Source organism: Artemia sp. Qi Xiang Cuo, chromosome 8 (assembly GCF_049724085.1).
Source record: "Artemia sp. Qi Xiang Cuo chromosome 8, ASM4972408v1, whole genome shotgun sequence".
NCBI lineage: Eukaryota > Metazoa > Arthropoda > Branchiopoda > Anostraca > Artemiidae > Artemia > Artemia sp. Qi Xiang Cuo.
Genome location: NC_142801.1, coordinates 7,858,293 through 8,002,471, shown reverse-complemented (window position 1 = coordinate 8,002,471; position 144,179 = coordinate 7,858,293). Strand labels below are relative to the sequence as shown.

General features: G+C 33.9%; 2 protein-coding genes and 4 pseudogenes across 2 annotated transcripts in view; all 6 read right to left on the bottom strand.

Moving 5' to 3' along the window:
- Positions 1-19,174, bottom strand: part of LOC148949126 (uncharacterized) — a 93,632-nt gene extending 74,458 nt beyond the window's left edge. Inside the window, exon 1 of the mRNA XM_089093180.1 lies at positions 19,098-19,174. The gene's annotated coding sequence lies outside the window, so the exon portion shown is untranslated. The remainder of the gene's footprint in view (positions 1-19,097) is intronic.
- A 13,406-nt stretch (positions 19,175-32,580) lies between these two features.
- On the bottom strand, positions 32,581-101,913 carry LOC148949121 (trypsin-1-like). Its single transcript, XM_089092830.1, has 7 exons — positions 101,816-101,913; positions 98,761-98,897; positions 95,585-95,685; positions 89,179-89,320; positions 37,211-37,352; positions 35,333-35,475; positions 32,581-32,792 (listed from the first exon to the last, which is right to left on the bottom strand). The coding sequence occupies exons 1-7, from the start codon at positions 101,886-101,888 to the stop codon at positions 32,625-32,627; spliced, it is 906 nt and encodes a 301-aa protein (XP_088948956.1). The 5' UTR covers positions 101,889-101,913; the 3' UTR covers positions 32,581-32,624.
- Positions 45,033-45,695, bottom strand: LOC148949125 (ubiquitin-conjugating enzyme E2-22 kDa pseudogene; annotated as a pseudogene).
- LOC148949124 (ubiquitin-conjugating enzyme E2-22 kDa pseudogene) lies at positions 56,614-57,410 on the bottom strand (annotated as a pseudogene).
- LOC148949123 (ubiquitin-conjugating enzyme E2-22 kDa pseudogene) lies at positions 64,655-65,266 on the bottom strand (annotated as a pseudogene).
- Positions 74,460-75,222, bottom strand: LOC148949122 (ubiquitin-conjugating enzyme E2-22 kDa pseudogene; annotated as a pseudogene).
- Positions 101,914-144,179: the final 42,266 nt, after the last annotated feature.

Genomic DNA, 144,179 nt, shown 5'->3' with positions numbered 1-144,179 from the left:
GACACTTCCTTCTTGTTGTTGTTCGAGGCAAATGTTATGAGTTTCCAGGAAACAGTTAGATCACGTGTTTCCTTCTCAGCCAATCAGAGGGCTTGCTTACATAACAATTTGACCTCGAGATTTCGTATATAACGGGCATGCAATGTGATTAAATTATCATAAAGTATTTTGACATAGTTCAAACAACAATGGATAAATTTGATGAATTAGAAGCCTTGGCAACTTCAATTTACCATGAAAGTACATTTTTTATTTTCAAATAAAATTATTTTCCTTGGTCACCCCCAGTATATTCACGTAAATCCCTCCCCCCCCCCCCCTACAATACAAACATCACTATACAATCTTTATACTCGATGTAAAACGTAAAATATATTCTATATACCCTCGAAACCTAACCCCCCCCCCCACTGTTTTAAAATCAAATTCTCGCAAAAAGAAATAATTCTCTTTTCGTTAAAGTTTGACTTTTCTCTATTGTATTCCTTTCTCTAACTGAGACATACGTCGCTATGTTGTTATTTACCCCTCTGGTTTTGACACAATTTCCAGTTCGAGGTTAAAATTAGCTGTCACACCTTTCCTGTGTGTATACATTAGCTGGTTTTTGGCACACTAGGTTTTCAGTGCTTTTACCTAAGTTTATGGTTGTCTGAAAATATCGGACAGCTAATTTTGTCTGAAAAATTAGTGATAAATATTTAAAGGCATTGGAATTCCATGTAAGAGTGAAACGGGATTATTTCAAGTTTTCAATAAAGGTTCTTTTATAGGCGCAGGAGGGGGTGGGTATCCAAGACTTTTGTTGGGGGAGGGGATTAGCACTTTTAATAGTGACAAAATAGAAAGGATAATTGTTATTTACCTTAATTTCTTCTTCGTCATTTAGTGATTTTAAATTTAGCATTTGAATAAAAGGTAGTAAGATATATTCTTTATTGATATGCCTTTCGCTTGAATAAATCTCAAGATTAACTCAATGAGAGGGTAGACCTAGGGCGGCTTAATATTCCAAAATTTAGGGGGAGAGAGTCAATGTGAATCCAGGATATTTGTTGGGGGAGGGGGTTAGCACCTTTAATGGTGACAAAATAGAAAAGATAATTGTTTTCTATTTCAGTGTCAAACCATTTGTCTCTGATATTTTAGTGATTTTAAGTATAGCATTTGAATAAAAGGTAGTAAGATACATTCTTTATTGATCTACATTGCGCTTGAATAAAACACAAGATTAATCAATGAGAGGGTAGACCTAGGGCGGGTTAATTTTCCTAAATTTAGGGGGAGAGAGAATATGGGTTTTTACTTTTTGCTTTACTGAAATGAGATAAATGCTTTTCTAAACAAAATTATATGGATGATGATACTAATTTTCATTCTTTTAAAAAGGGGGGAAATTATTTTGATACTAATTTTTTCTCTTCTTTTTAAGGCATATTATGAGGAATTTGCAGCCCCTCCAACTGTAAAGAGAGCTAGGGGTCACGCGAATAGTGAAGAATGCGCCCAACATCCTAGTAAGAAAGCAAGAGAGGGCGAGGCAGCCCCTGTAAGAGCAACAGTTGTTCAATATGGCCGTTGGCCGAAACCCCCCGCTCCACGCTGCCTGCCCAAGTGCAGCCATCTGTGCAAGCCCATGACATCACTGGCTCGACTGCAAAATTCACAGGTCCTACTGTACAAGCCGCAGCCCAATCTGCGCAATAAATTAATGACGTCGGCCTGTCCGCCCTCCAACACGCGCTGCCTGGACCATCGGGCACCCAAGTGCAACCAGGATATGCAAATGTGAGCATTTTTTCCTCAAAATATCTTATAGAAATACATATCTATTTCTTCCAATGTTTTTTCTTTTCAGTATTTTTCAATCCCAATATAAACTTGTCACAGAGATACTAGAACCTCACCCCCAACTATTGTTTTCTCCGCCATCCCTCAGAGATATCTAAATGTAATTTTATTGAAAATAAACCGCTCTTTTTTTCTAATCTTTACTATTTTCTCTGTTGCTATCTCTTCACTATCACATATAGTTTTAGGTACCTTTGAAACTCTGTGAATGCTATTCTTCACATAGTTTTAAGAGAGAGTTTATTCCATCTGTCACATATCAGCGTCCTAATTTACACTGAATATTTCTATCGTGCCAAGATACTAACGAAGGGGAAACCAAGTTAACGGTTCTTGGCATTTTCCTGCCTGTTGAAGTTCAATCTTGGAAATTGGAATACTCGCGCACGACAGGTTACAATAATTAAACTCATGAGTTCACTGAATCTGTATGGAATTAGAAAGAAATATTTCAACTTTTGACGAGCATTATGTAAAGGGGGCTGAGAGCCGGTCGGGAAGAGCTGTGGGATGCGCCGCGGGCCCGGAAAGTGCCGCGGGATGTGCTGCAGGCCCGAAAAGCGCCGCAAAAAAAAAGAACAGCATGGTCGATTTGAAAACTTTGAAAATAAACTATTTTTTGAACAAATTGCCGACTTCTATGTAAAGCGATGTTTTAGATTGTAATTATCTTAAGTTAGAACTTTCAGTTGAATTAACCAAGTGCTATTAAGCATGTTTTAAGCAATAATAATCCAAATTTTAACTGTAGGGGTGATTTGAAAACTTTGAAAATAAACTAACTTTTAAAAAACTTACGCCTTCTATAAAGAGTGGTGTTTTAGATTGTAAATATATTAAGTTGGAACTTTCAGTTGAATTAACCAAATGCAATTAAGCGTGTTTTAAGCAATAATAATCCAAATTTTAAAAATAGGGATGATTTGAACACTTTGAAAATAAGCTATTTTTTCATTTATTGGTTGGTGCATTGGTCCCTTACTCACCATCGAGTGAAGGAGAGGAAGAACTCATTGAAGGGACAATGGAGTTTCACGACAATAGACCATCAGCTATCAACGACTGGCATGGTATCATTAACTCTATTGAATTACCTTCTAATATTGATGATTTTTTAAATAATAATTTCAATGTAGAACCTAGCACAGTTGAGCAGGGTAATGTTCCTGAGGCGGACTTGAGTCCAAATACCCTACAAATTTTAGAGGATTTCACAAACGCATTAACAGGGAACTCTCCTCCCACTGATCACCTACTTCCACTTCAAACAAGCGAAGTGGAGCATAGCCCAAATATTGTTGAACAACTTGGGGGAGGGGGTACAACTTTTCCGGACTTTCAATTGTCCAATACAATTTTAAATAATATATTTGTTTTGACTGCAACGCTTGGGGATCCCTTTAATGCACTTATGGGGAGAAATTTTGTGTTTGATCCTGTAGAAATTGTGCATGCATATGTAGATAAAATTCGTGCACTACTAGAGAACCAAATTCAGTTATGGGGAGGTAGGGATTCAATTAAGGTTTCTATTGCTTTAAAGGTTTTTTATTTAAATGAGGGGAGAGGTGAAGTCTACTATCATATAGTAAAGTCTTAGATGAGCGTAATTTATACAGATCTAACAAATGTTTAATGTGTTTTTTCGGAGTTTGTAGGGTAAATTATATAAAATCTTGAGAACTCTAGCGAAAATGGGAGTCGGTCTGTAGTTTTATCTATTGAAAATTTAAGCGTTAATATTTGTAAATTTAAGAAAGATTTTATTTTAAGAGGGGGGGCTAGGTCTGAGAGGGTTACTATTTTAAATTATAATCCAGATCTAGAAGGTTGTAAAGGTGTCTAGCAGATTTATTTTGAAACAGATCAAAAATGTGTCAGGTATGCTTTCCTCGTATCAGCAGTCGAGCCTCTAGCACGTGACGCTACAAAGACGAATTTAGATCATTGGGCTGTACATGGGAAGGACTGGTCCAATTTCCCAATTGTAGATTTCTCTTGTTTAGAAGGAAAATACCCAGTAACGATAAAATCCATTGACATTTTTGAAAGGGCTAATGTCCATTTAAATATCGGCGTTACTGTGGTTCAGTATGAAACTGAATTTGAAGATGGGGCTCGTTCTAAAAAGAAGGGGGTGGTCTTCCCTGTAAGGGACCCGTCAGCTGCTTTGGTTAAACATTAGGTTTGGTTGTTATACACACCACCTAGTCAACCAAATTCAATTGGCCATTTTAACCCTATCACTGACATTAGTAGAGTTCTGGGGGGTGGTAAGAAACAGAGTGCCCGTTTCTACTGTCCAACATGCCTCTAGATTTTGGACTGAATTAAAACTACGGGATCATATGAAGCATTGTAGCCGGCATGGCTACCAGACAGTGGAAACGGTTTCAGGGGATAGGGCCATTCTACGCTTTAAAAATTTCCAAAACACCCTTCTCCAATGCAACAAAGTATTATTGGACCGTAAAGCTAAGCTGGTGGAGGTGAACGATCCCCAATATCCAAACCGTATCAAAGAACACCAGGCCATTGCAGTGTCCTATGCACATGTGCAAAGAGACAGTTCTAACACCATGCAGTTGTTAGAAATAGTCGAGAAATTGGACGAGAACGAGTGTATCATCAAGGCACTAACTAAACTAATTGGCACTGCTAATGGCGCTAGTTCTCGTTTGAGAAATACCCATTATCCAATGATGTTGTCTGCAGAGGATCGTCTCGCGATTAAAAATCAAAAAATATGTTGGGTTTTTACGGGGGAGTTTGTAGAGGAGGATAAGGGGACTAAAGGGAAAAGAGGGGGGAGGGGGAAAGTCAGAGACAATGATCACTTGTGGCAGGAAATATCATCTGGGGGTAGTAATTTTAGGGGGGTAGCGCATCAATCGTGTAATTTAAATGTTAGCCAACAGTTTTTTATTCCTGTTTTTATTCACAACTCTAATTATGACTTAAAATTTATTTTACCGGCACTGGCACGTATGCATAGGGAGGGAGGGGGAGTAGACAGTCCATGGGTAAATAATTCATTTACCTATAGCATTACTCCCAAATCGGCCGAGAAGTTGTTGCTTCTCGAACTGAAATGGCAGGTAGTAGATAATGGACATACGTGCTGGAATAAAATCAGGTTTTTAGATTCTTTTAGTTTTTTTCCCAAGGAATTGAGTCAATTGATTCAAGTGCAGAAAAGTGACAATTTTGATAGCTTTCCCTTTCTTAAACAGCACTTTCCAGACAGTGAAATGTATGAATTATTAACCAGCACAGATATATATCCATATGATTATTAGTGTTTGGGTACTCACTTAAGCGGGGAGAAACTACCTCCGATTGAAGCCTTTAACAAGTCAATGACCAACAGTGAATTCAAAGCCGAGGAGTAAGAATCTGCCAAGGCGATGTGGGCTATAGGGACTTTTAAAAATAAGTGGGATTCTTGTAGACTCTACTTGACCAGTGACGTTTAAACTCTGTTGGATATAGTCTGTAAGAATACAGACCAAATCTATTCAGTGTTCAGGTAAGATATTGGATATTATTTTTCTTCATCCCATTCAGTGATGGATTTAATTTTAAAACTTAGTTGGGAGGAAATAGACCTAATCAAAGATTTAGATAAACACCTTTTTGAAGAGCGTCCAATGAGGGGAGGGTATGTTTTTCACGGGGACCGCGTCTTGTCAACTGATCTGAGCGGACAAAGCACCGGTGTAAAGTCAAATGCAGTGTTCTTGGACATGAACTCGTTATACCCCTCGGAAATGTCCCACTACTCTTTGCCGTGTGGGAACTATCAATGGCTTGAGAATCCTTGTGAGTTCCCCGACATTAGCACCGTCGAGGACAACGGGCCACAAGGATGGTTCTTTGAAATTGACGGTCACATTCCGCTGGTGCTTCACGACTCAGTCAAAGATTTTGTTTTTCCCTGTATCAATCGACCAGTGACCAGGGACTCGCTGAGCCCCTACAATCGATCATTGGTTGAGGATATGGGGATGCACTGGACCCCCTCTAAACAGAAACTGATTGCTGATTTGAACCCTAAGGAAAATATCGTTGTTCACCATGTGCTTTTGCACTGGATGGTGAACAATGGTTTCAAGATCACCAAAATACATAGGGTCCTGCAGTTCAATCAGAAACCTTATTTGAAAACGTTTATCGATACTTTTGTCGATAAACGCTCTAGGGCAAACTCCGAGGTAGAGAAGGAATTGTACAAGCTCATTCTGAATTCAGCGTTTGGCAAAATGTGTGAAATCGTACGTAACAAATCTCACTGTGACGTTGTGACTGAACCTCGAAAGTTTGCAAGTATTAGTACCGTCCCCAATTTTACATCAGTCACGCGCAAAAAGGCTAGCATGGTTCTTCTACAAAGGAAAGAACGAAATGTTGTACTGAACAAGAATATAGCAGGCGGTAGTTCAGTACTAGAAATTTCAAAAAAGCTCATGTTGTCGTTTTTTCACAATGTGTGCAAGGTGCAATGGCCACTGGAGGGGGAGGTTCAAGTTTACTATGGGGATGCAGATTCTCTGCTGTTAAAGGTAAATGGGACTGAGGATTTATTGGGTGATTTAGAAAAGGGGGAACACATCAGCTCGCGGATGGATTTCACCAACTGGAATCCATCCCTCTACCCCGAGTTGGTGAAGCGTCAAGCCCCCAACCAACTATTAATGTTAAAATCAGAGACGGGGAGTGATTTGATATTCAAGGGGGTGTTCCCGGGTCCCAAAATTTATTGCATTGAAACACATAGTGGGGATGAAAAGAAGACATGTAAAGGGGTGCCTACACATTTTGTAAAGAGCAATTTCAACATGAGCGTGTACAGAGACTGTGTAGAAAGTAGCCTAGTGCCAAGAGCACAAGTGCTTGCAATTCGCTCTCTACAGTATAGAAATTATACTGTGAGAGTGGAAAAAAATGCAATGTCATGTATATCTGACAAAGTCTATGTGCTCGAGAATGGTGTGAGTGTCCTGCCTCATGGTCATTATCGTATTTCAGACCGAGTTGAATGCGTAGACTATCGTAATCAACTTGGTCTGGATAAACTAACCTAACTAACCAACTAACCGCCACCACTGACCCAACTAACCCAACCTATAACCAGTAGCAGTGACGACAACTATCGTTTTTCCATCACGACTCCCGGGGGTGGGGGTGGGGGGGCCTTCCCGCGGCCACCCGGGGGGGGGTCCCGCCCGCTGCCGGCCGGCCTTCGGCCCCGCGACCCGGGGGGGGGTCCCACCTTTAAATTCTCTATAATGTTCAACTGTGCTAGTTCAGGTTTCAGGTGTTTTCTGTTGTTGTATAGGAAAGTGTTTTTTGTAGAAAAAAGTGTTTAAAGACATTAAGTGCTGCTGATTGACAAAATTGTTGTACAGAAAAGAATTTAAAGACGATAGTTGTTGCTCTTCATGGACAAGAGTGTTTTTATTTATATTGTACATAGAGTGTTATAATTGTTCATGTTGAACAAATAGAGTTTTCATGTTGACCAAGAAATTTTTTCAACTGTTCTTGTTGAACAAGTGTTATTTTTATCGTTGCAGTTCACATTGAACAAATATTTGTTTTCATATTGTCAAAATAAATTCTGCTATGAAATATTGTTGTTTTATTGTTCTTGAATAGATATATCAATAGAAAAATTATTGCTACTTATTCATTTGACATTTATGATTTACAGCTAGTTGTAGTCCAACTGTTTTTAGCAGCATTTGTTAATTTAAAATACCCTTCAGATCGTTTCTGTGTGATCCCTCAATGTCGGGGAAAACAAAACTTTCAGCTAAAATAATTCAAGATTGCGATAAACTGTTTTTGGAAAATCAGAAAAAAATATACTATTGATATATTATTTGGCATGAGTCCTATGATAAAATAAAAGATTATGCCACAACCATACCAATACAATTCATACGGGGACTTGATGTTTTCAATAGTATTGAACCGAACTCGTGGCTGATTATTGATGATTTGGCTGAATCCATTTGAACAGTTCGCACAGGAAATGCTACAACTGTTCACCGTTCGCTCCCACCATGAACACATTTCCATAACCCTCGTTCTAAACAATCTGTTTCATCAGAGCAAATGTATGCGAACCCTTGCATTGAATTGCACTATCTATATTATCTGTCGAGATGTTCGTGATTCTAGCTCGCTCAAAACTCTCAATAAACAGATATACCCCGGCGCCCCTAAATTTCTGTTGTCAGCGTACACTCAGGCGACTAGCAAGCCCTACGGTTACATTTTGCTGGATCTTAATCAGAGCACGCCCGAGGATCTACGTGTAGTCACCGACATTTTCGACAATGAAATTACAGTATATCTTCCGGTGAACAGTAGAAAAGACTGTTAGTTGCCATTATGACACTGAAGAAACTACATGAACAACGGCATTTATTTTCTGTTTTAAGCACTTCAAAATCCTTGCTTAGGAAGGCTATACTCAAACATGGCGTCGACAATGATTTCATTAATCTAATATCTGAACTTTGTTTAAATTTAACTGAGGGCAATGTTCAACTGCCAGAAGGTGTTAGACAACAGACAAAGCAACATCGCTCCACTGTACGCGCCTTGTCTTTTGAAAACATGGGTAAAATTTTTAAGAGAACATGGTTCCTTCAAGCAGGCGGTAGCTTTTTCACACTTTTAGTGCCAATAATTGGAGGAATTGTAAACAGTTTTCTCTAGAGAGAGAGCATGGCTAAACCCTATAAATTGACACCATTTGAACTCGTCCTCTCGCCCGTCAAATATTTTGAAGACAATCTATACAAATTCAATAATGATGAGAATATTACCAATGACAAAAAAACTTATTATACTTCAAAATGCATTGCGACGTATTGGCTAACATAAACCTTATCGTGAGAGACCCACCGTCACCGCCGCCACTGATCCCTCTAAACATGAAACATCTCAAGATTCTGCAGTGCAATCAAAGGAGAAGTAATTGAATTCAATTGTATCAAAAATTGGAAACCTATTGCCACTGTCCTATCGAGAACAGAGTAAAAGAGTATTATCATGTTTCATGTTGGAAACTGCTGATGAACATCAAGTTCAAGTCGACAGCAGAGGGAAACGAATTATAATTCAGGGAAAAAGTTATAATCTAGTTGATTTAATTTGTGATATGGTGACGAATCGTAAAGGACTTTTATCCTTTGAAAATAATCTATACACCTTTCTAAGTGTATCAAACTTTCCCAAAAGTCTTATTGGCAATAAGCAGATTCTAAAGAAACTAAGAGAATATAGTCCTCCAACAACACCAACACCAACATCATTTAAAAAAGAAGAAGAAGATTCAATATTTGAAAATACTTGCACCACTGATTTTACAACACCTGTGGCTGCTAGTCAAAAGCGAAGACGAATTGATTCACCCTCCAGTGTGCAAAAGGGGAGTGGACATTACACTACGTGTTTACGTTCAAAATGTACGAAGTTCTGAAAGGTATCTATGAAAATATTGGTGAAGCAGGAAGTTTAAGTTCCCCCAAAACGCTTTCGAAAGCTGTGTCCGGCACCACATTGAAAAAAGCAAAAGAGTATCTAGAAAATGAACCGAGTTACACACTGCATCGAAATCACAGGCTTTGCGCCAATCAATATCGACAAACTAAAGCCTTTTTCCCTCTGCATATAATGCAAATGGATCTTACCTTCAAAAGCAAGATGTCTAATAGAAAAGTGGTATTCACTTGTCCTGATATTGACTGCTATGTTAATACTCTTGGCCCAAGACAACAGGGCAATGGAATGGACTATTACAAAGATCACTCGTCAATGTCTGGCTATGGTCTGGGCAGTTGGTTTGCTAAGCTCTTTCGCTCTTCACTACCACTGGCTAGAAAATATCTTGTACCGGCTGCGACAGATTTTGCATCCTCTACACTATACGATTGGGGCTCTGGCAAGGATTTTAAAAAAGTGCTACGGAAAATCTTAGGTCCAGTGCACGAACCCTTAGTGAGCGACTAAAACAAAATGGTAAAGGCTTAAAAAGTTCGAGAAACAATGCATCACTCATCAGTCTCCACTCAGGTCGGAAACGAATGACATCATCCCTCTTGTCAAAGAAAAGAAGGAAAAAGCCGACACGTGCTGTAAACAGAAGTCCCAGGAAGAAAATTGTTAGATCGAAACTAGATTTCTTCTCCTAAAATGTGCTACCTACCGCATAAGGATTCTCAACCTTCAATCACTGCCTCATTGAATCTATTCAATGCTGAAAATGTTGATGTGAGTGTCAAGCATGGATACTATGAACAATTTTATCCACAACAACCCCTCTCTGATAATATCCACTTTCAAATTTATTCCAATGAAGACTACTTTATGGAAATGTCTTCAACATTTATAGATTTGCAAATGAAAGTCCGGAAATCCAATAATACAATGCCAATTCGAGCCGATGGGATATCCTATGAAAATTGTATATTACATAATTTATTTCGTCAAATCAGTGTCTACATCAATGGCACGCTGGTGAGCACAAGCAACAATCTCTCAAATTATACAAGCTATATGCAATTCATGCTGATGACACCAAAGTCATACAAGGAAATGAGAGGCACCTCCAATGGTTATGAATATATTACAAATACTGATAGTAGAGATGCACTTAAAAATGCTACAACTAGTGAATTACATCTAGTTGGAAAAATATATCATGATATATTTAATATAACCCAATGGCTGCCACCCAATGTTAAAGTGGATATAAAACTAACGCTTGCAACCTCCCATTTCATATTGAGAAAAGAACTTGCTGTCAATCCTGATGTAAGTCTCTCCCTCACCTCGGCAATACTTCATGTACGCAAACAACAGGTCATGAGTTCTGTTGCTTTGGCAGTGGAAAAACTTAGAGCCAATGGAAATAATATTAAACTACTTGTTCCTCATACAATCACCAATCAACGTCATATTGCAATGGGCTCACGCACATTGACCGATTCATCCTTTATCAATGGTGAAATTCCGTCAAAACTTGCTTTGGCATTTGTAAAAAGCGCCAGTGCAATAGGATCATGGACTGAATGCCCACATAAATTCGAGATGTTTGGACTTTCATCTCTTGTGTGCAAAGTAAACAGCATCCCACTCTACAATCTATATTTTGATAAATCCTATAGAACATTGTACGAGTTGACCATGCAAACCCTAGATCATGATTCGCAACTATTTGAAAATGGTATAACAGAAGATATGTTTGCTAAAACACATGGTATCATTGTACTGGATTTGTCTGGTACACAGGATATGATTATAGTACGTATGGGAAGTGTGCGTTTAGAGTGTACATTTGCCGACCCATTGGCTGAGAGTATTGCACTAATGTCACTAAATCAATTTGAAACCTATTGGGAAATCACTCCCGAAGGCAGTATTCTACTAGACTTGGCACCACGAACACCAGTCAAATAATCAATGTATTTAATATGGACCCCTAAAAGTCCCAGTACAAATCCTATTGTCTGCCCTCGGACTTTCTTGGAAAAATTCAAAGTGTCAACAATGCCTTGATTATTGTTAATAGCACTCCGTCGACTGTGCTGACGGGTCATTGGCTGTGCATCTTTCAAACAATGAAGACGATTGAATTTTTTGATCCTCTTGGTCTACCCTATACATTCTACACGCCTCACATCAGCAACTATATTGAGAGCAGTGGGAAAACTATTATTCAAAATCGGAAGAGGGTTCAGGATCTAAAGACTAAAAGCTGTGGCTTCCATGCACTACTATATTTTGTGTTCCGATGTCGCGGCTATACTTACAAGCAGTTTCTCCACATTTATGTTGACAATCCACGTCTGAATGACTTTCTAGTGGAAAATATCCTCTCAGACCTATATAGTATTGATTTCAGTGCCCTAAGAGTAAAGTGCTTAAAAAATGTTTGTGAATTTGTTTATTAATAAAATGCAAGTATATACAACAATGTCTTTAAATCTTCACTTTAGATTTCTTCATCGATGTATAGGCAACTGTCGTGAACCACTAATGCCGGTAAATCATTTGGATTCACTGTATATTGATCTTGATTGACTGCAAAGTCAGGGTCACATTTTCTACATTACAATGTAACTTCACTCTTGTCATATCTCTTTGTATAGTCAATGATACTATTTGCATTTATATAATGAAATTCACGAGTTTCAATCTGTCTATTTGAAGCAATATCACATACAATGTTTTCAAATGGTGAATCAAATTCGGTAACTGCCAAATAAAAATCACTTGGTTTATAGTCATAGTAGGTAGTGTCATCACAACGATGACGTAGAAACCGGATTGTCTTTTTACCCCAACAGTTGAATCGTAGACCAGATTCCTCTTCCCAGAATAATTTAAATCCACGACGATACCAATCTCGTAGAAATAAACTAAAATCACGTTTGGGATTCTTTCCAATCATTGCGGGGTAAGTATTCTCCCACTGATCACATTTATCATAGTGACAATTGGAGCATAGGTGCCCTCTAGGGTGAGAGTCACACACCTCTTCAAGACATGAATTACATCCTTTAATTTTTACTGCATAGCCTCTATGTAATTTACAAGGATTACATAATTTACACTTTTAACTATAGTCATCTATAATTGTACAATTCTCACACTGAGTCCAACTGCCAAGAGTGTACATGCAAAATGGGCATATATTGAACAGTTTTGGTTTCCGTAGTCAACTCTCTCACAGCTAACACGAAACCGATCGTCCTCGCTCCATAAATTCAATGAGGGGACCTGGGAGAGAGGAGTAGCTCTTTGACTTTACCTCTTTCGAAGGAGGAGCCATCTACATTGAATCCATTGGCAATGTTTTCAAAAGTATATCCACAATATGATTCTGCTTTGTTCCAATTAATATATCAATAAATTGACTATAAGCACTTGAGTCACATTTTAAAAGTTTCATACAATAGTCCAATGGGGGAGAATCACTTCTCATTATATTGTCAAGTGTTCCCTGACAAGAGAATATCCTGCGTTTAAGAGATAACTCGAGAAAATCATCATCCAAAATCAAATGTTTTTCCATAAACACTAGATTTGGTCTAATTCTCTCTTTCTCAAATTTATTCATTTTTCAATCCTTTCACTCCGACTGCTGACTCTAGACTGACCCTGGTTCGTTGGTCCCATAGCCTAACCTAACCAGAAAAGAAAGAAAACATTTTCGATTTCGAAACAATTTTATTGAATAATTATAACAACATCAATAATACAGAGCATGTACAATTAGCGATACTGTTTATTGTCTTCGATATGTTTCACTAATGCACTTAAAGCACATTGAAGTCTATTCACATGTGCTATATCAACTTTAGCTGCAAAACATAATTGATCCTCCATTTTAAATTTGCTCAAGGATATCACATATCTTGCATATACTGCATCCCATTCCAGACAAAGACGTGATCCTTTCATGATTTTCACCGCAATGTTTGGTGTTCTTGTATTATTATCATCAACTCCACTATCAACTTCTAATAGGGTAAACATTCCACTCATTGCCATCAACACAAATATATATCCAAATGAGTAAAGTCAAACTGTTCTTCTTCTCACTCCTTTGAATTCTATTCACAGACTAATAAAACTTTAGCAAAAAACCCTTTCCTTATATTCCCTCCGCCGCTAATATGTAACCAGCCCTCTGATTGGCTGAGAAGGGAGATGTAACCGACTCGTTGATTGGCTGAAAAGGAAACACGGGATCTAACTGTTTCCTGGAAACTCATAACATTCACGTCGACCATGTACATTCTCACTGACAAAACCCATAAAACAGACATTAATTGCTGTTGACATCCATAAATATGAGAAAGTTCCTGTTTTTTCATTCTCACTGACAAAAACCATAAAACAGACATAAATTGCTGTTGACATCCATCAAAGTGAGAAAGTTCATGTTTTTTCATTCTCACTGACAAAAACCATAAAACAGACATAAATTGCTGTTGACATCCATGAAAAACATCAAATAAATTGGCCAACACACATAAACATCCAAGAAAACATCCATCAAAGTGAGAAAGTTCGTGTTTTTCCATTTTCAGTGACAAAAACCATAAAACAAAAATAAATTGCTGTTGACATCCATAAATGTGAGAAATTTACTTTTTTTTCATTCTCACTGACAACAACCATAAAACATACATAAACTAATGTTGTCATTCATGAAAAACATCATAAAAATTGACAAACACCCATAATCGTCAAAGAAAAGATCCATAAAAGTGAGAAAGTTCATGTTTTTTTAATTGAGAAAATCCCTGTTTTTTCATTCTCACTGACAACAAACAGACATAAATTACGTAAAAAAAAATTGTAGGTGGCAGCACGGGTGGGTGACACGATCAATAGGGGCATCTCTACTTGAATGAAGCTTTTAGAAATATAAATTGGCAATGCCAGTCTTATCCCTATGTTTTATATATATATTCCAGAAAATAGTTTTACCGAAAGCCGTTGATAATATTTAAAAACGAATATAAAATACAACTTATTTAATCGACGGCTGAATGAAGCTTTTAGAAATATAAATTGGCAATGCCAATCTTATCTTTTTTTTTTACTATAACGCTAAGTTTTTCTGAAAGTTTTCTCGTTGTATCCACTCTATTTTAAAGTTTAAAGAATCGACGGCTGAATGAAGTTTTTAGAAATATAAATTGGCAATGCCAGTCTTATCCCTATGTTTTATATATATATTCCAGAAAATAGTTTTACCGAAAGCCGTTGATAATATTTAAAAACGAATATAAAATACAACTTATTTAATCGACGGCTGAATGAAGCTTTTAGAAATATAAATTGGCAATGCCAATCTTATCTTTTTTTTTACTATAACGCAAAGTTTTTCTGAACGTTTTCTCGTTGTATTAATCAGGCAAATTAATCTATTACATGCTATAGTCATGTCTGTTTTTATTTCTATTTGGTCCTATATGCTTTTATTATATTATTTGTTTGTTTTACATTTAGATTGCGTATGTACACCTGGGATGAAAGAGGGTACTTGGGCACGCTCAAATATGAGGACTGTGGGATTTTACCAAAGATTATTTACCAAAGATTTTACTAAATTTTACCAAAAGATTATTTACCAAAGGATTTTACCAAAGATTAAGTGGCTAAGTGGTTGAAGAGCAGGCAAATTAATCTATTACATGCTATAGTCATGTCTGTTTTTATTTCTATTTGGTCCTATATACTTTTATTATATTATTTGTTTGTTTTTTTTACATTTAGATTGCGTATGTACACCTGGGATGAAAGAGGGTACTTGGGCACGCTCAAATATGAGGACTGTGGGATTTTACCAAAGATTTCCTATTATTTTCTCTAAATTCGTGCTCTTTTGCACTTTTCCGTAATTAACTCCCTTCCCTGCAATGGATTCCTAAATATGTTGCAGAGAGTGGATATGCAGAGAAGATTGGAGACTTATTTTGTTTTTTAAGATATAATATAATATATTTGAAGATAATATGAGCGGTTCTAAATTCTAATTTAAAAAGCACATAAGTATAAGTATCGGCTTCCAATTGAGTCTTTAAACAAAAAGACATTTTGGTGCTACACAAACTAAAATATGATTTTCATGGGTTATTAAAATCGGGGGGGGGGGGAGGGGTTGAGAACCTTCAGATGACGGTTTTTGACTAATGATGATTCCAATGGTTCACTTTTTATTTCAATCTCGAAAGATCACCATTCAACGACATGATAAGCTTACAAGACATTTTTATTCAGGGTTCTTAGACTTTCGGTTACTATAGGCTGGGCTCGCTCTTGACTAGGTTACCACTAAAGGGACAACCATGATGGGGTGACTAAGCATGGAGAAGAAGAGCTGTCAAGGCCCGAGTGGGAGGAGAGGGGTGAAAAGAAGTGATTTTATTATGTCAGTTTTGATTCCAAATATGATTTTAGGTTGGAAAGGCAAAATTAATTTCACATCTGTAAATGATTGGTTTCCTTTGAGTAAACTCAAAATTTAGTGTGGAGTATTGGTCTTGCAAAAAGCGGAAGTAAAGTAATATGGGATTTCCAGCTGTCATAAAGTTTGCAGTGAACTGAGTTTTGCAAAACTGTTTATCTTCTAACATTCAAAAGTGACTAAACAAGAACAATTTGCACGTGCACAATAAGTAAAACGATAACTAGATGAAATACAAAAGGACTTAATATTGTGACCTGGGCCATGTCCAGTATTATCATTTTTTTTGGGAGGGGGGCACAAAAGGTTTTTTTTTTGGGTGGGTGGGGGGTTACAAATAAACACTTTAATAAACACATCCAAAATTAGTTTATATTCATTTTTTATACGTTTTACAAGTAGGACAAACATTTCAGGGGGGGGGGTCAAATCCTCTACCCCCACCCCCCTCTCCGGATATAGCCTTTATTGTGACAGATATTATATGTTGTGTGTCTTAATTGTGCGACACTTCTACTAACTGATATAGTACTAAGACGCGAAAGTTTTTTTTTTAGTGGGTGACTTAAGAGCACTAGTCAGAGACATGAGACGTTAATAAACAAGTCTGAAGGGATTATTTAATGACAATTTTTTGTTCAATGAAAAAGTAAATATAGATATTGCTAACAAAAAAAAAGGTCGAAGGTGAGATATCGCTTTATTTCACTTAATAAAGTTGGCAACTGAAAGGACTTATTTATCGGTTATTTTTTAGAGATTTTGTCCTTAAACTTTGCTCAATATCAGTTCCTCATCTTTATTCCCTTAAACGTTTATACCTTTTAATGTATATCTCCTGAAATTTATCCCCCTGTGCTCACTTTGTTATGAAACGTTCTTTCCCCTCAGCGCTACCATTTTTCAGTGACAAAAAAAAAAAAAAATGGAAAGATCTAAAGTTTTGTTTTAATCGCACAAAGAAGAAGCATCTAGGAAAAGCAAGGGAAAACAGCTTTTTTTGACGTTGTACACTCATTTTTGACCTTTCCCTTAGAAGGGAAGAGGACATTTCATCGACACTGACGGTTGGATAAATAAAGATGCGAGTTGTGACAAAATTGTATCATGCACGGCACAAGAAGGTGTGGTATAACTGTGGCTTTTCTACACGTGGCGTAAAGTCTACTGCATAGAGTCGAACAAGTGGCCTTATAAGATATAAACCATTTGGGTGAAAGTGAGTAACACATTGCAGAATGACTCTGTCAGTCCATTCAACAAAAAATCTAACCTGATAAACATACAAAAATGTCTTATATACCTAGGTAGAAATATTAATGATCCAGTTAAGCTCAACATTAAGCATGCTACTAAAATGATTGGCAAAGCTTTTGCATCTCTTGCCACTACGACAGCCTAGCTGAATAGGGTTCACCGAATAGTAATTTACTGCCTCTGTCAATCCCCATCTACTTGACCTCTCTCATGTGTTGTGTTTCTTCTCTGGTCATAAAAATCTACAAATCTGCAGGATTTTCCCTAAGATTGCGCAATAATTGCTGTGCTAACCTCGTTGGATCCGGGATACGTTTCTGTGTAGAAGTTATAAAATAATAGGTACTATTGTTGTCATTGATAAATGTGTAAGAGCTTTTTAAAATGAAATTGCAGATTCGTTCCATCCTTAGGGTTCTGAAGAATTATGGGTATATTGTTGTTGTATATTGTTGTATGTTGTGTATGCTATATATTGTTGTATATTGTTGCATGTTGTGTATGTTGTATATGTTGTATATTGTATATTGTTGTATATTGTATATTGTTGTAGCCTACTGTTGTCGGTGTCTTCTTCTATTTTGCTTGTATTTCCGTTTTTTTTCTTATTTTCACATTCCGTCGTAGGGCTGTGACTGTCCTTGTTTTAATGGGTAATACTTAAAAATGGATTTTGATGGGTAATACTTAATGGGTAATACCTTGTTTTGATGGGTAACTTGATTTACGACATTTGGTCAAGTGTCACCTTCCCGGGCGAAGAAACAAAACAGGGTGTATTTATTAAACGAAAAAAAATTACTAAAAAATAGAAAATTTTTTTCATTAGTAATTAAGATTATTTTTTATCAGTAGTTAAAATATTTATTACTAGTAATTAGTAATTAAATCTACTAAAAAACACACTAAAAATTATCACCTTTTTTCACATTATATATTTTGTTAGTTGGTCGAGCCTATTGCCTGTATGTAATCTCTGTAGTGAGGCATTGTCACTTGACTTTAGAAAAAACGAAAATCACACATTCTCTATTTTGAGCACTGCATATAAATAATATAATTATATACAGGGATTTTTTATTAGTGATTTTGTGAAATAATATTATATTTATATAAAGTGATTTTGAGTCTCCAAAATCACCTGACTGAACTGATCTACGCCACAAAATTTAATTATCAAAAAGTTCAGAATGCTCTAGGTTGGAAGTAGGAAGAAAGTAGTAGTAGTAGTAGTAGGAAGTAGGATCAAAGTAGGAAGGAAGGGCGTAAAAACCAACATTTCTGCTGTCTGCTATTGCTTTTAGACATATTTTACAAATATTTTATAAATAAAATTGCTTTTTATAAATAAAATTTATAAGAATATTTTATAAATATTTTATTAATAAAATTGCTTTTTATGAATAAAATTGCAATTTTATAAATAAAATTGCTTTTTGAATTACCATGACCTTAGACGGCAGAAGTGCAAAAATATCATTAGACTTGGGCAATTAAAAATCCTCGAAATTCTAATCGTTCTACTCATATATTTCTAAATAAAATGCAAATAGCAATGATATCAAACCCATTTTGAATTTCAGTTCTACAAACAGTGTTTTAAAGGACTTAGGAATGGGAGAAGGGGTGTACTTACAAAGGGAAGGAAGATGCATAGAATATCACTCTTTCATTTTTTTTTTAGGTTCTTCTGCTAATAACCAAATTTGCCATCATAAAAATATGTAAAACTCAAATATTAGAACCACTAGTAAGACTTTAAATTAATTGAAAAGTGAAAACTTTCAAAAATTTAATCATCCCACTCTACTACTAAAATAAAATGCATATAATAATGAAACCAAAATATTTGTTATTCTCATCTCTATAAACAGTGTTCTGTAAAAATGTCAACATCGGGGAAGGGGTGTATCTAGATTGGGAATAATGGTGTATGAAATATTATTTGTAAAACTGTGTTGTAAATTCTTCTTCTTGTAACTACACTTACCATCATAAAATATTTCGGAATTCAGATGTGAGAAGTACCAATATATCCTTAGACTGATAGAGTAACAGATGTTTTTCTCGGCTGTACAAGCTCTTAATTTAAACTGCTAAAAAATGCCTTACGTAAAAATAATTTTTGAAAAAGCGAGTTTGTACCTCTCCTTGAGGCAAAGAATCTCTAAATATTTGACCATGATCATGTAAAGTAAATGTATCAATATATCAACTTTAATGACAAAAATAAATCGGATTTCACTTTCTTTAGCGGAAATTCGATTTTGTCAATACTATTGTTTTTTGCAATTAGTTGATTACGGAAAAATAAAAATATGGCGAAAGTTTCAGGTTGTTAAACTACAATAATTTTATCGATTAGCTCAATTAACAGGTTTATGCAACATTTGTAATTTGTGTAAACATTTCTCCTTCATTTTTTCAAGTTAGATAAGTACGTATTCTTGTCACTAACGTGTACCACTTCTAAGGTGTCATACAACGTTTTGAGGGAGGCAGGTTGAAAGCCACAATTTTATATCTTTGGGCGCAAATTTCAGCAGTCCCAATTATGTTTCAACAATATTTGGACCTTTTGTACAAGAATCATCATCCTATACATATTAGAAAATCATAAATTCTGGCAGGGGATAACCAATTTCATTTTTTGGAGGGAGGGAGGTATGTCCGAATAAAAATAAAATTGAAGTATTTCAGAAGTAAAGGATATTATTGAAAATAAATAGTGAAATTTTGGTAGGGGGCTGGCAAAAATATTACCCCTCTTCTTGCGTTGCTCGTGGTTGCTTCTCTTTTAAGAGAGCGTTCCACATTGTGAACTATACAAGCGTGTCGTTGTAATATATGTGTCTTAAGCTGTTACCGCAGTAACATTTCTCATTTATAGCGAAACTGAGTTCTTGTAGTAGTGTATGTAGTAGTGCAGTAGTAGTGCACTAGTACTATTAGTGCAGTAGTGCACTAGTAGTGCAGTAGTGCAGTAGTAGTGCAGTAGTGTACTAGTAATGCAGTAGTATTGTATGTAGGAACTCCTCATTTGGATTAATGCAGTAAGAAAATCCGAGTCGTTGAAGTTAAACGCCCATGTTAGTAAGATTTTTGGTTTGGCTTCTCTAACTTCAATTTTTTGAAGTCTCCCTAACCAAACCAAGCTTCCCTGCTGAAATTTTAGGGACTTGGTTTTGTATTGGTGTGAATTATAGAGCTTTAAATATGGATCACTGCTGGCAAATTCTTAATTTAGTAGTTAGAATGTGGTCCACATTCTTGCAGAGTGCCAACTAGTTTCTCAATTGAAAAACTTACCTTTCGAGGGTGATACCCTAGAGGTCCGTGGGGTGACATCTGAGCTCTTTTGTAACAAAGACAATCGTTCAGGCAAATAAATTTGCGAATAAGGTTGTGAAAAAATGATGGTAATCTTAAATTTTTTTTGGGGGGGGATAGAAGGTTAATATAAATATTATTTACCTTTTTACATGTATTATTGAATACAGTGTTGTATGAGCTTCTTTGGCATATAATAAATTCCCCGTTTTTTTTATTACACTTCTTGCAACAGATTGTAAGGTCTGTTTTTCTAATATGTATTCCCTTAAACTCAGACTTAGTTAATCTGTACCAATTATAATATGCTTAGTTTTATGTCTAGTTCCTTATATAACCAGAAATCTTTCTTACTAAATCACAGACTTTGATCGAAATGGCCCCCAAGATGGTGTTGACCAAAATTTAGAAACTTACCTCATAATATCGGGGCGATCAAAAGCTTCTGCACGAATTTGTTTAGTACACCCCTGTGGCGGTAACAAGGTGGCAGAGGAAACACGGTGTTTTTCCTTCAGTCAGTTAAAAAGCAAATAACACATTCTAATAACTGTAAGGAGGGATTTTTTCTACTACTACTGTTCCTAACAACTCACCGCAGCACCAAGCCACCTAAGGCCAACACATCTTACGCTCCTCCTCCATCCTAATCTATTCAAAGCCTCCATCTTTACACCATCCCAGGAAGTTCAAACTTCCCTTAAATCTTTCTTTAAGATATCCTTCCACCCCAACCGCGGACGACCTGCTTTCAGTTTATTCCTAGATGGTTGGCTGAAAAGGACATTCTTTGGCAATCTGTTTTCCTTTATCCACAGAACATTCCCTTAATATTTCAGCCTTACTCTCATTATAGTCCTAGACAGCGGGGCTAAACCACACCGTCTGAACAGCCAGGGGTGGATCCAGGATTATTTATAGGGGGGGGGGGCACAAAATAGGTTTATCCGATAAACTTGCGTTAGGAGCAAGTTTAATTAACGCGATCGTGCGTTAATTAAGTAAATTACACTACTTTAGACTGCGTTAGGGGGGTGGGGGGGCACCCCCTCGCCCCCTGGATCCGCCACTAAGAACAGCCTACTATTTGAATTGAAGTGAGTCTAAAAGGCAGCCTTAAAGTGAACAGTGGTCTTGGCCCATACTAGTCTCCCAGGTGACGGTAGACAATTTTTTGGGAACTTTTATAAAATTATCATGTTAAATAAAAGTGTCCGCACACGGCTATTCAGTATATACCTGTAGTGGCTGCGCGGTGCAGGCTGAGCTTATTGCTGTAGTGATTTAAACTATTAAACAAGGAAAAAATGTATTCGAATAACCGAAAGGAATTTTTTTTTATATTCTGTTTTGTTTGAAACTTGTCTTGGTGAAAAAAAGAAGAAAACTTGAGGAATGGCTACAAGAACAAAAGAAGACCACACATCACCTTGTATAATCGAAAGCCCCCTAAACACTTTCTTTAATCTTTTCAGAAAGTTGTTCTCTTCAAGTAAACTCACCAAAGATAAAAAAAGCAAAAGACTGAAACCACAGACAAAAAGAGAGATTACTCTCCTATAATTTCATTGTAATAAATGTATTTTAATTTCATTGGGCGGCATCTTTGACTTATTTTAGATAGTCAGGCACATTATTTCATGTTTCTGAAGAAACAAATAACCATGCGCTTTTAAAACCTGATTGACTTTAAAATGTTCCGTGGGAAAATTAAGCCAACAAATAGAACTAAACAAATTTTTTCCATCTGATTCATTTTCTGTGTGAAATTTTGAGCCAGTAAAATGAATGAAAAGTTTTTCAGTGACTACTACAGTCACTATTCAGTTTTACAGTCACATTCAGTTTTACATTCAGTCACATTCATTTTACAGTCACATTCAGTTTTACATTCAGTCACATTCCTTTTACAGTCACATTCAGTTTTACATTCAGTCACATTCATTTTACAGTCACATTCAGTTTTACATTCAGTCACATTCATTTTACAGTCAGATTCAGTTTTACATTCAGTCACATTCATTTAACAGTCACATTCAGTTTTACATTCAGTCACATTCATTTTACAGTTACATTCAGTTTTACATTCAGTCACATTCATTTTACATTCACATTCAGTTTTACATTCAGTCACATTCATTTTGCAGTCACATTCAGTTTTACATTCAGTCACATTCATTTTACAGTCAGATTCAGTTTTACATTCAGTCACATTCATTTAACAGTCACATTCAGTTTTACATTCAGTCACATTCATTTTACAGTTACATTCAGTTTTACATTCAGTCACATTCATTTTACAGTCACATTCAGTTTTACATTTAGCCACATTCATTTTACAGTCACATTCAGTTTTACATTCAGTCACATTCATTTTACAGTCACATTCAGTTTTACATTCATTTTACAGTCACATTCAGTTTTATATTCAGTCACATTCATTTTACAGTCACATTCAGTTTTACACTTAGTCACATTCATTTTACAGTCACATTCAGTTTTTCTATTACAAGTCGTTCCTCTGTTTCTTTCATAAAAAAAAAAAAAAAATTATACACACGTTCTGTAAGTCTAGTTTCATCAGGTAAATAGGAAAAAAGTGGATATATCATCATCGTGATGTTGAAAAGGCGTATTTTTTAAATGAAGTCATTTGCCTTGAAGTAGAAGCAGCACAATAAGCCTTTGTTAGTCACGTGCATTTTGCGGTGCCCTTATATTTAAGCTTAAAAACATATTTTTAAAAAACGGAGCATTTTTCAAATTTTCCGGAATTTGTGATAGATTCTTACATTGGCTTTTGTTTCAAACAAGCGAATCCGGAGTTGTTTTTTTCCGACACGAGCCCCACCACAGAAAGCTAAAAATTGCACAAATTCCAGGGGTAAATAAGGCGAAAATTAACAATGGTGGAGCCAAACTTTTATTGTTGTCACCTCAAAAGTTAATTCTTTAACCATCCGTTTGCAGATGCATCGGCAGCACTAGAATAAAAGAGTTTTCTAGTTTTTTCTCTAATTATGCTAGCAGCCATTTTGAAAAGGGTTGTATAGAATTGGGTATTTAAGACCTACAACGAATGGGAATGTTATACAAAAATATTTGCTTTTATAACATGCCGTGGCAACATCCAAAATTTTTGCTTAACCCTTCAAATGTAATTCTGAAAATGTCCTCATATAGAAGAGGCTAGGGCCAGTATTACTTTCCAACTCTAGTTTAGAGGGGAATTAAATGAGAGCAAGTTTTTTTTCCACTGAAAGTAACAAGAACATTAAAACATAAAATGAATAGAAATTATTTTGTGTGTGAGGGGTAATGCCTCTTCTTGAATCACTCACTCTTTACGCTAAATCTTTTTAATTTCCTTAAAAACCTTCTATTTCTAAATAAACGACCCTCTTGTTTCAAGAGCCGTTCTTAAGGGACTGGCATAAAAAGACAAACTTTAGCGCAAAGAGGGAGGAACTGAGGAGAGGTATCTCCACTCATTTACCGAATAGTTTGTGTTCATTTCAGTCATTGCTCCTTACTTTCAATTGAAAAAAATTAGTTTTAAAAAAATTTAATTTCCAGTCCTTTTCCAAATAATGCTGGGGTATCCGCCTCCCCCTCCATGGAAAATTACCCAACAAAAAATTCTCCCTAGGGAATTTCTTCAAGATATCCACGTAAAATACCTCAGCACATGGGAAATTTTCACATCATGAACTTGTCCAACGAAAAAATTACCCCAGGTGATTCCACAGAAATTTTACCCGAACAGTTGTTCCTAGAACATCTCCACATGTAAAATTGAGCAGGCAAAGAGAGAATAAGACAAAAAAAAAAACAATGTTAATGATTTTTAGCAAATTTCCCCCATTTAAAATATTCCCTGCGAAATTCCCTTCCTGAATTTTCCTCCCTATTGACCCCCCTCCCCCCCCCAAAAAAAAATGTTTGTCTATATACCAATAAAAATACTATGTAAACAATAGGCAAATTTCACAACCTACAGCCTTTTCCCAAGGGGCTGTAGGGGTTTTGTCATTCTTAGAGGCACTGATATTGGCTGTTTCAACTATACTTAACAAAATGTCTCTCTTCAAATTTGGATCGGATGTCTTGGGAGAAAAAAAGAGTCCGTTTTAGAGGACTCTCAAATCCTTTCACAGTCTTGAGTGGCATTTGCTTTATGCTCAAAATAATATATATTTTGAACAGTATGGTTTTTATACGTGAAAACATGAACAACTTCAAATAAGATAATAATGCTAATAATCAAGACTGTAGGGGAAACAAATTTTGAGAATTGTTAAATTTATGACTTCTTAGAGGCAAAACTCTTAGAGGCACTGTTATTGGCCGTTTCAACTATACTAAACAAAATCGGATGTCTTGGGAGAAAAAAAAGGGCGGGTCAGAGGGAATTGCTGTCTTCCAATCATTTTTGTCACTAATAAAGGCACTACTCCCTCTGCAACTGGGAATCCCAATATATATTTTTCGATTCTTCTAAATCGATTGGCTGTCTCAGAAGTTTTTAATCGATATCAACTTGGTCATCCATGGGGCAAAATCGTAGTTCAGTAATACAAAACGGCAGAAAAAGCCTTTTTACCGTGGCAAGATTATTTCGTCACTATTTTCAATTTCCGTTCGAATAAAACCCCTCCCAATCTACTGAGACTATGGGTTTCATACAATCACTCCGTGTATAAAAAAAAAAAAAAAAACACGCATCGGAGATCTTTCTTCTGAGAAAAAATATAAAATTCCACAATTTCGTAAATAAAGCTTGTAATCTCTACTGTAGGGTTCTTTGATATGCTGAATTTTTTGGCGTCGTTTTCATTCAGATCATTCCCCCCCTTTTTAGAAATCAGGCAAATTTTCTCAGGCTCGTCACTTTTGATGGGTATCACTAAAATTAATGAATTTTATAAATTTGGAATCAGCAGAAAAACAAAATTCTTTTGATGTATCAACTGCTAGGGCGGATCCAGGATTTTTTTTTCGGGGGGGGGGGGGTTTACTAATTTTTTACTTTTTCGGGGGGGGGGGTTACTAATTTTTACTCAGTTTTCGAATAATTTTACTGATTTTTACCTAGGTTTTACTAATATTCTACTTATTTTCGACTCGGTCAAAAATTTCGTGGGGGGGGGGCTTCAAACCGGGTAACCCCCCCCCCTGGATACAGCCTTGATCAATTGCTATTAAAGTCCCTTTTTAAATTTTCGGTTACTATTGAACCGAGTCCTCCTTACTTCCATTTCATTGCCACGAGCTGTTTGATATAAAGGAATATTATAGATGGACCTAATGCATAGACTACCTAATGCTCGTTTTGTTTTCTTTCCTGAGCAAGAAAACTATTTTCACTCTAAGTTCCCTCAGCTCAGGGTTTATTCTTGTTGGCTAATTTCTAATGAATATATATGATATGATGCTAGGGGACAGTAAAAATGTCAAGCACGTAAACAGAAAATTTTTTGGGGTGTCCAAAAAAAGAAATTCCATTTGATAATTTGAATAAAAAAGAGCCCAGAAATAGAGAAGTTGTATGGGAGGGGGCAGGATTTTCTGACCCTCCTTTCCCCGCTCATTTCCCTGAAAAAAGTTGTTATTTAATATTAAATTGTTAATTGGTATGCAACATAGTATAATTTACAGTGCTTTATTTTATCAAATGTATTTTACTTTTGTAGCAAAAAGGAAGAAAAAAAACATAAAATTGTCTGTCATCTGATGTTGCAGATTGCCTTGCTCGTTAGTTTCACCTAATTTACGAAAATAAGCGGAACTCCCATGCCTACAACAATTAATTATATTATCATTAAATGTCATCTTTCTGTGGTTCCTTTTACCCGTTACATTTTCTCCTTTGTCATTTAAGGAAAGACCTTCATAGGATTATTTATCTTCACATGCAATATCAAACAGTACGTGGTAACGAATTGTAAGCAAGGAGGGACCGTTTCTAGAATAATCGAAATTCTAAAAAACAGAATTTTGATGTAAATAGAAATACGAAAAAATTGGTTTATTGTGCAGATTCCAAATATATAAAAATCCTCAAGTTTAATGTTACCCATCATAAGCTACGAGCCTGAGAAAATTTGCCTGATTTTCAAAAAAGAGGGAAACACCCCTAAAAGGCAAGGCATCTTAATGAAAATCAAAACATCAGATTCAGTGTATCAGAGAACCCCTCTGTAGAAGTTTCAAGCACCTATCAATAATGCGGAATTTTGCATTTTTGGCCAGACGATCAGTGATGCCTGCTCACTGATGATGTGTGTGTTTTTTTTTTGTTTTTTTTTTTCTTGTTCATGAGTGTTCGTACCGGACAAATGGTCATAGGGGTTTGGAAGGGGTTTTATTCGAACAGAAATTAAAAATTTTAGTGCACTCTTTAAGCAACCAAAAAGATTGGAAGAGAATTAGTTCCCCTCCCACACCCCTTTTTTCCCCAAAATGGTCCAATTAAAATCGAGAAAGCCATTTTGTTCAGTATAGTTAAAAGATACAATAAATTTACCTTTAGTGGTGACATGACCCTCCCCCCCCAGTCCGTTGGGAAAGGCCTGTAAGTTGTAAAATTTGTCCATTGTTTGCATATAGTATTAGAAATTTGAAAGTATATAGACATTTGGGGGGGGGGGAGATTTTATGCTTCGGATGAGTTTCCATGAGGAGAATTTTCTGTGGAGAGGGAAATTTTCGAAGGTGAACTTTCCAGGGGAGATTTTACACTCGGGAGATTCGACGTAATTCCAATGTGTAAGTATTTTTATCTGCCTTACTTCCTCTATTTCAACTCTTTGCATGTAGAGACGTTCCAGAGGAATTGTCCGGGGGAAATTTTCGATGGTTCTAAATTTCCGGGAAAAAATTTCCACGGAATGGGGGTATTTCAGGAGTGATTGGAAAAACGCTTAGAAATTAAAGTGTTTTTTCAAATGAAAGTGTACTAAGGAGAATTTTTCAGGCCAAATTTTCCGCAAGAAAATTTCAGGAAAGAGGGGATTTTCAGCAAGGAAGGAATTGTCAGGATAAAAATTTAAAGGGGGTGTATTGTATTTGGGAGGAACTTTCCATGCAGTAAGTTTCCCGTGAGGGGAGGGAATTTTTCATGGAGGGTGAACCAGATTTACCGGCTTTGTTTGAGAAACGATCAGAAATTAAATAAAAAAAAATAGGTTTTTCAAACTGAAAGTAAGGGACAACATTAAAACTCAAAATGAACAGAATATATTTCGTATATGAAGGGGTTGCCTCCTCCTTAATACCCCACTCATTACGCTAAAGTTTGACAGTTGGTCCGAATGTCTTAAGAACGACTTTTGAAACACAACGGCTGTTGAATTAGAATAGGAGCCTATTTCAAAAATGCTAAAAACCTTAAGATAAAGAGCAATCGTTTTGAGTTTTAGTGTTGTTCCCTTCTTTCAGTTGAAAAAATAGCTGTTTTTTTTATTTAATTGGATAAACATGAACTGGTCGTATTATACAAAGATCTGTATTTAATTACCAAACACTTTGTTGTAACAAACTATAAGGAGCGACTCAGACCATTAGTAACCGAAACTTGAAAATGGAATTTGACATGAATTAATAAATTAAAAGAAATTATTTTTTTGTGCTGATTCCAAATATATAAAATTTATTAACTTCAATTTTACCCATTAAAAGCTCTGAGCCTCAGAACATTTGCCTAATTTCCGGAAACAGGCAAATTTTCGGAGAAACGCCCTAAAATTACAATCAAACCATTAGAGTCAGCATATCAGGGAACTCTACTGTAGGAATTTCAAGCTTTTATCTACAAAATGCGGGATTGTCCAATTGCTTTCCCCAGAAGGAAGATAGTATTTTTTTTTCAAGGGGTGATTATTATGAACTAATGATTCTTCAATATCAGGAGAGGGCTTATCCGAACATAAATTAGAAGTTCTAGTTCCTTTTTAAGTGAAAAAATATTGTACCATGGGAAAGTGGCGTTTTCTGCCATTTTGCGGCACCACACTACGATTCTACCCCAAAAAGGACCAAATTGCAGTTGATTGAACATTCTAATATAGCCAATCAATTCAAAAGTACCAAAAACCTGTATATTGAGTTTCCCAGTTGCAGAGAAGGTAATGTCGCATGGTGATTTATTTGTTCCTGAAAAGTTACCTAGTCCATACTAGTTACATGGTTAATACGGATATCAAACAGTTCGTGCTAATAAACTGTAAGTAAGGAGCGACCTGGCTCAATAGTAACCTAAACTCTTAAAACCGGAATTTTGATACCAATAGATGCATCAAAAGAATTGGATTTTTTGGCTGAGTTCAAATTTATGAGTTTCATCAAGTTTAATCTTACCCATTAAAAGGTATCCGCCTGAGAATATTTTCCTGATTTTTGAAAAAGGGGAGAACACCCCCTAGAAGTCATAGAATATTAATGAAAGTCACACCTTCTAATTCAGAGAACCTTACTGTAGAGGTTCCAAGCTCCTATCTGCAAAAATGTTGAATTTTGTATTTTTGTCAGAAGAAACATCAATGATGCGTGTTTATTTGTTTTTTTTCCAGGGTGAATGTACCGATTCAGTGGTTCTAGAATATCGTGAAAGGGCTCATTCGAACGGAAGTTAGAAGTTCTAATGCCTTTTTTAGGTGACCAAAAAAATTGGAGGGCAACTAGGCCCCCTCCCAGGCTCTTTTTCCCAAGGTCACTCGATCAAAATTTTGAGAGGGAAATTTTGTTCAGTATAATAGAAAAATCTAAAAAACTGTGTCTTTGAGGATAATCTCTCGCAGTCCGCAGGGGAAGCGCTGCAAATTATGCACTTTGCCCATTGTTTACATACAGTATTGCTTATTGGGAAGTATACAAACAACTTCATGGGGATTTTTTCTGGTGGGGAGGGGGGTCGAGGGGAGGGGGTTACGTGGGAGGATCTTTCCTTGGACGATTTTTTCAGGGGGGAAGGGAATTTTCTATGAAAGGGGTGCCGGATTTCCCAGCATTATTAAAAAACGATCAGAAATTAAATTAAAAAAAACATGTTTTTTCAACTGAAAATAAGGAGTAACATTAAAACTTAATAAGAACAGAAATTATTGCGTATATGAGTGGGCTCACTCCTTCGTCATTGCCTCGGTCATTAAGCTAAAGTTGTTTTTAGTACTTTCAAAAGAGCTATTTATTCTGATTTAACGGCCTTTGTGATTCACGGTCATTCTTAAGGAATTGGAACAAAATTTGAACATCAGCGTAAAGAGCGAGGTATTGACGAGGGGGAGAACCTCATCTGTTTGTTTTATGTTTTAATGCTGCTCCTTACTTCCAGTTAAAAAAAAAACTTGCTTTTTTATTTAATTTATATTAATGCTTAATTTGGCAATGTCAAGCAGGGCACTTCATATAGAAAGGGTCGTCGTAGAGACTTCAAAAGGGGTTCATTCGATTGGAAATCGCGAGTTCTAGTGCCTTTTTTAATAGTCGAAAGTAATTGGAGGGCAACTAGCCCCCCCACTCCCATCATTCCCCCAAACACATCCAATCAAAATTGTGAGATAGCCATTTTGTTCAGCGTAGTTGATTTCCGGATATAAAATATGTTTTTGAGGAGGACACTCCCCCAAAACCCTCAGGGCAAGGGTTTTAAGTTATGCCCTGGGGGCATATAAGGTTTTTACTGCAGGCGTTGTCGTAGAAACTTCAAAACATGCTCATTCGATTGGAAATTCAAAGGGTTAGTGCCCTTTTTAAAGTCAAAAGTGATTGGAGGGAAACTAGCCCCCCCACGCCCATCATTCCCCCAAACACATCCAATAAAAATTTTGAGATAGCCATTTTGTTCAGCTTAGTCGATTTCAAGATAAAAAAATGTCTTTTTGAGGAGGACACTCCCCCATAACCCTCAAGGCAAGGGTTTTAAGTAATGCCCTGGGGGGATAAAAGGTTTTTATAGAAGGCGTTATCGTAGAAACTTAAAAAAAGGCTCATTTGATTGGAAATTCAAAGGGCTAGTGCCCTTTTTAATAGTCGAAAGGGATTGGAGGGCAACTAGCACCCCCACGCTTATCTTTCCCCCAAACATATGCAATCAAAATTGTGAGATATCCATTTTGTTCAACGTAGTTGATTTCCAGATAGAAATATAAATGTTTTTACTTTTATAACTTTAATAAATCAAATAATTTTAACATTTTGATTACTAAATATCAGTATATGTATATTAAACTGACAATGCACATTCATTTTAATTTTTTTCAGTAAAGTGCAAATTTCGTTCTGGCCTTGGGAAGGCATAGGGGTTTTGCGCCCAACTTATGTTAATTTCTGCTCGTTTTGAGTTTGACTCGGTTATAAATTTTAATTTCGGTTCGTTTTGGGTTTCATTTCTTTATCGATGCTGATTTGTGGTAGTTTCGAGCTTGGTAGATTATTTGATTTGATTTTTGCTCATTTTTTGTTTAATGGAATTCTTTACTTTTCTTTGAAAAGCTTATTTTGTGGAAAAAGTTTTTTTCAATTAATTAAACACAACAACCACCCAGGCAAGGAAGAATGCGCCTGATAACGACGGCTGCAAACCTTTGACACTCAACAAATTGCACAAACAATTAAAAAATAATATTCTCTCTCATCATATATTTTTCAAAAAAATGTTTGATGTTTTATAGCTTAGGTAAAAGTACAAATTTTTGGCATAAAATTCAAAGCGTTTGATGGCGTTGGTGATTGTTTTCGACGCTAAACCCAGTTTCTACTTTACAAGTTATCCTTTATTTTACATTGGCTTTTTAAATATTTCAATTCTATTTTGAACCACATTTCGAAACTATTATTCTTACATTTCAAAAATTTATGTTTCGAAATGCAATTTCCCCTTATAATTTCGGATAAAATGTAAAACAAAAGGATATTATAGTCAAATTGACCACAAATCCTATTCTAACGGGGTAAATCATAGGCAGTGCAATAGCGCTGCCAAAGTAAAAAAACGATGTTGGCACAAATTATTATTTATTTATTTTTTGGTTCAAACCAAGGCACTTCGTGTAGAAGGAGTTGGATTAAAAACTTTGAAATGGGCTCATTTAGTATGAAATTGAAAGTTCTAGTGCCCTTTTTAAGAGTCAAAAGTGATTCTAGGGCAACCAGCCCCCCCCCCCACATCCATTATGTCCTCAAATAAATCCAATCAAAATTTTAGATAGCCATTTGTTTAACATAGTTGAAAATTTTAATAATTATGTTTTTAGGAATGGCACCCCCCCCCCCCCAAAGCTATCAGGGTAAGGGCTATAAGTTGTACTAGTTGTCAATTATTAACATATAAGGTTTTTTTACGGAAGGGGTGGTCGTGTAAACTTCAGAGGGGACTCATTCGATTGGTAATCAGAAGGTCTAGTGCGCTTTTAATATTCAAAAGTGGTCAGAGGGCAACTAACCCCCTCCCCTACGTCCTCTTTTCCCCAAATGTATCCAATGGAAATTCTGAAATAGCCATTCTACTCAAAATGGTCCAAACATCATAAAACAAGGCCTTCAGGGTTGAAACAAACCCCAGAGCCTCTCTTATAGCTCTGTTTTCAGACACAAAAGTGATTGAGCACAACCTAACCCCCCTCCAGAAGCTTCCTTTTCCCCAAACGCATCTGATTGAAATTGTAAGATTGCCATTTTGTAAACAGTCTAAAATAATATAAAAATGCATACAGGATTGAAATCTCCCCCTTTCTCCCCCTCAAAAAAAAAACCTGTGGCAAAGGTTGTAAATTATGCCCTGGGGAAATATAAGGTTTTTGTCGATTGGTTGGTCGGATAAACTTTGAATGGTGCTCATTTGATTTGAAAAACCGAAAACTTTAATGCCTTTTTAAGAATAAAAAGTAGTTGGAAGGAGACCAGCCCCCCCCCCTCACTCATCATTTTCCAAAAACACATTTTCCCTATAGCCTCAGAACGGCTATGCTTAGGGTTGGGGTTGTAGCACTATTGCAACTATAGTGACAATTAAATCTATAAAGAGTTTTGATTTGGGAATAGAACTTTGATATTATGGCGTTTCCTTTCAGAAGAGCCAGTACTAGAAAATATTACCCTTATCTTCAGCTCCTTAAAACTTAATATAAACTTCGCATCATTACAGATGAAATAAATAATTTATATATAAAAATATCTTCGTGAACAATAATCATTCTGTTGTCTGAGTGATGGAATCAATCCAATCAATATAAGAAGAGATTCTGGCATAGACTCCTGGAAATCTTCGATCTCCACATCCAATTCCCCAGCTTACAATGCCCACCTGGGTCCATCTGTTATCATCTCCCTGAACCACTAATGGACCTCCACTATCGTTCTGAAAAAGAATAATAGAATTTTGTAGTGGTTACTACATTTGGTAAAAGACCACATTTGGTAAAAGATCATCTCCCTGGACCACTAATGGACCTCCTCTATCGTTCTGAAAAAGAATAACAGAATTTTGAAGTGGTTACTACGTTTGGTAAAAGATCACATTTGGTAAAAGATCATACTGGTTCACATGGTTTCATTGTGTGCTAATTAATATTATTATTATTTATTCCTATCCCACTCTATACAGAGGTACAATACGTGGAGTATCAAGAAGAAAAAGACATAAAAAAGCAACGCAACTCAATACAGAAATCAAAGAATACCAGTTACAGAGTAACACAAAACTAAAGCAAAAGAGAAATAACATAAAAGGAGGGGAAAAGGAAGAAGAAGAAAAACAAAAAACTCACAACTTGCAGAATCTAATAAGCAGTAACATACAGAAATATGGATACAAGCTGTCATTGTTATTAACATTATTTGATTTTTACTCACTCTTTACAATATTAAAAACTGTGGAGTGACCAAAGAGAGAAAAACAAACAAATTAAGGAAAAATAACTTACTACGAAAAAACCTGATAAGGTGATGGTGCGGAGAAAAACGGATACAAGCGGTATTTAAAAGTTTTCTGTGTAGTGCTTCCAGTTCATCAGGAACATCGGTAATATAAGGAACAAGAAACTTATTAATAATTACCCGATTTTTAGTCCAGGGTGGAAGAAACAACAAAAATTTACAAAACCTAAAATAATTAATCCGGATTCTTTTTTACTCATTTTTCTAAAGAAGGAGAAAAATTCCAGAAGCAAAAAGAATTGAATGGTCACAAAAAGCTGAGTAGAGCTTGGCCAACGCGAGTTTATTATATTTACCTCTATTGGCAACAATCTTAACATATCCTAATTGATTTTTCTTTTTTTAAATGCTGATGTTGACGTAAATAATGTTTTCAATTATAAATCAATGCAAGAATATCACTTAATATTATTTGACACGTATGAATATTAAATTTGTCACTATATTTTTCAAATAATGTTTGATGTTTAAGTGTGATATTTGAATGTTTGATATTTATAATGTTTGACAATATCGCAATGAAGGGTCAAATTTCGACAAAAGCTGAAATGTCTTGAGTTATTTTCCCATCGAAATTTACTAAGGAAGAAGCCACTAAACACTCAAAGCGAGAAGTTATTCTTAGTAGTGGGGTCTTGAATCCGTACAAAAGGGTTCAAGTGTGGACGTTTATATTTAAACATCCACATGTAGTGGATGTTTAAAATGACTTAGTTGATGTTTAGCAAGATCTAAACAAGGTAAAACATGATGTTCTTTGTGAGTTTTCTCACATTAAAATACTACAGCATACTAGACATTATGGCTAACTCTATTTTGATGATGCTTATCAAGAGGAATGACAAATTTTCAGACATGAAAATTAGTACTTTTGAAACACGGTAGATAGTTCAAACAGATCAACATACTACCTTCTTGTTCAAGTTTAATTCATAAATGGTTATTAGCAGTTTGCAGTTACCATTATGTTTGCATATTACACGTCTATTCACATGTCTATTCACACGTCTATTCACACGTATATTACACGTCTATTCGGATTAAATTAATGCAGGCTCTCTAAATAAGAGATTTAAAATTCCATTCTATCTGTTTTCTTTGGCTTCAAATAAACCAGGATGAACTAGTGCAAAAGTCCAGTAAGTTAAAATTTGTCATAAGTCTCACAAGAGAAGGTATTTACTTCAAAATTCACAATTACAAGCGCCAAAAGGTTGAATACGGATGAAACAGTTTAAGATTTTCACACATTCTTATGCTTCCATTAATTTCGCCATATATATATATATATATATATATATATATATATATATATATATATATATATATATATATATATATATATATATATATATATATATATATATATATATATATATATATATATATATATATATATATATATATAAATATATATATATATATATATATATATATATATATATATATATATATATATATATATATATATATATATATATATATATATATATATATATATATATATATATATATATAAAAATATATAAAATATATATATATATATATATATATATATATATATATATATATATATATATGAAATCCGTTTAATGTTGACATAACCAGTGAATGTCCGAAATTCCTTTTTCTCTGCTTAGAATTAAATTAGATTTGAGAGTCAGCTCTTCAGTCTTATGCAAGCTATGATGGTAAAATTTAAAGTTAAATTAGATAATGCTATCTTAGGTCTAAGTTTAATTTGGTTATAAATATTAGAAATGGGTTAAAAACCCAACCTAAGTGAACCTAACCTTCCTAAACCTAGTCTAACATAGCCTGTCATCATTAAACCATGCAATAAACTGACTAAGTTGACTGGCAACGCTGACTAAATCCAAGAAGAAAAAGGGTTTCGGACATTCACCGGTGAATTCGCACATTCAAAGAGAAATTCGGACATTCAAAGAGAAATTCGCTTACCTGGCAAGCATCTCGTGGTGGATTGCTGGCACATAAGTTTGATTCAAGAATCTGAAATGGAACTGATCCATCATACTTGAGTAAACAGTCTTCGTTGGCTTCAATTTTTACGCTGGCTTTACGTAATGTTGACGATGCTCTTCCTGAAATAAGTGTGAATTAAACAGCTTTCACACTAGGCATATAATTGTTTTTGCTTTAGTAATTTTACATTAGGTGTAACACTTTACACTTAAGCAAGTCCTTTCATACTGGACAAAAGCAAAATCCATTTCATAATTACCATCATCGTCTAAAATCATCACAAACATTGTAATCAAACTTTCTAAAAATTAGATACGTTGAATGGTGATAAATAATCAACCACTGGTTATGTATGATCCACGTTTGCTTTTTTTTACCCAAAACCTTCCCCCTACTGTCCCAAAAATGTTTTGTTCCATTCACCACATTTTCCATCAATAGAACGCAAAAGACTTTCTAGGGAAAGCTTATTACTTTATTTTCAAAGTTAATTAGTTGCTCATCCTGTTGACTATTCCATAACCTATATTAAAAATATGAGGGTAAAATTTTATGCAGAGCACAAGTCTTAATGGCATTACCTACGTTAAAGACAAAATTTCCTCGGTAAACTTACATGAATTAAAATAAAAATCGAACATTTAATTGAAGCAACCCCAAAAACAACTTAAGTTATCCAAAATGCCTTTAAATTTATGCACGGTCTGCACGTTCTGTCAAAGTATATTTTCATGGACAGGCCTTAAAAATTTCCAATTGATAATTTAAGAGTGAAAAAAGGAGTTAAAAAAGATTTAAATCTTGATTGCCGATTGAGCATTTTTAAATTAAAAATAACCCCTTTTTTATCACAAAATAAGAATGGATGAACTTCAAGTACAATTATTTCACAAAAAAATATGTCAAAAATGTCTATTTTCTCCAGTAGGTTACAGATTGCTTAGGATCTATGTGAGTGTCAATCCAATGCTTACTTTTGGAATATTATGCCTATAGTTCCAACTTTACAGCCCTGAAGTGAAGTGACACTTATTTTTCCAAAAGTATATTTAATTTAAGGATTTAAAGATTTCACTCCCTCTCTTTCTTTCTCATAATCTCTTTCAATATATTTAATCTCTTTTGATTTTGAATTGAAGTTATCAAGTATTTTGCAATATGTTGCATCAAGACGCTGGGTAATTGTAGACAGAGAAAAGCCAAGACAGATAGTCCAAGTAATTGAGAGGCAAATGTTTAAATGGCTGGGGCATGGGTAAATGGCAGAAGTATGCATGACTCTCATATTGGACACATACTTGTCAGGTTAGTTTTTGGAAAGGCATGCCTGCCTAGAGTCGGTAAAGTTTGACTTTCTCACAACTCTATTTTTTTAAACAATAAAAAACTTTAGCGTAAAGAGCGAGTCGTTGAGGAGGGGACAGCCCCTTTCATATACGGAATAATTTCTGTTCGTTTTAAGTTTTAACTTCGTTCCTTACTTTCAGTTAAAAAAACTTGTTTTTTTTAACTTAATTTTTGAACGTTTTTGAATTAATGAAGGTTTTGATTTTGGCTCACCGTACATGAATAATTAAAACAAAATTTGCATATTAATTTTACTTTTATTTGGTTAAATGGCTTTCTCGAAACTTGTTTAATTTTATTTACGAACGTTTTTATTAGTATTAAAAACGTAATAAATTCAATTCAAAAAAAAAATTCAGTTAAAAAAACTTTTTTTTTAATAGTCAATAAAACCACTCTCTTTCAAATAGATTGTTTCTCATAAGCTGACAAAAATCGTAGTCTATTGCAAAAGCCCATATTCAACGAAGGGCACAAGTAATGTAAATATAGGAATGTAATCTGTACCTCCTTCTTTGGTCACACCCCATCCACTGACAGTTGCAGATTTAGTTGTAAAAGTTTCCTCTCCTCTTGGAAGGCATACAGGTACTAAATTTGGATCAAAATCAACCTCCTTTTCGAGACGTAGTATCGCCAGGTCATCTTTCTAAAGGTAAAATCAATAACATTAACCATAATACATATAGATTAAGGTACTTGTCTGTTATAGCGACGACCACCCAAGTTTTTTCATCCATTGACGCACTGTAGAACCGGTTTCTTTCGTTAGTTTCTTTCAGCTTAGTGTGAGACAAGGCAGGAAAAACTGATAGAATAGATGAGAAACAAGTAATTTGGGTGATATGTTTGCACATTAGGGGGGAAGGGGGTAAAGTTTTTGAACAGGATAAAGTTACAATATAGTTCTTACTTCATAATATGCGGAATAATTGTATATAACATATTTTGCATGCAGAGCGGCTATACTTTACCCTCACCCCAAATGTACAAATATATAGCCCAAATTTTTTTCTAAAGTATTCTATTTTTATCTTACTTAGCTATATTTCATTAGGATTAATCCTATATCATTTCTTGAGTGGTTGGCGCTGTAACAGACGAGTATAGATTCTTATAACATGCAATTATTAACAAAATAATAAATATATAACTATATATATATATATATATATATATATATATATATATATATATATATATATATATATATATATATATATATATATATATATATATATATATATATATATATATATATATATATATATATATATATATATATATATATATATATATATATATATATATATATATATATATATACACACACACACACACACACACACACACACACACACACACACACACACACACAGACACACACACACAGACAAAAATACACACACACAAACAAAGACACACACACACATACAAAAACACAAACACAGAAAAACAGAGAGACACACACACAGACACAGACAGACCGACAGACAGAGACACAGAGACACACACAGACACACAAAGAGACAGACAGACAGACACACACACACACACACACACACACACACACACACACACACACATATATACATATATATATATATATATATATATATATATATATATATATATATATATATATATATATATATATATATATATATATATATATATATATATATATATATATATATATATATATATATATATATATATATATATATATATATATATATATATATATATATATATATATATATATATATATATATATATATATATATATATATATATATATATATATATATATATATATATATATATATATATATATATATATATATATTACTATCTTTATTCTACTACTACAAACAACAACTCACCGCAGCACCAAACCGCCTGAGGCCAACACAGCTACGCAGGCTCCTCCTCCATCCCAATCTATTCAAAGCCTCCCTTTTTACATCCGCCCACGAAGTTCCCATTTCCTTTAAATCTTTCTTTATGACGTCCTCCCACCCCAGACGAGGACGACCCACTTTCCGTTTAGACCTAGACGGTTGGCCGAAAAGAACAATCTTCGGCAATCTGTCATCCTTCATCCGCACAACGTGCCCTAGCCACCTCAACCTTTCTTTCATTATAGCCCTAGAGATCGGTATTGAACCGTTTTTCGTATAGCCTATTGTTTGAAATACGGTCAGTCAACGGGGTATCTAGAACAAGCCTTAAGAAATTTCTCTGGAAAACAACTAGCAAATCTTCATCCGCTTTTCGGAGCGCCCATGCTTCAGAGACATATTTGACCACTGTCATCACTGTAGCTTCTAATATTCTAATCTTGATTTGCAGACTTATCTACCTATTCTTCCGAACCTTTTTCAAGAGTTAAAAAATCCCATGAGCTTTGTCTATTTTAGTTTTCACATCTTCACAGATCCAACCATCTTTATTAATAATACTACCAAGATAAGTGAAGCTGTCCACCTGATCAATCTTTCATAACCCAACTTCATTTTTTCATCTTCACTTATTCCTAGCCTTAGTGACTTAGTCTTCTTAACATTAATTTTGAAACCTATTCTAGCACCCTGAGCTCGCAAAACTTCATTTATTTTGCTCACACTTTCATCTAGGATGCTAAAATCATCAGCATAACCTAAGTCCAGGAGACTTTTTCCTCCCAAGTTGATACCGTGGTCTCCCATTGCCTTTCCTGGGCAATGGTGAATCAAAATAATCCATATAAAGAGGGATAGAAGACAGCCCTGCTTAGCTCCTGATTTAATACAAAACCAGCTGCTAACCTCATTTTCTAACTTAACCGTAGCAGTGTTATTCTCGTAAATAGCACTAATCACTTTAATTTATTTGTCTGGCATACCATACAAGCATAAAACCTTTACTAAAGCTCTTCTATCAACATAATTGAACGCTTGCTCAGAATCTATAAAAACTGAGTACCAGAGGTGTTTGACAACTCAGGCACTTCTCAATTATTAACCAAAGAGTGAAAATTTGGTCGACACATCCTCTACTTTTTTTAAAACCGCACTGTTCTTCTCTTAAAACTTTGTCTACGGCATCTCTCAGTCTAAAAAGTATCATATTACTAAGTAATTTACTACCTACAGAGACCAGACTAATCCCTCGATAATTCCTACACTCACTTTTATCACCTTTCTTATAAAGTGGTTTAATTAAGGTTTTCCTAAAATCGTTGGGTACTTCCCCTTTTTCAAAAATTATATTCATAATCTTCAGTAACTTAATTCTAACCTGAGAGCCACCATATTTAAGAAACTCATTAACCACCCTATCAGAACCTGGGGCCTTATTATTTTCTTAGTACTTTTAGTACTGTTGCTAATTCCTCCTCACAAAACACATCTTCCTTCACATCCAAGGTATCACATACTTTTTCATTTTCCTATATTTCTTTCTTCAACTCTATCTCGGTTAAGCTAATTCTCAAAACGTTCGGCCCATCTCTCTTTAGTTTTTTCCTTATCACTAATTGCGGTCCCATTCCTATCCTTAACTGGGCCAAGTCCGCATTGACTACTCCCTCTCAATTTGTTAACATGCCAATACACTATCTTTATCAGGATACTATCTTTATCAGGGAGTAATAATGTGTAAATATGTATGTATGTATGTATTTTTTCATAAGAACGGCTCCAAATTTTCATGGAAAATTGGCATACTGGGATATTCTGGCCAAAAAAAAAACGATCCAGATAGGCCAGAAGTTTGACAAAGTTCGTTAAGAGCCTTAATTTTGGAAAAATATAAACTCATATGAGTGACGTCATTTTATATAAATCTGTACTGCAATGACGTTGTCACACTTGTCAAAATTGTGTGGAAAAATAAGAAATTCTATGTATGGAGAAGTTTATCTTAAATGGTTTAAAGAGCAAAAAAGGGATTACAACAACTCAAGGGATTACAAGGAATTACAAAAATTCCAAAATCTTGAAAAAGAAAACCAAAAGTTCGAAGCTTAGCAAAAATTGATGTTAGAAATTGGACTTGCTGTAAAAATCAATTAGCCTTGAATAGACAGCAATATGATAAGACATTAAATTGCGTAAAGAGTAAAAAAATAGAAATATAAAATCATTTGCTTATATTTTAACAAGGGATTATAACAATTCAAAAACCTTAAAAAAAAAGTTTGAAGCTTAGTAGAAATTGTTGTTAGAAAAACAACATTACCAAATTTGTTTTCTTATAACTATAAACAATGTCTTTTTAAGACATAAAATAATCGAAAATCGTTTTATGTTCTATTTAGAGTCGCTAAAGTTATTATGTTAACTGCAAAAATATTTACGATAAAAGAGCAATAATTTTAATTTTTTAATTCAAACTAGAAAAACACCTGAGAGTTTTAAACTTAGTTTGTTTTTTTGTTTGGTAATTTTTGCTAAGATCCAAGCTTTTGGTACTCTTTATTAAGGTTTTCGAAACGCTGTAATTCCTTTTTAAAATACAATACAAATAATTTTGCAATTACCAGTTTTTTGCTCTTTTCGCAATATAATGTCTTTTCATACTGCTTCTGTTAAAAGATATTGTAAGGTTTACATAAAAACTTTTGCGATTCTGAACTGAATTTAAAAAATTTTTCAACTTTTTTTCATGTCTAAAAAAAACATTGCTTATACTTATCTTAGTATTGGACGAGATCGTCTCTTACTAGGATGCTAGCTACTGCTGCAACCCGGATAATGCAATTTCACATATCTCTATAATAAATACTGTCAAATTGCAAACAGAAAATAGCCAAAGGCTTTTTCTTAGTTAGAATAGTAAGAAACGAACCTTAGTATGGCACTGTACCCCGGATAAAAAAGAACTTTTCTAAAGATGCTTGTATTATCTTAAGTTTTAGTTTCTATGTGCCGTGGTTTGTTCTTTACTAGGTTTCAACTGTATCTGATGAAATTTGCATAGCCCTAATTCATAATGAACTAATTAATTAAATAATTAAAATTATTGCTCGGATATCATAAATATTTTTGCAGTTTACATAATAACTTTACCAATCCTGAACTGAGAACAAAAACAAAATAAAATTTTCTTGTCGAAAGATAAACGTTTATAAATACTGCATTCGCTTATTAGGTCATATACAGTTAAAACCTATGAGTATGACGTCATCTTTCATCAAGCTTGTACATAAAAATACAGTTTTTTTTTTGTAAAAAGTGATTATATTTTAAAACGTTTTGTTTTTTAATTATATCACTCAAAAAGGGCACTAGAACTTCAATCCTTAGCCTCACACAAGAATCCGGGATGGCAAAGCCTTGTGCAAAGATAGATCCCAAATTTTAGCTGTCAAACAAAAGGAAAAGCACATAAGCGTTTCTCAATATTGATTGAAGAAAGTACGAATTAAAAAAAAAACAAAATAAATATAACAATAAGCCATAGACGATAAAGTCAAGACGTCAATGTAAAAACTCAAAACCATGCTCATGTTTTTTTTCACATACATGGAATTATGCTCCAGAAATGGGTTCCCACGACTCAGCCACTTAATTCTGCTTGCTACCCACAGGCAACTATTTTTTGTCAAAAAAAATATTCAGCAGGTTTCCAGATTTGTGACAATATCAGTCATGGATGCTTCAATACGTTAATACACGTTTCAGATAGCCATCATAGTTAAGGAGTTTTAGCCAAAACAGTCACAAAGATCCTTGAACGAACCCAATAACCACCAAATTTACTATTTCAAACACTGGAGGTGTCATTTTCAAACATTGGAGAGTTTTAATTTATCAACATCAGAGACGTTGTCAGGAGCACAGAAGAACAGTTTTTCAAGTGCTTTAAAGGCTAAATATTTGAATGAAGAAGAATATTGCAGCTATTATGGGTACAATATTTAAACATATGAATATATTTCAATAAATAATTTTAAATGTGTTAGGCTATGGGCTTCATTATTATACCTTGTATATGTGCAAACTGATATATTTGTTACCTTTAGTGTCCGCAAACTGGTAAATGTCTGAAAAACCTTTTTTTTTCTCCTTGGATTTATTCAGCGTTGCCAGTCAACTTTTTCAATTTAATGCAAGGTTTGGTGATGGCAGGTTAGGTTAGATTCGGTTTGGTTAGGTGAGGTTGGGTTAGGTTAGCTTAGGCTTATAACCCATTTCTGATATTTAAAACCAAATTGAACCTAACCTAATCTCACCTGACGTAAACTAAGGCAGGCTTCTATATATGGATTCTCATTGTCGCTTGCATGCTGAACGCAAACAATTTGAGCCTATTTTGATGTACTGCCTTTGTAAAATAATTTTTTTTTATTGGACCTTTAACTTTTGCCTCAGCTTGTTTTTTGCCATTATGAAAGGCATATCACCGAACATTTGTATCTTTTAATTGTTCAGGTGGTGGGACAAAATCTTTTTCTTTACTTCGGCTTGTCTTTTGTCATTATGAAAGATATATCACCGAATATTTTCAAAGGTTTGATAGACGTTGATGACCTTTCAATATCAAAATCTAAAATCCAGTCATCATCGCTATCATTTCACTTTGTTGGTTCGTTTCATCTCGGTTTGTCTTTTGTCATTATGAAATACACATCGCCGAATCTTTGCTTTTTTAACAAAGGTATTAGGCATTGATTGCCTTATTCATGTCAAAAACCCAAACGCAATCATCATCGCTATTATTTTCACGCGTTTTGATTCTGACTGTCCAGGTTTATTTCCATTGAATAGCTCACATGCTCGGTGTCACATGTCTTCTAACTGCGTGTGTCTTTGCTCTTCATTTTCATTTTTGACACGCCGCCGCTGTTCTTTTAACCGCTTGCGGATTTGCTCTTCATTTTCATTTTTGACTCACTCACATGCTTGGTGTCGCATGTCTTCTAACTGCGTGTGTCTTTGCTCTTCATTTTTGTTTTTGACTTGCTCACATGCTCGATGTCACATGTATTCTAACCGCGTGTGTCTTTGCTCTTCATTTTCATTTTCGACAGGCTCTAACTGTCGTTTTAGCATATCTTCTAACTGGGGGTCACATATCTTCTAACCGCGTGTGTCTTTGCTATTCATTTTCATTTTTGACACGTTTTTGCATTTTGATTGCTTCAGACAATTTAGCAATAGCCTTTGCTTTAGCTGCCTGTATTGGTGTTGTCGCAGTTAATGGTGCGAAATTTTGTTTTTTTGGCCTTCAATCAGACGTTTTATTATATTACTAACTTATGATCTTATAGTATGGAACAGTATATGATGTACTAACAGAGTACATGACGCCATTTGCAAAAATCCAATATAAGGCCCTTCACGAATTTATAAACGATAGTAACTGTATGCTGCTGTTTTTTAAAACGATCTACAAATTCTTCAAAGACCATAAAAATAAACTACTCAATTCAAAAATGGCCAAAGAGGGTTAAAAACACCAATCATTTGATGAGTTTTAAAAGATAGATCTGCAGATATTTGTTTCAGTCGCGAGGGCACATCAACAACGTCAAATTTAGAAACGATTCTATGGTTCTGGTACCACCGAGGCAAACGCAGCAGATATTTACGGTAATTAAAACACGCTGAGCGTATTTTCTTCGCATCCGTCTTGCGAAGGAAGAAAGCAAAACCAGAAAGACAAAAAACAGCAGGGGCAAAAAAACTAGAATAAAGACGGCGAAGTCCTTTTCGGTTATACCGACCACGATTGGGTGATTTTTTTCCGTAACCAGCCCGCATAGTTTTCAGCAAGCTGGACGTAATAGTGGACCAAGTAGACAAAAGTGACTACCTGAACATGGTATAGTTGAAGAACTCAAGCAAATAGGCGATGCTGGTGGAGGACTCCCAAAACACAAGAACTCACATTTGGCAGCATTAACTGAAAGGCCTAATGCGGACAGTATGGCTGAAAGCAGGTCAAAGTTGGCAATTAGATTTTGTTTTGTCCGGGTAAGATGCAGAACATAATCAGCATAAGCAACGTGACTAATGCCTAAACTATCATTGTAAAAAACTGATTGTTGAAGATGTCAGAGACACAAATCTAAAACACACTTAAATATATTCCCCTTACCTAACGTCTTTATTAACAGGAATTTGCTCCCCTACAGTACCCATACAGTTCACCCTAACTAAAGAATTAGCATACCAAAACTTAAGCACGGTAACATCAGAAAGGTTAACGCCAGACGCTGCTAAAGAGCATTTGAAGGAATTACATTGTCAAAAACATTAGATATATCAACGGTCAAACAATACAAAGGACTTTTTTTAGTAACAGCTTTTTTCATTAGCCGACCCACAATATGGCGAGCTTAACCACGGCCCTTACCTTTTCTAAAAACACGCTGGAAGGGCGTAAAATCGTACTTGGATTTTTCTAGTAAAATTTCTTTGGCTTTTTCTAGATTCCATGAGCATGATGAGAGGGCTACTCGGGCAACGTTTTCCTCTACACCGATATCTATAAAACGTCTAACCTTTTCATCACATTCAGGTACTTTATATGGGTTACCAGCATATACATTACTCCAGTGTTTGGCTGTGAGAATGAAGGTCTCAAAAGATTCTTTATATTGCTTAGCGACAACGGCATCTTGCGGATCATCGGGTTCTGCTGCTGACAGCAACGCTTGGAGGCTCAAAAGCACTGTCCGGAGTGTCATCGCTGCTGCCCAATTAGTTTTTAGAATATCTAAACAAATGACCCCAGTTACGGACGATATATTTGGATGCCAGATTTTTGTCAAAAATTTAATTTTGGGGGGATTGAATGGATAAGTATCTGGAATAAGGATTTCTAGGTTGTATTTGCCTCCTTCATATGGTGTATCACGGGGTCCGTATATCATTCCACTTAATTGTGTAAAATTATCATTTATTGGTTCAAGATGAATTGACCATTTAGATCCCTCATCACTTTCGCAAACTTCTATCAGCTCCTTTTTTATCCTTTTGTAAGCAATTCTTGTTGTCATTTCTTGGAATTTAGTTGCGTTCAAACCTGTAAGCTGAATCTCGTAGCGAGTGGATTTTATCTAACAAAAAAACAAACTAATTTTAAAATTTCTAGGTATTTTTCTAGTTTGAATTAGAACGTTAGAATTGTTGTTCAGGCATGGTAAATATTTCTGCAGTTTACATAATAACTTTAACGAATTCTGAACTGAGCTTAAAAAATCTTTCATTTTTTTTCTTTTCCACATTAGCGTAAAAAGTGTGACAACGTTATTGCAATACTGATGTATATAAAAATGGCATCACTCACATAACATTTTTTCTAAAATTATGGCTCTTAACGAGTTTTTGGAAACTTCTAACCTATCTAGATCTTTTTTTTAGACCAGAATATCTCAGGATGCCAATTTTCCCGAAAAAGTATAGAGCCGTTCTCGAGAAAAAATAGATACATACATACATAAATATACAATTATTGCTCGTTTGTACAGCTAGTATATAGATGTGTCAATAATCCAGCTATTGTTATAAGTAGACGTTGCCAAGTAATATTTTTATAAGTTAAATCAATAAAATCAAACATCAAATATTTAGGTTCTTATAAGACATTATAATAAATTTAGTAAACATTTCAATAGCAGGCAAAACTCTTAATCAAGACAGATAACAAAGTAAAAAAAACGTTCTTAGAACACACGGGCTTCCCATTTATACATAAAATTAAACAAAAAAAAATAAATTAAAAAAAAGAAAAAAAATATTTTTTGAATAAAATTAAGGAAAGACATTAAAATTTAAAGCGAACAGGAATTACTCTAGATATATAGGGAGAGCTGTCCCCTCCTTAATCCCCCGTTCTTTAAACCAAACATAAATTGTTTTGTCCTAAATCTTTAAGAACGATGTGTCAAATAAATTGACACATCGAAATAAATTTCATATGCCTTTGAAATAAGTTTCAAAGGCATATGTTTATGTTGGGCTTTTTCACTTTTTAAGTTGTCCTTTAGGATAATCTTCTTTTTCAAACGTTTACATCGAAATATTTGGCATAAATAGCCAACAAATTCTGCTCATTACAACATATTGAGCTCTGCGTAAATGCTAGTTAAATCCTAGCCTTTTTTTTAGCTGCACCGAAGTCTAATCCTCGTAATGAAAAATTTACGTTCTCGTTTCAAAAAATTCCATTAACTCTGACTATTCCTTGGAATATTTGAACATTTATACAAAATTTGAGTGTTTTTCCAGATCCAGAACAGTTCCTGACCTATGCACCTTTCTGACTCTTCAAGCTTAACAAAAAGAAGTTTAACTATTTCTTCAATGTGTTTTTTATTATTTGAATATTTGATACAAAATTGGAGTATTTTTTCCTGAACCAGCAAAAAGTCTCACCTTTGCACCAGAATGCAACAGACATTTGCAACAAAATTGAATGCTTGCTCATAATCTATAAAACTGAGAACCAAAGGTGTTTGACAACTCAGGCACTGCTCAATTATTAACCAAAGAGTGAAAATTTGGTCGACACATCCTCTACTTTTTTTAAAAGCGCACTGTTCTTCTCTTAAAACTTTGTCTACGGCATCTCTCAGTCTAAAAAGTATCATATTACTAAGTAATTTACTACCTACAGAGACCAGACTAATCCCTCGATAATTCCTACACTCACTTTCATCATCTTTCTTATAAAGTGGTTTAATTAAGGTTTTCCTAAAATCGTTGGGTACTTCCCCTTTTTCAAAAATTATATTCATAATCTTCAGTAACTTAATTCTAACCTGAGAGCCACCATATTTAAGAAACTCATTAACCACCCTATCAGAACCTGGAGCCTTATTATTTTTTTAGTCCTTTTAGTACTGTTGCTAATTCCTCCTCACAAAACAAATCTCCCTTCACATACAAGGTATCACAAACTTTTTCATTTTCCTATATTTCTCTTTCTTCAACTCTATCTCGGTTAAGCTAATTCTCAAAATGTTCGGCCCATCTCTCTTTAGTTTTTTCCTTATCACTAATTGCGGTCCCATTCCTATCCTTAACTGGGACATGTCCGCATTGACTACTCCCTCTCAATTTGTTAACATGCCAGTACACTATCTTTATCAGGATACTATCTTTATCAGGGAGTAATAATGTGTATGTATGTATGTATGTATTTTTTCATAAGGACGGCTGCATATTTTCATGGAAAATTGGCATACTGGGATATTCTGGCATAAGAAAAAACGATCCAGATAGGTCAGATGTTTGACAAAGTTTGTTAAGAGCCTTAATTTTGGAAAAATATAAACTAATATGAGTGACGTCATTTTATATAAATCTGTATTGCAATGACGTTGTCACACTTGTCAAACTTGCGTGGAAAAATAAGAAATTCTATGTATGGAGAAGTTCATGTTAAATGGTTTAAAGAGCAAAAAAGGGATTACAACAACTCAAGGGATTACAAGGGATTACAAAAATTCCAAAATCTTAAAAAAGAAAACCAAAAGTTCGAAGCTTAGCAAAAATTGTTGTTAGAAATTGGACTTGCTGTAAAAATCATTTAGCCTTGAATAGACAGCAATATGATAAGACATTAAATTGCGTAAAGAGTAAAAAACTAGTAATTGAAAATCATTTGCGTATATTTTAACAAGGGATTAAAACAATTCAAAAACCTTAAAAAAAAAAAGTTTGAAGCTTAGTAGAAATTGTTGTTAGAAAAACAACATTACCAAATTTGTTTTCTTATAACTATAAGCAATGTCTTTTTAAGACATAAGAAAATCGAAAATCGTTTTATATTCTATTTAGAGTCGCTAAAGTTATTATGTAAGCTGCAAAAATATTTACGATACAAGAGCAATAATTTTAATTTTTTAATTCAAACTATAAAATACCTGAGATTTTTAAACTTAGTTTGTTTTTGTTTGGTAATTTTTGCTAAGATCCAAGCTTTTGGTACTCTTTATTAAGGTTTTCGAAACGCTGTAATTCCTTTTTAAAATGCAATACAAATATTATTGCAATTACCAGTTTTTTGCTCTTTTCGCTATATAATGTCTTTTCATACTGCTTCTGTTCAAAGATATTGTAAGGTTTACATAAAAACTTTTGTGATTCTGAACTGAATTTAAAAAGTTTTTCAACTTTTTTTCATGTCTAAAAAAAACATTGCCTATACTTATCTTAGTATTGGACGAGATCGTCTCTTACTAGGATGCTAGCTACCGCTGCAACCCGGATAATGCAATTTCACACATCTCTATAATAAATACTGTCAAATTACAAACAGAAAATAGCCAAAGGCTTTTTCTTAGTTAGAATAGTAAGAAACGAACCTTAGTATGGCCCTATACCCCGGATAAAAAACTTTTCAAAAGATGCTTGTATTATCTAAAGTTTTAGTTTCTGTGCCTTAGTTTGTTCTTTACTAGGTTTCAACTGTATCTGATGAAATTTGCATAGCCCTAATTCATAATGAGCTAATTAATTATATAATTAAAATTATTGCTCAGATATCATAAATATTTTTGCAGTTTATATAATAACTTTACCGATCCTGAACTGAGAACAAAAACAAAATAAAATTTTCTTGTCAAAAGATAAACGTGTATAAATACTGCATTCGCTTAGTAGGTCATATACAGTTAAAACCTATGAGTATGACGTCATCTTTAATCAAGCTTGTACATAAAAATACAGTTTTTTTTGTAAAAAGTGATTATATTTTAAAACTTTTTTGTTTGTTAATTATATCACTTAAAAAGGGCACTAGAACTTCAATCCTTAGCCTCACACAAGAATCCGGGAGGGCAAAGCCTTGTGCAAAGATAGATCCCAAATTTTAGCTGTCAAACAAAAGGAAAAGCACATAAGCGTTTCTCAATATTGATTGAAGAAAGTACGAATTCAAAAGAACAAAATAAATAAAAACAATAAGCCATAGACGATAAAGTCAAGACGTCAATGTAAAAACTCAAAACCATGCTCATGTTTTTTTTCACATACATGGAATTATGCTCCAGAAATGGGTTCCCCAGACTCAGCCGCTTAATTCCGCTTTCTACCCACAGGCAACTATTTTTTGTCAAAAGAAATATTCAGCAGGTTTCCAGATTTGTGACAATATCAGTCATGGATGCTTCAATACGTTAATACACGTTTCAGATAGCCATCATAGTTAAGCAGTTTTAGCCAAAACAGTCACAAAGATCCTTGAACGAACCCAATAACCACCAAATTTACTATTTCAAACACTGGAGGTGTCATTTTTAAACATTGGAGAGTTTTAATTTATCAACATCAGAGACGTTGTCAGGAGCACAGAAGAACAGTTTTTCAAGTGCTTCAAAGGCTAAATATGTGAATGAAGAAGAATATTGCAGCTATTATGGGTAAAATGTTTAAACACATGACTATATTTCAATAAAGAATTTTAAATGTGTTAAGCTATGGGCTTCATTATCATACCTTGTATTTGTGCACACTGACATATATATTACCTTTAGTGTCCGCAAACTGGTAAATGTCTGAAAAACCTTTTTTTTTCTCCTTGGATTTATTCAGCGTTGCCAGTCAACTTTTTCAATTTAATGCAAAGTTTGGTGATGGCAGGTTAGGTTAGATTCCGTTTGGTTAGGTGAGGTTGGGTTAGGTTAGCTTAGAATTATAACCCATTTCTGATATTTAGAACCAAATTGAACCTAACCTAATCTCACCTGACCTAAACTAAGGCAGGCTTCTATATATGGATTCTCATTGTCGCTTGCATGCTGAACGCAAACAATTTGAGCCTATTTTGATGTACTGCCTTTTTAAAATAATTTTTTTTTTATTGGACCTTTAGCTTATGTCTCAGCTTGTTTTTTGCCATTATGAAAGGCATATCACCGAATATTTGTTTCTTTTAATTGTTCAGGTGGTGGGACAAAATCTTCTTCTTTAGCCTCGGCTTGTCTTTTGTCCTTATGAAAGATATATCGCCGAATATTTTCAAATGTTTGATAGACGTTGATGACCTTTCAATGTCAAAATCCAAAATCCAGTCATCATCGCTATCATTTCACTTTGTTGGTTTGTTTCATCTCGGTTTGTCTTTCGTCATTATGAAATACATATCACCGAATCTTTGCTTTTTTAATAAAGGTATTAGACATTGATTGCCTTATTCATGTCAAAATCCCAAACGCAATCATCATCGCTATTATTTTCACACGTTTTGATTGTGACTGTCCAGGTTTATTTCCATTGAATAGCTTACATGCTCGGTGTCACATGTCTTCTAACTGCGTGTGTCTTTGCTCCTGATTTTCATTTTTGACTTGCTCACAAGCTCGTCACATGTATTCTAACCACGTTTGTCTTTGCTCTTCATTTTCATTTTTGACACGCCGCCGCTGTTCTTTTAACCGCTTGTGGATTTGCTCTTCATTTTCATTTTTGACTTGCTCACATGCTTGGTGTCGCATGTCTTCTAACTGCGTGTGTCTTTGCTCTTCATTTTTATTTTTGACTCGCTTACTTTCTCGTTGTCACATGTATTCTAACCGCGTGTGTCTTTGCTCTTCATTTTTGACTCGCTCAAATGCTCAGGGGCATATGTCTTCTAACCGCGTGTGTCTTTGCTCCTCATTTTCATTTTTGACAGGCTCTAACTGTCGTTTTAGCATATCTTCTAACTGGGGGTCACATGTCTTCTAACTGCGTGTGTCTTTGCTATTCATTTTCATTTTTGACACATTTTTGGATTTTGATTGCTTCAGACAATTTAGCAATAGCCTTTGCTTTGGCTGCCTGTATTGGTGTTGTCGCAATTGATGGTGCGAAATTTTGTTTTTTGGCCTTCCATTAGACGTTATATTATATTACTAACTTATGATCTTATAGTATGGAACAGTATATGATGTACTAACAGAGTACATGACGCCATTTGCAAAAATCCAATATAAGGCTCTTCACGAATTTTCCCAGACTTCTGACCAATCTAGATCGTTTTTTTTTATGGGAGAATATCCCAAGATACCACTTTTCCCGAAAAAAATTGGTGCCGTTTTCGAGAAAAAATACATATATATATATATATATATATATATATATATATATATATATATATATATATATATATATATATATATATATATATATATATATATATATATATATATATATATATATATATATATATATATATATATATATATATATATATATATATATATATATATATATATATATATATATATATATATATATATATATATATTGCTTGTTTATAAAAGATAGTAACTGTATGCTGCTGTCTTTTAAAACGATCTACAAATTCTTCAAAAACCTTAAATATAAATTACTCAATTCAAAAAATGGCCAAAGAGGGTTGAAAACACCAACCATTTGATGAGTTTTAAAAGATAGATCTGCAGATATTTGTTTCAGTCGCGAGGGCACATCAACAATGTCAAATTTAGAAACGATTCTATGGTTCCGGTACCACCGAGGCAAACGCAGCAGATATTACGGTAATTAAAACATGCTGAGCGTATTTTCTTCGCATCCGTCTTGCGAAGGAGGAAAGCAAAACCAGAAAGACAAAAAACAGCAGGGGCACAAAAACTAGAATAAAGACGGCGAAGTCCTTTTCGGTTATACCGACCACGATTGGGTGATTTTTTTCCGTAACCAGCCCGCATAGTTTTCAGCACGCTGGACTTAATAGCGGACCAAGTAGACAAAAGTGACTTCCTGAACATGGTATAGTTGAAGAACTCAAGCAAATAGGCGATGCTGGTGGAGGACTCCCAAAACACAAGAACTCACATTTGGCAGCATTAACTGAAAGGCCTAATGCGGACAGTGTGGCTGAAAGCAGGTCATAGTTGGCAATTAGATTTTGTTTTGTCCGGGTAAGATGCAGAACATAATCAGCATAAGCAACGTGACTAATGCCTAAACTATCATTGTAAAAAACTGATTGTTGAAGATGTCAGAGACACAAATCTAAAACACACTTAAATATATTCACCTTACCTAACGCCTTTATTAACAGGAATATGCTCCCCTACAGTACCCTTACAGTTCACCCTAACTAAAGAATTAGCATACCAAAACTTAAGCACGGAAACATCAGAAAGGTTAGCGCCAGACGCTGCTAAAGAGCATTTGAAGGAATTACATTGTCGAAAGCATTAAATATATCAACGGTCAAACAATACAGGGGACTTTTTTTTAGTAACAGCTTTTCTCATTAGCCGACCCACAATATGGCGAGCTTAACCACGGCCCTTACCTTTTCTAAAAACACGCTGGAAGGGCGTAAAATTGTACTTGGATTTTTCTAGTAAAATTTCTTTGGCTTTTTCTAGATTCCATGAGCATGATGAGAGGGCTACTCTGGCAACGTTTTCCTCTACACCGATATCTATAAAACGTCTAACCTTTTCATCACATTTAGGTACTTTATATGGACTACCAGCATATACATTACTCCAGTGTTTGGCCGTGAGAATGAAGGTCTCAAAATACTTCAAATTAACTTCATTTTTTACTTCAAAATTCAAAATTAACTTCACCATTTTCGTAGCTTTTTTTTATAATAATAAAGAGGCACTAGCCAAAAGAATACCAAGAAGTCCAGTGCTTAGGCGTGTTTAGGACACTCCAAATATTGAGTAATACTCATAACAATACACATCATTGGGCATATTATTTGTATTGGTTATGTCAGTAGACTGTATGTATTAGCTGTTTTTGAGCTATTCCCATTTAGCTTCATTAAATATCCAGGAAGATTTTCTGTGATATTTTTTTGTTCATATGGTATTATCTTATTTTTTATATATTATTTGTGTGTGTTTGTGTCATTTCTTTTTTCTAAAAACCACGCTGGTTTCTTTTTTTCTAAAACCACGCTGGAAGGGCGTAAAATCGTACTTGGATTTAGTGGCCGGTAGCAGCACATATTCAAATAGCTTACTAACAAAACAAGAAAAAGTGATAGGAGGATAATTAGAGGAAGCATTGGGGTCCTTGCCCCTCTTAACAATGGAAGATATAGATACAAGATATAGATACAATAGAATACAAAAAACTATCTGGCACAATGAAGTGTGCCAAGCATATCTGAAACAATAGCTGCAAATGCTTCAGTAGTTCAGGACAATTACAAGCAAAACACCTGAAGCAAAGACCTATTGGGTCTTTCCCAATAGACACTATTGGGAGACTCAGACTTATTCACTTGCTTAAGTGCTCAGAGTATAACCCTAGATTTCACCAATAGCACTTGAAAGTGGTTGATACGAATTGGAAGGATTGAGTTTTGGCAACTTGAGCTTTGTAAAATGATTTTGGAGATTAACATTAAATGAAAGCAAAATTTATTTTATAACGGGACACGAAATCTTAGAGCCGAAGAGAGGAATTGATTGGAGGTGAACCCTTTAAACGGTTTATAACACGATCCCAGGATATGTTGTCACAGGGACCATTCCAGGCATTTAGACTCGCTCTACACAGGGAATACGCGTACTCTCATTTGGTTTTCTGCTTTATTTGATGGACTGAACCAGAAGGAGAACTATCACAGACTATCCAGATTATCCCAGAAGTAGATCGATCACAGACCGATCACAGACGTCCGCACGCGCTCAGAGGGGACAGCTTTTGTAGCCGCGGACTTGAGACAGAACACTATTTGCTAATAATACGGGTTGATATCTATCCGCGTTGAAGTTGTATATACAGATGTTTGCAATAAGCGGAATGGTAATTTAATAGATAAAAAAAAACTAGGACAATGTCAATATATAAAGGGGAACAATGGCATTTTTCCAATTTATCTTTGAGAACCACTTGGGAGAGTTTTGGCTCACACACCTTGACATAGAGCAAGATGGTTCGCATATTGGTGCCATAGAGCAAGAGGAATCTTGCCATAGAGCAAGATTGGTGAATGGTCGTTGTCAATTTTAGAGTCGTCCACATGGACGATTGATGAAAGTAGAATTGAATCTAACACAATAAAATAAAAAAGAAACAAGTTTTTCAACCGAAAGAAAGGAGCAACATTAAAACTGAAAACGAACAGAAATTATTACGTATATAAAGGTATATATACCTTTAAAAAGGTATATATACCTTTTTAAAGGTATATATATATTTTTTTAAAGGTATATATAAAGGTATATATACGTATATATACGTATATATATAATTATTACGTATATACGTATATGAAATCAGCATAAAAAAACCTATTCTTTGGATATATCTATTGGCATAAAAATTCCATTTTTGATAGTTTCGGTTACTATTGAGCGGAGTCGCTCCTTACTTAAAGTTCGTTACCACGATCTGTTGGATTACATGATCAAGGTTGGAAGTAAGACCACCACAATTGTGGATAAAAATAAATAGCAGATCCTTAGCAGCAAGATGAAATCCTCCGGGCAGTGAATCGAGAAAAATTTCAGATCGATCAGTTTTTTTTTTGGTTATTTTTCTTGGCGTATTAGCTTTAATGTCAATCTGCAAAAAGGTGACAACAAACACTTATCTAGATATTTCGTAGACTATAAAAGCCCATTTAAAATTACTTTACTGGAGTTCGCCTCAGCCGCCGTAAATCAAAACAAATTTTATACTTGTTTTTGAGGATGGGAGGGGGGATGAATAAAACTCAAAGGATAAACAGTGACTGACTTTGCTGCATTCCTAGTGTAAACTTTTGAATGTAAGTCTTAAAGTGGGAAACATGCCACGTAACTTTGATGCAATGTGAGTCACTTTTATCTTGCAATTCTAAAAGTCTAAGCGGGACACAGGCTTATAGAACTTGCGATGCTTTTGTCTTGTGGAAATGAGTATTAGAAAAACTATGTTTATAATACCAGAAAGTAGAACGTGTCTCTAAAAACCTTGAAAATCATATTATATGTAGATTTTCTTAAGTGTTAAAAGCATTTCCGCTCGTACATTACTTCTGTTAAGTTCTTCTCTTGTGTTTGTTTTCAAACCATGTATATAAACTTTGTAGAATAAATGAATAGTTTATAGTAAAGACAACCCTGTTCCATCTCCTCCAATGTGAACCCTTAGATCTGAAAGATTCGGCTACACGTCTATCAGTACACGCATAATGGATAATATCGATGTAAACCCAGTCATCCAAACCAGAAAGGCTTTTCTACTACACCAGAAAGGTGTAGTAGAAAAGTTTACACTAGCTAACCTTTGATAAACTAATACATGGCTTTTCAAACATGATCTAAATCGAAAAGAACGTTATTTTCCACAAAACTGTCACAGCTATCAAATTTAATATGACTTAAGAGTGAAGAGATTTTTTTGCTAAAAAAATAATTCAAGCAAAAAATCTGGAAACCAGCAATCAATCCTTCCAAAATTTTTGCAAGTACCAATAAATAATTGTTTTACATTGACTTTGTTTGAAATTTCTAACAACGTTATTTCCAGTTATAATATTAAAGAAAAGTACGAGCTTAGAGAAGAAGAACAAAAATATTTGTGACGGAATTGTATTTACCTAAGTTATCTATACCTAGATTGGCCTAGCAAATATATTCTTTGCATAAGCTTTAAGCATTAAGCTTGCATAATTATTATCGTTTTTTTTGAATACTTTTTGATTTCTAAGGGTTCTCCATGTCCTACGCCTCTAGTACTGGAGGGAAATACTCATCAAAGAAAAATTTGTTTGTTATTGCTCATCATTATATCTTTCTAAATCAAATTTTGACGTTATGGACGGCAAGCCTTTACTTAAATTTTCTCCAATTGTATATTTTATTTCATTTCATGATTCACTTTAATGTGTTCTTAATTCACGTGTTTTCGTTTTAGACAGCCGTTCATCTGAAGGAGCCTTTTCGCAGAATAATAAGTTGGCTATTTTACAAAAAAAGATGTTAATTACAAATCAAATCGAGCCTACGAAAAGATTATTTCACTGGCTTTTTCTAGATTCCATGAGCATGATGAGAGGGCTACTCTGGCAACGTTTTCCTCTACACCGATATCTATAAAACGTCTAACCTTTTCATCACATTCAGGTACTTTATATGGACTACCAGCATATACATTACTCCAGTGTTTGGCCGTGAGAATGAAGGTCTCAAAAGATTCTTTATATTGCCTAGCGACAACGGCATCTAGCGGATCATCGGGTTCTGCTGCTGACAGCAACGCTTGGAGGCTCAAAATCACTGTCCGGAGTGTCATCTCTGCTGCCCATTTAGTTTTTAGAATATCTAAACAAATGACCCCAGTTACGGACGATATATTTGGATGCCAGATTTTTGTCAAAAATTTAATTTTGGGGGGATTGAATGGACAAGTATCTGGAATAAGGATTTCTAGGTTGTATTTGCCTCCTTCATATGGTGTATCACGGGGTCCGTATATCATTCCACTTAATTGTGTAAAATTATCATTTATTGGTTCAAGATGAATTGACCATTTAGATCCCTCATCACTTTCGCAAACTTCTATCAGCTCCTTTTTTATCCTTTGGTAAGCAATTCTTGTTGTCATTTCTTGGAGTTTAGTTGCGTTCAAACCTATAAGCTGAATCTCGTAGCGAGTGGATTTTATCTAACAAAAAAAACAAACTAATTTTAAAATTTCTAGGTATTTTTCTAGTTTGAATTAGAACGTTAGAATTGTTGTTCAGGCATGGTAAATATTTCTGCAGTTTACATAATAACTTTAACGAATTCTGAACTGAGCTTAAAAAATCTTTCATTTTTTTTCATATCTCAAAAAGACATTGCTTATACTTATAAGAAAATAAATTCGCTAAAATGTTTTTCTAACAACGATTTCTACTAAGCTTTAAACTTTTGGTTTTCTTTTTTAAGGTTTTTGAATTGTTGTAATCCTTTTTTAAAATATATAGCCTACAAAAATTTTTGCAATTACTAGTTTTTCCTGTTTACGCAATTTAATTTATTTTCATATTCATGTATACAAAGATATTTGATTATTACCGTAAGTTAGATTTCTAAAGCAAGTCCTACTAACCTTCAAACTTTTGGTTTTCTTTTTTAATGCTTTTGAATTGTTGTAATACCTTGTAAAAATATATACAAATATTTTTGAAATCAATAGCTTTTTGTTCTTTAAGCAATTTAATGTAATATTCTCCATGCATAAAAGTCTTCAATTTTCCACAAAAGTGTGACAATGTTATTGCAATGCTGATGTATATAAAAAGGGCATCACTCACATAACATTTTTTCTAAAATTATGGCTCTTAACGAGTTTTTGGAAACTTCTAACCTATCTAGATCTTTTTTTTAGACCAGAATATCTCAGGATGCCAATTTTCCCGAAAAAGTATAGAGCCGTTCTCGAGAAAAAATAGATACATACATACATAAATATACAATTATTGCTCGTTTGTACAGCTAGTATATAGATGTGTCAATAATCCAGCTATTGTTATAAGTAGACGTTGCCAAGTAATATTTTTATAAGTTAAATCAATAAAATCAAACATCAAATATTTAGGTTCTTATAAGACATTATAATAAATTTAGTAAACATTTCAATAGCAGGCAAAACTCTTAATCAAGACAGATAACAAAGTAAAAAAAACGTTCTTAGAACACACGGGCTTCCCATTTATACATAAAACTAAACAAAAAAAAAATTAAAAAAAAGAAAAAAAAAATTTTTTGAATAAAATTAAGGAAAGACATTAAAATTTAAAGCGAACAGGAATTACTCTAGATATATAGGGAGAGCTGTCCCCTCCTTAATCCCCCGTTCTTTAAACCAAACATAAATTGTTTTGTCCTAAATCTTTAAGAACGATGTGTCAAATAAATTGACACATCGAAATAAATTTCATATGCCTTTGAAATAAGTTTCAAAGGCATATGTTTATGTTGGGCTTTTTCACTTTTTAAGTTGTCCTTTAGGATAATCTTCTTTTTCAAACGTTTACATCGAAATATTTGGCATAAATAGCCAACAAATTCTGCTCATTACAACATATTGAGCTCTGCGTCAATGCTAGTTAAATCCTAGCCTTTTTTTAGCTGCACCGAAGTCTAATCCTCGTAATGAAAAATTTACGTTCTCGTTTCAAAAATTCCATTAACTCTGACTATTCCTTGGAATATTTGAACATTTATACAAAATTTGAGCGTTTTTCCAGATCCAGAACAGTTCCTGACCTATGCACCATTCTGACTCTTCAAGCTTAACAAAAAGAAGTTTAACTATTTCTTTAATGTGTTTTTTATTATTTGAATATTTGATACAAAATTGGAGTATTTTTTCCTGAACCAGCAAAAAGTCTCACCTTTGCACCAGAATGCAACAGACATTGGCAACAAAATCGAATGCTTGCTCATAATCTATAAAACTGAGAACCAAAGGTGTTTGACAACTCAGGCACTGCTCAATTATTAACCAAAGAGTGAAAATTTGGTCGACACATCCTCTACTTTTTCTAAAACCGCACTGTTCTTCTCTTAAAACTTTGTCTACGGCATCTCTCAGTCTAAAAAGTATCATATTACTAAGTAATTTACTACCTACAGAGACCAGACTAATCCCTCGATAATTCCTACACTCACTTTCATCACCTTTCTTATAAAGTGGTTTAATTAAAGTTTTCCTAAAATCGTTGGGTACTTCCCCTTTTTCAAAAATTACATTCATAATCTTCAGTAACTTAATTCTAACCTGAGAGCCACCATATTTAATAAACCTATTTACCACACTATCAGAACCTGGAGCCTTATTATTTTTTTAATCCTTTTAGTACTGTCGCTAATTCTTCCTCACAAAACAAATCTTCCTTCGCATCCAAGGTATCACAAACTTTTTCATTTTCGTCTATTTCTCTTTCTTCAGCTCTATCTCGGTTAAGCTAATTCTCAAAATGTTCGGCCCATCTCTTTTTAGTTTTTTCCTTATCACTAATTGCGGTCCCATTCCTATCCTTAACTGAGCCAAGTCCGCATTGACTACTCCCTCTCAATTTGTTAACATGCCAGTACACCATCTTTATCAGGATACTATCTTTATCAGGATACTATATTTATCAGGGAGTAATAATGTGTATTTATGTATGTATGTAATTTTTCATAAGAACGGCTCCATATTTTCATGGAAAATTGGCATACTGGGATATTCTGGCATAAAAAAAAAAACGATCCAGATAGGTCAGATGTTTGACAAAGTTTGTTAAGAGCCTTAATTTTGGAAAAATATAAACTCATATGAGTGACGTCATTTTATATAAATCTGTACTGCAATAACGTTGTCACACTTGTCAAACTTGTGTGGAAAAATAAGAAATTCTATGTATGGAGAAGTTTATGTTAAATGGTTTAAAGAGCAAAAAAGGGATTACAACAACTCAAGGGATTACAAGGGATTACAAAAATTCCAAAATCTTAAAAAAGAAAACCAAAAGTTCGAAGCTTAGCAAAAATTGTTGTTAGAAATCGGACTTGCTGTGATAATCAATTAGCTTTGAATAGACTACAGTATGAAAAGACATTAAATTACGTAAAGAGTAAAAACCTGATCGTTGTTAGAAATTGGACTTGCTGTAAAAATCAATTAGCCTAGAATAGACAGCAATATGATAAGACATTAAACTGCGTAAAGAGTAAAAAACTAGTAATTGAAAATCATTTGCGTATATTTTAACAAGGGATTAAAACAATTCAAAAACCTTAAAAAAAAAAAAAAGTTTGAAGCTTAGTAGAAATGGTTGTTAGAAAAACAACATTACCAAATTTGTTTTCTTATAAGTATAAGCAATGTCTTTTTAAGACATAAAAAAATCGAAAATCGTTTTATGTTCTATTTGGAGTCGCTAAAGTTATTATGTAAACTGCAAAAATATTTACGATAACAGAGCAATAATTTTAATTTTTTAATTCAAACTGAAAAATACCTGAGAGTTTTAAACTTAGTTTGTTTTTTTGTTTGGTAATTTTTGCTAAGATCCAAGCTTTTGGTACTCTTTTTTAAGGTTTTAGAAACGTTGTAATCCCTTGTCAAAATAAATACAAATATTTTTGCAATTACCAGTTTTTTGCTCTTTGCGCAATATAATGTCTTTTTATACTGCTTTTGTTCAAAGGTATTGTAAGGTTTACATAATAACTTTTGCGATTCTGAACTGAATTTAAAAAGTTTTTCAACTTTTTTTCATGTCTAAAAAAACATTGCTTATACTTATCTTAGTATTGGACGAGATCGTCTCTTACTAGGATGCTAGCTACCGCTGCAGCCCGGATAATGCAATTTCACACATCTCTATAATAAATACTGTCAAATTACAAACAGAAAAAAGCCAAAGGCTTTTTCTTAGTTAGAATAGTAAGAAACGAACCTTAGTATGGCCCTATACCCCGGATAAAAAACTTTTCAAAACATGCTTGTATTATCTTAAGTTTAGTTTCTATATGCCGTAGTTTGTTCTTTACTAGGTTTCAACTGTATCTGATGAAATTTGCATAGCCCTAATTCATAATGAACTAATTAATTAAATAATTAAAATTATTGCTCAGATATCATAAATATTTTTGCAGTTTACATAATAACTTTACCGATCCTGAACTGAGAACAAAAACAAAATAAAATTTTCTTGTCGAAAGATAAGCGTGTATAAATACTGCATTCGCTTATTAGGTCATATACAGTTAAAACCTATGAGTATGACGTCATCTTTCATCCAGCTTGTACATAAAAATGCAGTTTTTTTTGTAAAAAGTGATTATATTTTAAAACTTTTTGTTTTTTAATTATATCACTTAAAAAGGGCACTAGAACTTCAATCCTTAGCCTCACACAAGAATCCGGGATGGCAAAGCCTTGTGCAAAGATAGATCCCAAATTTTAGCTGTCAAAAAAAAAGGAAAAGCACATAAGCGTTTCTCAATATTGATTGAAGAAAGTACGAATTAAAAAAACAAAATAAACAAAAACAATAAGCCATAGACAATAAAGTCAAGACGTCAATGTAAAAACTCAAAACCAAGCTCATGTTTTTTTTTCACTTACATGGAATTATGCTCCAGAAATGGGTTCCCCAGGCTCAGCCACTTAATTCTGCTTGCTACCCACAGGCAACTATTTTTTGTCAAAAAAAATATTCAGCAGGTTTCCAGATTTGTGACAATATCAGTCATGGATGCTTCAATACGTTAATACACGTTTCAGATAGCCATCATAGTTAAGGAGTTTTAGCAAAAAGGTCACAAAGATCCTTGAACGAACCCAATAACCACCAAATTTACTATTTCAAACACTGGAGGTGTCATTTTCAAACATTGGAGAGTTTTAATTTATCAACATCAGAGACGTTGTCAGGAGCACAGAAGAACAGTTTTTCAAGTGCTTTAAAGGCTAAATATGTGAATGAAGAAGAATATTGCAGCTATTATGGGTACAATGTTTAAACATATGACTATATTTCAATAAATAATTTTAAATGTGTTAAGCTATGGGCTTCATTATCATACCTTGTATATGTGCAAACTGATATATTTGTTACCTTTAGTGTCCGCAAACTGGTAAATGTCTGAAAAACCTTTTTTTTTCTCCTTGGATTTATTCAGCGTTGCCAGTCAACTTTTTCAATTTAATGCAAGGTTTGGTGATGGCAGGTTAGGTTAGATTCGGTTTGGTTAGGTGAGGTTGGGTTAGGTTAGCTTAGGCTTATAACCCATTTCTGATATTTAAAACCAAATTGAACCTAACCTAATCTCACCTGACGTAAACTAAGGCAGGCTTCTATATATGGATTCTCATTGTCGCTTGCATGCTGAACGCAAACAATTTGAGCCTATTTTGATGTACTGCCTTTGTAAAATAGTTTTTTTTTTATTGGACCTTTAACTTTTGCCTCAGCTTGTTTTTTGCCATTATGAAAGGCATATCACCGAACATTTGTATCTTTTAATTGTTCAGGTGGTGGGACAAAATCTTCTTCTTTAGCCTCGGCTTGTCTTTTGTCATTATGAAAGATATATCGCCGAATATTTTCAAAGGTTTGATAGACGTTGATGACCTTTCAATATCAAAATCTAAAATCCAGTCATCATCGCTATCATTTCACTTTGTTGGTTCGTTTCATCTCGGTTTGTCTTTTGTCATTATGAAATACACATCGCCGAATCTTTGCTTTTTTAACAAAGGTATTAGGCATTGATTGCCTTATTCATGTCAAAAACCCAAACGCAATCATCATCGCTATTATTTTCACGCGTTTTGATTGTGACTGTCCAGGTTTATTTCCATTGAATAGCTCACATGCTCGGTGTTACATGTCTTCTAACTGCGTGTGTCTTTGCTCTTCATTTTCATTTTTGACTTGCTCACATGCCTGTCACATGTATTCTAACCACGTGAGTCTTTGCTCTTCATTTTCATTTTTAACACGCCGCCGCTGTTCTTCTAACCGCGTGTGCATTTGCTTTTCATTTTCATTTTTGACTCGCTCACATGCTTGGTGTCGCATGTCTTCTAACTGCGTGTGTCTTTGCTCTTCATTTTTGTTTTTGACTTGCTCACATGCTCGATGTCACATGTATTCTAACCACGTGTGTCTTTGCTCTTCATTTTCATTTTTGACAGGCTCTAACTGTCGTTTTAGCATATCTTCTAACTGGGGGTCACATATCTTATAACCGCGTGTGTCTTTGCTGTTCATTTTCATTTTTGACACGTTTTTGCATTTTGATTGCTTCAGACAATTTAGCAATAGCCTTTGCTTTAGCTGCCTGTATTGGTGTTGTCACAGTTGATGGTGCGAAATTTTGTTTTTTTGGCCTTCAATCAGACGTTTTATTATATTACTAACTTATGATCTTATAGTATGGAACAGTATATGATGTACTAACAGAGTACATGACGCCATTTGCAAAAATCCAATATAAGGCTCTTCACGAATTTATAAACGATAGTAACTGCATGCTGCTGTTTTTTAAAACGATCTACAAATTATTCAAAAACCTTAAAAATAAATTACTCAATTCAAAAATGGCCAAAGAGGGTTAAAAACACCAATCATTTGATGAGTTTTAAAAGATAGATCTGCAGATATTTGTTTCAGTCGCGAGGGCACATCAACAACGTCAAATTTAGAAACGATTCTATGGTTCCGGTACCACCGAGGCAAACGCAGCAGATATTTACGGTAATTAAAACATGCTGAGCGTATTTTCTTCGCATCCGTCTTGCGAAGGAGGAAAGCAAAAACAGAAAGACAAAAAACAGCAGGGGCAAAAAAACTAGAATAAAGACGGCGAAGTCCTTTTCGGTTATACCGACCACGATTGGGTGATTTTTTTCCGTAACCAGCCCGCATAGTTTTCAGCACGCTGGACGTAATAGCGGACCAAGTAGACAAAAGTGACTACCTGAACATGGTATAGTTGAAGAACTCAAGCAAATAGGCGATGCTGGTGGAGGACTCCCAAAACACAAGAACTCACATTTGGCAGCATTAACTGAAAGGCCTAATGCGGACAGTGTGGCTGAAAGCAGGTCAAAGTTGGCAATTAGATTTTGTTTTGTCCGGGTAAGATGCAGAACATAATCAGCATAAGCAACGTGACTAATGCCTAAACTATCATTGTAAAAAACTGATTGTTGAAGATGTCAGAGACACAAATCTAAAACACACTTAAATATATTCCCCTTACATAACGCCTTTATTAACAGGAATATGCTCCCCTACAGTACCCTTACAGTTCACCCTAACTAAAGAATTAGCATACCAAAACTTAAGCACGGAAACATCAGAAAGGTTAACGCCAGACGCTGCTTAAGAGCATTTGAAGGAATTACATTGTCAAAAATATTAGATATATCAACGGTCAAACAATACAAAGGACTTTTTTTTCGTAACAGCTTTTTTCATTAGCCGACCCACAATATGGCGAGCTTAACCACGGCCCTTACCTTTTCTAAAAACACGCTGGAAGGGCGTAAAATCTTACTTGGATTTTTCTAGTAAAATTTCTTTGGCTTTTTCTAGATTCCATGAGCATGATGAGAGGGCTACTCGGGCAACGTTTTCCTCTACACCGATATCTATAAAACGTCTAACCTTTTCATCACATTCAGGTACTTTATATGGACTACCAGCATATACATTACTCCAGTGTTTGGCCGTGAGAATGAAGGTCTCAAAAGATTCTTTATATTGCTTAGCGACAACGGCATCTTGCGGATCATCGGGTTCTGCTGCTGACAGCAACGCTTGGAGGCTCAAAAGCTCTGTTCGGAGTGTCATCGCTGCTGTCCATTTAGTTTTTGGAGTATCTAAGCAAAAGACCCCAGTTACGGACGATATATTTGGATGCCAGATTTTTGTCAAAAATTTAATTTTTGGGGGATTGAATGGATAAGTATCTGGAATAAGGATTTCTAGGTTGTATTTTCCTCCTTCATATGGTGTATCACGGGGTCCGTATATCATTCCACTTAATTGTGTAAAATTATCATTTATTGGTTCAAGATGAATTGACCATTTAGATCCCTCATCACTTTTGCAAACTTCTTTCAGCTCCTTTTTTATCCTTTGGTAAGCATTTCTCGTTGTCATTTCTTGGAATTTAGTTGCGTTCAAACCTATAAGCTGAAACTCGTAGCGAGTGGATTTTATCTAACAAAAAAACAAACTAACTTTAAAATTTCCAGGTATTTTTCTAGTTTGAATTAGAACGTTAGAATTGTTGTTCAGGCACCGTAAATATTTCTGCAGTTTACATAATAACTTTAACGAATTCTGAACTGAGCTTAAAAAATCTTTAATTTTTTTTCATATCTCAAAAAGATATTGCTTATACTTATAAGAAAATAAATTCGCTAAAATGTTTTTCTAACAACGATTTCTACTAAGCTTTAAACTTTTGGTTTTCTTTTTTAAGGTTTTTGAATTGTTGTAATCCTTTTTTAAAATATATAGCCTACAAAAATTTTTGCAATTACCAGTTTTTCCTCTTTACGCAATTTAATGTCTTTTCATACTGAGGCTATTCAAAGATATTGGATTACTACCAAAGTCTGGTTTCTAACAACGATTTCTACTAAGCTTCAAACTTTTTGTTTTCTTTTTTAAAGTTTTTGAATTGTTGTAATCCGTTATCAAAATACATACAAATACTTTTGCAATTACCAGTTTCTGCTCTTTAAGCAAGTTAATATAAATTATATCATGCATGAAAATCTTCAATTTTTCCACATTAGCGTGAAAAGTGTGACAACGTTATTGCAATGCTGATGTATATAAAAATGACGTCACTCACATAACATTTTTTCTAAAATTATGGCTCTTAGCGAATTTATGCAAACTTCTAACCTATCTAGATCTTTTTTTTAGACCAGAATATCTCAGGATGCCAATTTTCCCGAAAAAGTATAGAGCCGTTTTCGAGAAAAAATAGATACATACATACATAAATATACAATTATTGCTCGTTTGTACAGCTAGTATATAGATGTGTCAATAATCCAGCTATTGTTATAAGTAGACGTTGCCAAGTAATATTTTTATAAGTTAAATCAACAAAATCAAACATCAAATATTTAGGTTCTTATAAGACATTATAATAAATTTAGTAAACATTTCAATAGCAGGCAAAACTCTTAATCAAGACAGATAACAAAGTAAAAAAAAAACGTTCTTAGAACACACGGGCTTCCCATTTATACATAAAATTAAACAAAAAAAGAATAAATTAAAAAAAAAGAAAAAAAATATTTTTTGAATAAAATTAAGGAAAGACATTAAAATTTAAAGCGAACAGGAATTACTCTAGATATATAGGGAGAGCTGTCCCCTCCTTAATCCCCCGTTCTTTACACCAAACATAAATTGTTTTGTCCTAAATCTTTAAGAAAGATGTGTCAAATAAATTGACACATCGAAATAAATTTCATATGCCTTTGAAACTTATTTCAAAGACGTCTTGACTTTATCGTCTATGGCTTATTGTTATATTTATTTTGTTTTTTTTTAATTCGTACTTTCTTCAATCAATATTGAGAAACGCTTATGTGCTTTTCCTTTTGTTTGACAGTTAAAATTTGGGATCTATCTTTGCACAAGGCTTTGCCATCCCGGATTCTTGTGTGAGAGATCCTTGAACGAACCCAATAACCACCAAATTTACTATTTCAAACACTGGAGGTGTCATTTTCAAACATTGGAGAGTTTTAATTTATCAACATCAGAGACGTTGTCAGGAGCACAGAAGAACAGTTTTTCAAGTGCTTCAAAGGCTAAATATGTGAATGAAGAAGAATATTGCAGCTATTATGGGTACAATGTTTAAACACATGACTATATTTCAATAAAGAATTTTAAATGTGTTAAGCTGTGGGCTTCATTATCATACCTTGTATATGTGCACACTGACATATATATTACCTTTAGTGTCCGCAAACAGGTAAATGTCTGAAAAACCTTTTTTTTTCTCCTTGGATTTATTCAGCGTTGCCAGTCAACTTTTTCAATTTAATGCAAAGTTTGGTGATGGCAGGTTAGGTTAGATTCGGTTTGGTTAGGTGAGGTTGGGTTAGGTTAGCTTAGGCTTATAACCCATTTCTGATATTTAGAACCAAATTGAACCTAACCTAATCTCACCTGACCTAAACTAAGGCAGGCTTCTATATATGGATTCTCATTGTCGCTTGCATGCTGAACGCAAACAATTTGAGCCTATTTTGATGTACTGCCTTTTTAAAATAATTTTTTTTTTATTGGACCTTTAGCTTATGTCTCAGCTTGTTTTTTGCCATTATGAAAGGCATATCACCGAACATTCGTTTCTTTTAATTGTTCAGGTGGTGGGACAAAATCTTCTTCTTTAGCCTCGGCTTGTCTTTTGTCCTTATGAAAGATATATCGCCGAATATTTTCAAATGTTTGATAGACGTTGATGACCTTTCAATGTCAAAATCCAAAATCCAGTCATCATCGCTATCATTTCACTTTGTTGGTTTGTTTCATCTCGGTTTGTCTTTCGTCATTATGAAATACATATCACCGAATCTTTGCTTTTTTAATAAAGGTATTAGGCATTGATTGCCTTATTCATGTCAAAATCCCAAACGCAATCATCCTCGCTATTATTTTCACACGTTTTGATTCTGACTGTCCAGGTTTATTTCCATTGAATAGCTTACATGCTCGGTGTCACATGTCTTCTAACTGCGTGTGTCTTTGCTCCTGATTTTCATTTTTGACTTGCTCACATGCTCGTCACATGTATTCTAACCACGTTTGTCTTTGCTCTTCATTTTCATTTTTGACACGCCGCCGCTGTCCTTCTACCCGCTTGTGTATTTGATCTTTATTTTCATTTTATACTCGTTCACATGCTCAGTGTCGCATGTCTTCTAACTGCGTGTGTCTTTGCTCTTCATTTTTGTTTTTGACTTGCTCACATGCTCGATGTCACATGTATTCTAACCGCGTGTGTCTTTGCTCTTCATTTTTGACTCGCTCAAATGCTCAGGGGCATATGTCTTCTAACCGCGTGTGTCTTTGCTCCTCATTTTCATTTTTGACAGGCTCTAACTGTCGTTTTAGCATATCTTCTAACTGGGGGTCACATGTCTTCTAACCGCGTGTGTCTTTGCTATTCATTTTCATTTTTGACACATTTTTGGATTTTGATTGCTTCAGACAATTTAGCAATAGCCTTTGCTTTGGCTGCCTGTATTGGTGTTGTCGCAATTGATGTTGCGAAATTTTGTTTTTTGGCCTTCCATTAGACGTTATATTATATTACTAACTTATGATCTTATAGTATGGAACAGTATATGATGTACTAACAGAGTACATGACGCCATTTGCAAAAATCCAATATAAGGCTCTTCACGAATTTTCCCAGACTTCTGACCTATCTAGATCGTTTTTTTTTATGGGAGAATATTCCAAGATACCACTTTTCCCGAAAAAAATTGGTGCCGTTTTCGAGAAAAAATACATACATATATATATATATATATATATATATATATATATATATATATATATATATATATATATATATATATATATATATATATATATATATATATATATATATATATATATATATATATATATATATAGTATATATGTATATATATATATATATATATATATATATATATATATATATATATATATATATATATATATATATATATATATATATATATATATATATATATATATATATATATATATATATATTGCTTGTTTATAAAAGATAGTAACTGTATGCTGCTGTCTTTTAAAACGATCTACAAATTCTTCAAAAACCTTAAATATAAATTACTCAATTCAAAAAATGGCCAAAGAGGGTTAAAAACACCAACCATTTGATGAGTTTTAAAAGATAGATCTGCAGATATTTGTTTCAGTCGCGAGGGCACATCAACAATGTCAAATTTAGAAACGATTCTATGGTTCCGGTACCACCGAGGCAAACGCAGCAGATATTACGGTAATTAAAACATGCTGAGCGTATTTTCTTCGCATCCGTCTTGCGAAGGAGGAAAGCAAAACCAGAAAGACAAAAAACAGCAGGGGCACAAAAACTAGAATAAAGACGGCGAAGTCCTTTTCGGTTATACTGACCACGATTGGGTGATTTTTTTCCGTAACCAGCCCGCATAGTTTTCAGCACGCTGGACGTAATAGCGGACCAAGTAGACAAAAGTGACTTCCTGAACATGGTATAGTTGAAGAACTCAAGCAAATAGGCGATGCTGGTGGAGGACTCCCAAAACACAAGAACTCACATTTGGCAGCATTAACTGAAAGGCCTAATGCGGACAGTGTGGCTGAAAGCAGGTCAAAGTTGGCAATTAGATTTTGTTTTGTCCGGGTAAGATGCAGAACATAATCAGCATAAGCAACGTGACTAATGCCTAAACTATCATTGTAAAAAACTGATTGTTGAAGATGTCAGAGACACAAATCTAAAACACACTTAAATATATTCACCTTACCTAACGCCTTTATTAACAGGAATATGCTCCCCTACAGTACCCTTACAGTTCACCCTAACTAAAGAATTAGCATACCAAAACTTAAGCACGGAAACATCAGAAAGGTTAGCGCCAGACGCTGCTAAAGAGCATTTGAAGGAATTACATTGTCGAAAGCATTAAATATATCAACGGTCAAACAATACAGGGGACTTTTTTTTAGTAACAGCTTTTTTCATTAGCCGACCCACAATATGGTGAGCTTAACCACGGCCCTTACCTTTTCTAAAAACACGCTGGAAGGGCGTAAAATCGTACTTTTGATTTTTCTAGTAAAATTTCTTTGGCTTTTTCTAGATTCCATGAGCATGATGAGAGGGCTACTCTGGCAACGTTTTCCTCTACACCGATATCTATAAAACGTCTAACCTTTTCATCACATTCAGGTACTTTATATGGACTACCAGCATATACATTACTCCAGTGTTTGGCCGTGAGAATGAAGGTCTCAAAATACTTCAAATTAACTTCATTTTTTACTTCAAAATTCAAAATTAACTTCACCATTTTCGTAGCTTTTTTTTTATAAAAATAAAGAGGCACTAGCCAAAAGAATATCAAGAAGTCCAGTGCTTAGGCGTGTTTAGGACACTCCAAATATTGAGTAATACTCATAACAATACACATCATTGGGCATATTATTTGTATTGGTTATGTCAGTAGACTGTATGTATTAGCTGTTTTTGAGCTATTCCCATTTAGCTCCATTAAATATCAAGGAAGATTTTCTGTGATATTTTTTTGTTCATATGGTATTATCTTATTTTTTATATATTATTTGTGTGTGTTTGTGTCATTTCTTTTTTCTAAAAACCACGCTGGTTTCTTTTTTTCTAAAACCACGCTGGAAGGGCGTAAAATCGTACTTGGATTTAGTGGCCGGTAGCAGCACATATTCAAATAGCTTACTAACAAAACAAGAAAAAGTGATAGGAGGATAATTAGAGGAAGCATTGGGGTCCTTGCCCCTCTTAACAATGGAAGATGTAGATACAAGATATAGATACAATAGAATACAAAAAACTATCTTGCACAATGAAGTGTGCCAAGCACATCTGAAACAATAGCTGCAAATGCTTCAGTAGTTCAGGACAATTACAAGCAAAACCCCTGAAGCAAAGACCTATTGGGTCTTTCCCAATAGACACTATTGGGAGACTCAGACTTATTCACTTGCTTAAGAGCTCAGGGTATAACCCTAGATTTCACCAATAGCACTTGAAAGTGGTTGATACGAATTGGAAGGATTGAGTTTTGGCAACTTGAGCTTTGTAAAATGATTTTGGAGATTAACATTAAATGAAAGCAAAATTTATTTTATAACGGGACACGAAATCTTAGAGCCGAAGAGAGGAATTGATTGGAGGTGAACCCTTTAAACGGTTTATAACACGATCCCAGGATATGTTGTCACAGGGACCATTCCAGGCATTTAGACTCGCTCTACACAGGGAATACTCGTACTCTCATTTGGTTTTCTGCTTTATTTGATGGACTGAACCAGAAGGAGAACTATCACAGACTATCCAGATTATCCCAGAAGTAGATCGATCACAGACCGATCACAGACGTCCGCACGCGCTCAGAGGGGACAGCTTTTGTAGCCGCGGACTTGAGACAGAACACTATTTGCTAATAATACGGGTTGATATCTATCCGCGTTGAAGTTGTATATACAGATGTTTGCAATAAGCGGAATGGTAATTTAATAGATGAAAAAAAACTAGGACAATGTCAATATATAAAGGGGAACAATGGCATTTTTCCAATTTATCTTTGAGAACCACTTGGGAGAGTTTTGGCTCACACACCTTGACATAGAGCAAGATGGTTCGCATATTGGTGCCATAGAGCAAGAGGAATCTTGCCATAGAGCAAGATTGGTGAATGGTCGTTGTCAATTTTAGAGTCGTCCACATGGACGATTGATGAAAGTAGAATTGAATCTAACACAATAAAATAAAAAAGAAACAAGTTTTTCAACTGAAAGAAAGGAGCAACATTAAAACTGAAAACGAACAGAAATTATTACGTATATAAAGGGGGCTGCACCCTCCTCAGCACCTCACTCTTTGCGCTAATTTTTTTAGCACTTTTAAAAAAGCGTCTTATTGTTCTAATTAAACGGCCCATGTGTTTCAGGAGTCATTATTACAGAATTGGGACAAAATTCAAACTTTAGCGTAAAGGGTGAGGTGCTGAGGAGGGGGTGATCACCTTTATAAACGTAATAAATTCTATTTATTTTAAGTTTTAATGTTGTTCCTTACTTTCGGTTGAAAAAACTTGTTTGTTTTTAATTTCTGATCGTTTTTTAAATAATGCCAGGAAATATGGCCCCCGTCCACGGAGAAACTTCCTCCGCAGGAAATATCCTATAGACAATTCAATCCCGGTGGAAATTTACCCCGCAAAATTACTCTTAACCACTCTGCGCGTAAAACCGAGAAGGAAAAGAGAAAGGAAGACAATTAAAAAGAATTTTGTATAAGAATTCTGGCAAATTCCCACAGTGTATAATTTCGCCTGATAAGTTTACTCCCTGTAAACTTCCTTCCCCATGGAAAGTTCCCCCGTGGAAAAACCCCCAGCAGAAAATTTGGTCTCCCGCCTACCCCGAAATGTACGCCTACATCCCAATAACAAATACTATGCGCAAGAAATGGGCATATTTTTTTACTTAAAGACCTTTTCCCCGCGGCTTTGGATGGGGAGGGGGGTCATTTTATATCCAAAGGCATACTTATTGGGCGTTTCAAATATGATGAACAAAATGGTTATCTCAAAATTTTGATCGGACGGTTTTGGTAAAAAAGAGAAGGGGGCCTAGTTCCCCCACCAACTTTTTGGTCACTTAAAAGGGGCACTAGAAGTTTTACTTTCCGTTCAAATGAGCCCTCTTCTGATATTCTAGGTCCACTGGGTTGATACGATCACCCCTGGGAAAATAAAACAAATAAACACGCATCCCTGACCTTTCTTCTGGCAAAAAAACAAAATTCCACATCTTTGCAGGTAGGAGATTGAAACCTATACAGTATGGATTCTCTGGTACGTTGAATCAGATGGTGTGATTTTCATTGAGATAACTTGAATTTTACTGGCTATTCCCCCTTTTTTCAAACATCAGGAACATTTTCTCAGGCTTGTATCTCTTGAGGGTAAGACGGGTAAATTTATATATTTGAAATCAGCATAAAAAAACCGATTCTTTGGATATATCTATTGGCATAAAAATTCCATTTTCGATAGTTTCGGTTACTATTGAGCGGAGTCGCTCCTTACTTACAGTTCGTTACCACGATCTGTTGGATTACATGATCAAGGTTGGAAGTAAGACCACCACAATTGTGGATAAAAATAAATAGCAGATCCTTAGCAGCAAGATGAAATCCTCCGGGCAGTGAATCGAGAAAAATTTCAGATCGATCAGTTTTTTTTTTTGTTTTTTTTTCTTGGCGTATTAGCTTTAATGTCAATCTGCAAAAAGGTGACAACAAACACTTATCTAGATATTTCGTAGACTATAAAAGCCCATTTAAAATTACTTTACTGGAGTTCGCCTCAGCCGCCGTAAATCAAAACGAATTTTATACTTGTTTTTGAAGATGGGAGGGGGGATGAATAAAACTCAAAGGATAAACAGTGACTGACTTTGCTGCATTCCTAGTGTAAACTTTTGAATGTAAGTCTTAGAGTGGGAAACATGCCACGTAACTTTGATGCAATGTGAGTCACTTTTATCTTGCAATTCTAAAAGTCTAAGCGGGACACAGGCTTATAGAACTTGCGATGCTTTTGTCTTGTGGAAATGAGTATTAGAAAAACTATGTTTATAATACCAGAAAGTAGAAGGTGTCTCTAAAAACCTTGAAAATCATATTATGTGTGGATTTTCTTAAGTGTTAAAAGCATTTCCGCTCGTACATTACTTCTGTTAAGTTCTTCTCTTGTGTTTGTTTTCAAACCATGTATATAAACTTTGTAGAATAAATGAATAGTTTATAGTAAAGACAACCCTGTTCCATCTCCTCCAATGTGAACCCTTAGCTCTGAAAGATTCGGCTACACGTCTATCAGTACACGCATATTGGATAATATCGATGTAAACCCAGTCATCCAAACCAGAAAGGCTTTTCTACTACACCAGAAAGGTGTAGTAGAAAAGTTTACACTAGCTAACCTTTGATAAACTAATACATGGCTTTTCAAACATGATCTAAATCGAAAAGTGCTATAGAACGTTATTTTCCACAAAACTGTCACAGCTATCAAATTTAATCTGACTTAAGAGTGAAGAGATTTTTTTGCTAAAAAAAATAATTCAAGCAAAAAATCTGGAAACCAGCAATCAATCCTTCCAAAATTTTTGCAAGTACCAATAAATAATTGTTTTACATTGACTTTGTTTGAAATTTCTAACAACGTTATTTCCAGTTATAATATTAAAGAAAAGTACGAGCTTAGAGAAGAAGAACAAAAATATTTGTGACGGAATTGTATTTACCTAAGTTATCTATACCTAGATTGGCCTAGCAAATATATTCTTTGCATAAGCTTTAAGCATTAAGCTTGCATAATTATTATTGTTTTATTTTGAGTACTTTTTGATTTCTAAGGGTTCTCCATGTCCTAAGCCTCTAGTACTGGAGGGAAATACTCATCAAAGAAAAATTTGTTTGTTATTGCTCATCATTATATCTTTCTAAATCAAATTTTGACGTTATGGACGGCAAGCCTTTACTTAAATTTTCTCCAATTGTATATTTTATTTCATTTCATGATTCACTTTAATGTGTTCTTAATTCACGTGTTTTCGTTTTAGACAGCCGTTCATCTGAAAGAGCCTTTTCGCAGAATAAGAAGTTGGCTATTTTACAAAAAAGATGTTAATTACAAATCAAATCGAGCCTACGAAAAGATTTTTTTACTGGCTTTTTCTAGATTCCATGAGCATGATGAGAGGGCTACTCTGGCAACGTTTTCCTCTACACCGATATCTATAAAACGTCTAACCTTTTCATCACATTCAGGTACTTTATATGGACTACCAGCATATACATTACTCCAGTGTTTGGCCGTGAGAATGAAGGTCTCAAAAGATTCTTTATATTGCCTAGCGACAACGGCATCTAGCGGATCATCGGGTTCTGCTGCTGACAGCAACGCTTGGAGGCTCAAAAGCACTGTCCGGAGTGTCATCGCTGCTGCCCATTTAGTTTTTAGAATATCTAAACAAATGACCCCAGTTACGGACGATATATTTGGATGCCAGATTTTTGTCAAAAATTTAATTTTGGGGGGATTGAATGGATAAGTATCTGGAATAAGGATTTCTAGGTTGTATTTGCCTCCTTCATATGGTGTATCACGGGGTCCGTATATCATTCCACTTAATTGTGTAAAATTATCATTTATTGGTTCAAGACGAATTGACCATTTAGATCCCTCATCACTTTCGCAAACTTCTATCAGCTCCTTTTTTATCCTTTTGTAAGCAATTCTTGTTGTCATTTCTTGGAGTTTAGTTGCGTTCAAACCTATAAGCTGAATCTCGTAGCGAGTGGATTTTATGTAACAAAAAAACAAACTAATTTTAAAATTTCCAGGTATTTTTCTAGTTTGAATTAGAGCGTTAGAATTGTTGTTCAGGCACCGTAAATATTTCTGCAGTTTACATATTAACTTTAACGAATTCTGAACTGAGCTTAAAAAATCTTTCAAGTTTTTTTCATATCTCAAAAAGACATTGCTTATACTTATAAGAAAATAAATTCGCTAAAATGTTTTTCTAACAACGATTTCTACTAAGCTTTAAACTTTTGGTTTTCTTTTTTAAGGTTTTTGAATTGTTGTAATCCTTTGTTAAAATATATAGCCTACAAAGATTTTTGCAATTACTAGTTTTTCCTGTTTACGCAATTTAATGTCTTTTCATACTGATGTATTCAAAGATATTTGATTACTACAAGTCCAATCTCTAACAACGACTTCTACTAATCTTCAAACTTTTTGTTTTCTTTTTTAAGGTTTTTGAATTGTTGTAATCTCTTGTCAAAATATATGCAAATATTTTTGCAATTACCAGTTTTTTGTTCTTTAAGCAATTTAACATAAATTATATCATGAAAATCTTCAATTTTTCCACATTAGCGTGAAAAGTGTGACAACGTTATTGCAATTCTGATGTATATAAAAATGACGACACTCACATAACTTTTTTTTCTAAAATTATGGCTCTTAACGAATTTTTGCAAACTTCTAACCTATTTAGATCTTTTTTTTAGACCAGAATATCTCAGGATGCCAATTTTCCCGAAAAAGTATAGAGCCGTTTTCGAGAAAAAATAGATACATACATACATAAATATACAATTATTGCTCGTTTGTACAGCTAGTATATAGATGTGTCAATAATCCAGCTATTGTTATAAGTAGACGTTGCCAAGTAATATTTTTATAAGTTAAATCAATAAAATCAAACATCAAATATTTAGGTTCTTATAAGACATTATAATAAATTTAGTAAACATTTCAATAGCAGGCAAAACTCTTAATCAAGACAGATAACAAAGTAAAAAAAAAAAGTTCTTAGAACACACGGGCTTCCCATTTATACATAAAATTAAACAAAAAAAGAATAAAATAAAAAAAAGAAAAAAAATATTTTTTTTGAATAAAATTAAGGAAAGACATTACAATTTAAAGCGAACAGGAATTACTCTAGATATATAGGGGGAGCTGTCCCCTCCTTAATCCCCCGTTCCTTACACCAAACATAAATTGTTTTGTCCTAAATCTTTAAGAACGATGTGGCAAATAAATTGACACATCGAAATAAATTTCATATGCCTTTGAAATAAGTTTCAAAGGCATATGTTTATGTTGGGCTTTTTCACTTTTTAAGTTGTCATTTAGGATAATCTTCTTTTTCAAACGTTTACATCGAAATATTTGGCATAAATAGCCAACAAATTCTGCTCATTACAACATATTGAGCTCTGCTTCAATGCTAGTTAAATCCTAGCCTTTTTTTAGCTGTACCGAAGTCTAATCCTCGTAATGAAAAATTTACGTTCTCGTTTCAAAAAATTAAATTAACTCTGACTATTCCTTGGAATATTTGAACATTTATACAAAATTTGAGTGTTTTTCCAGATCCAGAACAGTTCCTGACCTATGCACCTTTCTGACTCTTCAAGCTTAACAAAAAGAAGTTTAACTATTTCTTTAATGTGTTTTTATTATTTGAATATTTGATACAAGTAGAATGCAAGGTACTATTTCTGGGACTCCTATGTACCAAACAGGTTCTTCTAGTAGTCCTATTCTACAGGAGCATTACACTCTTTGCCAGGGGAATGACGCAATTTCAAAGTTCAATGTCTTTTTGGTGATAAAGCCAAACCAGCACGTCTATCGATTTTTTGTGTGTCAGTCGATTAGAGAAAGTTCCGTGGTCATTCATCTGTAAGTTGATTAGTAGGTTTTGGCAATTAATTAAACCTGTGTTATAAAACCAGCATGTGTTGTTTCGAGTTTTAACGGACAAGTTTTTTGATAACTTGATAGGTGATTAGGATTTGAATAAAAGGAATTTTTTCTGACGTAGATTTTTAGTTCATGATACAGTTGCACGGGGGGTACCCCTTTTTTTCGTAAATCGGGCTCCCTGTTTTCAAAATCCCTTTTTCTTCTGAGGCTTGGAGCATTTGGTGGCTGGATATTAAACGTAATGAAATTTAGCACGGAGGTTCAGTTGTACAGGGTTTCAGTTATACAGGGGTTCAGTTACATGAGGGTTCTTTGTGTTAAAAAAGTAGTTTTTGTATCTTTTAAAAGAACTTTACGGGGATTGAGAGACTCAGATGCTTAATTCCGTGTGATTTTTCTTCACTTGGTTGTCATTAAAAAACGTCATTTTTATGTTAAATAAGTAGTTTTTGTATCTTTTAAACGAGCTTTAAGGGGGTTGAGAGACTCAGTTGCCTAATTCCATGTGATTTTTCTTTACTTGATAGTCATTAAAAAAGAAATTATTTTGTTAAAAAAGTAGTTTTTGTATCTTTTAAAAGAGCTTTACGGGGATTGAGAGACTCGGTTGCCTCATTCCGTGTGGTTTTTATTTAATTGTTGGTCAATAATAAATAAATTTTGTTGTTATTTATGTTTTTTTTGTATCTTTTAAAAGAGCTTTACGGGGATTGAGAGACTCAGTTGCCTAATTCCGTGTGATTTTTTCTTTACTTTATTTGAATTAAAAACTAATTTTCAGTTTTCAATAATAATAATTTTTACATAGAATAATATAAATTCGTTTTACTTTATTAAATTAGTCAATTTTAATTTTTAATTTTATCTCATTTATGGTAATTAAAAAATAAATATTTTTTTTATTTAATAAGTTATTTTATCTTTTAAAAGATATTTACGGGGATTGAGAGACTCAGTTGCCTAATTCCGTGTGATTTTTCTTTACTTGATGGTCATTAAAAACGAAATTTTTTATGTTAAATAAGCAGTTTTTGTATCTTTTAAAAGAGCTTTACGGGGATTGAGAGACTCAGTTGGCTAATTCCGTGTGATTTTTCTTTACTTGATGGTCATTAAAAACGAAATTTTTGTGTTAAATAAGTAGTTTTTTGTATCTTTTAAAAGAGCTTTACGGGGATTGAGAGACTCAGTTGCCTAATTCCGTGTGATTTTTCTTTACTTGATGTTCATTAAAAACGAAATTTTTGTGTTAATTTAGTAGTATTTGTATGTTTTAAAAGAGCTTTACGGGGATTGAGAGACTCAGTTGCCTATGTCCGGGTTATTTTTATGGCGTTGGTATTAATTACATTATTAATTTGTGTTTATTTTTTGGTTATATTTTATCTATTCTAAGATCTTTTCTGGGATTGAGAGACTCAGTTGCCTAATTCCGTTTTATTTTTACTTTCTTGGTTGTCATTAAAAACTAAATTTTTGTGTTAAATAAGTAGATACTGTATCTTTTAAAGGAGCTTTACGGGGGTTGAGAGACTCAGATGCCTAATTCCATGTGATTTTTCCTTACTTGATGGTATTAAAAAACGAAAGTTGTGTGTTAAATAATTAGTTTTGGTATCTTTTAAAAGTGATTTACAGGGGTTGTGAGACTCAGTTGTCTAATTCCGTGTGATTTTTCTTTACTTGATGGTAATTAAAAACGAAATTTTTGTGTTTAATAAGTATTTTTTGTATATTTTAAAAGAGCTTTACGGGGATTGAGAGACTCAGTTGCCCAATTCTGTGTGATTTTTCTTTAGTGGTTTGTCATTAAAAACGAAATTTTTGTGTTAAATAAGTAGTTTTTGTATCTTTTAAAAGAGCTTTACGGGGATTGAGAGACTCAGTTGCCTAATTCCGTGTGATTTTTCTTTACTTGGTGGTCATTAAAAACGAAATTTTTGTGTTAAATAAGTAGTTTTTGTATCTTTTAAAAAAACATAGTCGTGACTAAATCAGATGGTTTTGTGATGCAGTTGTAGTGCAGTGAGTTGTTACTAGTAGTAGTATTTTTGTGTTTTTTGCAAGCAATTCATAATATACCTTAAATGCATTCAGATATTTTCTTGATAAAACATAGTCTTGACTACATCAGATGGTTTTGTGATGCAATGAGTTGTTACTAGTAGTAAACATAGCCGTGATCAAATCAGATGGTTTTGTAGTGCTGTGAGTTGCTACTAGTAGTAGTATTTTCAGGTTTTTTTTTGCAAGCCATTCATACTATACCTTAAATGCATTCAGATATTTTCTTTATCAATCATATTTGTGATAACATCAGATGGTTTTGTAGTTCAGTGAGTTTTTAGAAGTAGTATTATTTTGGTGTTTTTTGCAAGCCATTCATACTATAAAATAAATTCATTCAGATGTTTTCTTGATAAAACGTAACCGTGACTATCGGATGGTTTTGTAGCGCAGTGAGTTGTTACGATTAGTATTATTTTCGTGTTTTTTGCAAGAAATTCATACTATACCTTAAATGCATTCAGATATTTTCTTGATAAAACATAGTCTTGACTACATCAGATGGTTTTGTGATGCAGTTGTAATGCAGTGAGTTGTTACTAGCAGTAGTATTTTCATGTTTTTTGCTAGCAATTCATACTATACATTAAATATATTCAGATATTTTATTGATAAAACATAGTCGTGAATAAATCAGATGGTTTTGTGATGCATTGAGCTGTTACTAGTAGCATAACTTTTGTATTTTTTTCATGCAATTCATACTATACCTTAAATGCATTCAGATATTTTCTTGATAAAAAATATAAGTTACTACATCAGATAGTTTTGTAGTGCAGTGAGTTGTTACTAGTAGTAGTTTTTTTTTTTTTTTTTTTTTGCAAGCCATTCATACTATACCTTAAATGCATTCAGATATTTTATTTATCAAAAATAGCCGTGACTAAATAAGAATGTTTTGTAGTGCAGTGAGTTGTTACTAGTAGTAGTATTTTCGTTTTTTTTTTTTCAATCCCTTAATATTATAACTTAATTTCATTAAGATATTTTATTTATAAAAAATAGACTTGACTAAATCAGATGGTTTTGTGATTCAGTTAGTTGTTAATAGTAGTATCACTTTCGTGTTTTTTCCACGCCATTCATACTACACCTTAAATTCATTAAAATATTTTCTTGATCAAACATAGTCTTGATAACATCAGATGGTATTGTAGTGCAGTGAGTTGCTACTAGTAGTAGTATTTTCATGTTTTTTTTAAGACATTCATAATATACCTTAAATGCATTAAAATATTTTCTTAATAAATCATAGTTGTGATCACATCAGATGTTTTTGTAGTGCAGTGAGTTGTTACTAGTAGTAGTATTTTCGTTTTTTTTTAAAGCCATTCACACTATACCTTAAATGCATTCAGATATTTTCTTGATAAAACATAGCCGTGACTACATCAGATGGTTTTGTAGTGCAGTGAGTTGTTACTAGTAGTAGTATTTTTGCTACTTACTTACAATTTTTTCATAATTTCTTTAATGAAAATTTCTGTATTGTGTATCCCAGAGGTGACTTCAAGAAAGAATTTGTTACTTACATACAATTTTTTCATAATTTCTTTAATGAAAATTTCTGTATTGTGTATCCAAGAGGTGACTTCAGGACAGAGTTTGTTACTTGCTTACAATAGAACTATTCTAAAGAACAAGGACGGGTTAAGCTTAAAGATATTTATTGCTTAAATGTATTAATAGATTTTTTTTGAGAAAAAAAAAAACAACAACAAATGTTTACATAAAAATAGTACTTAGAGTTCACTCTTAAACATCCACAAACGATGGTTCCGTGATGTAGGATAGTTTTTAACATGTCTTATGGATTTTTCACGATCAGGTATGTTCTTAGGTATCCACTGTGTGAAGAACCTAACCTCGTCTTCAGGACGATGATAACCCCCTTCAAATTTAGGACACTTAAACTCTTCTAGATTGAAAAGTGGAATCCTAGGGTCACACTTTTGAATTAAAACTTTATCTGTCGGTACATTGCCCTTTACGTAGAGCGCTTCAACTCCAAAAAAGCTGCAAATTTCACTGACTTCCTCCTGAACATTTCTCAGTTCCTGACCAGTATTATTCAGTGGTGTAATCACTCTATCATAGAATCCCAGTCTGTTTATATAACGTAATGTAGTACTCCACAAGCTTTTATCATACTCAAACAGATTATAGTTCACTAACCAATGATAACAGTCAATTTCTTCGAGATCCATAGACAATAATAAAAAAGCACATTCGAATATAACACCACAAGATGATTTTTTCAAACTGATAAATTCGGTGTCATACAGTCCTATCATCTTGGAGGCTATTAATGTAGTTGGTAAGTAGAGAAATACTTCATCAAACTTTTATGTCTTTGCTCAAGGTTGAACGGAGTTATGACTAGTGAGATGAGTCTTAAAACCATCTGAATTCATTGTGGGGGTGGAGTCATAAAACCCTTGGAAATCATTGCGGGTAGGAATCATTGAACTCTCGGTATCTGATAAATTCTGTGTCATACTGTCCTATCATCTTGGAAGATATTAATGTAGTTGTTAAGTAGAAAAATACTTCATCAAACTTTAAAATCCTCGCTCAAGGTTGAACGGATTTATGACTAGTGAGATGAGTCTTAAAACCATCTTAATTCATTGTGGGGAGGAGTCATAAAACCCTTGGAAGTCATTGCGGGGAGGAGTCATTAAACTCTCGGTAACTGATAAATTCTGTGTCATACTGTCCTATCATCTTGGAACTTATTAATGTAGTTGTTAAGTAGAAAAAAATACTTCATCAAACTTTTATATCCTCGCTCAGGGTTGAATGGAGTTATGGCTAGGTCCTAAAACCATCTGAATTCGTTGAGAGGAGGAGTCATAAAACCCTCCAGGAACCCAACACCCATGAACATCTAAAAAACTAGAATCCTAGCTCTGAAAAGTCCAAACAGCAAACTACACATCCCAAATCATAATTTTCTGACAACACACACACACCTATGAAAGGCTAAAAACCTAGCTAATAAAAGCCGGAAATAGCGAATTAACCATCTCAAATCATAAGTTTCAGACAACACTCACCTATGAACGGCTAAGAAATCCAGCTCAGAAAAGTCAAAAATAGCAATCCACGCATCCCGAATCATAGGTTTCAGACAACACACATAAACGAAAGACTAAGAAATCTAGCTTAGAAAAGCCGAAATAGTAATTTACATATCCCAAATAATAATTTTCAGACGATACACACCTACCAAATACTTGGAAACCTAGCTCAGAAAAGCCTGAAATAGCAAACTATTCATCCCAAACTAGAAGTTTCAGACAACAAACGTCTATGAGAGACTAAGAATTATAGCTCTGAAAAGTCCAAAAGCAAAACCCTCCATGCAGTCCATCTCCCTCAAAACACTTTTCAACCATTTCTTGTTATTTTTTTTTATTTCTAAACTATTTTAAATTGACAATACTCTCCAAAACATCACTTGTGGCCCCCCTCCCCTTGTGCCCCCCCCCCCCACCAACCCCAGGACCATGGGACCGAAAGCCTGACACGGGTGGGACCCTCACCACCTAGGTCAAGTTAGATTAGGTTAGGTTACCTAACTTTTCTAGGTTAACTTACATCAGGTTAAGTGGCGCCCACCCTGGGCCACGGGGACCGAAAAGCCTACCACGAGTGGGATCCCCCCCCCCGCCAACCCTGGGGCCAAGGGGCCGAAAGCATTACACGGATGGGGCCCTCACCACCAAGGTCAGGTTAGGTTATATTAGGTTAGGTTACCTAACTTTTCTAGGTTAACTTACATCAGGTTAAGTGGCGCGCCACTTAACCTGATGTAAGTTAACCTAGAAAAGTTAGGTAACCTAACCTAATCTAACTTGACCTAGGTGGTGAGGGTCCCACTCGTGTCAGGCTTTCGGTCCCGTGGTCCTGGGGTTGGTGGGGGGGGCACAAGGGGAGGGGGGGCCACAAGTGATGTTTTGGAGAGTATTGTCAATTTAAAATAGTTTAGAAATAAAAAAATAACAAGAAATGGTTGAAAAGTGTTTTGAGGGAGATGGACTGCATGGAGGGTTTTGCTTTTGGACTTTTCAGAGCTATAATTCTTAGTCTCTCATAGACGTTTGTTGTCTGAAACTTCTAGTTTGGGATGAATAGTTTGCTATTTCAGGCTTTTCTGAGCTAGGTTTCCAAGTATTTGGTAGGTGTGTATCGTCTGAAAATTATTATTTGGGATATGTAAATTACTATTTCGGCTTTTCTAAGCTAGATTTCTTAGTCTTTCGTTTATGTGTGTTGTCTGAAACCTATGATTCGGGATGCGTGGATTGCTATTTTTGACTTTTCTGAGCTGGATTTCTTAGCCGTTCATAGGTGAGTGTTGTCTGAAACTTATGATTTGAGATGGTTAATTTGCTATTTCCGGCTTTTATTAGCTAGGTTTTTAGCCTTTCATAGGTGTGTGTGTTGTCAGAAAATTATGATTTGGGATGTGTAGTTTGCTATTTGGACTTTTCAGAGCTAGGATTCTAGTTTTTTAGATGTTCATGGGTGTTGGGTTCCTGGAGGGTTTTATGACTCCTCCTCTCAACGAATTCAGATGGTTTTAGGACCTAGCCATAACTCCATTCAACCCTGAGCGAGGATATAAAAGTTTGATGAAGTATTTTTTTCTACTTAACAACTACATTAATAAGTTCCAAGATGATAGGACAGTATGACACAGAATTTATCAGTTACCGAGAGTTTAATGACTCCTCCCCGCAATGAATTCCAAGGGTTTTATGACTCCTGACCACAATGAATTCAGATGGTTTTAAGACTCATCTCACTAGTCATAAATCCGTTCAACCTTGAGCGAGGATATAAAAGTTTGATGAAGTATTTTTCTACTTAACAACTACATTAGTAACTTCCAAGATGATAGGACAGTATGACACAGAATTTATCAGTTACCGAGAGTTCAATAATTCCTACCCGCAATGATTTCCAAGGGTTTTATGACTCCACCCCCACAATGAATTCAGATGGTTTTAAGACTCATCTCACTAGTCATAACTCCGTTCAACCTTGAGCAAAGACATAAAAGTTTGATGAAGTATTTCTCTACTTACCAACTACATTAATAGCCTCCAAGATGATAGGACTGTATGACACCGAATTTATCAGTTTGAAAAAATCATCCTGTGGTGTTATATTCGAATGTGCTTTTTTATTATTGTCTATGGATCTCGAAGAAATTGACTGTTATCATTGGTTAGTGAACTATAATTTGTTTGAGTATGATAAAAGCTTGTGGAGTACTACATTACGTTATATAAACAGACTGGGATTCTATGATAGAGTGATTACACCACTTAATAATACTGGTAAGGAACTGAGAAATGTTCAGGAGGAAGTCAGTGAAATTTGCAGCTTTTTCGGAGTTGAAGCGCTCTACGTAAAGGGCAATGTACCGACAGATAAAGTTTTAATTCAAAAGTGTGACCCTAGGATTCCACTTTTCAATCTAGAAAAGTTTAAGTGTCCTAAATTTGAAAGGGGGTTATCATCGTCCTGAAGACGAGGTTAGGTTCTTCGCACAGTGGATACCTAAGAACATACCTGATCGTGAAAAATCCATAAGACATGTTAAAAACTATCCTATATCATGGAACCATCGTTTGTGGATGTTTAAGAGTGAACTCTAAGTACTATTTTTATGTAAACATTTGTTGTTGTTTTTTTTTTTCTCAAAAAAAAATCTGTTAATACATTTAAGCAATAAATATCTTTAAGCTTAACCCGTCCTTGTTTTTTAGAACAGTTCTATTGTAAGCATGTAACAAACTCTTTCCTGAAGTCACCTCTTGGATACACAATACAGAAATTTTCATTAAAGAAATTATGAAAAAATTGTATGTAAGTAACAAATTCTTTCTTGAAGTCACCTCTGGGATACACAATACAGAAATTTTCATTAAAGAAATTATGAAAAAATTGTAAGTAAGTAGCAAAAATACTACTACTAGTAACAACTCACTGCACTACGAATCATCTGAGTTAGTAACGACTATGTTTTATCAAGAAAACATCTGAATGCATTTGATGTATAGTATGTATTGCTTTCAAAAAACAACAAGATACTACTACTAGTAACAACTCACTGAACTACAAAACCATCTGATGTTATCACAAATATGCTTGATAAATAAAATATCTTAATGCATTTAAGTTATAGTATGAATGGCTTACAAAAACCTGAAAATACTACTACTAGTAGCAACTCACTGCACTACAAAACCATCTGATGTTATCACGACTATGTTTGATCAAGAAAATATTTGAATGCATTTAAGGTATAGTATGAAATTTCTACTACTATTAAAAACTCACTGCATAACAAAACAAACTTATGTTTTCACGTCTTTTTTTTATAAATAAAATATCTTAATTAATTAATTTATTTTTATTAATGGCTTGCAAAAAAAAAAACAAACATACTAATAATAGTAGAAAATCAATGAAATACAAATCATCTGATTTATTAACGACTATTTTTTATAAATAAAATATATTAATGCCTTTAAGGTATATCATGAATGGATTGCAAAAAAAAACAAGAACAAAACACAACTAGTAACAACTCACTGAGCGAAAAAACTAACTGATGTAGTAACGACTATGTTTGATCAAGAAAATATCTGAATGCATTTAAGGTATAGTATGAATTTCCTTAAAAAAATAAGAAAGTTCTGCTACTAGTAACAGCTCACAGCATCACAAAACAATCTGATGTAGTCACGACTAAGTTTTATAAAGAAAATATCTGAATACATTTAAGGTATAGTATGAATTGCTAGCAAAAAACATGAAAATAATACTGCTAGTAACAACTCACTGCAATAAAACTGAATCACAAAACCATCTGATGTAGTCACTACTATTTTTTATCAAGAAAATATCTGAATGCATTTAATTTATAGTTTGAATGGCCTTAAAAAAACACGAAAAGAATGCTACTAGTAACAACTCACGGAAATACACCATACCATGACTTTATCACTACTATGATTTATTAATAAAATATCGTAGTTCATGTAATGTATAGTTTGAGTGTCTTGCAAAAAAAACTGAAAATAATAAAAATATCAACAAAACACAGAATAAAAATACCATCTGAGTTGATCACGGCTATGTTTACTACTAGTAACAACTCATTGCATCACAAAACCATCTGATGTAGTCACGACTATGTTTTATCAAGAAAATATCTGAATGCATTTAAGGTATAGTATGAATTGCTTGCAAAAAACACAAAAATAATACTACTAGTAACAACTCACTGCACTACAACTGAATCACAAAACAATCTGATGTAGTCACGACTATGTTTTTTTTAAAAGATACAAAAACTACTTATTTAACACAAAAATTTCGTTTTTAATGACCAACAAGTAAGGAAAAATCACACGGAATTAGGCATCTGAATCTCTCAAACCCCGTAAAGCTCTTTTAAAAAGAAACAAAAACTACTTATTTAACACACAAATTTCGTTTTTAAAGAAAACCCAGTATGGAAAAATCAAAAGGACTTGTGCAACTGAGTCTCTCAATCCCCGTAAAGCTCTTTTAAAAGATACAAAAAACTAAAAATTTAACACAAAAATTTATTTTTTAATTAACAACAAGTAAAGAAAAATCACACGGAATTAGGCAATTAACACAAAAATTTCGTTTTTAATGACCACCTAGTAAAGAAAAATCACACGGAATTAGGCAACTGAGTCTCTCAATCCCCGTAAAGCTCTTTTAAAAGATACAAAAACTACTTATTTAACATAAAAATTTCGTTTTTAATGACCATCTAGTAAAGTAAAATCACACGGAATAAGGCAACAGAGACTCTAAAACAAATTACAGAACTAAAAAAATATAAACAATAAACAACTTTAAAACCCAAATAAATAATTAACTGTGCACACACTAATGAATAAACACACAGACTTGGGCAACTGAGTCTCTCAATCCCCGTAAAGCTCTTTTAAAAGATAGAAAAACTACTTATTTAACACAAAAATTTCGTTTTTAATGACCATCCAGAAAATAAAAATCACACAGAATTAGGCAACTGAGTCTCTCAATCCCCGGAAAGATCTTTTAAAAGATACAAAAAACTACTAATTTAACAAAAAAATTTAGTTTTTAATGACCATCAAGTAAAGAAAAATCACACGGAATTAGGCAACTGAGTCTCTCAATCCCCGTAAAGCTCTTTTAAAAGATACAAAAACTACTTATTTAACATAGAAAATTTCGTTTTTAATGACCACCAAGTAAGGAAAAATCACACGGAATTAGCCAACTGAGTCTCTCAATCCCCGTAAAGTTCTTTTAAAAGATACAAAAACTACTTATTTAACACAAAAATTTATTTTTTATTGTGCATCATGAAATGAAAAATAACACGGAATTATGTTACTGAGTCACTCAAGCCCCTTAAAGATCTTTTAATATATAAAAAAACTACCTATTTAAGACCAAAATTTAGTTTTTAATGAAAATCAAGTAAATAAAAAATAACACGTAATTAGGCAACTGAGTCTCTCATCCCCTTAAATAAATTTAAAAATAAACAAAAAATAAATATAAAAACAAAAACTTTATATTTAAATTACCACCAAGTAATTAAAAATAACACGTACTTAGGCAACCGAGTCTCTCAATCCCCGTAAAGCTCTTTTAAAAGATACAAAAACTACTTATTTAAAACTAAAATTTAGTTTTTAATGACCATCAAGTAAATAAAAATCACACGGACTTAGGCAACTGAGTCTCTCAATCCCCGTAAAGCTCGTTTAAAAGGTACAAAAACTACTTATTTAACAGAAAAATTTCGTTTTTAATGACCAACAAGTAAAGAAAAATCACACGGATTAGGCAACTGAGTCTCTCAATCCCCGTAAAGATCTTTTAAAAGATACAAAAACTACTTTTTTAGCACAAAGAACCCCCCATGTAACTGAACCCCTGTATAACTGAAACACTGTACAACTGAACCTCCGTGCTAAATTTCATTACGTTTAATATCTAGCCACCAAATGCTCCAAGCCTCAGAAGAAAAAGGGATTTTGAAAACAGGGAGCCCGATTTACGAAAAAAAGGGGTACCCCCCGTGCAACTGTATCATGAACTAAAAATCTACGTCAGAAAAAATTCCTTTTATTCAAATCCTAATCACCTATCAAGTTATCAAAAAACTTGTCCGTTAAAACTCGAAACAACACATGCTGGTTTTATAACACAGGTTTAATTAATTGCCAAAACCTACTAATCAACTTACAGATGAATGACCACGGAACTTTCTCTAATCGACTGACACACAAAAAATCGATAGACGTGCTGGTTTGGCTTTATCACCAAAAAGACATTGAACTTTGAAATTGCGTCATTCCCCTGGCAAAGAGTGTGATGCTCCTGTAGATAGGACTACTAGAAAAACCTGTTTGGTACATAGGAGTCCCAGAAATAGTACCTTGCATTCTACTGATACAAAATTGGAGTATTTTTTCCTGAACCAGCAAAAAGTCTCACCTTTGCACCATTTTGGCTCTAAAGGCTCAACAAAAAAATTAATGTTTTTTTTAATACTTTTTAATATTTGAAAATTTGGTACAAAATTGAAGTATATTTTCTAAGACCCTGATGAAAGTCTCAATTTTGCATCATTCTGAATCTAAAGGCTCTACAAACGAAATGTTTGACTATTTTTTCAAACATTTTTTTTTTAATATTTGAACATTTGATACAAAATTAGTTATTTTTTTTAAACCAGAATAAAGTCTCCTTTGCACTATTCTTGATCTAAAAGTTCAAAAAAAATTTTTTAAAGCCCAATAATAGCAAATGTTGTGCATAATTATTGAACTAAAATCAGGCAATACTTACAAATTCTTTTTCACTCCACAACGGATGGACAAAAATCTTCTCCACGTTTACGTGTAAAGTATCCAGTCCATCGTCTTCACTGCTTATATCAAATTCGTTTAATCGTACCACTAGATCTGCTGGCTGAGGGCGATGGTACGTCCTAAAGAAATGTATAAGACTAATCTTATATGTTTTACATTTAGCCTTGCCCAGTATGGCAGGCCATATGAGGCGTTTTAATCATTTTATAAGGAATCAAAATGAGGTTTTGAGGCTTTTTATCAGACCTTTATAAGGCCTGATAAAAATAATTTTTGGTACCATTGTTTTGGTATAGGCTAACTGGTATAAATTTTTTGGTAAAGCTTTTTTTTTATTTTTTTTTTTATTATAACTTTGAAAAGACAGCAAATTGTCTCAAATTGTTTGCGGTTAGAAGACAAGCGACAATGAGAATCCATATATATATATATATATATATATATATATATATATATATATATATATATATATATATATATATATATATATATATATATATATATATATATATATATATATATATATATATATATATATATATATATATATATATAATGTAAATTTTTAAAGCTCCAGTTGACCAAGTTCATTGAAAGGATGTTTAATAAAATAGGCACTGTGGTGTGTAGTTATGCATGTGTAGTTTTTGGTAGGGAGACGTGTACCGGATGTGTATTTATATGTCCAAGTTCTCAGGCTCCTCGTGAAACTTTAAATAAAAGTAGAAGAGCGTGTGGGGGATGAGGAGGGTAAAATTTAACCTCGTACCTGCCCACGCTTGGATTGAGCCTGAATATAACTGCTGTGGGGTAATAACTCTTTTCCAATAGCAGAAATGTTTATTCTTTTGCAACATAAATGATTATACTTATATGTTTACTGCAAGCGTCTTAATAGAGTGTTCCAGGGGTTAGGATGCAAATAATACCAGAAACGTGGTTTTTACAGGTGTTAAAATAGATATGTTTGGTGCTCAGTTGAGTTTTTATGCATTATTAAATTCTAGAAAACAAACTGTGAGTAAGAAGTGACACACGCTGCTAGTAATCAGAAGTAAAAAGGGAATTGTGATAACAATATGCACGTTAACAGAGTTGAATTCTTATGTTGATTTCAAATATGTATAATCTAATATAATCTATAATTATGATCTACGAGTATAAAGTTACCAAACAAAAGCTAAAAGCCCCCTAAAAAATTGCCTCATTTACAAAATAAGTTATCCCATCCCCTAAATGAGGAGTTATTTTGATGAAAAGTTAATCATCAAATTTGGAATATTAGAAAAATTTCTTATAGAGGTTTCAAGCCTTATCTGCAAAATGTGAAAGCTGGTACTTCTTTCTAAGAAGAGTGATCAAGGCTTTGTGTTTATTTGTATGCTTCTTTGTTATATTTTTGGCTTCCCCTCATGCGTATTTATATCAAACCAATATTTAAATATCAATAGAAGGCTCTATAGAAAGGACATTGAGAGGTTTATCGACCTTTTTTAAGTAGAAAATAGAGTGCCACAGCAAAGTGGTATTTTCAGCCATGTTGGATGATCTATTCAGTATAAGCCATGAGAAAACAAATGATTCCAACATATAATGGGTATGATGGACTATTTTAGATAATTATACTTTATTTCAAAAAGAAAATACATTAAAAGAACTATTTTCCTCGAAACATTGGCGTGGAAAAGTTAAATTTGGATTTTAAAAGTTGTGTTTTAGGAGGACGTAGCCCTCCTCCTATTTGAGATAACCCTTGTGGTAGGGCTGTTTTATACCGCTTTTCAATCACTTTTGGTGCCAGACAGATCTTGTATCAGTAGTCACTAGGTCATGAATGTGTTCACGGAGGGTAACAAAAATGTAACCCCCCCCCCCACTAAAACTTCTTCCCTTAAAAACACTCAAACTACAGCAGGAGCAATAGCTGCTGCCAGGGGTGCAATTCCATGAAAATGTAGGGGAGAGAACAAATTCTCCTTTTAACATGTTTCTTATTGAATCTACAAATAATTCGCTTTTCAAAATATAGGAGGAACCATTTTATCATTTTTACAGCGAAAGCACCCTGAAAAAGGTGATCTTCCAAATCTAGGAGATGGAACAAAGATATAGGAATGGGGAGGGGGGGGGGGGGGGTAAACGTCACACCCTTCCCCCAAATTATGCCTCTAAGGAATGAACCTTAGCCCATAAAAGCTAGAAACTGCAGCAGCAGCAATAGCTGCTGCCGGGGGTGCCATTCGACGAAAATGTAGGAGAGAGAACAAATTCTTTAACTGAATCTGCAATTAAATTTGTTTAATTTGTTTCTTATTGAATCTGCAAATTGAATCAGTTGCCCCTTAATAACTTGTCGAAACAATTATTAGGACAAAAACTTTTTTGTTATTTTTTTATTTTACAAAAATGAACGTTTTTAATACATGAAAAAATTTCCATTTGACACTGATTCAGAAATAGTAACTATTATCCACATTAAGTTCAAGTAAAAAAAAAGTAATGATGAAAACACATGTATAAAAATTCCCAAAATATAGCTTTAAAGCTCTTGGAAAAGCGGTGGCAATTGCCCCCAAAGCCACTTTCGCTTGATGTTACTGCTTGGTCGGCGTTTTCATAGGCAGCGCACTAGCGCTGCCTAAGTAAAGAACGATGTTGGCACAATGTATTTTTTTTTTATCCATACCCGGGCACTTCGTATCAAAGGGGTTGTCGTAGAAACTTCGAAAAGTGCTCATTCTATTAGAATTGGAGTGGCTAGTGCCCTTTTTAATAGTTAAATGTGATTGGAGGGCAACTAGCTCCCCCCACGCCCATCATTCCCCCCAATACATCCAATAAAAATTATGAGATAAACATTTTGTCCAGCGTAATTGATTTCCAGATAGAAAATATATTTTTGAGGAGGACACTCCTCCACAAACCTCAGGGCAAGGGTTTTAAGTTATGTCCTGGGGGCATATAAGGTTTTTATAGAAGGCGCTGTCTTAGAAACTTCAAAACCAGCTCATTCGATTGGAAATTTAAAGGGCTAGTGCCCTTTTTAATACTCGAAAGTGATTAGAGAGCAACTAGCCCCCACGCCAATCATTCCCCCAAACACATCCAATCAAAATTTTAAGATAGCCATTTTGTTCAACGTAGTTGATTTCCAGATAAAAAAATACATTTTTGAGGAGGACACTCCCCCACAACCCTCGGGGCAAGGGCTTTAAGTTATGCCCTGGGGGCACATTAGATTTTTATAGAAGGCGTTGTCGTAAAAACTTCAAAAAAAGCTCATTCGATTGGAAATTCAAAGAGCTAGTGCCCTTTTTAATAGTCAAAAGTTATTGGAGGGCAACTAGCCCCCCCCCCCACGCCCATCCTTGCCCCAAACACATCCAACCAATATTTTGAGAATTCCATTTTGTTTAGCGTAGTTGATTTCCAGATAGAAAATATGTTTGTCAGGAGTACACTCCCCCACAGCCCCCAGGGCAAGGATTTTTAGTTTTGCCCTGGGGGTATATAAGGTTTTTAAAGAAGGCGTTGTCGTAGAAACTTCAAAAAGAGGTCATTCGATTGGAAATTCAAAGGGCTAGTGATTTGAGGGCCTAACCCCCCTAACCTAACCTAACATAAACCAGAGACGACGCACAAACAGACACGATACACACATAAGGACGACACACACACACAGACGACAAATACACAGAGACGACACACACACTCAGACGACAAAAACACGGAGACAACACACACACAGAGACGACACACACACAGAAACGAAACACACACACAGAGACGACACACACGCAGAGACGTCACACACACAGAGACGACACACACAGAGACGAAAAACACACAAAGACGACACACACACAGAGACGACACACACATAGAGACGACACACATAGAGATGACACACATAGAGATAAGGTTTTTACTGAAATCTTTGTCGTAGAAACTTGAAAAAGTGCTCATTCGATTTGAAATTCAAAAGGCTAATACCCTTTTTAATAGTCGAAAGTGATTTGAGGGCAACTAACCTCCCTCTCACACCCACCTTTTTCCCCAAAACTCCCCCAAGACCCTCAGTGAAAGGATTATAAGTTATGCCCTGGGGGCAAATAAGGTTTTTATTGAAATCTTTGTCGAAGAAACTTGAAAAGGGGCTCATTTGATTTGAAATTCAAAGGGCTAGTGCCCTTTTTAATTTTCAAAGTGATTTGGCAACTCCCCCCCCCCCCTCTCACGTCCACCTTTTTCCCAAACACATCCAATCAAAATTTTTAGATAACCATTTTATTCAATATAGTTGAAAGTTTTTGAAATTAGGTCTTTAAGGATGACAACCACAGCCCTCGGGGCAAGGGCCGTAAGTTATGCCCTGGGGGCATACAAAGTTTTTATTGAAAGTATTTTCGTAGAAACTTCAAAAGGGCTCATTCGATTGGAAATTGAAAGGGCTAATGCCCTTTTTAATAGTTGAAAGTGATTGGAGAGCAAGTAACGCCCCTCTCACGCCCACCATTTTCTCCACCACATCCAATCAAAATTTTAAGATATCCATGTTGTTAAACATAGTTGAAAGTTCTAGAAATTAGGTCCTTTAGGATGATAACCCCCTCAGAGCCCTCAGTGCAAGGGTTGTCAGTTATGCACTGGGGGCATTAAAGTTCATATCGAAAGTTGTTATAAAAATTTCAAAAAGGGCTCATTTGATTGTAAATTGAAATTGCCCTTTTTGATAGTCGAAAGTGAGTGGAAAGTAATTAACCCTCTCTTACGCCCACCATTTCCCCAAAAACATTCAATCAAAGTTTAGAGTTTAGTTTAGTTTCGTTTCAAAGTTTAGTTTCAATCATTCAATTCGAAATTGAGAGGGCTAGTGCCCTTTGTAATAGTCGAAAGTGATTGGAGCGTAACTAACCTCCCTCTCACGCCCTCCATTCCTCCAAACACATCCAATCAAAATTTTGAGATAATCATGTTGTTCAATGTAGTTGAAAGTTCTTGAAATTAAGTCTTTGAGAATAACCTTAGGGTAAGGGTTGTAATTTTTGCCCCGAGGGCAAATAAGGTGTTTATAGAAAACGTTGTCGTTTCCAAAAGTGCTCATTCGATTGGACATTGAAAGGCCTAGTGCCGTTTTTAATAGTCGAAAGTGATTGGAAGGCTTGACATTTTTATAGTAAATATCGATGAGGGTATAATGTATTTTTATTTGTTGTTGTTGTTGTTTATACCAGGGCACTTCGTATCAAAGGAGTTGTCGTGGGAACTTAAAAAGGGCTCATTCGATTGAAAATAGAAAGGGCTGATGCCCTTTTTAATAGTCGAAAGTGATTGGAGGGCAATTAATACCCCTTCCATACCCACCCTCCCATTTGCCCATTATTTTTAAAAACCTAATGTTTCCTTAAGATTAAATCAAAATGCACTGTGATAATGCTAATTCCCAATAAGGCATCTCAGCAGTATCCCAAGAACGACTGAGGGTATTATGTTCAAACTTTCGGGGCTTCTTCTGCTCTTAAGATTGAACCAAATCAAAATAGTGTAAGTGTTTCCAAGCTATCAAAGAAAGTAAACAGATTTTTTTGCGAATGGTATCAAGTTTTCTATTTCTAGTCAACTAGAGGAGGTATAAAACTAAATCAAACAGTACTATTTGTGTCAAGATTTTTAAAAGGTTGTATGTTGTTAAAAATTGCTGAAAAATTTTCTCCAGCATACAAATAGCAGGCCAAACTATAAAGTCTTGAAAAACGAAAAGATTTAAAGTATTATTTCCAAAGGTAAGGCTGCCAATTGTGGGGACAAAATTGGCACTTTACTGAAAAAATATAAATGTTTTTACTTTTATAACTTTAATAAATGAAATAATATTAACATTTTGATTACTAAATATCAGTATATGTATATTAAACTGACAATGCACATTCATTTGTATTTTTTCAGGTAAGTAGAAATTTTGTTCTGGCCTTGGGAAGGCATAGGGGTTTTGCACCCAACTTATGTTAATTTTTTCCTCGTTTTGAGTTTGACTCGGTTATTTATTGTAATTTCTGTTCGTTTTGGGTTTTGTTTATTTATCGATGCTGATTTGTGGTAGTTTCACGCTTTGTAGATTATTTGATTTTATTTTTGCTCTTTTTTGTTTAATGGAGTTCTTTACTTCTCTTTGAAAAACTTATTTGGTAGAAATTTTTTTTTTTAATTAATCTCTTATATAAGGAGAAGCATAACTCATATTTTATTACTGAAAATATGAGCGTTTAGAATCAAAGTATAGAAAAAAAGCTTTTCTTAAGCTTATGGCTATTTTTGGGCTGGAAACAAAAATAAAAATACTCATTTAGAAGACATTGAGGATAGAACAGATGACTGGGTCTTACTGGTTGACACAATGTGCTGCTGTTAAAATATGCTGATGGTCGATAAGCGAACCCCCACAAAAAAGTCGAGGGTATCCTCTGTTCGTCAAGAATATACCAGCCTGAAAAGAAAAAAATATAAAAATTTACCTTTGGTGTAATGTATGCAGCTTTACCATTCCACCCTTATACATCTCACAACACGTAAAGAGTTAACTCAAGCCGTTTCTTTCACCCTTACAAACGCCATCACAACTGTAATTATGATTATTTAGTTAGTCCAAGGTACCCCACGATTTGTTAGCTTTTTATGAACATTTTCAATATTCGTCCTAACTTTTCAGAAGATTTTCGTAAATTGTGGTATAATAGAATAAATAAAACACTCTTATATTGTTGTGATTGCATCACAAGCAAAAAGTCGAAATAAAGTAGTTTTGTAAGTACTAGAATTTTCCATGTCAAAGTATTAAATTAAATTTCCAAAATAACACTAAAAATGTATTAAGAAAGAAAAGTACTATTATTTTTATCTGTAATAAAAAAATTGCAAGTAATATGTCTACTAAAAATTAAAGCGCCGTTTTATTTAATTTCAATTTCGAATTTTGTTTATGGCTCTGGGAAGAATATGGTGTGATACAGGGTAATGTCCTTTCCCGCTTTACTGGGGTAGATCTCATAGATTTTGCTCTATGTGAACACTTGAGCGATTCTAACTACATTAGATTGTAAGGTGAAGGTAGGACTACATGCGAACTGAATTGTGCAGTCAATGAGGGTTTTTTAAAAGAACATGTTAATGCCAGTTGCGGATCCAGGGGGAGGGGCAAGGGGGATGCGCGCCCCCTAGCGCAGTGTAAAGTAGTGTAATTTACCTAATTAAATCAATTTTGCGTTAATTAAACTTGCTCCTAACGCGAGTTTATTGGATCAAACTCTTTTGCCCCCCCCCTAATTTTTTTTATCGTATCAACTATTTTGCGCCCCCCGCCATAAGAGAAATCCTGGATCCGACCCTGGTTAATTTTTCTTTAGAACTCTAATAGCTTCTTTCCCCTATGTTGATAAGTTGCGACAATTGTATTTTATTGGTGGCGATTCTATTTGTTTTTAGTTTTAGTTTTCATTTTTCATTTTTGAAATTTTTGTTTTCATTATTGTTTCTCTTGTGCTGAAGACGCCTAGTTTTGATACAGGCGAAATATCCGCGTTGTTTAATTTTTTATCTTTTCTCTCTACTGGCGCAGTCTCGTTTGTCGTTTTTTCATTGAGTTGTTTCTCTCTTTGTTAGTTTTTTGAAAATAATACTTCCTTGTTAGCCGTACAAATAAGGTTCAAAGCAGTATTTTAGGGAAAATTAAGAATGACCAAGGATGACATATTAAAACACAATACCCAAATTGCTTAAACGACTAGATACTTTTAAATGATGGTTGAATGTTTTGTAAATGAAATGAGGGAGAAGTAGAAGGCTATGGAATGACGTCTATTCTAGAGCCTTTTTGGTATGGATAGACGTATTCGCCATTAGAAGACCATTCGAATCTCACACCTAGCAGAGCTAAATTGATAGCGCATATGTACCATTTTGCTGTAGGATATTGAACATACTGCAAAGAACCTCAACCAAAAATTTATCCAGGGTTGCCACCCCGAGCTGGAAGAGTATACTATTTCAAAGCAGAAAAATTTACTAGATCGTAACTGTTTTTAATAAATGCTCACAAAAAAATTTTGCGCGTGCGGCTACGCCGCAGACACCCATGAGAATCGATTTTTGGTATAGGAAGACAATAAGCAGGCTTTTCACAATGTTTTTTTTTTCTTCTTTTTTTTCTCTTTTCCTCTTTTCTTTCGTTTTCATAGTATGATTGAAAATTCCAGAAACCTACAAGTTCAAATATATATATATATATATATATATATATATATATATATATATATATATATATATATATATATATATATATATATATATATATATATATATATATATATATATATATATATATATATATATATATATATATATATATATATATATATATATATATATATATATATATATATATATATATATATATATATATATATAATGTTTCATTTCTACTTACTTTTAATTTCTCTCACCAGGCTCCTTTTTCCTCAATAAAAATTTTCCAACTGAGGAGATTCACCTAATCACCTTGGGTGGTTGGCTTTTGTTTTGATTCCAATAGATTCCCAATCATCACAAATCCAAGTGTCATTGTAGCTTCATTTTTAGTTGGTAAGATTTAATATACAGAAAGTTGATTTTGTCGAACTTTTGACGCCGGAAGCGAAGTTTCTGTTTATGAAAATAGGTGACTGCTTGTCTGTCTCTGAGACAGACAAGCAAAAGTTGTAAATTGTCATAAATTTATGATAATTTTTTTTCATGAATTCATGGAAAATAAAAAAGTTTTGTTTACTCTAAATCATGACTTTTTACTAGTTTTTACTAGATTTCGGGAAATTTACTAGATCCTCTAAATTTACTAGATTTTTTTTTTTACTAGATCTAATAAAATCCTACTGACGGTGGCAACCCTGACTTTATCTCTTGCAACTGAACCCCATTTATCTCAACCCATTTGACCTTCAAACCTCGTTCAACTCAACCCCAAGGTATTCAACTGTTGTTTAACTCAACCCCAATGTGACTTGACGCTCGCTTAACTTAACTCTCATAGAACGCAACGCCATTTAGCTCAAATCCTCACTCAACCCCGTTTAACTCAACCACATTCAACTTAACGGCCATACAACTTAACTTCCATTCAGCTCAATCCTAGCTCAATTACATACGACTCAACCTCCATCCAAATCAACTTTGCTAAACTCAACCTTCTTTAAGTCAGTAATATAACCGGAAAGCGAAGCTCTGTCTATTTTGTCGGAAGTACAAGCAGTCAACTCGATTAATAATACAAAGTGTTGTTTTTTCTCCTGTCCTTTTATTTACTACTTTTGTTTCTATTTCCTCCTCTTTACTTTTGCTACTTTAACAGTAATGCTTAATGTTAAACTACCTACTTAAACTGCTAGAAATTACTTTTACATCGTATTGGATGCAGTAAGTTTACTGTGTTAATTCAAGCACTGGTTTTCCATGATTAAAGTAAGCATCAATTTACAAAAATTTTTGAAATCCTAATGTAAAGGTATTTTACCATCCAAGGAAACTCTCCTGGGACCGCTTCATTTCCTCCAACTATCTTTGCTCCGTTTGGTGCAATACCACATAGCTCTTCCACATCACCTTTTGTTTGAACAACTTCTTCGTCTGCACTACCCTCTCTTGGTCTATCTGGAAATAGATATTTTGTCTTCGGTGTGCTTGTAACTCAACCTCCATTTAACTCAACCTCGTTAAACTCGACTCCAATTCAACTCCACTTCCATTCAGGGCAGCCCTCAGGGCAGCCCATGGTTAGATCCACTCCTGTTTAATTACACTTGACCCTCATGCAACTCAGCTCCCATTTGGCTCAAACACATTCAATCTAATCTGTTCCAGGGGTTGAATTGAATGGGGTTGAGTTAAACAGGGTTGAGTTAAATGTTTTTAATTTAATTAATATTGAGGAAAATGGAGGTTAAGTTAAACGGAAGGTGAGATGTATGGGGGTAGAGTTGAATAGGGTTTGAGTTGAACGAGGGATGTGTTAAATAGGTTGAGTTTAACACTGTCGTGTTAAAGGAAGGTTGAGTTACTTAGGAACCTTTGTCTTGATTCTATTGCAAATAATATTGAACCACTACAATATCTCGGGTGGGGACACCTGCCTGCCAGTGCCAGGTATAAATAGGCCCTACGTACAGTGGTGTCGCTCTTTACCTCTAGCAGTAATTTTGCTTTATTTAATCCGTGCTCGTATTTAACATAAAAGAAACATGAAAAACAGGGGTTAGTTACACTTCCTAACATTTTCCACATTAATATTTATGTAATTATACCCCCTTTGAAACCTTATCATCAAGTAAATAGGTGAGCCGAGTTAATGGCAAAATTACGAAAATGTACCTGTTTCGCCAATTTTGTTCGGTTAAATTTATTTCTCTTGTATTTAAGTTATTTTACCTCCTAAAATCTATTAGATCAACATTAGATTTTCATGTTTTAAAACATTCAAAAGTGCATTTGAATTCACCTTCTTTATCAGCAAATTGGATAGAAATGGAATCAATGAAGAATAAGAAGGTAGATTAAAAAGTGAATATAGTTTCCTGAATGCAAAAGAAATCACCGAAAAATAAAATAAGACTTAGTGCTTTTTATAATAATATTCGTACTATAGCAAGATACGTCAAATCGTTATAGTTTGGTTATGGAAGTCGGTAGGGATTTGGGGGGGGGGGGGTTAACCGGTCAAAAAATCATTTATTGTTTTAATTTTTACTTCCAATATTTAATCTAATTTCCTATATAGCTCTAAATTCTCTTGTTTGTAATCGAAACGCCTAACAAGCGCTGATAACGATCTATTCCTTACGTTTTGGATTCACATACTAACCTATAAACGTAGAACTACTTCTATGTATAATATCGTACTGACTCCTCGTTATTTTCATTTTTCTAAATATTTCTTTTAACCAGCATATGCATTTTTTTCTCACAATTTGTAAATTTTGTGTGTATATATAAGCGGTAATAACCCGTACTCTTTTTCTATTGTTATCATATTTAAAATGCACAAGGAGACGGAGCTTTACTTCTTGAAGGGAATTTTAGAAATAAAAACGATATTCAGTCTACCCCCACCACTCCAGAAATATGTATCCCCCACACCCTGATTTACACATGAAAAAATTTTTGTGTATCTTTTTTTAGATTTCAAAAGATGAGAGGAGGAAGGTAATTTTCAAACTGTAGGTGTCAATTTTTCCCTTCCGATTGGCATCCCTGACACATTTTAATTAATATAAGGTTTCTGCCGCAATAATGCCAAGAATTGTTCAGGCTTTCTGGATATTCTTTGTCAAAATCCCCAACGCGTATCCTAACTTTATTTTTCGAATGCTTTTAAATTGAAAAACGGTCGCTATTTTAATTGTGGGAAAAATTTACAAGTGGGGTGGGTTTTTCGTGGAGAAAAATTTCAGCAGGGTTGGGTTTTTTTTCTCGGGAAACTTTGTTCGTGGAGTGTTCTCATTGGACGAGACCTTTTTTGTTATTTTCAGTTAAAAACTGAAAAAAAAAGTTAACTTTTTTTCAGTTAACTGAAAAAACATTCAATTAATAATAACAATAATAATAATAATAATAATAATAATAACAATAATAATAATAATAATAATAATAATAATAATAATAATAATAATAATAATAATAATAATAATAATAATAATAATAATAATAATAATCATAATAATAATAATAATAATAATAATAATAATAATAATAATAATAATAATAATAATAATAATAATAATAATAATAATAATAATAATAATAATAATAATAATAATAATAATAATAATAATAATAATAATAATAATAATAATAATAATAATAATAATAATAATAATAATAATAATAATAATAATAATAATAATAATAATAATAATAATAATAATAATAATAATAATAATAATAACAATAATAATAATAATAATAATAATAATAATAATAATAATAATAATAATAATAATAATAATAATAATAATAATAATAATAATAATAATAATAATAATAATGACAATAATAATAATAATAATGATAATAATAATAATAATAATAATAATAATAATAATAAGGAATAAAAGGAACACTAAATAAAAAAGAACCTATTGCAAACATTGAAGTTTTAAAGACCGAATGAAGGAATTTTTTTCCAAATTTTTACAATTCCTCCCTTAGAAGGATATTATTTATTTATTTCTGTTAGAGAATTAGCCTCTAATATGGAAATTCCTAGGATGTTTTGCAACGGGGAGGGGGGGGGGTGACTTACCCAAAGCCTAAGATTTACCCAAAGCCTGTGTTGCAAGTTTCGTGTTTTTTCATAATTTTACTGAATTATCACTTATTCGCTTCTTTCAATCTTCAAAGGGGAAACAAACTATCATCGTCAATCCTGGGGGACCAAGAACACATAAATTCTGCAATAATATAAAGGAATAAATACATGGTATGTTCCCTTGTTGGCGGCCATGAATACAAAAAAATAATGTGATTAACGTCAAAGAATGCATGCGAAATGTTTTTCTAATTAAATGACTTACCTAGCCTTGGAACGGCAGAACAACTAAAAAAGAGGGATATCAACACAAGAAAACATAACAACCTAAGAAGCATTGTATCTTTGGACTACTTGACTTTCACAAGAGTCTTCTAGCATTTTATAATACCGGTTCTTCAACTTTTTTCTTACTTATGCCAAAAAAAAACAAGAAAAAATCTAGGCTAGCGCTGTTTGATTTGGTTTTCACTTTCGTATTGTAATCTGGAATGGTGGGTTATTGTAAAAGATTAAGGACTATTTACGCATTTCAAAAGTTAATTTATTTTTTTAGATCCCTAGTGTATGCACCTGACGTTCAGTAGGACAACGTTCATGGTTAATACAATAAAGGTACAAAATGAAGAATAGGAAATCGAATGAAAGGGAATCTATAAATGAAAAATAAGAGTGACCAAGTTAGATTAAGGAGACCCTTAGAAATAAGCTCTGTATGCTACAGATCTTGGAGAAAAATTCACAAAGGGGATATAACCTATGGTGGTTTATATGGCTTTCTTCTTTTACAGTTGATTTTTAAATATAACAAAGTCTTTCTGAGGGGAGTAACGAAGGAAATATAAGCTTGAAACACATTTTTACTGTCTATCCTACATACATTTACAAAATTAGCTCAAATAATTCAGATTATTATATTTCCCGATATTTGGAAAATCCAGAAAAAACTAGTGCTTTACTGAAAATACGAAACAGATATAAAATACAGAGTGGTCTTTTAAGAGTAGAAAATCCTCGAGTAGCCTACTTAATATAAAAGGCTAACTTCTAAGGCTTTCAATAGTCATTCTCAAGCCATGATCTGGATAACATTTGGTGTACAATCTAAATTCTCTAAGAATCTCAAGCAAGCTCTGTTTTCAGTAAAGTGCAAGTTTTTTTAGGATTCTACAAATATATCGAGCCGAGAAAAGGCTATGGAATTACATTTAGATATTGAGAAAGATTATATAAATAATATTGTCCTTCTTTTTGTGTGACGGCAATGACCTTGTTACAAATTCTTTGCCCTTCCAAACAACGAAATATGTCTGACAAGCATTACTATAGCCTTTAATAATTGTTGTCGTTTTTGACAGTTTGAATTATTATGCATTAAAATGCAGCTTGCAAATCAAAATTGTGTCCTAATTTGAAATGATTTTCTGTGAGTCGCACCCTTTATTAAAAGGTTATAACAATTAAACATTATAAATAACAATTAAAGTAGTTGAAGTTGTCCTTGTTGCTAAAATTTTTGACATTAAGCTACATTCACCTTAGTAAGTAAGATAACACAATAATGTTAAAAGCCATATTTTTCAAGAGGAATACTTCCTCTTATCTCCATCACAATTTGAAAGATTTCCGTATGCGCAGTTGAAGATATATATATATATATATATATATATATATATATATATATATATATATATATATATATATATATGTATATATATGTATGTATATATGTATATGTATATATATATATATATATATATATATATATATATATATACATATATTCTCTCTCTCTTTTTTATATATATATATATATATATATATATATATATATATATATATATTTTTTTTTTTTTTTTTTTTTTTTTTTTTTTTTTTTTTTTTTTTTTTATATATATATATATATATATATATATATATATATATATATATATATATATATATATATATATATATATATATATATATATATATATATATATATATATATATATATATATATATATATATATATATATATATATATATATATATATATATATATATATATATATATATATATATATATATATATATATATATATATATATATATATATATATATATATATATATATATATATATATATATATATATATTCTGTTTTATTGAGTTTATTGATAATAATAATAATAATAATAATAATAATAATAATAATAATAATAATATTAAATAATAATAATAATCACAATAATAATTATAATAGACAATGAAAGAGGACATGAAAGAAAAGACATGGTTAAAATTTTGTTCCAACTTCTATGTCTACTCATTGTGTTTTTCTACGATTTTATTATATTATCATTCTTGAGAGAGAGAGAAAAATTCATTTTTATTAGACACCAATATTTAAAAAGAAATCATATCAAACAGACCTACCATGTGAAAATCTAAACAGATTTGTTTGGGGCAGGACTCAATATTTTATTCACTTACTACATATATATTGGAAAAGAACAAAAAAAGAGAAAAAAAATGCAATTTTATAAATAAATAAGGATAAAACCTCGTGAGAACCGCGAACTAGTACTTACAGAAGACATAAGACAGCCCCCCCCCCTCACCCATCCTAACTCATCAAGAAATTTTGTATCTTATTTTTAAAAGAGGACACACTCTCAGCCATCCTAGTGCTTTCCGGAAGACTACTCAATATCACATGTTGGCAAAGTCTGCTAAATTTTTTCACCAAGGCCTGGCACATAATTTAATCATAATATAAAGAGACACAATGATTGGAAATTTCAGAGTCCACAAACTTAGGTTCTGTATTTATTCATGCGTGCTTTTTCTCTTCTTTATTATTTTGTCTATAAATTTAATTTACAGAATAAGCTTCTGTGAGACACAGACTAACATTCAACTAGATTCACAGATTGAATGACAAAGCCAGAAAAACAAGCATAAGAAAATTGATCGTCTTTGTATTCAGATTCTCAAATTTCCAATGGTTACCTGTCTTTAAATTAAACAAACCTGTCTAAATACAATACAAGCACGATTCTGTCAAAAATATAATATAACACAAAAATATATAATAACATATAATAAACATACAAAATGTATTGTTAATAAAAATCAATATTAATTAAATATACTAATCTAATTAATTAAATTGTGATTAAATAGAATGTTAAATAATATAAAAATTATAATAATAAATATTAATTCAGTTATTCCTGTGAGTAGTTTTCAAATCCTGGTAAAGTAAAATTTGATTTTTGCCACATGTGGATGGGCAATCCATGGATCGGGGTGCATAACATTTCTTGTCTTTCTGATAACTTCTGCTTTGGCAGAACCCTTATGAAAATTAAATTAAAAAAACAAGTTTTTTAACTGAAAGTAAGGAGCAACATTACAAATTAAAACGAACAGAGATTATTCCGTATATGAAACAGACTGTGTCATCATCAACACCTTGCTCTTTACGCTAAAGTTTGATTCTTTCTCACAACTATATTTTTTAAAACAATAAAAACTTTGGCATAAAAAGTGAGGCGAGGGACAGCCCCTTCCATATTCGTTTTATGTTTTAATGTCGCTCCTTACTTTCAGTTTAAAAAAACTTGTTTTTTTACTTAATTTTTGAACGTTTTTGAATTAATATAGCTTTTATTTTGTATCACCGTACATGAATAATTACAAAAATTTGAGTATTAATTTTAATTTTTTCGGCTAAATGGCTTTCTCGACTTTTTGATCTGATGTAACTTACGAAACAACTTACGTAACGAATTTCTACATTCGTATATTTTTATTGCGTAAATGAGGGATTCTCCCCCTAGTCAGTACCTTGCTCATTACACCAAAGTTCAAATTTTGTTCCAATTCTTTAAGAATGACCCCCGAATCACAAAGGCCTTTTAATTTGAATAGATAGGTTTTTTGAAAGTACTAATAAAACTTTAGCGTAAAGAGCGAGGTATTAACTAGAGGAGAACCCCTCGTATACGTAATAATTTCTGTTCGTTTTAAGCTATAATGTTGCTCCTTACTTTCAGTTGAAAAAACATGTTTTTTATTTAATTTCTGATCGTTTTTTTAAATAATACTGGAAAATCCGGCGCCCCCTCATAGAAATATCCCTTCCCCCATGGTAATAGTAGTATGCACCTTCTAGATTTGCTTGCAGGTATAGCAATTGCCATGCTATTTGCTTGCAGGTATAGGACCATGCTATTTGCTTGCAGGTATAGGACCATGCTATTTGCGTACTGCCATAGCAATTTCAACGTTATTCTATAGAAGCTCTACACCTTTTCAAAGAGATTATTGTAGCTATGGAATCCGGTTAATAACATGTAGCTTAAAGGTATCTGAGATCTCGCCCCAGTATCGCATACACTATTATAGATATCAAAATGATATCTCATTTGCATTAAGCTAACTCAATTTGCGAAAAGGTATTCCATTTGCACAACTCTGCTCTAATTGAATTGTCGCCGACAATGGGTCGAAAACGACATGTAATCACTGCTAAGCCTTTTGTTATTGCTCGTGGATTACCCAACTCACTTCTTAGTGTTAACTGACAGAGTTCCAAATACGAACATTCTGAAAAGCAGACAGGTTTTTTGTTTAGCATTTGCAAAAAAGGGGTAATTAGTGATTAGATAATTTTTTAACATGAAATCTCTGAATAAAATATTTGTGGAGCATGTACTTGACGATGGGGAACAAGGGTTAAAATGATTAGCAATTACGAGCGTAGATCCCCCCACTGGTTCCTGGTAGTAGGCTACGCATATCAAGTTGAAAATTCAACAGATGTTATTCTACAAGACGGAAATACTTTGCTTGAAGCTATAGTTTAGCATTTACAAAAAAGTGGTAATTAGTGATTGCATAATTTTTTTTTAACATGAAATCTCTGAATAAAATATTTGTGGAGGGATGGGATGATGGGAGAAGGATTTCTTAGAGTACTTATAGTGCTGTACTATTGGTCGACTTGCTAGCGAAAAAAAACCATATGGTTGACTTGAACTAAATCAAAATACACTATGTGCAAGCAGATTTTGAAAATGGCATATCTCAAAATGGGATTTGTGTATTAAGGTGGAACTTTCAGAGAGTGATTAAAGGGAAAGTCAATTCACCAAAAGGAAATATGTGCACGCTCAGGCTGGGGTTGAGTTGCATGGGAGTTGAGTTGCACGGAGGGTTGAGTTGCACGAGGGTTTAGTTAAATGGGGTCGAGTTGCACGAGGGATTCAGTAGCACGAGGGTTCAGTAGCACGGGGGTTCAGTTGTACGGGGTTTCGGTTATACAAGGTTTTTTTTCTTTACTTGATGGTCATTCAAAAAGCGAGGATTTCTGTTAAATAAATAATTCTTATACATTTTAAAATAGATTTACGGGGTTTGAGAGACTCTGTTGTTTTATTCTGTGTGATTTTTTGTTTACTTGGTGGACATTCAAAAAGCGAGAATTCTGTTAAATAAATAATTCTTATACCTTTTAAAATAGCTTTACGGGGTTTGAGAGACTCTGTTCTTTTGTTCTGTGTGATTTTTTCTTTCCTTGGTGGCCATTCAAAAAGCGAGAATTTCTGTTAAATAAATAATGCATATACATTCTAAAATAGCTTTACGAGGTTTGAGAGACTCTGTTGTTTTAATGCGTGCGATTTTTAAATCCCTTGGTTGCCAATCAATAAGCAAGGACTTCTGTTAAATAAATAAGTTTTATAAATAAAAAAAAATCTTTACGGGGTTAGAGAGGCTCTTTTGATTTTTTCTGAGAGATTTTTTATTTGCTTGTCGGCTATTCAAAAAGCGAGTATTTCTGTTAAATAAATTATTCTTAGTCATTTTGAAATAACTTTACGGGGTTTTAGAGACTCTGTTGTTTTATTCATCGTGATTTTTTTATTTAATTGGTGGCCATTCAAAAAGCTAGGATTTATGTTAAATAATTAATTTTTATATATTTTAAAATAGCTTTATGGGGTTTGAGAGACTCTGTTGTCTGATTCTGTGTGCTTTTTTTCTTTACATGGTGGCCATTCAAAAAGCGAGGATTTCTGTTAAATAAATAATTCTTATACATTTTAAAATAGCTTTATGGGGCTTCAGATACTGTCGTTTTATTCTTTGTGATTTTTACTTTACTTGGCGGTCATTCAAAATGCACTGATTTTTTTTAGATAAATAATTCTTATACATTTTAAAATAGCTTTACGGGGTTTCAGAGACTCTGTAGTGTTATTATTTGTGATTGTTTCTTTACTTGATGACCAATCAAAAAGCAAGGATTTATGTTAAATAAATAAATATTATAAAAATTAAAATAGTTTTACGGGGTTTGAGAGACTCTGTTGTTTTATTTCGGTGATTGTGATTTTTTTTTACATGGTGCCCATTCAAAAAGCGAGGATTTCTGTTAAATAAATAATTCTTATACATTTTAAAATGGCTTTACGGGGTTTGAGAGACTCTGTTGTTTTATTCTGTGTGATTTTTTCTTTACTTGGTGGCCATTCAAAAAGCGAGGATTTTGTGATTTTTTCTTTACTTGGTGGTCATTCAAAAAGCGAGGATTTCTGTTAGATAAATAATTCTTATACATTTTAAAATAGCTTTACGGGGTTTGAGAGACTCTGTCGTTTTATTCTGTGTGATTTTTTCTTTACTTGGTGGCCATTCAAAAAGCAAGGATTTCTGTTAAATAAATAATTCTTATACCTTTTAAAATAGTTTTACAGGGTTTGAGAGACTCTGTTGTTTTATTCTGTGTGACTGTGATTTTTTCTTTACATGGTGGCCATTCAAATAGCAAAGATTTCTGTTAAATAAATAATTCTTATACATTTTAAAATAGCTTTATAGGATTTGAGCGACTCTTCTGTTTTATTCTGTGTGATTTTTTCTTTATTTTGGTGTCATTCAAAAAGCGAGGATTTCTGTTAGATAAATCATTCTTATACATTTTAAAATAGCTTTACGGGGTTTGAGAGACTCTGTTGTTTTATTCTGTGTGATTTTTTTTACTTGGTGGCCATTCAAAAAACGAGCATTTCTGTTAAATAAATAATTCTTATACCTTTTAAAATAGCTTTTTGTGTCTTTCTGAACTTTCTGTGAGAGGCGGGGGTAAGTATTTAGTTTAAATAATTCTAGGAGGAATTGAGTTTTGTGACTGGTGTGGAAAAATTGTACATGTTGAATATTCGGGTAAACATACAACTAAGAAAGGCTTCACTATAAATAAGGCTATTGTGTTTTTCTGAACTTTCTGAGGCGGGAGTAACTAAATAGTTTAAATAATTCTAGGAGGAATTGATTTATGGATGGTATGGAAAAATTGCCTGTGTTAAATATTCGGGTAAACATTCGACTATAAATAAGGCTATTTTGTCTTTCTGAAGTTTCTGTGAGAGGCGAGGGTAAGTATTTAGTTGAAATAATTCTAGGAGGAATTGAGTTTTGTGGTTGGTGCAGAAAAATGATACGTGTGGAGTAAATTAAGTTTTGAGAGGGGTAAAAATGGTAGTTATTTAGTACCCAGTAAACAGCTGACTTGAAATGCTTCATTAGAAATAGTTTATTGCTAATGATACCTCCTCGACAGATATTTGTTTTATTGTATTTTATAGCTATTAGCCAAACGTTGCTATGTGTTTGTCACACCAACTAGTAAATATTTATCGGGGTTTTATTCTTTCTGTTCAATTATTTTCAGTGTCAGCCAATATAATTACCTCATTCTTTTATTTTAATTTAACTTGTAGGAATAGGACTTCTAGAATAAGGATTCATTCCCGCGACTAAATCAGTTTATTCATGTATAATGGTGAACAAAAGACTATTAATTCTCCGTATTCTTCTTTTTCTTATCTAGCTAAACGTTGCGCTGTGTTTGCCACACCAACTAGAAAATATTTATCGGGCTTTTATTTTTTCCGTTCAACTATTTTCAGTGTAAGCCAATATAATGCTAGGGGGAGTAAAAACGGTAGTTATTTAGTACCCGGTAAACAGGTGACTTGATATGCTTCTTTAGAAGTAGGTTATTGCTAATGATACGTCCTCGACAGATATTTTTATGGCTCTAACAATTGTACTCTTTGCTTGCCCAGAGACACGATGTGGCTTTCCCGCTATTGTTCTATGGTCGGTTATCGACACTACCTAGTTCATTGCATGTATTAAATCAGTATTTTTTACACAGTGGAACGATAAATACGTAACTAATATCTCTAAAAAAGTGAAGATGAAGCATTTTAAGAAAGTATGTTCACATGATAGTGTTATTGTAGCATTGAATGCTGACAAGGAGAATTATTTAAACTATGAAACAAGTACAAGTGGTAGCACTATCGGAAACGTATGCGTGCATTGTCATGACTGTAAGGAATTGAATTTCTTTGGAGTACCAAAGAAATTCAACTCTTATGATGGTGGATATGCGAGATTGAGATCTCCGGATATGATTGCACTCAAAGAGAATGCCAACATAAAAATAATAGTTGATAAAGAGGGGCATCTTCTTGCTAGTGCTTGTGGTAACATGTTGCCCAGTGTTAAACCATATCGTCAGCTTTCGGGTATTGGCATTCAAATGAAAGCAAAGACAAAAAGAAAGGCCTACTCTTCTACTAATATCATAAACCATATCCTGTCTACGTGCCGGAACTGGTACCTGTGTAAAAATAGTGTGATAATAGACAGTGAAATTGCTAGAAAAATAAAAAGGGCATTGGAAGAAAATATCACTAAGGAATATAAAGATGAATCGATGAAAAACAAAGTACCAGCAAACGTTACTGCCATTGATCAAACAGTCAATGAATAAAATAATACCAAAGACGAAAAGCATATTGACCCTGTCGATGACACACCTATAAAAATTGCGTATGAGTCAAAATGGAATAATGATTATTCTACTGATTACGAACTAAGAGAAGACAATAGCTATAGTATCAAGAGAGAACATAATGAGCCATTTTATGGAAGAGATTCAAAATGTCCAAAGTTGTTCATTGATATTAATAATGTATAATAATATATATTTTTTGTATTAATATTCTACATGATATTATTTCATTAAAAATATATTATGCCTTACATTGTTATGTGTTCATTATTTTTAGAGTATGCTAGCATATCAAATGTTTAAAATGTCTATTAAAACATCGGAGATGTAAGAAAAGAAATTTGCATACATCATATATCGGATAGATAGGTTAACATAGAGAAAATCTAAGTATAAGAATGAATAAATTCTCTATCAACATCTATTGACAGTTACTTCGGATAGCATTGACAAAATCAAAGTATCAGAGTGAATAAATTCTTTATCAATGTCTTTTGACAGATACATTTGATAACACTGGCATAATTTAAGTATCAAATTGAACAAATTCTTTATTAACAATCTTTATCGATATTATATGTCGGATACGTCGGATAACATTGACAAATTCAATCTATTATAATGAATAAATTCTCTACCATCATCCATAGTCGGATTTGTCATTATGAAAAAAATGTAATTAAGTAAGTAGCAAACTCTTTTTTGAATTCAACTCATGGATACACAATACAGATATTATAAAAAAAAATTTGTAATTTCCGGACTTTATTTACATGCAATAGATACAGAGATTTCAACGAGTCCTCCCCGCAATGACTTCCAAGGGTTTTAAGACTCCTCCCCACAATGAATTCAGATGGTTTTAGGACTCATCACCCTAGCCATAACTCCATTCAACCTTGAGCGAAGGTATAAAAGTTTGATGAAGTATTTTTCTACTTAACAACTACATTAACAACTTCCAAGATGATAAGACTGTATGACACAGAATTTATCGGTTTGAAAAAATCATCTTGTGGTGTTATATTTGAATGTTCATTTTTATTATTGTCTATGGAACTCGAAGAAATTGACTGTTATCATTGGATAGTGAACTATAACATGTTTGAGTATGATAAAAGCTTGTGGAGTACTACGTTACGTCGTATAAACAGACTGGGATTCGATGATAGAGTGATTACACCACTTAATAATGCTGGTCAGGAACTGAGAAATGTTCAAGAGGAAGTCAGTGAAATTTGCAGCTTTTTCGGGGTTGAAGCACTCTACGTAAAGGGCAATGTACATACAGATAAAGTTTTAATTCAAAAGTGTGACCCTAGGATTCCACTTTTCAATCTAGAATAGTTTAAGTGTCCTAAATTTGAAAGGGGTTATCACCATCCTGAAGACAAGGTTATGTGTGTGTGTGTGTGTGTTTGTGTGTGTGTGTGTGTGTGTGTGTGTGTGTGTAGCTTGCACAGCTAGCACAATTAAACTAGATAAAGTCGATAACAGGACAATTCTTTTTTTTTCTCTTTATCACAAACAATTTTCAATGTGTACAAATCAAATTGGTCTCTAAACGTCACACACACACACACACACACACACACACACACACACACACACACACACACACACACACACACACACACACACACACACACACACACACACACACACACACACACACACACACACACACACACACACACACACACACACACACACACACACACACACACACACACACACACACACACACACACACACACACACACACACACACACACACACACACACACACACACACACACACACACACACACACACACACACACACACACACACACACACACACACACACACACACACACACACACACACACACATACACACACAGCACACACACACACACACACACACACACACACACACACACACACACACACACACACAGACACACACACACACACGCACACACACACACACACACAGACACACACACACACACGGACACATAGACACACAAACACACACATACACACAAACACACACAAAAACACAAACACACACACACAAACAAAGACACACACAAACACATACACACACACACCAACACACACACACACACACACACACACACACACAGACACACACATACACACACAAACACACACACACACACATTGTTACTTACTTACAATTTTTTCATAATTTCTTCAATGAAATTTCTGCATTGTGTATCCATTAGGTGAAAACAATAAAGAGTTTATTACTTACTTGCGATTTTATCATGATTTCTTGAATTAAATATCTGTATTGTGTCCAGGAAGCGAATTCAAGAAAGCGATTGTTACTTACTTACAATTTCTTCACAATTTAATGAAAAGAATAGAACTATTCTAAAGAATAAAGACGGATTAAGATTAAAGACATTTATTGCTTAAACGTATTAACAGATTTTTTTAGAAAAAAAAACAACAACAAATGTTTACATAAAAAAAAGTACTTAGAGTTCACTCTTAAACATTCACAAACGATGGTCCCATGATATAGAATAGTTTTTACCATGTCTTATGGATTTATCACGATCAGTTATGTTCTTAGGTATCCACTGTGCGAAGAACCTAACCTCGTCTTCAGGACGGTGATAACCCTCTTCAAATTTAGGACACTTAAACTCTTCTAGATTGAAAAGTGGAATCCTAGGGTCGCACTTTTGAATTAAAACTTTATCTGTAGGTATATTGCCCTTTACGTAGAGTGCTTCAACCCCGAAAAAGCTGCAAATTTCACTGACTTCCTCCTTAACATTTCTCAGTTCCTGACCAGCTTTATTAAGTGGTGTAATCACTCTATCATAGAATCCCAGTCTGTTTATATGACGTAACGTAGTACTTCACAAGCTTTTATCATACTCAAACATGTTATAGTTCACTATCCAATGATAACAGTCAATTTCTTCGAGTTCCATAGACAATAATAAAATTGCACATTCAAATATAACACCACAAGATGATTTTTTCAAACCGATAAATTCTGTGTCATGCAGTCCTATCATCTTGGAAGTTATTAATGTAGTTGTTAAGCATAAAAATACTTCATCAAACTTTTATACCTTCGCTCAAGGTTGAATGGAGTTATGGCTAGGGTGATGAGTCCTAAAACCATCTGAATTCATTGTGGGGAGGAGTCATAAAACTCTTGGAAGTCATTGCGGGGAGGAGTCATTGAACTCTCGGTATCTATTACATGTAAATGAAGTCCGGAAATTACAATTTTTTTTATAATATCTGTATTGTGTATCCATGAGTTGAATCCAAGAAAGAGTTTGCTACTTACTTACTTACAATTTTATCATAATGAGGAATCTGACAATGGATGATGGTAGAGAATTTATTCATTATAATAGGTTGAATTTGTCAATGTTATCTTACGTATCCGACATATGATATCGATAATGATTGTTAATAAAGAATTTTTTCAATTTGATACGTAAATTATGGCAGTGTTATCAAATGTATCTGTTGAAAGACATTAACAAAGAATATATTCACCCTGATACTCTGATTTTGTCAATGCTGTCCCATGTATCTGTCAATTGATGTTGATAGAGAATTTATTCATTCTTATACTTAGATTTTCTCTATGTTAACCTATCTATCCGATATATGATGTATGCAAATTTCTTTTCTTACATATCCGATATTTTAATAGACATTTTAAACATTTGATATGCTAGCATACTCTAAAAATAATGAACACATAACAATGTAAGGCATAATATATTTTTAATGAAATAATGTCATGTAGAATATTAATACAAAAAATATATATTATTATACATTATTAATATCAATGAATAAGTTTGGACATTTTGAATCTGTTTCATAAAATGGTTCACCATGTTTTCTCTTGATGCTATAGCTATTGTCTTCTCTTAGTTCGTAATCAGTAGAACAATCATTATTCCATTTTGACTCATACACAATTTTAATTGGTGTTTCATTGACAGACTAAATATTCTTTTCGTCTTTGGTATTATTTGATTCATTGACTGTTTTATCAATGGCAGTAACGTTTGCTTGTCTTTTGTTTTTCATCAAATCATCATTATATTCCTTGTTGATATTTTCTGCCCATGCCCTTTTTATTTTTCTAGAAATCTCACTGTCTATTATCACACTATTTTTACACAGGTAACATTTCCGGCATGTAGACAGGATATGGTTTCTGATATTAGTAGAAGAGTAGGATTTTTTTTCGTCTTTGCTTTCATTTGAATGCAAATACCCGAAAGCTGACGATATGGTTTAACACTGGGTAACATGTTACCACAAGCACTAGCAAGAAGATACCCTATTTATCAACTATTATTTTTATGTTGGCATTCTCTTTGAGTGCAATCATTTCCGGAGATCTCAATATCGCATATCCACCATCATAAGAGTTGAATTTTTTTGGTACTCCAAAGAAATACAATTTCTTACTGTCATGACAATGCACGCATACGTTTCCGATAGTGCTACCACTTGTACTTATTTCATAGTTTAAATACTTCTCCTTGTCAGCATTCAATGCTACAATAACACTATCATGTGAACAAACTTTCTTAAATTGCTTCATCTTCACTTTTTTAGAGATATTAGTTACGTGTTTATCGTTCCACTGTGTAAAAAATACTGATTTAATACATGCAATAAACTAGGTAGTGTCAATAACCAGCCATAGAGCAATAGCGGGAAAGCCACATCGTGTCTCTGGGCAAGCATAGAGTACAATTGTTAGAGCCATAAAAATATATGTCGAGGAGGTATCATTAGCAATAACCTACTTCTAATGAAGCATATCAAGTCACCTGTTTACCGGGTACTAAATAACTACCGTTTTTACTCCCCCTAGCATTATATTGGCTTACACTGAAAATAATTGAACGGAAAAAATAAAAGCCCGATAAATATTTACTAGTTGGTGTGACGAACACAGCGCAAAGTTTAGCTAGATAAGAAAAAGAAGAATACGGAGAATTAATAGTCTTTTGTTCACCATTATACATGAATAAACTGATTTATTCGAGGGAATGAATCCTTATTCTAGAAGTCCTATTCCTACAAGTTAAGTTAAAATAAAAGAATGAGGTAATTATATTGGCTTACACTGAAAATAATTGAACGGAAAAAATAAAAGCCCGATAAATATTTACTAGTTGGTGTGACGAACACAGCGCAAAGTTTAGCTAGATAAGAAGAAGAAGAATACGGAGAATTAATAGTCTTTTGTTCACCATTATACATGAATAAACTGATTTAGTCGAGGGAATGAATCCTTATTCTAGAAGTCCTATTCCTACAAGTTAAGTTAAAATAAAAGAATGAGGTAATTATATTGGCTTACACTGAAAATAATTGAACAGAAAAAATATAACCCCGATAAATATTTACTAGTTGGTGTGACAAACACAGAGAAACGTTTGGCTAATACCTATAAAATACAATAAAACAAATATCTGTCGAGGAGGTATCACTAGCAATAAACTACTTCTAATGAAGCATTTCAAGTCACCTGTTTACTGGGTACTAAATAACTACCATTTTTATCCCCCTCAAAACTTAATTTACCTCACACGTACCATTTTTCCGCACCAGCCACAATACTCAATTCTTCCTAGAGTTATTTAAACTAAATACTTACCCTCGCCTCTCACAGAAAGTTCACAAAGACACAATAGCCTTATTTATAGTTGAATGTTTACCCGAATATTTAACACATACCATTTTTCCATAAAATCCACAAAACTCAATTCCTCCTAGAATTATTTAAACTATTTACTTACTCCCACCCTAGAAAGTTCAGAAAATTACAATAGCCTTATTTATAGTGAAGCGTTTCTTAGTCGTATGTTTACCCGAATATTCAACATGTACCATTTTTCCACACCAGTCACAAAACTCAATTCCTCCTAGAATTATGTAAACTCAATACTTACCCCCGCCTCTCACAGAAAGTTCAGAAAGACACAAAAAGCTATTTTAAAAGGTATAAGAATTATTTATTTAACAGAAATTCTCGTTTTTTGAATGGCCACCAAGTAAAGAAAAATCACACAGAATAAAACAACAGAGTCTCTCAAACCCCGTAAAGCTATTTTAAAATGTATAAGAATTATTTATTTAACTGAAATCCTCACTTTTGGAATGGCCAACAAGTAAAGAAAAAATCATACAGAATAAAACGATAGAGTCTCTCAAACCCCGTAAAGCTATTTTAAAATGTATAAGAATTATTTATATAACAGAAATTTTCACTTTTTGAATGACCACCAAGTAAAGAAAAATTCACACAGAATAAAACAGCAGAGTCGCTCAAATCCAGTAGATATTGTTTAAAATGTCCAAGAATTATTTATCTAACAGAAATCCTCGCTATTTTAATGGCCGCCATTTAAAGAAAAAATCACAATCACACGGAATAAAAAAACAGAGTCTCTCAAACCCTGTAAAGATATTTTAAAAGGTATAGTATTTATTTATTTAAAAGAAATCCTTGATTTTTGAATGGTAACAAATTAAAGAAAAATTAACACATAATAAAACGACAGAGTCTCTCAAAGCCCGTAAAGCTATTTTAAAATGTATAAGAATTATTTATCTAAAAAAAATCCTCGCTTTTTGAATGACCACCAAGTAAAGAAAAAATCACAAAATCCTAGCTTTTTGAATGGCCACCAAGTAAAGAAAAATTCACACAGAATAAAACAACAGAGTCTCTCAAACCCCGTAGAGCTATTTTAAAATGTACAAGAATTATTTATTTAACAGAAATCCTCGCTATTTGAATGGCCACCATTTAAATAAAAAATCACAATCACAAATAATAAAACCACAGAGTCTCTCAAACCCCGTAAACTCTTTTAAAATTTATAGGAATTATTTACTTAAAAGAAATCCTTGCTTTTTGAATGGTCACCAAGTAAAGAAAAAATCACAAAGAATAAAACAACTGAGTCTCTCAAACCCCGTAAAGCCATTTTAAAATGTATAAGAATTATTATATAACAGAAATCCTCGCTTTTTGAATTACCACCAAGTAAACAAAAAATCACACAGAACAAAACAACAGAGTCTCTCAAGCCAAGTACAGCTATTTAAATAGGTAAAAGAATGATTTAGTTAACATAAATTATCGCCTTTTGAAGGGTCACCAAGTAAAGAAAAAATCAAACAGAATAAATTGACAGAGTCTATTTAACACTATAAAGCTATTTAAAGAGGAATAAAAATTAATAATTTAACAAAGATACTCGCTTTTTTAATGGCCACCATGTAAAGAAAAAAATCACGCAGAATAAAACAACAGAGTCTCTCAAACCCCGTAAAGCTATTTTAAAATGAATAGGAATTATTTATTTAACATAAATCATCGCTTTTTGAATCGCCACCAATTAAATAAAAAAACACAGAATAAAACAACAGAGTCTATCAAACCCCTTAAAGTTAATTTAAAAGGTATAAGAATTATTTAACAGAAATCCTCGATCTTTGAATGGCCACCAAGTAAAGAAAAAAACCCTTGTATAACCGAAACCCCGTACAACTGAACCCCCGTGCTACTGAACCCTCGTGCTACTGAATCCCTCGTGCAACTCGACCCCATTTAACTAAACCCTCGTGCAACTCAACCCTCCGTGCAACTCAACTCCCATGCAACTCAACCCCAGCCTGAGCGTGCACATATTTCCTTTTGGTGAATTGACTTTTCCTTTAAGCACTCTCTGAAAGTTCCACCTTAATACACAAATCCCATTTTGAGATATGCCATTTTCAAAATCTGCTTGCACATAGTGTATTTTGATTTAGTTCAAGTCAACCATACGGGTTTTTTTTCGCTAGCAAGTCGACCAATAGTACAGCACTATAAGTACTCTAAGAAATCCTTCTCCCATCATCCCATCCCTCCACAAATATTTTATTCAGAGATTTCATGTTAAAAAAAATTATCCAATCACGAATTACCACTTTTTTGTAAATGCTAAACTATAGCTTCAAGCAAAGTATTTCCGTCTTGTAGAATAACATCTGTCGAATTTTCAACTTGATATGCGTAGCCTACTGCCAGGAACCAGTGGGGGGATCCCCGCTCGTAATTGCTAATCATTTTAACCCTTGTTCTCCATCGTCAAATACATGCTCAAAAAATATTTTATTCAGAGATTTCATGTTAAAAAATTATCCAATCACTAATTACCCCTTTTTTGCAAATGCTAAACAAAAAACCTGTCTGCTTTTCAAAATGTTCGTATTTGGAACTCTGTCAATTAACACTAAGAAGTGAATTGGGTAATCCTCTAGCAATAACAAAAGGCTTAGCAGTGATTACATGTCGTTTTCGACCCATTGTCGGCGACAATTCAATCAGAGCAAAGTTGTGCAAATGGAATATCTTTTCGCAAATTGAGTTAGCTTAATGCAAAAGAGATATCATTTTGATATCTCTAATAGTGTATGCGATACTGGGGCGAGATCTCAGATACCTTTAAGCTACAGTTTATTAACCAGATTCCATAGCTACAATATTCTCTTTGAAAAGGTGTAGAGCTTCTATAGACTAACGTTGAAATTGCTATGGCAGTACACAATTAGCATGGTCCTATACCTGCAAGAAAATAGCATGGTCCTATACCTGCAAGCAAATAGTATGGCAATTGCTATACCTGCAAGCAAATCCAGAAGGCGCATACTACTGACAATATCCTCCATGGAAAGATTCTCCCACGTATTCCTCTACTCCGACCCCCCTCCCCACCATAAAAAATCTCTCCTGAAAACGTCTTCATACTTCCAAATAACAAATAATATATGTAAACATTGGGCGAAGTTCATAATTGAAGCCCTTTTTCCGGGAACTGAGGGGTATTAAGTCATCCTCAAACTCATAATTATCAGGTTTTCGACTCTGCTGAACAAAATGGCTATCTCAAAATTTTGATCGGGTGACTTTGGAAAAAAATGAGCGTGGGAGGGGGCCTAGTTGCCCTCCACTTTTTTGGTCACTTAAAAAGGGCACTAGAACTTTTAATTTTCGTTTGAAATGATTCCTCTCACGATAGTTTATGACCAGTGGATCGATGCGATCACCCGTGGAAAAAAACGCAAATAAACACGCATTCGTGACCTTTCTTCTGGCAAAAAATGCAAAATTCCACATTTTGCAGATATGAGCTTAAAACCTCTACAGTAGGGTTCTCTGATACGCTGAATATGATGGTTTGATTCTCATTAAGATTCTATCACGTTTAGGGGGAGTTTCCCCCCCCCCTTTTTTTAACAAAGGCATTTTTTTGACTCGTAACTTTTAATGGGTAAGACTGAACTTGATGAAATTTAAATATTTGAAATCAGCATAAAAATTGAATCCTTTTGATGTATCTACTGGTATCAAAATTCCGTTTTTTAGAGTTTTGGTTACTATTGAGCCGGATCGCTCCTTACTTACAGTTCCTTACCTCGAACTGTTTACTATGTTACGATAATTGAGCTCAACTATTTTACAGATAAAGCCCTGCAGTTTAGAAAACCAGATTTTGTTTCCTAAAAAGTCATTTTAACCATTAAATAAAAAGTTCAAAAGTTGTAGCATAATGATGAGCTATTTATAAGTTTGAGTTTATAATAGTGTAAAGTGTAATAATGGTGTGCTATTATTTTTTGTTGTATAACGTTATGAAAAATTAAAATACGTCGTAGGCAGCGCAATAGCGCTGTCTGCGTAAAGAACAATGCGGGCCCAATATGTTAATTTTTTTTTTAGACCAGGGCACTTTGTATCGAAGGAGTTGACATAAAAACTTCGAAAAGGGTGCTTTCGATTGGCAATTGAAAGGGCTAGTGCGCTTTTCAATAGTCAAAAGCGATTGGAGTGCCACAAGAGCCCAACCCTCTCACTCCCATCAATTTCCAAAACGGATTTAGTCAAAATTCTGAGATAGCTATTTTTTCAGCGTAGTTGAAAGGTCTGGGGATTATGTCTTTGAAAAATTAAAATACGTCGTAGGCAGTGCAATAGCGCTGTCTGCGTAAAGAACAATGCGGGCCCAATATATTATTTTTTTTTTTTTAGACCAGGGCACTTTGTATCGAAGGAGTTGACATAAAAACTTCGAAAAGGGTGCATTCGATTGGAAATTGAAAGGGCTAGTGCGCTTTTCAATAGTCAAAAGCGATTGGAGTGCCACAAGAGCCCAACCCTCTCACTCCCATCAATTTTCAAAACGGATTTAGTAAAAATTCTGAGATAGCTATTTTTTCAGCGTAGTTGAAAGGTCTGGAAATTATGTCATTGAGGATGGCACCCTTCCCCATACACCTCAGTGCAAGGGTGGTAATATAATGTTTTTATGGAAAAGTTGGTTATATAAAACCCGGAGCGGGGTCTTTGGATTGGAGATCAGATGTTCTGGAGCCCTTTTAAGAGTCAGTGATCGGGGGCAGACAGCCCCACGTCGTATTTTCGCCCAAATGCATCCGATATAAATTATGAGAAAGTCATTTAACCAAAAATAGTTCAAAGATCATTAGATCACAAGGCCTTTGGGGTTGCCAGAATCCCCCAGAGTCTGATGGTAAGTATTGTAAGCTATGGCCCAGGGATACATAAGGTTTTTATGGAAGGGGTTGTCGTGGAACTTTAGAAGAGGTTCATTTGATTGGAAATGTATAGTTCTAGTTCACTTTTAAAAGTCAAATATGATGAAGTGAAACTAGCCCCCCCCCCTCGCTGACACTCTATTTTCCCGAAACGCATTCAATTAAAATTGTGAGATGGCCATTTTGTTACCAATAGTCCAAAAATCATATAACAATGTCCTTGGGGTAGGCACAATCCTCCAGAGCCCATGGGCAAGGGTTGTAAGCTATGCCCCGGGGAATTAAGATTTTTTTGGAACGGGTGGTCGTATAAACTTTTGATCGGATGGAGCTCATTTGATTGGAAGTCGGAAGTTTTAGTGCCCTTTTTAAGAGTCAAAAGTGAATGGAGAGCAATCAGCCCCCCTTAGCCTACCATTCCCCAAAACACATCCGATCAAAATCTTAAGAGGGCTATATTGTTCAGCATTGTTGACAGATCCAGTAATTATGTCTTTGGGGATGTCCACCTTCCGCAGTCCTCAGGAAAAGGGCTGTAAGTTAGGCAATTCGTTCATTGATCACACATAGTATGTGTTATTGAGAAAAAATATGTATGTTTGAACTTTACTTTCCAAAAAGAAGAAAGGCATTCAGGTGTGCTTTTCAGAGAATGTTGAATTCAAAACATGTTATGTGTATACGGATTGTCAAAAGGGTGTAACACAGGAATAACTGAATACTTTAATTTGGATAATTCAGGAAACGGTAAGGGAGATAGGGAGATAATCAAAAAAGCACTATTTACATGCTAACAATACTACTACAACTACCACCACTACTGCTACCACACTGCTTCATGTACAGAATTGAGGGGAAATTTGAATAAAATCAAAAGACGCTATGTGCATGCACATTGTCAAAATAGCGTACCTCAAGAATTTATTCGGGTATTAGTTGGAACTTTCAGAGAATGCTTAAAGGGAAGGTCATCTCACCAAAAGCCAATATGTGGATATTACTGCTAATTCTACCGTTTACTGCTAAATTTACTACTACTACTACTACTACTTCTATTGCAACTACTTGTAAGGCTAAGAGCATTGAGATGAAGATTTCAAGAAGTATATGAACATACAGGCTATCAAAAGGACATCAGCAATGTCATAGCAATGGCTAATTGCATTAAGTTGAAACTTCCAGGACTTGATGAGAGGGATGTTCTATTGGTCTAAAGACAATATGTTAATAATACTGCTACTAGTAGTAGTATCACTACTCTATACTATTAATAGTAATATCAATACTACTACTGTGACTACTAATACAACTATGCCTAAGGGTATGAATGTGAAATTATCAATTAATTTTGAGGGGTAAGGTGAACTGAATCACAACACGCCGTTCTTATGCAGGTTGTCCAAAGGGTGCAACAGCAATACCTTAGGAACAGTTCGGTGTGGGAAGTTGGAACTAACAGGGCTTGTTGTGAGGGAAGCTGAACTAACCAAAAAAAATATTTGCATCCTAATACTACAACATCTATTCATGCTACTACTACGGTTTCTATCATTACTACTTCTATTACTAATATTGCCACTAAAGCTTAGGCTACTACTATTAATTCTCACTGCTACTACTGCTATTAAAACTAAGGGTGTTAAGGCGAAAAACTTGCAATATATAGAAACTGTATGGAACTAATTTGAAATACACTATGCCTGCCAAGGTTGTCAAACGGACGCATCGGAAATGTTTCAGAAACGGTGGATGGTATTAAGCTGAAACTTTCAGCCGGTGTCGAAGGGGGTATTGAAGAAGCCAAGGTGCTACGCGCTTACTGCTACTAATACTGCTACAACTATTGCTCCTACTCAAGCCAAGGGTATTAAGGAGAAGCTTTTAAGGAATATTTAGGCAGATATTGAACTAAATCAAAACAGACTATGAGCATGTGTGCTTTCAAAAAAGTGACAAATCAATTTCTGAAGAGCAACTTATACTATTAAGTTAGACCTTTAAGGATAAGTTGTAGGGGACTTTGAACCAACCAAAAGGCACTATGAGCATACTTTTAATACTACCACTACAGGTACTATAACTAATGACGCTAAGGGTATTAAGGTGAAACTTTTCGGGAAAGTTTAGGAGGTCATTCAATTGAACTAAAAAACTGTAGGCCTATGCATGCAGGTTTTCAAACCTGCATGCATACAAGCAATATCATAGGCAAAACATCTCTATAGTAGCCATACATATCTTTGAAACTTTTAAATGAGCTAATTCGATTAAAAAATAAAAGTTCTGGTTCCCTTTATAAGAGTAAAAAGAGATTGGAGGGCAAGCAGCATTTCTCTCAAGTCCATTAATTTTCTAAACGCATCCAGTGAAAATTTTGATACAGCCATTTTGTTCAGAATAGTAGAACGGTCCAGCAACTGCGTCATTAGGGATCTTGGGCATGTCCATTCCCCCCTCCCCCTTCATATATTCAATTGGACCATTGTGCTTTCAAAGTAGAAGTTGTTTTAAAATAAATAAAAAGGCTTTGTGTTTATGGTATAATAACACACCTCAGCAATATATCGAACACGACTGGGGGTATTACGTTGAAACTTTTGGGGCTACTGCTATTACGACTTCTACGCTTAAAATTAAATAAATGATAACAATGCAAGTGTATCCACGTTGTCAAAGAGCACAAATAGAATCTTTTGGGGAAAATATTAAGATTTATTTTTCAGGTCAACTTCATAAGTTATAAAATTAAATTAAAAAATACTGTTTATGTCAGGATCAAAAATTGTCGAAAAGTTTCTCCAACATACAATTAGCAACAAAAACAATGGATTCTTATAGAAATAAAACAAAAAGTATAAAAAATTAAAAATATTAAAAAGACTATGTCAACAAAATATGAACAGAAATTGGTTAAAAACTTTTTCCACAAAACAATTTTTTCAAAGAAAAGTAAAGATCTCCATTAAGCCAAAAATGAGCAGAAGTAGAGTCAAATAATCTTCTAAGCTTGAAACTACCACAACTCAATATCAGTAAGTAAATGAAACTCAAAACGAACAGAAATTACAATTAATAGCCCAGTAAAACTCAAAACGTTAAAAATTTAACAGGAGTCGGGCTGATAGCAGTGACATAATTTTGTGCTTTGCTGAAAACAAAATATGTCTTAAACGTTTCCCTTATTTACTCTCACAAACAAAAAATTTTCAAAATCTACAAGGAATATATGTCAGTATATGTCAACCAAACTGACAATCTACAATTTTTTTTTTTTTTTTTTTTTTTTTTATTTTAGTAGAGCGCAAATCTGGTGATTTTACGCATGGAAGATTGTTTGACTCTGTTTCTGCTTATTTTTGGCTTAATAGAGCTCTCTACTTTCCTTTGATAAACTTTTTCTGTGGGGAAGTTTTTTTTTAAGTTAATTAATTTAAATATTAAATGTATCAAACAGTTCGTGGTAATGAACTGTAAGTAAGGCGTGACCCAGCTCAATAGTAACCGAAACTCTAGAAACTGGAATTTGATACCAATAGATACATCAATAGAATTATATTTTTATGTTAATTTCAAATATGTAAGTTGTATTAGGGTTAGTTTTACCCATCAAAAATTACGCGCCTGACAAAATTTGCCCTATTTTCGAAAAAAGGGGGACACACCCCCAAAAATTCATAGAACTTTTGAAAATCACACTATCGGATTCAGCGTATCAGAAAACTCAACTGCGGAAGTTTCAAACTGCAGAAGTTTCAAGCTCCTATCTGAAAAAATGTGGAATTTTGTAATTTTTTTTTCAGAAGAAAGATCACGAATGCGTGTTAATTTTTTTTTCTTTTTTTTCTTTTTTTTTATTTTCCCAGGGGTGATCGTATCGATCCAGTAGTCCTAGAATATTTCATAAGAGGGCTCATTTGAACGAAAATTGAAAGTTCTAGTGCCCTTTTTAAGTGACCAAAAAAAATTGAGGGCAACTCGGCCCCATCCCACGCTCATTTTTCCCAAAACCACCCAATCAATATTCTGAGATAGCCATTTTGTTCACCATAGTCAAATATCTAATAAATATGTCTTTGAGGATGATTTAATCCCCAACAGTTCCCAGGGGAAGGGCTGAAAGTTATGAACTTTGCCCATTGTTTACATATAGTTTTGGTTTATCAGAAGTATAAAGACGTTTCAAGAGGGATTTTTTTCTGATGGAGAGTGTGTCGGAGGAGAGAGTTATGGGGGAGGATCCTTCCATGGAGGATGTTTCCTTGGGGGAAGGGACATTTCTATGAAGGGGGCGCTAGATTTCCAGGCATTATTTAAAAACGATCAGAAATTAAGTAAAAAAAACTAGTTTTTTCAATTGAAATGGAGCAACATTAAAATTTAAAACAAACAGAAATTATTACGTATATGAGGGGGTTCGCTCCCTAGTCAATACCTTGCCCTTTTCGCTAAAGTTTTCTTTAGTATTTTCAAAAGAGCTATCAATTCTTATTAACCGGCCTTTGTGATTCAGGGGTTTGTGATTCGAAAAAATTTGAACTTTAGCGTAAAGAGCAAGGTATCGACTAGGGGGAAAACTCTCTAATATACGTAATAAAAACATACGAATATAGAAGTTCGTTACGTAAGTTAATTCGTAAGTTACGTCAGAACAAAATTTCGAGAAAGCCATTTAGCCAAAAAAGTAAAATTAATATGCAAATTTCGTTTTAATTATTCATGTACGATGAGCCAAAATCAAAACTGCATTAATTCAAAAACGTTCAGAAATTAAATAAAAAAACTAGTTTTTTAACTGAAAGTAAGGAGCGACATTAAAACTTAAAACGAACAGAAATTATTCTGTATATGAGAGAGGCTGTCCCCTTCTCAATACCTGGCTCTTTACGCTAAAGTTTGAATCTGTCATAAAACTTTATTTTTTAAAACAATAAAAAAAATTTGGCGTAAAGAGCGAGGCATTGAGGAGGGGACAGCCCCTTTCATATACAGAATAATTTCTGTTCGTTTTAAGTTTTAATGTTGCTCCTTACTTTCGGTTAAAAAAAATCTTGACACTTAAATTTTTTCAATTTTATCTGATGTATCTGGCAAAAGATGTTGATAAAAAAATTTATTCACTCTAACGCTTAGATTTTGTCAATTTTATCCTATGTATCCAAGAAAAGGATTTTGATATAGAATTTAATCACTCTCATACTTAGATTTTCTCGATTTTATCTGACATATCCCACAATGGATGTTGATAAAGCATTTATTCACTCTGATACATAGATTTTGTCAATTTTATCCAATGTATTTGTGAAAGGATGTTGATAAAAAAAATATTCACTCTGACTCTTAGATTTCGTCAATTTTATCCGATGTATCTGGCAAAAGATGTTGATAAAAAAAATTATTGACTCTAAAAATTATATTTCGTCAATTTTAACCTATTTATCTAAGAAATGGATGTTGATATATAATTTTATCACTCTGATACTTAGATTTTGTCTATTTTATCCGATGTAACTGACAAAGGATGTTGATAAAAAAAAATATTCACTCTGACACTTAGATTTTTTCAGTTCTCTCCAATGCCTCTGGCAAAAGATGTTGGTAAAACGAGAAAATTTATTCACGCTGGCACTTAGATGTTGTCAATTTTTTCCTATGTACCCGGGAACAGGATTTTGATATTGAACAAAATCGCTCTGATACTTAGATTTTGTCAATTTTATCCGACATATCCGACAAAGGATGTTGATAAAGCATTTATTCATTCTGATACTTAGATTTTGTCAATTTTATCCGATGTATCTGACAAAGGATTTTGATAAAAAAAATTTATTCACTCTGACACTTAGATTTTGTCATTTTTATCCTATGTATCTGGCAAAAGATGTTGATAAAAAAAATATTCACTCTAACACTTAGACTTTGTCAATTTTATCCGACATATCCGACGAAGGATGCTGATAAAGCATTTATTATCTCTGATACTTATGTTTTATCAATTTTATCCTATGTACCCGAGAAAAGGATGACGATATAGAATTTAATCCCTCTGGTACTTAGATTTGGCCATTTTATCCGACATATCTGAGAAAGGATATTGATGAAGCATTTATTCATACTGATATTTAAATTTTGTCAATTTTATCCGATGTATCTGACAAAGGATGTTGATAAAAAAAACATTTTTGTATTCTGACACTTAGATTTTGTCAATTTTATCCGATGTATCTGACAAAAGATGTTGAAAAAAAATTATTCACTCTAACTCTCAGATTTTGTCAATTTTATCCTATGCATCCGAAAAATGGTTGTTGACATAAAATTTAATCACTCTGATACTTAGATTTTGTCAATTTTATCTGACATATCCGACAAAGGATGCTGATAATGCATTTATTAACTCTGATACTTAGATTTTGTCAATTTTATCCGATGTATCTGACAAAGGATATTGATAAGAAAAATTATTCACTCTGACACTTCGATTTTGTCAATTTTATCTGATGTATCTAGCAAAAGATGTTGATAAAAAAATTTATTCACTCTAACACTTAGATTTTGTCAATTTTATCCTTTGTATCCGAGAAAAGGATGTTGATATAGAATTTAATCACTCTGACCCATAGATTTTGTCAATTGTATCCATTATATCTGATAAAGGATGTTGATAAAGCATTTATTCACTCTGATACTTAGATTTTGTCAATTTTATCCGATGTGTATGTCAAAGGATGTTGATAAAAAAAAGGGGATTTTTTGTGATACCTTTCATTTTACCGCTAATAATTGGTTGACTGGCTGGAAACGTTGATTGTTTGGTTAAATTTCGTACCAAATTCAAACGTCTAGTCAGAATTTCTGATAAAAAACAGTTTTGAAATGCTAACCAATAGTTTTACCATAGTTTTTGATTAGACAGCGAAGAAAATTACTGGTCATATGAATAGAAAATCTGCTTTATATTAGGTCGTATACAGAGTTTGAAGCATCCTGCAGACACTTTAGCAATAATTTTAATGTACAATTTTTTTTTTCATTTTTATAACATACATTATCTTGTTGTGTCGCTGAAAAAAATGTTTTAAATGTTATAGCTTTGGAACCAAAGTGCTAGATATAGATTTTGAGCAATTCAGGACATAACTATTTCTTGAACTGAGTCAATTAACGACAATTTTGCAAAATCTTAGTTTTCAAATCTTCCATAGCCTGGTTTAGTAGCTTACCTTTATTTTTCTAGCGTAATTTGAATTTGATTGCCAAAATCATAATAATAATTAGTTAAATTCTATTGACACTAATTAAAGATTTTGTTTCTTTTATTGGTAGTTTTTTCCAGGTTTACTAACACTATTACTTTTATATTTTAAAAGTAGAATATAACTAATTGATATTAATGTTCACTTCTAAGAGAAAATCAATTCCAAGCAAACTTTTATTATTTTAGCTCAACCTCATTAGGCTGCAACTTTTATGGACGAACGAGATTTCTGACCAATTTTTGAGATCCTCTGAGATCCACCATCCCAGGATCTACATAGTTTTGTGACACCCTAGTTGAGGAAACGATTATTTGCAACAAAAAGATTAATTAATTTTCCTTTTTTTTATTTTCGACACAATACCTTTAAATTAGGTGTTGTTTTCTTAAACCACACTGCCGTTCTAAGACGAACAAATAAACTTTCAAGTGGGGATAGATCCAATTATTTAGACAGTGAAAAACAGGTACAAAAGTCTAGATATTTCGGTCACATATACAGCGACCGCCTTCAGTAGAAATACTAAAATAAGAAAATTGAAACTAACATCTTTATATGCAACAAAATAAATAACTTTTCGGGTCATTCACAAAATAATGAACTTCCAGATTATTCACTAGATTATTTTCCGATAGAGTTCATTGATAAAGTTGATTCAAAGTTCTTGATGTAAATTTTCTTCTTTAATCTTGCCTAAATATAGAACAAATTTCTAATTAAAGTGGCAAAGCTTTCCGTGTCTTCTAATTGCAAACCAAATGTTGAGTTTATAGATGTTACTGGGTTGGTCTCATGTATGGGGAAATGTACATATGTTTCATTTCCATATTTCCATGAAACATATGTACATATGTTTCACATGGGGAAATGTTTCTATACATGTTTTGTTTAATCTACTTTAATTCATTTTTTTCCGTCAATGAAGACTTACATACGTGAATTCAAATTATTCTGATTTCTATATTGCTTAAAGTTTTTTTCTTGTCCACTGCTTTGTTTCAAATATTATACCCTTTTTCACAATATTTTCATTTGTTGAATCCTGCATAATTAAACACACTTTTTTTTCCTGTATTTGAAACATAAAACGCTTTGTTATACAATCAAATAGCATCAAACCATAGCATAACATATTCTCAAAACTTTCAAGCTAATGAAAAATTTTTCTTCACCCTGCTATGAAGCTATTTTGAGTATGCCCAGGCCCTCAAATTGATATTAGACTTTTTGCCCTCAAGGGGCAATACAAAAATAAAGTTCCATCTTTCTAAAGATAATTCTTAAAGATAATTCCGACTTCCTCCAATTAAGTTTAAATCTAGTTTCAAAACAGAAAAGTCCTTAACCAGCATAAAGAAAAACTGCCTTTTAGTTCCAGCCAAAACTCGGCACTAATCACGGGAGAGGGTTTTAAATTTCGCCAAGAAGAGTGGTAATAAAAAACTAAAAAATACAATGTTTCGCAGGAAGTCTAAGTGATAAGAGTGTGTGAACGTTTAAATCATCAAAAATATTTAAGAAAGATTATTGGACGGAGGGTTTGGCCCACCTCAGGACTTAGGCCAATTGTGAGTCGTCAATTAGAGTGGAGGACAAGGACTATGTTTTATAGTGTAGTAAAAGTGCTTTTTGCGGGGAGTTGTAAATCAGATTCAGGATCACTTAGACAGAATTATTTCGGCGTTCAAGCTTTGCAATTCTATCATTGTTGTTATATCAGTCACCGTTGTTGTCATTTGAAGTGACCCACTGCTGTTCACCTAAATATGTAAGTCTCAATAAATCTATTGCTTTTTACCTGTGTCTATTTCATTTTATATGTCTGTATCTAGTCTAATGACAGGTAAATAGTTTGCAGATCTCCAAGGTACGTTCCCAGGAATCTGATCTCCAGATAGCTCGAGGAAAAGAGGTCACATTTATATGGCTACACATTTTATATTCTCTCAATAATTGAGGGTGGCACGGTCCTAAATTTACTTCACTCCCCATTGCTTTGGCGCAGGCCTTGCTGGCACAATCTTTAGCGCTATAAGCGGCGCTATCGGAGAACTTATAAGGTGTAAATTCGCAGCTTTAAAGTACTATATTAGATTTGACCCGGTCAATATTTATGACCACAATTAAGCTCAGTCCTTTCTTTTATAGCTGCAAAATTCCTTTTATCGCTACAAATGGCGTGTCGGAAATTGGAGAAAATCATGCAAACTACTTAGGCTGTGAACTATATAATTTAAATTTAATCATTGGAAAGCTACAGACATATAAGAAAAGTGATTAAGCCTATAACCGCTAAGCTACTACAGGAAACCCCTTAGAATATCTCATAGGAGATAATAGCCTCCCCCAAAATAGGCTAAGTGAAATAATAAATTTATTTTTAGTTGATTCAAACGCAAAAAAAATGTCAGAAGACCTAAGCGATTTATTAATGGCGCAAAAGTTGGTCGCAATAAATATAGAAATAGCAAAGTCTATCCCGGAGTACAATGGTCAATCAGATATTGACGAATTCAATATCCAATTGGCCCAGTTTGTAGAACTAACAAAAAGAGAGGTAGAAACGTTTTTCGACATGCTTCTATTACGATTAAAAGGCCAGGCCTTAACCTTTCTGAAGCAAATTGAACATACTATAGGCAACGACGCCAACTTGCCAATAAATACGGTGGATAAATTGTTAAAAGCATTTAAAGATAGATTTATCGAAACCAGTTCCATAAATTAATTAAAACACGGAATGGTATGCTTCGACAATTCACAAAATATAAGGGAATATCTTGATAATATACGCATTTCAGTAGATGCAAAATACGAAAGAGGTTCTGGACAACTGTATGAAAAAGTCATACTAAATTCCTTTTTGCAAGGGCTACCCCCAAAACTATAAAGAATGGTAATATCCAAAAATATTCAGACGTTGGATCTTGCAGTTCAGGAGGTAGATCGATTAATCGAAGTCGACACTATGGTCGCAAATCATAGTAAAGCAAAAATAAATAGCCTAGGCGATTCAAACGCGAACCTAATCTTCAAGGGCGATCAGGCGTCTCCCAATTTCTTTTCAAGGGATAACTCCCCAGTACCACAAAGAAACAAAACGCAAGAACCCGCTAGGCAGAAAACAGTACGTTTACAGCCTGTCAAACAATCCAGTTACGAAAATAACCCTACAATAATGAGGTGCTATTTTGTAATTATGTTGGGCATATCGCAAAAGAGTGCCGTTACGTCCCCAGCCGCATATCAAGTATTGCTGTTGGTAGTACGCAAAGTGCTAGCAATCATTTGTTCGTTGGAACAAATTTTAGTGCTAATGGTGCGCTAGGCTATAACCAGGGAAGATTGCACCAATCAGTGCCTTACAACGCGTACCAACCAATTTTGTATAACCCTCCCCCCAATAGAAAAATTAGATACCGATTTGAAAACCCAAATAATCGCCAAAGCCAATATAATACGAGAATAGTATATAGAAATCACGAAAAGTTGCCGACGGGAAATGAAAATTTTGCAAACCAACGGCATTGGCAGTCAGCGCCAGCAAGCGGAACTGACGCAAGACATCCAAGTTACCGTAATAATATATGGCGAAGGCAGACAGATGTAAATCAATTAGATATACCTACGGAACCTCATATGTCTGAATATCTATTACAGGCACCGACGCATGAAATAAATCCTCAGGGAAACGTCTCAGGCCCCTCAGAAATATAAATTGGACCCAGAGGGTGCCCAAAATATTTAATAGGTTCAAACTCATAGTAGTTCCGTCTTGTAAGGATAGTAATAACAAGCTACCAATATCGAATGATTTTTGGGTAGCAAACGTTTTTTTTAAGACTGTAGGTGACAATGGAGCTACAATTAGTTTCATAAATTCAGACGTATTTAATATATTGACTCTGCTTATTAGGAAAACGAGTAATTTTAATAATCCCCATTTAACTAGTGTGACAGGGCATAAATTGGATGCAAGAGGTTCAATTCGCCTAGACGTAAAGAGGGATAACAGAATCTTTCCGACAAATTTTATAATATACGATAACTTTCCGTATGAGGCAATTATAGGCGCAATTTTTTTAAGGTCTAATAGCGTACTATTATACGTAGCGAACGAAAGGCTTGTCTACCCGGCTAAGGGAGGGGAAGAAATGTCTACCTTAAGAAATTGTAACAGAGGTTACGAAGACAACGTAACAGTAAATAAAATTTCTGGCGGTGTAATGTCGCAATATTTTGAACCTCATGTCTTGCAAAAAGGACATGGCATAGTTAGAAATTTGTTCAATTGTTCTGAGAGACATCACAGAGATAATGTAAATTTAAATAATAAGTGGATTGAATCTTTGAGAATAAAAATAGGAGATATGCAACAGTATAGATAAAACGAAATTAAGAAAATAGTGGAATTATGGAAAAACTTAGTAAAACCCAACGTGACATCACAAGATGCCACAATTGGGCTACATAGCGCCAGTATGAATCTAATAGACAATGAAAATAAAGAGAAATATTATGGATTCGCGATAAGAAAAACAAAAATCCCTCCCAAAACGATGCAAAAATTCAAATATCACAGATGATTGAACCAGTGGTTAGCAAATCCGAAATATGGTTTGCGACTACAAATGAAATTTCCGAAAATCTGCTATGTAAGGAACAGATTATATCTTACGACAAAGGAGAAGGTTATATTTTGGTAATGAATAACCACGAAAATGATAAAATTACAATAAAAAAGGGGACGTGTTTAGTTCAAATCCAAGTTTTATGCGAAAAAAATAGATATGAAAATTCCAAAATAAACTTTGTTGAAGGTATTAAAACCTCTAATAGAAAGTACTATTTAACCAACCCGGAATTCCGAAACAAGTTAAACATGGATCATATTATGGACATAGAACTTAAGAAAAAATTATGCGAATTATTATGGAATTTTAAAGATGTATTTTCCGCATCTGAAGATGACATCGGGCTGATACTAATCTATGAACATTCAATTTTAACGACTGGTAATCCCGTAGCAAAACAGCCATATCTTGTACCGTATAAGCACAAAGAGTGGTTAAAAATAGAATCCATGAATTAGAAAAAAATGAAATTATACGCCCTAGTAAAATTCCGTATTCTGCACCAGTGATCTTGGTACCAAAAAGAATGGTGATCTTAGACTTGTAGTAGATTATAGAGCCCTCAACAAACAAGTAGTTAGCGATAAATTTCTTCTACCAAAAATAGATGAAATTCTTGACTCAATTTCAAGCAAAAACAAATTTTTACTTCTTTGGATCTTACCCAAGGCTACCACCAAGTGAAAATAGCCAAAAAAGATGTCCATAAAATTGCATTTTCAGCATCTGAATGTGGTTTATATGAATACTTGAGAGTACCTTTTGGACTTAAAACAAGTTCAAGCGCGCTATGTAGACCCCTGTTACACAATTTAAGAGGATTAATGAATATCATTCATTTTGTCGGCGATGTCATGTGCGTGGGAGAAAATGCTGAGCAACCCTTAGCAACATTAGGTAAGGTGTTCGAGAAGTTCAGACAGGGTAATTTAAAATGCCGACCTGAAAAGGTAAATTTACTAGAACCTAGAATTAAATTTTTAGGAGTAGTAATGACACAAGGAGAGATATCCCAAGACCCGGATAAAATAAAATGCGTTGAAAACCTCAAGCCCCCCAGAACTATGAAAGAATTAAGGGGAATTTTAGGTCTTATTAGCTACTTTAGGAAATTCGTGCGCAATTACGCCCAAATTGCGAAACCCCTTACGGAATTAACTAAAGGAAACTCCCAAAATGTTACATGGTCCCAGGAAGCTCAAACTTCCCTAGACCGTCTCAAAAAGACGCTCACTTCTGAACCAATATTATCACTTCCTGATTTCGAAAACGGACAATTTGTGGCCACAACCGATGCTAGTTCAAAGGGCATTGGCGCTATTCTTTCACAAATAATCCCGGTAGAAAACCCTAATCCTCTAGAGGGAACGCCTAAGAAAAACCAAATAGAAAAAGTTATATGCTATTCAAGTAGAACTTTATCAAAAGGCGAAAGTAGTTATTCCCCCACAAACTTAGAATTATTATCTATAATCCACCACTTGGACAAATTTAGACACTATTTAATTGGTAGAAAATTTATGCTACGATCAGACCATAAAAGCTTGGAGTACCTGCGCACATTTAAAAGCCCCACAGGAATTCTAGCCAGATGGATTATGAAAATCAAAGACCTGGATTGCGAATTTGAACATTTAAAAGGTAAACAAAACGCAGCTTGCGACTTTTTGAGTAGATATCCAGAAAATATTCCGTCGGAAGCTGAGAAAAATGAAGTTAACGCTATCAATGCTAAGAGGAAACATGGACGTAAGAAAAACAAAGTCAAGGAAATGGTAAAAGAAAATAAGATTAACTATTGTCCCTTGTCTTTCGAAAATATAAAAGAAAGCAAAAAAAGGACGAAATGTGTGTAGCACTAATTAATTATTTTGTGAATGACGATGTGTTACCGGATAAATTCAAAACTATTAGAAAAGAGAGATAATTTTTACTATGATCTTGATGAAGAAATACTATGTAGAATTGTGACTTCTGAGACAAATAGAAACTAAACCTCAATAAGACCTGTATTACCACAAAACTTAATAATAACTGCCTTCAAATATTTTCATTCAGATATAGGTGGACACTTAGGAGTAACGAAAACTTTCCATAAATTAAAACAATATTTTTACGTGCCGTCGGCAATGACAAAACTTAAAGAATTTGTAAGTACATGCAAAGCGTGTAACTTAAGAAAAATCCCCCAAGCTTATCCTAATCCTCCAATGGGAAGGGTCCCGGTATTAAAGTACCCCTTCGATATTATCTCATTTGACTTATATGGAACCAGTGGAGGCTTGCCGGTTTCCAGCAGAGGCCATACTTGTATTCTTTCAGTTATAGATCACTTTTCTTGATTTACTTTTGCAAAAGCATTAAAACATCAAGGTGCTTACTCCACCAGTAAGGCGTTAGCGAAATTATTTTTACAATTTGGCGTTTCAAATAAAGTTTTAAGTGATAACGGAAGCAATTTTGTCTCAAAAGTAACAAAAGATTTAATGAGTTTTCTTAATATAGAGAAAATGGTGACAACTCCGTACCACCCACAAGCTAATGGTAAAATAGAAAATAGGCATAAAATATTTTCGAACGTACTAAGCATTTATACAAAATACAATAGGAATGATTGGGATCAATTCTTACCTTAATTAACTAACGTAATCAATACTGCTTATTCATTTTATTTACTTTTTGGTCATGATTTTAGAGTCTCTTATGATGAGATTATATGAGTTTTTTTATTGTTTTAATAACTCAGGGGATTACAATCACGAATTCATAAATAGGAAAAGGAAAACTTATAAAATAGTGAGGCAAAAGTTGAAAAAATGTAAAATAAACCAAGAGCTAAGAAACCAACCCAAAGTGAAGGGGAGTAAAGATTTCAAGGTAGGAAATTGCGTCTACCTAAAGAACGAAGCAAAAACGGAAGGCAAAAAACTTTCCAACAAATATTCTGGACCGTACAGAATAGTCAAAAAGTACGATAACGATTATACTTTTAAAATGGAAAACCCCAATAGCGGAAGAACTTACAAGGCACATTTTAGCCGAATAAAAAGAGCCAAATTTGCGGAAAGATGGGTATCACGTCCCTCCTCTACTGACTCGTCAGATGCCGAAAATGAACCCCCTAAATCAAGATTGGCAGAGCTAAAACCCTTAAATTTTAAACAAGATTATTTTGAAGATGACTGATGAGGAAAACTTTGAAGAATTTTTAGCAATCAAAAATCTAGTTATTCCCAAGAAAAAATCCCTAATACCAGGATTTTTCCCTGAAATAAAAACGCCAAAAGATCCAAAAAGTTATTCATCGGAGAGCGCAGGAGAACTAGATTATACGATATCTCCAAAAACCCAATTTTTCCCTGATAGAATTTCGACCCCTTGTCCACCCAAAAGATTTCCAGACGATATGGTTTCCCCTGCAACACCAATAGAAAGGCCCTTGTCATTACAGGAAGAATTAAACAGAGCTGTAGAAACCCCCGATATTACTGTAAAGAAGATTCCTCCCAAAGATTCAACTAAAATAAATCTGCGAGAAGCTATGGATTTAATAAATTTCCCTATAAAAATGAGTCAAAGTACATTGCCCGAGAATAAAACTCCCAAGGATGACCAGCAAGGACAATATCATGACATAACTGTGTCCAAAGTCAAGCCTAAACAGTGGATTTCATGGAGGGAAACCCTAGTGCAAAAAATGCCCCATCCCCCTGAAGACAAGGCATTCAAACAGTGGAGGACCCCCTCAAAAACTCTTGATTCAGTGGATTTCATGGAGGGAAACCCTAGTGCAAAAAATGCCCCATCCCCCTGAAGACAAGGCATTCAAACAGTGGAGGACCCCCTCAAAAACTCTTGATTCCTCCCAAAGCTCTGAAGAATCTTTCAAATCTCCCGAGTTGAAAACTCAAAGCAAGGACCAAGAGAACAAACCTTCTACTTCCAAAGGAGTAGAAATTTACGAAGGAAGGGCAGGTGTACCTCAAAAATGCCACCTCTAAAAGTTCTAATCCGGATTCGTCGGAAACCAGTTCCGAAGAGTCTGACGGCAAATCAGAACATAGGGTAATTAAAGGAATAGGAAAAGCAAAACCGACTTCAGCCACCGCACACGCGAAACAAACTAAATTAAAAGGGCAAGAACTTTTGAAAAAACAATACAAAAAGTTTGATCTTATTTCACTAGAAAAACCAAAAAAGAAAAAACCGCAAGAAGTCGAGGAGAAAGTAACGACACAATGGGTAGAACGGTTAAAAAGCCCCATAGATGGAATTACACTTAATCAGCATAGGATTAAAAGATTTTAATCGATAGGCGTCATAAAAGAATAATAATTTAAAAACTTTTAATTTACGAGTAAAAATTATACAATTATAAAAAATGCTGTAGAAAAATTTCGTTCAACATATATCATGGCTTCGCATGAATCAAAACGGTCTGATACTGTCTGTTCAACATATATCAATTCCCAAAAATAAAGTCTAATTAAAAAGTCACATTGTATATAATTAATTCGAATAATTTCCTTTAATATAAGAGGTCTACCCGTACCATTCCAGTACGATGTATCCAGTCTAATTAAAAGAAACCATGATAGGAAGTACTAAGCGAGAAATATTAATACACCTTAGAAATGATCTTTGGTTATTTTCTGTTCCAAGAGAAACTGTTCGAACTTTGTCTTGTTATAATAATACAGAAAGAATAGACCCAAGTTACAAAACAGAATTACTGTTACAAGATGTGGGTACGATAACCATAAAACAAGGATGTCGATTTGTAACTAAAGATTCAACTGTTAGAACACCGTTAATTATCACGAGCACAAAAATAATAAGTCCCAAAATAACCAACTTCAAGGCAATTAACCTGTCATACACTATTCCCAATATAGAAAACGAGGAAATGAAAACCTCCATATGGTCCAAAATAAAACAAAATAAAGGGACAATAAGGCTTGCAAAAATAAGAGAAGCATTAGATTCCCAGATTCCCCTATTTACAAATAAAGACCAGAGATTAACGTATGTGGATAATAGATACGGATTGTTCTCATCCAATTTCTGGTGGAACATACTATTGGCCGTATGTTTCGTAATCGCGACTTCCCTGACCATAAGAACCCTATTGACTTTTAATTATGGAAAAATCCTGAGACTAAGAAAGCGAAAACCAAGAGAAGAACACGGGGAAACAGCTGAAATGCAGAGGTTAAACCCGGAACCCCATGAGAACGTCTAAGCCAAGAAAAAGGGAAGACATTAGAAAACGAGTGGGTATAGACGTCTCCACTCGTCCTTGCTATGTCTTGTTCCCTCATTGTAGCGTCGTTTACGTAAAACCGTGCCGTTACGACGCTGTAAAGTGCGTTTCTTAAACAGCACGGACGTGCGTGAACAATGCAGGCATGAAAAATGTTGTAAAATTAGACCTCAAAATTAACCATGTAGCATAAACTCTGTTTAAATGATTATTCTAAATCTAATGTAAGTTAAAATAAAGTGTATGTAGTAGTGTATATTAGAAAGCATAATAAGAGACCACACTTAAAGTTAAAGAATTAATCTTTTATATCGTCGTTAGGCTATAACAACCTAGAAGAAACTTCTAGGTATGGAATTTCCCAAGGTAAACTTTACATATATATTTCAACCAACATGATAAAAATTTCGTTTAGTGTACTGATATTAGTGTATTTATTTAACTCTGTCTCGTAGCGTAAAATTCATGTACCCAATCGATACGTGACTTAATTGTACTATGAGTATTTACTTTAAAGAACGTGTGATTCTGCCTCGTTATTTTTATCCAGGAAGTGGATTGACATATTGGATATAGATCATTACAATGAGTTGTCTAGTGCAGATACAATTTAGTAGCATCTATTTTCATTATACCTTAACCAACGAAGAGTACTCACCAAACTGCAGCAAATTTTCATCCCAGCTTCGTCTACGAAAATTACAGTTACCTTTTGATCGTTGTTTCCTCGACCATGAACTATATTACGTATCAGGTAACATTATATTTGAATCTCAGTATACAGTGCAGTATCGAACTATATAATCACATAAATTCTGAGAACCCCATCGACTAGTACAAGATATAAGTACATAAATATCATCTTTGATAGTCATTATGGACCCATATACCATATGACCGTATAGTTATGATATTTGATGACCCCAAAAACAATTTATGTGCCACAGACTCACGCGTCGAATCCCTTTCGACCATCTCTCAGAATCCATCCTATCCCCTCTGTGTGAAAAGTTCATATCTCTGTTATCCCATAAATGTTACCAGATAATTTCTGAAAAATGAACCTGGAAACCAAAATTAACCCCAGTGACCAACCCCTCAGTGACAATATATCCCTCCCACAAGTTAAAGACAATATGTTGAAGGAGTCACTAGAGTTTGATGTCGACCTGTTCCAAATCCAAACTTCAATTCCCCCGTGATTAACCTAGGAATCACCGCAAAGGTTAATAGACGCAAGCCATGAGCTAACAATTTTATAAGAGATACAAATGAACAATTTTATATGAGAATACATTCTCTATGTGCCTCAAAATATCCCAAAAATGATTTGCTGAGAAGAAAATAAACGCACCCCCAGTGTTCGACCCCTTAATGATAAGGCACCCTATGAACTGTCAAAAAGCAGGTGAGAATGAACTTTGATAGTATATTCCCACACCTGTAATTGGAAGCACCATTTCACAGTTGACAATTAGAGAAAGCTTGTCGTGTGAACACAATTTTGCTTGAACTGTCCCATGAAGAAACCCTAACGTAAGTGCTTTAAAAATTTGGCCAAGACGAATAGAGTGAAGGAGAATAATTTACAACAGAAGGATTGAGTACGCTAAAGAGACTCGAATGGTGATGAAATAGATGTGAATTTACATATGCTACTTCTTAATAACTTTATGTTAACTATATGTTACTTCCAATATCCTATCATTAACGTTGCTTAGCAAGCATCCCCAGTGAAAGTGTTCTAATGTTACCAGTGAACATGGTAAACCCAATATTGTGTATTTTAAATCATTCTTGTATATAGTGTTAGATTTCCAGATAGAGTAATGTGTAGCGTTGTCGAGCTATTCATTTAATGTAGCGTAGATAGAAAGCAGTGTGCCCTATAGACAGCAAAATAAAAAAAAGCCTTGTAAAAAGTGAATTCAAAAAAAAAATTATTGTAAAGGTAGAATAGCCCCAACCTTGTTGGAAATATAGAAGTAATCAGTGTTAGATGTAGAAGAAAAAATCTTTAGCATAGTAACTAGGCTAGAACCATGAATAATCCTAGTCCGGTAGATGAATTTTAGATAGGGATGTAGAATAAAACAAGAAAAGTAATAGAGAGAACTTCTAGCACTCCTGATTAAGCCAAAACATAAATAATAAATAATTATGTACAATAAATAGTTAATAAATTGCGAACATTTCAAAAGCCCAAAGGCACGCAAGTACTAATGACGGGACGTCATTAAATAATGGGAAGGGTAATATGTACCGTGATTAAAATACGATATATTTAAAATACAAAATTAAAGTTCCTTCTTTCTAAAGATAATTCTTAAAGATAATTCCGACTTCCTCTAATTAAGTTTAAATCTAGTTTCAAAAAAGAAAAGTCCTTAATCAGCATAAAGAAAAACTGTCTTTTAGTTCCAGCCAAAACTCGGCGCTAATCACGGGAGAGGGTTTTGAATTTCGCCGAGAAGAGTGGTAATAAAAAAACTAAAAAATACAATGTTTCGCAGGAAGTCTTAAGTGATAAGAGTGTGTGAACGTCTAAATCATCAAAAATATTTAAGACTGATTATTAGACGGACGGTTTGGCCCGCCTCAGAACTTTGGCAATTTGTGAGTTGTCAGTTAGAGCGTAGGACGAGGACTATGTTTTATAGTGTAGTAAAAGTGCTTTTTGCGGGGATTCGTAAATCAGATTCAGGATCATTTAGACAGAACTATTTGGGCGATCAGGCTTTACAATTCTATTATTTTTGTTATCTTAGTCCCCGTTGTTGTAATTTGATGTGACCCTCTGCTGTTCACCTAAACATATAAGTCTCAATACATATTTTGCTTTTTACCTGTGTTTATTTTATTTTATATGTCTGTATCTAGTCTAACGACAGGTAATTAGTTCACAGATCTCCAAGGTACGTTCCCGGGAATCTGATTCCCAGATGGCTCGAGGAAAAAAAGTTACATTTATATGGCTACAAATTTTATTTTCTTTCAATAATGGAGAGTGGCACGATCCTGAATTTACTTCCCTCCCCATTGCTGTGGCGCAGGTTTTGATGGCACAATCTGTAGCGCTATAAGCGCCGCTATCGGAGAACTTATAAGGTGTAAGTTCGCAGCTTTAAAATACGATATTAGATTTGACGCGGTCAATATTTATGACCACAATTAAGCTCAGTCCTTTCTTTTATAGCCACAAAATTCCTTTTATCGCTACATTTGAGCATGACAAACCGATGCAGCTAAAATTAAATTCAATGGGTTTTTTGTTTATCAACCACATTTAGAGGACCTGTCACTTTGGAAAGAACCTGCTCCAGCAGCTTTTTGGTGCTAAGTAGGACAGAATAGTCTGTGTTTCGCCTTAAGTAAGTAAGCACGTTTGTCTAATAATCCTTACAGAGCATGTACCTGGAGTTCATATGCTAACCTAACCTACCTTCAAGTGTAATAGTAAGTTGGACACTGAACTATCTTTATTATGAAATATTTCTTGTCAAGAATTGTCGGGACTGAAATTTTTACCATCTTTCTTTATCGTGAGTCAAACTTGTTCGCTATTCAAATAAGCAGATTTTATGACCTTTCCGAGGTGGCCTGGAATACCTTTCCGACCACCTTTTCGAGGTGACCTGGAACAAAATACCTTCTACTGGTCAAATGCCATGTGTTATGCTATAATTCAATGCTATTTGATACTGTATAACGAAGCGTTTTGTATTTCAAATGCAGGAAAGAAGCACTTAAATACGGGTTTCAAGTACTCTTCCAGACGTGTTTTTAATTATACAGAATTCATCAAATGAAAATATTGTGAAAAAGGGTATAATATTTGAAACAAAGCAGTGGACAAAAAAAAACTTTAAACAATAGACGTTGAAATCAGAAAAATTTGACTTCACGTATGGAAACCTTCATCGATGGAAAAAAAATTACTTAAACTAGATTAAACTAAACACGTAAAGAAAATGAAAGCATAAAAAAACAAACAATTAACAAAGTTTTGCTTATTCAAAGTTTTATAAACAAGACTTCGTTTTGTCTATTTGTTTCCTTTTCTCCATATATTTCGTTTAATCTAGCTTAATTAATTTTTTTACGTCAATGAAGGCTTCCATATGTGAAGTCAAAATACTCTGATTTTATATTGTTTAAAGCTTGTTGTTTCCGCCGCTTTGTTTCAAAGATTATACCCGTCTTCATTATACTTTCATTTGTTAGATTCTATAAATGGAAAGAAAGTGTGGTCTAAGAAATTATTTACGAATTTAAATATGTATTTGAAATACATGGAAAGCATTTAAATACGTATACCTGTATTTAACTGATGTCTTAACACTGCTTATGATTTACCTCACTACCGTTAACAGATTTAAAGATGCACAGGAGCTAACAGCTCCATATATCGATACAACAGAGTTTCAAGTTTCATCGAAACGACAGAGTGTTTAAATCCACATAAAATTTCTCTACACACAAAACATGAAATATCCTTGCCTTTACAATTGTTGGCAAGTATACTTGCTATTACTCTTATTCCATACCTATCCACCTTAGTTCTGCCGTAGGATGGATGAATGATAGACTATCTATCAACAAGAAGTCAAATGACATTATTTTTATACAATTCTGAAAAAAGCTTATGCCAGCTTTGATTCTTACTCAGACTGTCTGTCTTGTTTTTTTTTCAATTATCCATGGCTCTTAACTGTTTCATCACAGTCCACCAAGTTTATTTTAATGGAGGGAGATTAATCCCCCTCCACCAGCGCTCAAAAATTTTTAGCTCATTCTTTTGTTAATGCTATTTGGATAGCCTCAAAACGCTGTTTATTTAACCTTACCTCTGTCGCCCTCTCAAAGTCAAGATTCATAGTCCACTGGGACTCCAATATGCTCAGAAAATTTCAACCTAATCCACCAAGGAATTCCAGAGAAATTGAAGACACGTTAATTTGATAACTTTAGTAGAAATGCCTTCTTTTGTCTCCATCGCTAAGTCACCAAGAATATATTCTAGTCTAATACGAGTTCATAGTGCCAAAACGTTATACCAATTTAAGACTAAACGGTTTCAAACTTTCACTCTGCATCCCCACCCTAAGCCGATATTTGGGACAGCTTACGCCCTCCCCTGAACCACTCTCTGGAAAGAACGTCTTGATCACCAAATCTATTTCCAGAATATTGCAAATAGGCTTTTTTGATTACCTGGCAGGACTTGCCGTTTTTAGTTTACCCTACTACTAAATCTTGAATATAGATCATATTGGGGTTTAAAATGCAAAATATTTTAGTGGACTAGATAGCTCCATTTTTACCTGACCTCCTTTCTACCTCCTTCTCTATATCCATGATTGATGTTCCATTTGTCCGCTAACACCCCCTAAAAGTTTCAGCTGTATTACAGTGGTTCTACGGAACTACCGAAGAAGAGGTCCGTACTATGGTTACAGGTAGTCTAGTAGCCTCCCTTATAGAAGCAACCCAGTCATTTAAGTTACAGTTCGAGTCAGAAGAGAGCCTATTGAGGGCGATTCAGTCACCTCTCTGTTTCAGCTATGAAAGATTGTTATTGTCGGAGTATAAATTCCTACTTATGCGTTGCTATAAGTGCCAGTCTTTTGGCCATGCATCCAATATGTTCACAAACCAAGCGAAATGTTCCAGATCTGCTGGTGATCACACGAGTAGCAAAGCCACCCCTTGCCAGAATACTATGAAGTGCAACCCCTGTTGGTCTCTAAATCACCCATGCTAGAGTTCTAAATATCCTTAAGCACAGAAGATGCTACCAAAATGAACTATTCCCCCCGCCGCGTAGTATCATGGAACCTTATGGTGGTGCTGTTAAAAAAATGCCCCTGTTAGGAAGTGTTATGTGTTGCAGTGATATCCTTTCCCTTCAAGATCACTTTCTATCACCAGAATCGCTTAGGCTTCTGAAAATTCAGTAATTTGCAGTTACATCCGAAACAGATACGG

What these genes read in the sequence shown, in the direction of transcription:
- LOC148949121 (XM_089092830.1), bottom strand. Translation starts at nt 101,888, where the DNA reads ATGCTTCTTAGGTTGTTATGTTTTCTTGTGTTGATATCCCTCTTTTTT. An exon ending in GGGTGTGACCAAAGAAGGAG is followed by an intron (nt 35,476 to 37,210) that starts GTACAGATTACA and finishes CACTTATTTCAG; the next exon opens with GAAGAGCATCGTCAACATTA. An exon ending in CACCACGAGATGCTTGCCAG is followed by an intron (nt 32,793 to 35,332) that starts GTAAGCGAATTT and finishes ATTCTTTTTCAG; the next exon opens with AACGATAGTGGAGGTCCATT.